This window comes from Grampus griseus (assembly GCF_964374135.1).
Source record: "Grampus griseus genome assembly, chromosome: 8".
In the NCBI taxonomy this organism is placed as follows: Eukaryota; Metazoa; Chordata; class Mammalia; order Artiodactyla; family Delphinidae; genus Grampus; species Grampus griseus.
The window spans coordinates 100,421,426-100,549,467 of NC_139002.1; the positions used below are offsets into that span (position 1 = coordinate 100,421,426).

Consider the following 128,042-nt stretch of genomic DNA (forward strand, 5'->3'; position numbering starts at 1 on the left):
TACACGTTACACTTACACGGGGCTGTATGTCAATGACATCTCAATAAAACTGGAATATAAATAAATATCAGGTTGTAAAACCATGTGTACGGTATTGTGTGGCCTCATTTTTGTAAGTAAGTAAATATATTCATTGACAACATTAATGGTGGATAGCTCTGGGTAGTGGAGTTGAGTCATTTAAAAATTTTTATTAACCTATAAATATCTGCAATGAACATACATTATTTGCAATAAATGGGCCCCAAAATGTTCTTAATTAAAATTTTCATTTTTAAAGCCTGGAGAAACTCCACAGATCTGGGACTGGGGAGTGGAAAAATGCTCTCTGTATTGTTGGATGACCACGTGCCTGGGGTGAGACCCTGACTGAAAGATCCCAGGGGACCAGCCATCCCAAGGCCTCTCAGACTTGCTCAGAAACACTTGTCATGCTTAATATTCCATGCCAGGCTTGCCATAATTCACTTCTCTAGATTTCCTTCCACTGCTTGATTTGCTATGTTCACGGAACATTTCTGAACACCTGTGCCCTTGGCAGGGGGTACCATGCATTGGCAGTGCAGTTTGCAAGGCCCCTCAAAGCCAAGTGTCAGGTAAGGCTAATGGCAAAGTAAATGTTGCTATCTAATCTTTCTGCCAAGCCAGTCTGGCACAATGAGATTACGTGGTTTCCCTGCTGGCGGTCACGGATCAGCCCTGGCTGACATCAGACTTCATGGAGAATGCTCAGTCCTAGAGTCAGGATTCCACCTTCCCTCCCAAGAGCTCCTCTGGGGACTGGATAGGATGGCTTCTCTGAGTGCCCCTGGGCTGTGATGGGCGGCAGCCATCATGGAATGTCCACTGTACACTCGAACCAACGGACAGAAACCAGGTGGATGTGTGTGGCCACAGAGCCCGGCCCGGGACAAGAGCCTCCCAAGACCAGAGCCTTCTAAGACCCGGGTTCCAGTCCTGCCTGTGTCACTACTTAGCTATGTGAACCTGCACTGATCACTTAACTCTTCTGAACTGTGTCAATGGGGATAATGCAGGAATAATACGTTTTCAAAAGAGCATGTATCTCAAAGCACTCAGAAAAGCATGAAGAGCCACAGAAATGCAGTCCTGGCTGTACTGATGGGGGTTTGCAGATAAGCAGACCAATGATGTCAACTCCCTCCTTCTCAGGTCACTTGTATTGCCTGAGCAGAAAACCACCTTGCAGAACACTGAAATGGCCCCCAAATGGAGAAAAGCATGAGGCAGCCAGGTGGACCTTTGTGGAATTTTCTAGGAGGTTTCTAGCCCTGTATTAGCTTTCCATTGCTGGTGACAAATTAACACAAACTTAGCAACTTACAACACCTCACATTTATTATCTCAGCGTTTTTGTGAGTCAGGAATCCAGGCCTTGTTTGGCTGCAGGGCCTCCTCTGTTTCAGGGCCTCTGATAAGGCTGCAGTCAAGGTGTCAGCCAGGGATGTGGTATCATCTGAAGCTCGAATGGAGAAGGTCATCTTCTAGGCTCACAGGGTCACTGGCAAGATTCAGTTTCTTGGGGGTTGTCAGACTGGGGCCGTCAGTTCCTTGCTGGCTGGAGGCTGGAGGTCACCCTCCGTTCCTTGCCATGTGGGCCTCCTCATGGGGCAGCTTGTTTATTCAGAGCCAGCAAGGGAGAAAGTCTACATGAAGAGTCTGCTGGCAAGACCCAAGTAACAATCTCACATAATGTAATCACAAAAGTGACACCCCATCCGCTTTGCCATATCCTATTGACGAGAAGCAAGTCATCGGTCTTGCGTACGTTCAAGGGGAGGGGATTACAAGAGGCATGAATACCAGGAGATGAGGATAATTGGGGGCCATCACAGAGTCAACCATGTATTGGGAATTGGTGACATCAAGCGTGTCAGCCTCCCACTTATGAAGTTTTCCCCGAACTTCAGTATCTTCATCAGTCCCATTAGGGCTTCCCATTAGTGTGGTCCAAAGGCCTCCCCAGGTGGAAAGGAAAGGGGCCTCCCCCTCGGTCCTCTCCTGACCTGACCTCAGACTCCTCGAAGGCATGGCCTAGTTCCATCTTCCTCGTGGATGCACCCCCAGCAACTAGACCATGCAAACCCAGGACAGAGCAGGTACAAAATAAACACGTGTTGAATGAACGTGTGCATGTGTCCTGCAGGTTACTGCCTGAGGAGTCTGCCTCCCAAATGTATTTCTCCTCTATCCAAAATTCCCATGTGGGTCCCACAGACAAGCAGTTCCCCACAAACCGTTGCCTCATCTTGGGCTCCAAGCACTGCAAGCCAGCTCCAGGAAGCCCAGGGGAGCGTCCCTCCTAGATGGACTCTGGTCACCCCACCCTGACCGCCTGGATAGAATGAAAGAGCCCTTCTGGATGGCCCAGCGACCAGGGGTCTGAGAAGTATTCACAGTCCCCACCCAGCTCCTTGGAGCTTTGCCTCAGCCTGCCAACCTTGTCACCCCTGCCATAAGACACGGAGCGTGGACAGGTGTCACTCATGGTTCAAAGGACCAAAATGGAAGCAGGGATGATGACTGGTTGTTCTTTTCTTTTTCGTTTTCTTTAGTCGGATTACATCATTTTACTTGAAATGAATCCAGTGTGTCCCCTCCAAGGCCTCCACAGCCTTGGGCAGAGCCTAGGACACAATTTTGCCTTCGCTCCTACTGTGCGGCCATCAGTGGCTGAGCACTTCACCTGCTGTAAAGTCAGGTGTGTCTGGGCTATTGTCACCGAGTGAAATTTACCTCTTCAGGTGTTCAATCTAGAGATAGACTACTTTTATCCCCCCACAAAGTTCCCCCATCCCACCTTATAGTCAGTCTCCTACTCTGACCCCAGCCCCTAGAAACCACTGACCTGTTTTCTGTTCCCATCATTTTGCCTTTTCCAGAATGGCATATAAATAGAATCCTACAAACGTAGCCTTTGCGTCTGGCCTCTTTCACTCAGCATAACACCCATGAGATTCATCCCGTAGTTCATCTGTTTCTGTGGCTGACGGTCCTCCATCGTTGGCCATACACTGCTCACTTATCCAGGGACCAGCTGAAGGACATCAAGTTGTTTCCAGTTTGGGGCAATTATGAAAAAAGCTGTTATAAACATTTGGGTCCAGGTCTTTGTGGGGACATATGTTTTTCATTTCTTTTCAGTAAATACCAAGAAGGGGGAGTTCTGGGCCAAATGGTAGGTACATGTTGACTTTATAAGAAACTGCTAAAAAGAAAATAAATTAAATAATTTTTAAAATAAATAAAACATTTAATATATATATATATATATATTTTTTTTTTTTTTGCAGTACACAGGCCTCTCACTGCTGTGGCCTCTCCCGTTGCGGAGCACAGGCTCCGGACGCACAGGCTCAGCGGCCATGGCTCACGGGCCCAGCCGCTCCGCGGCATGTGGGATCCTCCCGGACCGGGGCACGAACCCGTGTCCCCTGCATCGGCAGGCGGACTCTCAACCACTGCGCCACCAGGGAAGCCCCATAAAAAATAAAAATATTTAAAAAAGAAACTGCTACACTGTTCTCCAAAGTGGCCGTACCACCTCGCCTTCCCGCCTGCAGTAGAGAAAAGCTCTACTTGCCCAGCATTCTCGTCAGCACTCTTCATTTTAGCCGCTGTATGTGGATGGCTGGCGAGCGCTCTGTGCTTAACCCTCACAATTCCATGGAATTGATGGTACTATTTATCTCCCTTTTACTGATGAGAAAACTGAGTCTCTCAGAGATTGGATCACCAGTCCCGGGTCTTGCAGCTATTCAGAGGCAGCGCTGGGCTTCAAACCCAGAACCTGGAGCCAAGGCTCTTCCTGAGATTTTTCCACAGTCTCCAGTACATCTCAGTCCATGGGTACATAAGGGAGCAGGCACAGGGAGTGACAGAGACCCGCATTCAAGCCCCCGTTCAACCACTTCTTACCTATGTCACCTCAGGCAAGTGGTGCAACTTCTCCGGCCCTCAGTTTCCTCATCTGTAAAATGGGGATAATAATGTCACTTACCACAATGAGCTAAGAGTAGTGGTCAGTGAATCTAAGCTCCCCTGTCTCCCCTCACTGCCAGGGAAGAGAAACACGTGAACGATGTTGTTCTGTGTCAGTTACTGCAATGGCTGGCTAACGGCAGAAACCGCCAATTACAAAATCATGAGTCTCCTCTGAGCACGTTCCCAAATCGCTCTTAACGAAGCCGAGTTTACAGGGGATTAATTAAAATGCTATGTTGAACCCTTGACGCACCATATAACTTACTGAGGGAGATAAGAGATGAATAAAACACACGTAATGTTCTTCATGGTTCATGCCCCACATCTCAATCCTGAGGGTTCCTTGCCTCACCCTACTCCACCCAACCTCAGTTGCCTCCATTTCTAAGTTGGAAAGTATGCAGATCCTCCTTTATTTTTTTTTAAAGTATCATGAACAATTTCATATATGCATAACATATATATAAAGCGTAAAGAATCATGATGATGCCCAGCGTGAGACACCATGTACCTTTGAAGGCCCCAGAGAGCCCCCAGCACATGCCCCTCCCTTCACCCTCCAGGAGGGACCCTTGAGCCAGGCTTTCCATCTGCTGCTCCCAAGGCCTAGGCAGGCATCTTTAGGACCATCAGCTCCTCCACAGAAGGGCTGAGATCTGCCCAAATAGCATAGATCAAAGGAGAAATGCTCGAGGGGGAGGAAAAGAGAGCAGAGAGAAAGCAGGCATCAAAAGATGTGAAAATGGAAAACACAGGTCAAGGATCCGCATTTGGGGCACAAAGGTGTCTTAACGGGTGAGTTCGAAATGCAAATATGCTTCGTACTAAACACCAGTGGTCCCAAACTTGATCCACACTCCCCACCCCTCCGTACTCATCCAGAAGCACTGGGGGAAATTTGGAGCTTTTATAGAATCTGTGTCTCCCAATGTTGGAGAAACCAGGGGTGGCCCAGGGAACATGATCTCAGAACAAACTCCGCAGACAGGTCTCGCCACCTACTGGCGACCTCCCTCCTGCATACCCGCCTCTGCCACAATTCCTGAATAGAAGTTCTCACTCCACTTTGTCCACTGAATAAACCCCACAAAGGGAAGAATCCATTGGGTTGGAAAGCAGGGGACATGGGTTCGATCCCTGGTGAGGGAACTAAGATCCCACATGCCATGTGGCACAGCCAAAAAAAGAGAGAGAGAGAGAGAGAGAACTTTTCTAAGTCATTCACACCCTAGTATGAATTTTCCCAGATTGCTTTGCTCACTGCAGCTGATTCAGCCAAGTTTTAAGCACGGGGCACCTGGGAGTCAGACCCAGATGGGGTCTCAAATGTGGAGGCTTTGAGTAACTGAGAGGGTAGGAGAGGAGCAGTAGGAAGAAAGGGGGCACAGAAAGTGAGGGGCACAGATTCCCAAGACGAACTCGGCCTGTTTCAAGTTTGCTTCCTCCAGGAAAAGAAGCATTCTTCCACTCCCTCTCCACTCCATCCCCTTCCTCTGTACTGTACACACCACTTTCCCCAAGACTCAGCCCAATAGCCATGAGAAGCAAGAGCAAAATAAGGCCCATAGACTAGTTAGACATCCAGCAACCCCATATAACGACATTTCCATGGGGAAATGTGTCCTGAGTCCCAAACTACGGACCTATGAACGTGCTTGAGGAAGCAGCTTCAGGGACACGGCCTATCACTGAAAGGACTGCTGCTCTCCGAGAACCCCAGCTGTCTGTCCCATCAGGACAAATCGGGGTGCCTGGAGCTCCTCTGACATGTGTTCAATGTTAAGTTCACTTTGGACCAATTTCGTCAAAATATTCGACTTGTCAAGTTTGGATGCATTCTATTATTTAAGAAATAAGCCTGCTTTCTGCAGGGCCACCCCAACCCAGGATGCGGTTACAGTGGAAAGCTACTCAACTGGAAACTTCCCAGAACATGGCTCAGGGCAGGGACAATCTTATCAGGAAACTTTCTGTTTGGGGTGAGGGTAAAGAGTGACGTTTAGCGGCTGATAAGGCCATGCCTGAGGACTTGGACTGTATATAAGGAGCGGCTCCTTCCTGCTGCTGTATCGCTTCCCATCTTCCCACCTCTGGAGTCTTGGGAGCCAGGAAGAACCATGAAGTGGTTGCTTCTCCTTACCTTGATAGCGCTCTCCGAGTGCACCTCCTACAAGTGAGTCTGGGGGACGCTCTGCACGAACAGCAGCTTCCCAGGGGCTATTTCCCTTTGCTGCCCTTCCCACTGCCTTTCTTTCCTCCCGTATTTCTCCTCTTCCCTCTTCCCTTCCTCCTCTCTCTTCGACCGTCCCAAGCCTCCCCTCTCTGCTCATCTGGGGACACAGCACGGCAGACGTGGTCAACAGCCCAGAGCCTCCAGTCCAGCCCGGGCTGGGTCCGCAGCTCCAGCACTGGGCCGGGTGACTTTGGGCAACCACGTACCCTCTCTGCATTCCTGTGCCCCAAATGGGAGCAACTCCCCTCTCGACTTCCTTCTTCCGCTCTTGAGCCAGCTTTGTTTTCCTTCCAGGCCTTCCACGGCACCCCATGAGCAGGCCCCTTGGCTAATTACTCTTCTTCCTCCAAACCATCTGTTTGCAAATGCTCCGCCACAGGGTCCCGCTCACCAGAAAGAAGTCCTTGAGGCAGAAACTGATCGAGAATGGCAAGCTGAAGGACTTTCTGCAGAATCACCAGTACAACATAGGCAGCAAGTACTTTCCCTCGGAGGCCACCACCTTGATGTCCGACCAGCCCCTTCAGAACTTCCTGGATGTGAGTGTGTGGGCAGGCAGTGGGTCAGCTCCAAGGACTTGGCCCAGTGGAGAGAAGGGGGTCCCAGGAGTCTGGGAAGATGCGCCAGCACTCCAAACCCCCAGGCAGCAGTAAGCCAGGGATCTGCTCCCTGGATCTCAGAGGCCCAGGGAGGGCAGGAAAACTCACAGTCAGAGTTGCTGCTCTCGTTCATTCATTCATTCGCCCATCCAGTGCTTACATGGATGGAGCACCTTCTATGTGTCAGGCACTGTGCTGGGCCCAGAGAAGCAGCAGTGAATGAACCTCAGGGAGCCCACAATCTAGTAGGAGAGCCTCACAAAACGTAACAAGTATAACCAGGCTGAGGCCATGCCGTGAACGTGACACACTGAGTGTGCTGCAGGTGGTGGGCAGGGACACCTCTCTGGAGCAATGAAGAGACAGCGGGGGTTCCAAGAGGACAGGAGAGGGTCCCAGAGAGTGGGGCAACTTGCACTAGACCCTGTGACACTGGGGAGCAGAGTGTATTTGAGGAAAGGAAGCCAGTGTCCATTTTCAAAGCGAGGTCTGCGGGGGTCAGTGGGTGGGCCAGACCAGAGTCTGGGATAAGGGTCTGCAGCCTAACTGCCACCGCATCATTTTAACTAGGGAATTTCAGGACGATCCCTTTGACTCTTCTGTTTGGGACGCAAATCCCTTCAGTAGAGAGTGTGTCCCCTGTGTGGAGGCCAAGGTTAGGAAGCAACGCTGCCTCTCGTTAAGAGCTTAGCCTGTGAGATTTGCCAGACCTGGAGCAAATCTAGGGTCTAAAGCTTCTGAGCCATGGGACCTTGGGCAAGTCATTTAAGTTCTCTGAGTGAGACTCAGCTTCCTCGCCCGTAAGACAGAACCATTACTATCTACCGTCAGAGGCTTGTTTCAAGTAATTCATGCAATAATGTAGGTGTGGGGGTTTTTTGCTTATTTGTTTGTTTGTGGAGTGCTTAGCACAGGGCCTGGCCCTTGGTAAGAGCTTTTTCAAAGCTTGATAAATTGAGCCCCTTTGTTCACTTGACAAATATTTACGAAGCGCCTCCCCTGTGTCAGAGGCTCTCTGCCAGGAGCTGGGGAAACAATGGTGACTGAGCAAAGATCCTGGAGCTTATATTCTAGAGGACAAATAAGAGACAAACAAATAAGAATGTAAGATAATTCCAGGTAATGACAAATGCCACAAAGAAAAATTAATTAATTAGAGTAAGGGGAAGAAGAAGAAGGGGACAGGGGCGAATTTAGACATAGTAGTCAGGGAGGGCCTCTTGGTGCAGATGACATTTGACTAGAGCACGGAAGGACTGATGAGAAGATCTAGAGTAAACATTTTCCTAGCACAAGGGATAGCAAGTGCAAAGGCCCTGGGATGGGAATGAGCTGGTCATCAAAGAGCCACATCAGCGTGGCTGGGACAGAGCTGGCAAGGGAGAGACTGCAGCCACTAAGAGTAAAAAGCCTGAGGACACCTTTTCTTGAAACCCATTGCACGCACCTAGATTTAGGAATAAGATATCTCAAGGGGTCTCCGCCTTTAGGTGGGTGACTTGTTTATCTCCCCTTCAACAACTTAACGAAAAAGCACTTAAGCATTTACTCGGCTGGGTGCTGTCAGGTTCCAAGCCCGTCCGAGAGTGTACGTTCTCTAGGATGGCAAGACTGAGACACTCGAGGCAAGAGGGGACAGCACATTATTATTGGGCGTTAACGAGGATTGGGAGAGAATAGTCAGTGGGTGACAGGAGAGCAATAGGGGAAGACTTCAAGGAGCAGGGGGCACCAGGCTGGGCCTTAAAGGATGGATACACTGGAGAGAGAGACAAAGGCAAGGAGGCCAGTGAAGGGGAAGGCGGGAGGGGGCCGAGATGACCCAGAGACAGTCCCCGGGGAGGCCGGGCTGCGGAGTCCCCCGTCACTGAGCTATGCTGCCCCACCCTGGCAGATGGAGTACTTTGGCACCATCAGCATTGGGACCCCCGCCCAGGACTTCACCGTCATCTTTGACACTGGCTCCTCCAACCTGTGGGTGCCCTCCGTCTACTGCTCCAGCGTTGCCTGCAGTGAGTGCCCCCCCGCCCTCTCTGGGCCCCCAGCACCAAGTCACCTAGGAGCCCTGAACACTCAGGGGCCTCAAATAGGTCCGATTTCAAGCCTGCCGGGGTGACTCAGGGACCCACTCAACAGGCATTCACTGAGCGCTTACCATGTGCCAAGCACTAGGCTTAGGTGCCCTGGGAGGTGAAGGGGCGAATCACACGTGGTTCCAGCCCGCAGAAATTTCAGTCCAACGGCAGAGAGAGTGTGAAGCTGCCCGTCACCATGGGCAGCCGTGGGCCTGCTCCACTCGGCGTTCACCCGGGGGGTCCTCGGGAGGGCCTTCAGTCAGTGAGGTGGTTAGCCAGATGAGTTCACTTTCTCCTCCAAAGCCCCGCCCAGAACCAAGGCACCCACCAAGGAAGACGCCCCCAGCCCGTGACGCTGGCTCAGCTTTTGAAGTTTGACAATGTCTCTTCTTGCCCTCACAGCCAACCACAACCGCTTCAACCCTAAAAAGTCCTCCACCTTCAAGAGCACCAGCGAGACGGTCTCCATTGCCTATGGTACCGGCAGCATGACAGGCATCCTTGGATACGACACAGTCCAGGTGAGCCCCCGCTGGCCAGCACCTCATGCTGCCCGGCCCTGGGGCCAGCTTCCAGGGATAGCACACGGCCCCCCGAATCAGCTCATTCAAGCAACACGGGTCTCGGTGATCCCAAAAGTAACCTGATTAGGGCACGCGGAAAGTGGCAGAGACACCACAGATGTTTCTAGCGGAGGAGCAGCAGGGGTAAGGGGGTGGGTGCCTGGAGCCAGAAGCCATCCTCAGGGTCACCCAAGCTGAATGCTATGGAGGGGGCAGCGAGAAGGGAGAAAGTGCCTCAGTTCTCTTTTAGCACCTCCTCTTCTTCCTCCTCCCCCCAACCCACAGCCCCCTCGAGTCACAAAATCTCCACAAGCACCCCCATTTTCCAGGGCACAGCAGGGGTCAAGGGCTCTGATTTGCCTGGGGTCTGCTTTGCACCCGATCCTCAGAAACACAAACACACGGTGACCATCTGTTCCGCAGCAAATTCTCACACCAAGTTGCAGACGGTGCCCATCTGGAGATCAGCCTCGACTGTCACCTCCAGTGGAACAACAAGCATTCCCAGGGATAATCCCTCTCCTCTCCTTCCAGCCTGATGCCCCGGAAGCCAAGTCCTACACGAAATGAACCAGGGATGCTCTGGGCCCGGGGCTGGCAGCCCGCAGTGCTCAGTCAGCACAAGCTGGTTATGAACACCTTGGTTTCCCCACCCAGGTTGCAGGCATCTCTGACACCAACCAGATCTTTGGCCTGAGTAAGACAGAGCCCGGCTCCTTCCTGTACTATGCTCCCTTCGACGGCATCCTGGGCCTGGCCTACCCCAGCATCTCCTCCTCCGGGGCCACCCCTGTTTTTGACAACATGTGGAACCAGGGTCTGGTTTCCCAAGACCTCTTCTCCGTCTACCTGAGCAAGTAAGTTAGGCAAGGAAGTTGCGGTCACCTGGTCCAGCAGGGGGCTGTCGAAGGCTGGGTGGGCTGGAGAGAGTCTTGGCAAGCCGGGGATCGGAAAGGTCAATGTCTGAGGCTCTCTAAGGTATATCTTTGGAGAGAATGGTGCCAAAGTCCTCTCTGATGAACCATCTTCATTCGTCTTATTTTACTAGCGAGAGTCTTGTCACCTTGCCTCACCCAAGTGAGGTATCATTCGCCATTTGCTCTCCTGAAGACCACCGTTTAAAGTGAATCCATGTAAAAGTGGGGCCAAAAGTCCATCGCAAAAAATGAAAAGAAGATTTGATGGGGACTTACATCTTGAACAGTGAAACTTTTAAATGATGAAAGCAAGTTTCTTTCATTAGTTAACAAAATCTAGGTTCCAGGTGTGACGATGAGTTAATTCCAAGAATAAGGCATAACAAAGTCTTGATTTTCGCTGAGTAGAAGTTTATGCCAGAATGTCTGAGGGTGTGTCCTCGACTTTCCCAAGACACTCGACTTTCCTCTGACATTCACGTCCTTCTCTTTTGAAGCGATTTGTCACCATCGATGTGCTTCCCTTTAGTTACTGACTGTTCTGCTATCATCTCCTTGTGTCACAGGTGCTGTCAGATGTTTATAGGGGAGGCAGGGTGGGGTTAGGTGAGCTGGGGTCACGTTCTGTCCGTGTCCAGTTCTTCAGTGATTAATTTCTTATTGTCACCTACGTTTGTTTCCCTATCTAACCGAAAACCGCAGAGATTCGGACAATGAATATTCCAGTAACCAGGACTCCTGCAGTTTACGGCGGGAGGGCCCTTTTATCCTTTTTTCCTCTTGGCCACTTGATATTCAAGTTTCAGCTCTTAAACATAACCTGCTTTTATGGGCACTTAGATATGTCACACGGAGCCGACTAGAACAGAGCTTCTCAATCTCAGCACTACTGACATCTTTGGACCAGATGACTCCTTGCTGTTGGGGGCTGTCCTGGGATGTCTGGCAGTCTCCCCGGCCTCTACCTACGAGACACCAGGGGCTCCCCCGACCCCCGCCCAATCATGGCAATCAAAAACACCTCCAGACGTTGGCAAACCATGAACGACTCTATCAAGGCCTTAAGAGCAGACACTGTCATTCATTCATTTCTCTTGAGGTCCCCACAGCAATGAGAGAGAGTATTTGGTGGAAACCACACCACCCTTCGGAACCAGAAAGACCTGGGCTCTAATCTTGGTTTTGCGGCTCCCTGGCTGTGTGACCTAGGGCACATTGCCTCACCTCTCTGAGCCTCAGTTTCCTCACTGTAAAATAGAAATAATAATAACAATAGTGACTATGGCATGGATCTTGGTGTGAGGATTACAGGAAGCCCTGTGGGTCGTACACTCTGCATGGCTCCTGGCAAGAGTCCGATCAAGAGTAGCTCTTAGAATGCCCACAGTTTATATGTTCAGTCGAATGAGTGAATGAATGAGTGAACAACTGAATTCCTGCCTTTTCCCCTCCACTTTCCATAGAGATGATGAGAGCGGCAGCGTGGTGCAGTTCGGTGGCATCGATTCTTCTTACTACACGGGAACCCTGAACTGGGTGCCTGTTTCTTATCAGGGTTATTGGCAGATCACCGTGGACAGGTGAGGTCACCATGGATGGGCGATATCCTGGCATGGGCCCCAGACCCCATTTCTTTACAGACTCATAGTTAACTAAGAATTCCAGGATCCCCCTGGAACAGGCGGCACAGGGAAACGTGCTCCAGGAAGAGAAGGCGGAAGTTGGCCGAGCCAGAGAGACCCTGACAAGGGCACGTCACGGGAGGAAGAGTGCTGTCAGGAACCCCCAGACACTCTGCAAGGATGAGACAGCCACTCCCCTTCTGAGCAGGGAGGCAGGACAATCTACCAGCATCCCTGGGGAGAGGGGAGGACCCCCCCCTGTCCATACATCTCGGCCTTTAGGGTACCTGTCCCTTTTGGTCTAGGATCAGGGCAAAACAGCAGAGAAGTTGTTTCAAACCATTTCCTCCCACTTTCCCCTTCAAATCCTGTCTGCCCCCAGGCAGCCTCACCCTCTGGCTGCTCTGCCCCCAGCTGGCCTCCTAGGGTGACCCATCGCCCAGGTTTGCCCAGGAGTGAGCAGTCTCTCGGGATGCCAGTCTTTCGGTACTAAAACCAAGACAGTCCTAGGCAAACTGGGACAGGCTGGTCACCCTACGTCTGCCCCAGCCATGCTAACATCCCATCAGTGCCTCAAACTCCCACCCCTGCTCCCCTTGGGTCTAGAACAGGGCAGTCAGGGCTGGACTTACCTGGCCATCACTCCAGTGTCTCCATCACTCCCCACCCTGTGTCCCCTCTACCTGTGACGCCCTCCTCCAACTCCTCACTCCCTAGCAGCCTCTGGGCGTCTGCTTCCCTGAGAAGCCTTCCCGGGTTGCTGCACACTGCCGCCCTCACCCTGGCTTGTGTTCCCGTTCCCTTGCCGTACGCTCTGCCCAGCCCGCTCAACTTATCTTTCCAGCCAGAGTGGAATCTCCCTGTGGTCAGATACCGTGCACCCATCTTCTCTGGCTTTGCATCTCCCGTGCCTAACACAGAGTAGGCACTCAGTAAATATTTGTGGAACACGCGAATGCATAGAATGAATGAGTGTGTGAATGAGAGAAGCTGAAATTTTATGCATCGGCCAATGGATGGGGAAGAGGGACCCTCCAGGGTCACCTGGTGCCTCCTTGGGAGACGTACCCCCTGGGGGCTCCAGGGACCCTGACTTGCATCTCAACCTCAGCATCACCATGTCTGGAGAGCCCATCGCTTGCATGTCTGGCTGCCAGGCCATCGTTGACACCGGTACCTCTCTGCTGTCCGGCCCGACCAATGCCATTGCCAACATCCAGAGCTACATTGGAGCCAGCGAGGGTCCCTACGGCAACGTAAGTCCAGCACTGACCGCCCTGTTCTAGACCCAGACGGTGGACCTGCCACACAGGAGGGATGAAAGCCTTTCTAATCCTCACTCTTTCCAGATGGTGATCAGCTGCTCCGCCATCGACAGCCTTCCCGACATTGTCTTCACAATCAACGGTGTCCAGTACCCTGTTCCCGCAAAGGCCTACGTCCTGCAGGTAAGGGGGCTCTGAGCCTTCCACCTAGATGTGCCTGCACAGCACGTGGCCACATACTCCCCCTTGGCACAAGGGCAAGTGCACTTCCACAAGCTGGAGCTAACATCTGCTCTGGACAGCCTCCGGAGAAAAAGAACACTTCAAAAATAAATGCATGAATGAGAATTGGGATGCAACACCCCCAGGGGGAAAAAGCAAGGCAAGGGCTGATGGCGTGAAAAGAGGATTTTTAGTGGGACACCAGAGTCCAAGCTCTGGGTCTCAATTACTAGCCCGTAGATACTGAGCAAGTTACAACCTTCCTTAGCCTCAGTTTCCTCATCTAAAAGCTAGAGCTTTCCCCACGCTCAGGGTGTGGTTCGGGTAATCACGCGAGATTGGCCACATCAAAGCTATGAAGGGTTGGGCAGATAGAAATCACAGCTTCCACAGGGTAAGGGCTTATGATGCTCCTACTGCCTCTACCAAATAAAAATCTTTAGGCAGAGGAGCCACAGGAAAATTCTGCCTTCGATTACAGTGCCGGATGGAAAACTAGTTTTGCCCAGTGGGTCGATGTCATTCAGCAAGAAATAGGGAGGCCCAGGCCCCTCCCCCGGGGATGCTGATTAATTAGGAGGGGGTGGGGCCTGAGCCATGGTGGGAGGTGGGGCCCGGGGGGGGGAGGGGGGGGGTGTCAAAGCTCCACAGGTGATTCTAATACAAGCCCAGGTTGCTGGCCCAGTGACTCAGTGAATGAAAAGGACTAACAGCTGATCCGCTTTGCCACTGGTCAGGATCAGAATAATGAGAAAAGGCTGCGTCACCAGGGCTTCCAAAATCCTTCCCCGCAGCTGAGTTCTCCCTAAAGCCCTTAGCTGCGATGCTGACGTCAGGGTGTATGCATCTGCCGGAAACCCTGGATAATGTCTGGTAATCCCTGGGAACCAAGAGTGCAGTAAGCCGCTTATACAGGCAGACGCCAGGCCAGGGAGAGCCAGGAGGCTCCTCCTTGCACGTACCTGGCAGGGGACCACGGCCCTGGATGCTCACACCCCAGCGCCTGTCACTGCTGGGTCCGTGTCCCAGCTCCAGTTTCATTCTTTCCTCCAGAACCAGGGAAGCTGCATGAGCGGATTCCAGGGCATGAACATCCCCACCTTCTCCGGAGAGCTCTGGATCTTGGGTGACATCTTCATCCGCCAGTACTACACCGTCTTTGACAGGGCCAACAACCAGGTCGGCCTGGCTCCCGTGGCCTGAGCCCGAGTCTTTCCGGCCACTTCCCAGGAAGATCCCGCCCTAGTTTCTGTCCCTGTTGGTCCTTCGATGTAGATAATTCTCCTGATTGTTCTTCCTCTGGGATCGTGGAGGTGGAATCTTGGCCCTGTTCCCTGTCACACCAATAACGTAGAATAAATCATAACCTCCTGGAAAATGCTTTATGAGGTTGCGTCTCTTTGTCAGTGTTCCCCTTTACATCACTGGGGTCAGAATGCCAGGGCAGGGGGACAGAACTGACCACATCCATTTGGACAGCACCAAACACGGTGACAGTGGCAGCACACTCTTTGTAACAGAGCCGGCAAGATGAATGGGCCTCGGTTGGGCCAGCTGGGAGCATCATACAAAGAGTTGGGGACCAGAAATGCCAGGCCCGTTGCCTCCTCATAGAAGAGAGCACCTGAGTTCTTGGTTGAGGGAGTAACTTCTTATTTTTCCCAAAGCCAAGAAGAGATAAGGAGAAAAGGAAAAAGATTAAGGAGAGGGGCCCACTGATGGGTGACTTCCTAAGTAGGGCAGGCAGGGTAGGAATGACCGTGAGACATGGGCCAGAGTGGTGAGAGAAGCTGACACCCCAAAACCTACCAGGCTGTTTTGTGATGAGCTGGTTGATGCAGACTAACCCTTGGGAGCCCCTCCATACTCTGGGTGCAAGACACCAAGCTGATCCGTTTCCCCATTGGTGATTGAAAGAGGATGGTTTTCCATTCCCCAAGGAGAGGTTGAGAGAGGGAGCTGACACGCCGTCAGCAAACCTGCCCTAGAAAGGTAGCCAGGAAACATCTAGAGCAGCAGTTCTCAGAAGGGGTTTTGGTAGCAAAATGTTCAATGAAAAAGTTTCAAAATAAGTATGCAAGAGGCTACGTTCTAGGCCCTTCTTCAAGGTTCACAAGGCACAGTTCCCAATCAAAGGCTCTGAGAACTCCTGCCGCAAAGCGATCTGTTTCACTTTGACTCAGTTCAGCTTGATCTCAGTTCCTCTTCTGCTGGTCAACCTATTCCAGCCCTGTGCTCCTCGGCGTGCACGTTGGAAGAATTCCCATAGCGCCTGCTTCTGCTGGGTTCCAGGCTGTCCGCTGGAGATACCGGCCTGAGCGCTGGAGCTGGGCCTCCCTGCTGAGGCGGACTGACTTCTGGGTGCCCAGAACAAGATGGCTTTAGGAACTCTTGTCACATCATCCCCCAATTTGTAATTTGTCACATAAATACAAGATATTAGGCTCAAGGAAGGGTGAGGTGAGCTCTTCCTACCCAATGCTCCAGGTCTTCCCAATGTCACTTATACCCTATCTAGCTGCGCAATCTTTTTAAATCATAAATTTGATCACAACCCTCCCTTGCTTCAAACCTTTCATTAATGCTCTGCAATTGCACTTGGAATAAGACATTATATCTTTGGTGTGGCTTCAAGGCCCTGCATGCTCTGGTCCCCATGGACCTTCCCTGTGTCACCTTAATCCCTCTTACCCTAAGCTCCCACCTCCCTGGCCTTCGCCCACCTCCACAAATACCCAAGTTCTTCCCCACCTCCAGGCCTTTGCACACACTGTTCCCTTTGCTTGCTGTTCCCTTTTTCTTGACCTGCTAACTCCTAGCATCCTGCAGGTGTCAGCTCACACATCAATTCCCTGTGAAGCCCTCCCTGACCACCCTCTCATGGGGTGGTCCTGCTTTCCTTTATGGCACTGGGCACAGCTGGAGATGATGACTCAGTGGGAGTGTTTGTGTCAGATCCACCAAGGCAGAGACTGTGATCATTTAACTGTTGAAGCCCCAGCAGCAAGAGCAGGGCCTGGCACATTGGAGGTGCTCAATAGATATTTGCTGACTGAGTGAAGGATTCAAAAAAAAATTCTTTTTTTGACCGCACCGCGCAGCTTGTGGGATCTTAGTTCCCTGACAAGGGATCGAACCTGTGCCCTCAGCAGTGAAAGCATGGAGTCCTGACCACTGGACCTCCAGGGAATTCCCTCAAGATAACTTTTTAAAAGGAAACAACTAGGATAAGATGAAAGAGTGGATCTGATTTGAGAGAGGCCATGGTTAAGACCACAGATGGGGGACTTCCCTGGTGGCTCAGTGGTTAAGAACCCGCCTGCCAATGCAGGGGACACAGGTTCAAGCCCTGGTCTGGGAAGATTCCACATGCTTCAGAGCAACTAAGCCCGTGTGCCACAACTACTGAAGCCCGCATGCCTAGAGCCCATGTTCCACAACAGGAGAAGCCACCACAATGAGAAGCCCGCGCACCGCAACAAAGAGTAGCCCCTGGTCTCCGCAACTAGAGAAAAGCCCACGCGCAGCAACAAAGACCCAATGCAGCCAAAAATTAATTAATTGATTTTTTTTAAAAAAGACCACAGATGGGTACACTGTCACCCCCACTCACATTCTGTCCTAGTCATACTTGGTCATGGGACCAGCAGGTGGATTCTCAGGCTTCTGGGGATGAATTCCATGATGTCCTGGCTCTTTGCTGTGTTTGTGTTTCTGCTGTTTCCCCAGCACCTCCCGTGCCCCAGGCAGTATTCTAGGCTCCAGGGATGCACCATCCCCTCCCCCGACCCCGTGTTCCCCCTTCTCAGCCCCTCAACCCTGGGATTCTTGGATCCAGACAGAATCTAAAAAGAATCCCCATTAGCTCATATACTAGAAAGCCGCACGCTAGCATATCTGATCTGACACTTTGCTCCACAAGGTAAGGTGGATTCACATTCCTCCTCTACGGTCTCAGGCCTCTTCCCCACCCATCTTTCCCCATTTCCTGAGGGCCTCAGGGGTCTAAGCTCAGTTCAATCCATCTTTTCCACTCATACTTGTCCAGGAGTGGTTTTAGTGTTTTTTGTTTTTTTGGGTTTTTTTGCTGCACCACACAGCTTGCAAGATCTTAGTTCCCCAACCAGGGATTGAACCCCGGCCCACGGCAATGAAAGCGCCGAGTCCTAAGCACTGGACCGCCGGGGAATTCCCCAGAAGTGTTATTTTATTTTATTTATTTTTTTTTGGGGTACGCAGGCGTCTCACTGTTGTGGCCTCTCCCGTTGCGGAGCACAGGCTCCGGACGTGCAGGCTCAGCAGCCATGGCTCACGGGCCCAGCCGCTCCGTGGCATGTGGGATCTTCCCGGACCGGGGCACGGACCCGCGTCCCCTGCATCGGCAGGCGGACTCTGAATCACTGCGCCACCAGGGAAGCCCCCCAGGAGCGTTATTTTCATCTCATATGTCTCTGCTCTGATCTGTGGAACCCAGGCCCTCCCGAACATGGACTCTTGCACATCGCTGGAGGGGGCATCCACGGGTACAACCCCTAAGGAGTGCCATTTGGCACTATCCATCTAAATGAGGAATGTGTTTACCTTTCGGCCCCGTAACTTCACTTCTGGGAATTTATCTTAAAGATAGACTTGCACACGTGCAAAATGATGTAAGGCCGAGGTTACTCTTTGTAGCATCTTTTGTAAGAGCAAGATTTGAAACGACCCAAATGTCCGCCCCCAGGGGCTGGTTAAATGACGTCTGCTGTGTGTGCACAGGAGCCTCTGCGCAGTTGTAAAGAGGAGAGAAATGAGGATGCTCGCGAAGGACTGGGACAGAAGGATCTCGAGAAGAGACCGTTAGGTGTAAAGCCACAAACTGAAACACAGGTGATAGCAGAGCCTCTGCTATTTCATCTTTGAATTATAAAGAAAATAAGACTTGCCTGCACATACATAAAGAAACAGAGAAAGGGTACCCGAGAACCAGACACCACAAAAGTGGTGGGGAGGGAAGGGGGAGCCTTGGTGGATGTGGGGTTGGGGAGACTCCTCGCTAAAACACTTTTATATATCTTTATTTCTAGTGATGGGATGTACTACACATTCAAAATAAGTTAATGAAAGGCATTTTTAAACCTCTGAACGTTTATCCTAACTAGAAACCTACTGTGGTTTATCCTCAAGCCCGTTTATCTGATAAACTCCAAAAGCAGGTCTCTTGAACCGGGTCCGATCATTTGGCCCGTCGGGAATTTCCTAGGTCCCGTGAAACTGACCCTGTGGAACAGGCTCCAGCCCACCGTCCCCGTCCTCTACTGCAGGGGTCCCCAAACCCTGGACCACGGACCGTAGCGCACGGCAGCGGGCGAGCGGCAGGCAAGAAGGCGAAGCCTCATCTTCCGCTTCCCATCACTCCCCATCTCTCCCGTCACCGCCTGAACCAACGCTCCGCTACCCCGTGGAAAAACCATCTTCCACGAAACCGGTCCCTGGTGCCAAACTGCTGGGGACCACTGCTCTCGTGCTTCCTAGAACCCGACATATGGACTCCTAGCTAGGGGGAAATGCAGGGTGTACTTCCCCAAGAACAAACACCCCGCACACACACACCTCCTTGTCGGAACCCAGGCCGCTAAGAATTCAGACCAGCTCATGCATTCGTTAAAAGCACTCTGTGCCCGGGAATTCCCTGGTGGTCCAGCGGTTAGGACTTGGTGCTTTCACTGCCATGAACCAGAATTCGATCCCTGGTCAGGGAACTAAGATCCCGCAAGCCGAGTGGTGTGGCAAAAAAAAAAAAAGCACTCTGTGCCCATCTAGGGTCTTGAAGGTGGTCCTCTGGCCTCCTGGTGCCAGTCAGTGCTGGGCAGGGGGCGTCACACTGGGGCTTACCGCCAACAGAACACGTTCTTACCAAGTTGGGTCCCACCAAGGCCTCCCAACATGTCACAATGGCACTGCCTACCCACGGGGTGGGGGGTCAGGGGGGTGGGGAGAGGGGCAGGAGAGCTCCGAGCTCCCCTCAATGGTCCTGAGAAGGGCCTGCGGTGACCACGGTGTGGCGAGAGCCCTGGCCCAGCCACGGGGTGCTCTGGAGGCAGCCCCTGCTCCTCCTCTCCAACCCCATGCCCCAGGTCTTCTTATGCCCAGAGCGAGCAGACAGGAGGCAGGCATGATCCTTGGGTGAGGCCAGCTGGACATGCTGGAGAGCCGGCAAGAGCCCATGAGCAAGAGAGGGACAAGAGTGGCGTCCTCAGGCCTTCGGGAGACAATTCCGAGGTGTGTGCTCCATGACCTCCCAGAGGGTCCGCAGGAGGAAGGGGTGCACGTTGCCCGTGGCAGGGACCCACTCTTTAACCAAAGCTGATTGGTTTTCTTCCCTTCTCTGTCTCCCTTCGCCCTCCCTCACCATGCTCTCTGGGTTCACCTTCCGGGGCAGCGACTCTCACCCAAATCTCTCTCTCTCTCCGGGTCTGCCCTTGGGGAGCTCAAACTAAGATACGGCCGTCTTGGCACCTTGAATAAACCGCAGCCATCAAGTGTCTCTCTGCAACTCCAACGGAACAAGCCAACCAAATGCGACTTGAAGGGGAAAAGCCCAGGCTGGGAGTCCAAATCCCAGAGCCCCCCTCCCAGATCAGCCTTCCTAGTCTGTGCAACCTTCGGACACTCTCCTGACCTCTCTGGGCTTCTGTGGTCTCAGCTGTAAGCGGGGAATGGGAGTGTCTCAGATAGTCATGTTTTTATACTTGGACCGACTTGAGGGAAGTGCCTACAGCTGTCCTCCCACCCCCCACCCCTCAGCCTCTTTTTTTTTTTTTTTTTTTATGGCCGTGCCGCGTTGCTTGCAGGATCTCGGTTCCCCGACCAGGGATTGAACCCAGGCTCTGGCAGTGAGAGTGCGGAGTCCTAATCACTAGGCCACCAGGGAACTCCCCACCCCAGCCTTTTATTTTTTTTAATGTTCAAAATGAACACTATTTACCTGAGTTCTGTGGAGAGGGGAGACTAGTATTAAAACTTGAATTGCATCCTTCGTTGAACAGAGGGATGGCGGTGAGAAAATCGGCACTGACGCTGAGCCTCTGCCATGTGGAGAGCTGGCTTGTGTGAGGAGCAGAGTCAATCAGTGTTCTACACTTTCATCCTGAAGTTAGATCCCAAGTGGCATCATGAAGCTGGGTGGGCTGCACAAGGTCACAAGCACAAAGCCCCGAGACTTACGGAGTCTGTATTATATGCTGTCATCTCAACTCCATGAGGAAGGACTGCTGTGAGCCCATTATACAGATGAGGGAACCGAGACCTAAGGTCTCACAGCTAGTCACAGCAAGTAGGGCTCAAACAGGGGTTTCACGGCACCCCAGCCCTCATCCAACCACACCCTTTGTGTCTTAACTGGTCTCTAAGTAAGGTGGTCTCTAAGTCCTTTGCATCCCTAAAGTCTTTGGTTTTCATGCTCCTAATTCCAAATTCATTATTCCTGCCATCCTGCTTGGATTAGGACCCCTCCCTACACTGACACCTGGGGCGGATAACCCAGATGGCCTTTGCAGCCAGTGCCCCCTGGGGACGCTCCCCGCTGGGATACACGGTGAGCATCAGGGCAGAGAAGAGGCAAGGGGAGGATGGCCTGGGCCAGCGTAGGCGCGGGTTACTCTGCAGCCCCCTTGGGTTTCAGGGATAGCAAGTTGGTGGCACGGTGACAGCATAGCTCTCTGTCTTCCACCCCCATCTCACTCTCCCCCATCAATGCTAGCACTGTCCTCTTTCCAGCTGTCATGGAAACTGGGCCACACCGTCCAGATGCCCCCTTCAGGACAGACGCATTTATTACCCCAGCCGCAGGGAAGGTTGTTGACTGACGGCTCTCAGCCACCAACCCTCACAGGGAACTGCCTTGGCTGACACCCCTTTCCTGGGCCCGCTTCCCACAGACAGAATTACTGGCCAACATGGGGGCACAATGCTCTGTCCCCTTGTCCCAACTCGGGCTGACTCTGAAGGCCAGCCCAGCCTCAGAGCTCCACAGGGGGTTGGCTGAGACCGTGCCACTGCCGGGCCCACCCCTGCCTCCTGCTTGCCTCCCTCGGCCCACAGATGTTAAAGCTAAGCACAGGCCCTAAGACTCCACCTGCCTACTATTCCCTCCTGGGGAACCCATCCGTCTTTTCCGGCCCCTCACTTCAGAAGTCTCCTAGCATCACAGGCCACCAGGTACTTACCTAAGACCCCTCCCCATCTAGCCCCAGGTCTCTGCAGGCTTTTCTCCTGAGCTGGGGGTTGAGGTGGGCACTAGCTCATCACCTGTGGGCTTGCAGTGACGTTTTCCCACCTTTCCAAAGGCGAGAAGTGAATGAGCAGGGCAGCCTGGGGGAGACCGAGACAGATTTTAATCAGGAAACCTCGGGTGAGGACACATGACAGCTGGTGGCACAATCTCAGTGGAATCCCAGGCCCCTCGGACCCTCCTGCTCCAGAGGAGGGACTCAGCTGCCCCAACCTTTCTCAGAAGACAGGCGGCCCACGCAGTCCAGGGAGGATGCTGACGGTGGAGAACGTGTTGCTGGAGTCTCACAACACATCCCAGATGCTTCTTGGGAGCAAGGCTACATCGGGCCCTGAGGGTTTTCCATCCCCGCCAGGGGTCCTGAAGGAGTCGGCAGCCTCACTGGCCCCCAGAGCCACCCTGCAAGCTCCCAGGGCCTCTGGCAGAGCCTTCTCTGTCTGGCGTCTCCCGGGCACGGCCCTGCAACGGAGTCCTGCTTACACTGTGGACTCCTCCTGTGAGGGCCCCATGGTGGGCTCCTGGGGGCCAGGGCTGGCCATGGCTGCAAGGGCTGCAGAGAGTCTGGAGGCGGCTGGAGAGAGCCTGCGAGGCCTGAGGATAGTGACGGGGGCCTCTGAGGGGCTGGGGCCCATCGTGGAAAGGGCTGAGGCTCTACGCCGGATGGTGGCAGGCAGAGAAGGCTGTCTGGATGCTGTGTGGGCCCCGGAGGCCGAGGACGAGGGCTCTGGAGTAACAGGAGGTGGCCCGGGAGCCCCGGGAGAGGCCGGAGGTAGAGAGGAGGCTCCTGGAGGGATTGAAGGCCCTGGTGAGGGCCAAGGGGGCTGGGAGGCCCCGGGCTCCCCTGGGAACATGCCCCCTGGCCCCAAAGGGGGTGAGGGTAAGGCCTGGGCTCCTGAGGGGCTCACAGGTATAGTCTGCATGTCAGACAGGTTTGTTCTCAGGAGGAGCTGGAGGAGCTGCAGCGCTGGCCTCCGAGGTGACACCGCTGGGGGCCCCGGGCAGGAGCTGCAGTTGAGCAGGGCCTCAGGGTCTCCACGGGGGGTCCGGGCCACTTTGCTGAGCTCAACGTCTCCACGAGGGGAGAGACCCCGGCTTTCTTCCAGGGAATCTAGAGAGGGGGCGGGGCAAGAAGATGCACAATGGTTCTCCCCCACGACTGAGGCAGGTCTGGGATGAGCTGCACCGAGGACAGTGCCCCAGCTCTGGCCCTTAAGGGTCCCTGTGCACCGGCCGTTGGGGTTGGGGGATCCCGCCGGCTCCTGTCTCCAGGAAAGGGAAGACCCAAAAGGAACCATGAGCAGAGAGAGACAGTTCACCAAGGCACTGGCTGTGTGACCTTGTACGAGGCACATAACACCCCTGGGCCTCCATTTCCCCACCTGTAAAATGGGCATCATAATAACAGTGATGACCACACAGGCCACGCAATGAGGACTGAATGAAACGGAGCCTGAGCGGTCTCAGCCTAAACCCAAATGTAAACTCTGGACTTTGGGTGACAATCACGTGTCAGAGTCGGTTCATTGATTGTAGCAAATGTACCATCTGGTGGGGGATGTTGACAGCAGGGGGCGCTGTGCGTGGGGCGGGGGCAGGGGGATTCGGGGAGCTGTCTGTACCTTCTGCTCGATTTTGCTGTGAACCTAAAAATGCTTTTAAAAAAAAAAGTCTATTGAAAAAATTTGCTTTTAAGTCTCAGCCTGGAGGCCAGCGCATCATAAGGGCTTAATCCATGGCGGGAGAACAAGGGAAGGAAGGAAGAATATTGGAGAAAGGTATGATCAGGGAGGAGACGGAGGCTGGTAAACACATTACAAACTGGAATGATTACATTTTAAAAATCATCAAAAGATAACCTATAACTTTTTTAAAAATTGTGAATCACCCTGCTGTACACCTGAAAGTTATATAATATTGTACATCAAATATACCTCAATTGAAATATATATATAAACCATCAAAAGGATAATCACAAAAACCACTTTACCAAAAACCACTGAATTGTGTAATTTGAGCGTGTGACTTACAGGGTGTGTGAATTATATCTCAAGAAAGCTGTTCTTTTTTTTTTTAATTATCAAAAGGAAACAATTCACCTCGTATTTCAGTAAAAAGCATTTCTTCTTAAAACAAGTTCACACATGGTGAACGCAGCTGAGGCAGGTGCCCCAGGAGAAGGAGGTGGGCTCTGCATCTCATCTCTTTGGGCCTCAGTTTCCCCATCAGGAGGCAGGAGAGCAGAATGGGAACGAGCATGGGGTGAGGAATCAGAGAGACCTGGCCCTGAGTCCGACGACACTACCACCTAGAACGTGGCCTTAAAGTCAGAAACTTGGGAATTCCCTGGCGGCCCAGTGGTTAGGACTTGGCACTTCCACTGCATGGGGCCCGGGTTCCATTCCTGGTTGGGGAACTAAGATCCCATAAGCTGTGCGGCACGGCCAAAAAAAATTTTTAAATAAATAAATTCTTTTTAAAAAGACAGAAACTTAACTTCTCTGAGCCTCCATTTCCCCATCTGCAAAATGGAGACAATAAGAGCACCCATGCATAAACATTCCTGGGGCATTTAAATGAACAAAATAGCCACCGGTAAGGTACTTTATGGACATGTTAACCCGGAAAAATTAAATTCAAAACACACAGTGTAGAGTCGGTGGGCATATGGGGCACCAGCTACGTCTCTGTAAGTTTCCCCTTTCTCTAGGACCCCATCTGGTAACCTGCTGTCATGCCCTAGGAGTCACCAAACCACTCCCGACACCCCGTGACCTAGTTACTGCACCTATTAACCACAGGGTCTGAATGCAACTCACAAAATTTGAAAACAAAAGTTGTCTGACCAAAGATTTTTCACAGTGGGTCCACTATGGATAGAAAAAAAAAAAAAAAAAAGAGGAAAAAAGAAACCACCTAAATGTCAACCAAAAAGGGAAGGGGTAAGCAAACCATAGTATTTGGGAGCGTTTTTAAATGGCCAGCTGTGGGCTACATCAATATTTTGAAACTGTGTGTTACAGTAGGTTGTCCATGTCCTGTTTATACCTCTGCAAAAAGATCCACATGAACAAACACTCATGATAGAGAGAGACGAACAGATGTGAATCATTTTCAGGAGTCAATGTAGCAGAGTAGCTAAAAGCATTGACTCTGGGCTCAAATCCTGGTTCTACTGCCAACCAGCTGTGTGACCTTGAGCACCTCACTTCACCTCTCTGTGCCTCAGTTTCCTCAGCTGGAAAATGGGGATGCTAATAGTATCTATCACAAAGAGTTGCTGTGAAAATGAAATAAGACGTCTGAAAACAAACAGATGGCCAACAGGGACATGAAAAGATGCTCAACATCACTAATCATCACGGAAATGCAAATCAAAACCACAATGAGATACCACCTCACAGCCGTCAGAATGGCCATCATCACAAAGACAAGACACAGCAACTGTTGGTAAGGAAGTAGAGAAAAGGGAACCCTCGTGCACTGTTGGTGGGAATGTAAACTGGTGCAGCCACGGTGGAAAACAGTATGGAGGTTTCTTAAAACACTAAAAATAGAACTACCATATGATCCAGCAATTCCACTACCGGGTATATATCCAAAAAAAAAAGGAAAACACTAATTCAAAAAGATATATGCACCCCAAGGTTCATTGCAGCATTATTTACAATAGCCATGACATGGGGACAACCTAAGTGTCGATCGACAGATAAAGATGGATAAATACGTGGTGTGTATATACATATACGCGATGGAATATTATTCAACCACAAAAAAGAATGAAACCTTACCATTTGCAATAACGTGGATGGACCTAGAGGGTATTATGCTAAATGAATAAATCAGAGAAAGATAAATACCATATGATCTCACTTATATGCGGAATCGTTTTTTTAAAAAAAAAAACTGAGCACACAGATATTGAGAACAGGTTGGTGGTTGCCCAAGGTGGGAGGAGAGGGGTGGGCAAAATGGCTGAAGGGTCAAAAGGCACAAATTTTCAGTTACAAAATAAATAAGTCATTGGGATATAATGTACAGCATGGTGACTATTGTTAATAATACTGCATTGAAATACTATACCTGAAAGTTGCTAAGAGATTAGATCATAGAAGTTCTCATCACAGGAAAAAAATATTTTGTAACTATGTGGGGTGACAGATGTTAACTAGACTTACTGTGGTGATCATTTTGCAATATATACAAGTTTGAATCTTTATGTTGTACACCTGAAACCAATATAATGTTACATGTCAATTACACCACAATTAAAAAAAAAGAAATAACATTCAATACAGGTTCCCTGACACATAATGGATACTCAATACATGTTAGCAATTATTCTTCTGCAAAGTTGATTCAGTTCCTAAATTCTAATTTTTAAAAAAGGAAGAAAGCAGAGGGAGAGATTCAGAAAGGAGGAAATGAAGAAGAAAAAGGAACAGTAAACAGACTCGTCAGACGGCACGGCGCAGTGTGGCATAGCACTGACGAGGGTCAGCAAGCCCAGGCTTGGGCCTGGGCGCACCACGTGCTGGCTGTGTGACCTGGAGCAGGCCACGTTCCCTCTCTGAGCCTGGGTTTCTCACATCCAGCCCTGTACAAGTTCTGTGTTTCTGGGCAGAAAAGCAAAGTGGAAAAGGACAGTGGTGAGGCTCCAGGATGCAGAGGCCACTTACCTGGACAGAAGGAGCAGCAGTCCCTGGGGGGCGTGGAGGGGTCCGAGCAGGCCTGCTGGCAGGGCGTCTTCTCGCAGCTCACCTCTCCCAGCTGGGGAAGCAGAAGGAGACACGTGAGGAAGCCTGGAGCATCTCACCCCTCCACAGCAGCGCCCTCAAGGACATATTACACCAGCAGTTGGACCCACGGAAAGATCTGGGGCAGAAGCTGCAGGGCCTGACCCTCACCTGAACAACAGGTGAAGCCAAACACAGTGGGGCTGCCTTAAGGAAACAACAAAGGTAGAGGACACCATCAAATCCGAAGGTATCCCCGCAGGTAATTGAAGTTGAAGAATGGCAGGCGGAAGACAGGCGTACACTGGCTAAGGGGCTCCAAGTTTCACAAAGGGACAAAAGGCTAGAAGCAGCCCCTGGCCCAGCAGGTCCAGGGTCCCCAGGCCCAGCTCACCTGGCATATGCACTGGGTACAGGGCTCATCGTCCAAGGTGAACACCTGGCCGTTCCCCACCTTCCTCCCCTCGTAGTTGCAGTCTGCAGGGGCAGAGGAGACAGGGGCCGTGAGAGCCAAGGCCCACTCAGGAGCCTTGCACGAGGGGTGGCTGGTCCCACTCACCTCGGCACACTGGACAGCACTCCCCGTCCGGGTGGAAAGGGTAGGAGCAGGTGATGGGGCAGTCCACGGGCGAGCAGGCCACCGAACCCAGCTGCAGGACACAGAAAACACTGAAGGCCCTTTGTTCTGGGGGGCTGATGGGTCACTCGTGAAGGACACATCACATAGCCATTAAGTGCCCATCGGAACCATCAACGTCAGGTGAGAGGTCCATGGTGAGGTAACAGACTGAGGTAGAGTCTGTCCCCCCACTAGAACGCAAGCCCCCCAGGCCCAGCCTTGTCCTCAGAGCTCAACTGTCAACAGCTACCTGTCAAACAAATCCATGAACTTCCCAGGAAAGCTGAGCACCAAAAACTTAGGGGGAAGGACCCAGAAGCCAAAGCTCCCCAAAGCACATGGCTGTGAACTAACAGGGCCACTCAGAGGCCAGAGATGTTCACCCCAAGTTGCTCGATCTTTCTGCAGACCCATCCCTTTTCACCCACCGCCAGCAAAGAAGCCCCACAGGCATGAAACACTTCTAGCATGACAAGCAATAAGGACTTATTTTTTCCATTTTCCAAATACTAAATGATATGCCTGTCATTTAGACTGAGAGGCAGTATGGCTTAGGGGTAAAAGTGCGCTGTCTGAAGCAGGCTCAGGAGACTAGAACTGATCCTCGGCGCTCCACTTGACTAGCTGCGGGCTCTCTGTGCCGGCTGTCTCACCTAGCAGGCAGGGGATGGAGGCACCCACCTCACAGGATTCCCCATGAATTAACAGGTCGTGCTGAGATCAGGGACTGGCACACGGCAGGGGCTCGAGAATGTGAGCATATTAAAGATTCCGTACAGAGTCCTGGGTTTGTGTTCCTCACCTCCACTCTCAGGGAGAATCCCTGGGCCATATTTTATACCGTAAGGCCCCCAAGACCCTCCCTGGTCACCCAGAAGCAGAGGACTTTTGCCAGGCAGGGTTAAAAGTATTTCTCTGGCCCTGGGTAAAGAATCACCCCGGGCAGGGCTGAAGGAAGCCAGCTTTCACCATGATCCAGAAGTGACCATTCTCTTGGAGGTCTCTGGATTTTGCCTGCAGGGTTCAGGAGCTGCTGGCTATTTCTGGGGAGTTTCCGCAGACAGGGGTCGGGTCTGGGTGGTCGTACCAGGCAGATGCAGCTCAGACACGGGTCCAGCACGGACGGGAAGGTCTGGTTATTGTAGAAGATTCTACCTGTGTAGGTGCAGCCTGCCAGAGAGAGCATGTGGTGAGGGCCAGCCAGGGGACGGCTGGTCTTTGCCAGGAAGAAAGTCCAAGGTGTTTCTAGGCAGCAAAGGTCAGGCGAATGGCCTCTCTAGACACTTGCCCAGGGGGTTGGGGAAGGGACAGAACATATGTCTGGATTGGGTGCTGACTTGTTTCTTGCTGGATTCAGCAAAGGGATCATAGTGTCTTCACTTCAAGGTTCTCCCCCAGGGAAGGGAGCCGTTCCTCCCACCCCCTCACTTGGCAGGATCAGGATGAGGGACCCGGAGACTCAACCTGGGTGCCAGGCACCACGGCCATCCTCTCTGCTCCTCTCCACTCAGTCGAATCCCAAACCCCTCCTTCCAGGAGGCTCCCCTACAGCTCCGCTCTCTGCTTCCCGAAGCCCACAGAGGCCCCATCTGAGTGCTGCCACCTCGATGATATTTATCACATACTGGTACGTATAAAAGCAGGTGATGGTGGGCTTCCCTGGTGGCGCAGTGGTTAAGAATCCGCCTGCCAATGCAGGGGGCACGGGTTCAAGACCTGGTCCAGGAAGATCCCACATGCCATGGAGCAACTAAGCCCGAGCACCACAACTACTGAGCCTGCACTCTAGAGCCCGCGAGCCACAACTACTGAGCCCACATGCCACAACTACTGAAGCCCACGCACCTAGAGCCCATGCTCTACAAGAGAAGCCACCGCAATGAGAAGCCTGCGCACTGCAATGAAGAGTGGCCCCCGCTCGCTGCAACTAGAGGAAGACCGCGCACAGCAACAAGGACCCAGTGCAGCTAAAATTAAAAAATAAATAAATAAATGTATTAAAAAACAAAAAAAGCAGGTGATGGGACAGTAGAGAAACATTTTATAAGAAAAAATATATAGGGAATTCCCTGGCAGTCCAGTGGTTAGGACTCCACACTTTCACTGCCAAGGGTGGGGGTTCCATCCCTAGTCAGGGAGCTAAGATCCCCCAAGCCGTGTGGCTCGGCCAGAAAAGAAGAAAAAAGATATAACATACAACTATGATATGCTATGTATCTATGACATGATAGATATATAGACATAGATGTATGTTACAGATATGTTATAGAGATAGACGTTATATCACAAAAAGAGACTAGGAAGATAAAACCATGAAGTTAACAGTGATAATGGGTCCTTTTTAATTTTTTTCTTTGCTTTCTGTATCTTCTAAATGTTCTATAATAAAATATCACTCTTGAAATAATGGAAAAGGTGAAAATTACTATTAACACATAAAGGATCACTTTAATTTCCTCTCCCTGTTCTCTAATTGTCTCACAGGTATGTTCCTTTATCACCCCACCTAGGCTGCAAGCTCTGCATATCTTCATATCTGCTTCCAGCACCCAGACAGGGCCTCCCTTGAGCAAACTGCTTTCCGTCCCTGAGCCTCAGTTTCCTCATCTCTAAAATGGGGTTGCCCCATGGGGTTGTTGCGAGGATAAGCAGAGATGAAGCATGTGTGGTGCTTTGCACAGAGAAGCCTGATACAGGGTGACCCCAGATGTGGGGGCCAGGGGTGCTATGCCATCCCCGGCCCCCCAGGCAGGGCCTTACCTGCCGAACAGTCAGGGCAGCACTGCCCGGGGATCCGAATCGGGTGAGGGCAGGAGTCCACACAGTCTGTCCTCTTGCAGCTCACTGAACCATCTGCCTGAAGGGAGGAAGAACTTCACCAAGACCCCACCTGCCACGCCAGTCCCCACCTCCCCACCCCACGGGCCCCCAAAAGAAAGGACGGTGCTGCAAACTGGCCGGAGCCTGACCTAAGAGGCGTCATGATGCAGCTGGGAAGCGGCAGGGGTCCCCCCAAAGAGGACTGGCTACTTGGGAAAGGGGGTGTGAGCCTTCCAGAGAAAAGCCTTCCCATATCCCAGAGCTGGGGTTTTGGTCTCCTCAGCTTCCCGTCCCTTCCCCGCAGCAGCCAAGGCTGCACCACAACCTCATCCAAACTCTTCTCAGAGTTTCCCTGAAACCCTGGCTCACCCCAAATCTATGGAGTCCAATAAAATCCTATTTTTATAGAAAGCTATTCCACCGGAAATGTCTTTCAGAAGATGAAAGCGCCATATCCAGTTTCTTTTTTTTTTTCGTAAGAAGCTGGAGTTTTGTGTTATTTCCTTGTAATGTGAGTGCCCTAGATCAGTCCTGAAGGAGAAAAAGGGCAGCGGATGTACTCTGCTCCCCACTCTGATTCCAATGAGATGTTTCCAAGTTTTCTAAGGGTCTAAGGCTTTTTTAACAAATGGTGCATCAAAGGGACTTGAAGGGCGCGCTTCTCACGCGCTCATGTGCACGCGAGTCACCGGGGGATTAAAATGCAGATTCTGCGTCCGAGCCCTGGGCAGCCTTGAGGTTCTACCTAGGCTCCCCTGGTGACGCCAACGACACAGCCAGTGCAGGAACCTCATTTTGAGAAATAAAGCTCTAAGCTCAAGCGACTAAAAGCTCTCTTGAAGTAGAAAGGAAAGCCGACCGTACTTAAACATGAGCTAAAACGATCACGTTTCTTGGTAAATAGCTGTGTTTGCGTGTCTGTCAATCTGACTCTCAAAACTCATGCACCCTCACCCGCTTCCGAAGAGGTGAGGTCACGTGACTCACATTAATGGAGGAAGCCTCGCGATTTCACGGAAAAGGCCTTAACTACTAGGCCTCGGGCTGCCCAGCTCCCTCTGTTATCCGTGCCCCGCGAAAACCTGCTCCTGGGAATCCTATTTCCAGCTCCTTAGGCCAGCAGCTCCCCGCACATGCACAGTGGGTCACACAGCACTCTTACGACAGACAGACTGCCAAGCTCTGTCATCCTGAAAATCTACCGAGGACAGAAGAACCTGGATCCCAGCCCCTTCTGTAAAAACGGGATGTGATAGCATGGAAGCGAGACTGGGACAGGCCTGAGGTGGCCCCGCTTCTGCAGGGGCAGGGATGCCCGGCCCGGGACGGGGAAGGGCGGGGGAAGCAGCTGAAGGCGCGCAGGTTGTCATTCACCTGGCAGATGCATAACTCACAGGGGTCACCGGGAGACCAGATCTGTCCGACCGGAAACTCAACCCCGTTGTCGTCCAGAGAGCAGCCTGGCCAGGGGACAGCGGGGGAGAAAGGACGAGTGGGCAGAAGTGCCGAGGAGGGTCCTGAATGCCCGCGGGACCTACAGCGCCACCCAGCAAGGACAGACAGACACCTCTGCTCACTCACACTGAGTCCACGCAGCCACCCACTGGGCCCAGAGCTGCCTGCTGCTGCCGCCTCGCTCCCTCAGTCAGTGAATTTTCCTGCCTAACAAGAGCCTGGTACACACAGGCACGCTCACACAAACGTCCACGTCCACACACCCCCACAAACATAGCCATTCACACACACAGAAACCACTCCCACACAGACACACGCACACAGATACAACAGACACACAACAAAAACACACGGACACACACTCAAAAACACACACACAGATACCACACAAACACGCAGACACGTGTACACAAGCTCACACACAGATGTCACTCACATACAAACTTAAAGCACACACACAGACACACACACAGACACACACAACACACACAGAGAGCACTCACGCGCACACACACAGTCTCAGCGGGTGAAGCTCAGGCTCCCCCGGCTCGGGCATCCAGGCCTGGTGTTGGGTACAGCCTGGGATGCAGGGCTAAGCGGCCTCACCTGTCATGGGTGCGGGTTCCCTGCAGGTGAAGCAGCACTGCCCAGGGCCCAGCCACCACTCCTCGCGGGGGCAATCCAGTTCTGGACATGGCGTGAAGGAACATTCCACCTCCCCGTTCTGGAAGAGAGCCAGGGGGCACAAACCAGTGAGGGCCAAAGAGGAGGCTGGCAGGCTGCCATCATCCCCCTAAAAGTGACAGATCTCGGGCTTCCCTGGGGGCGCAGTGGTTGAGAGTCCGCCTGCCGATGCAGGGGACGCGGGTTCGTGCCCCGGTCCGGGAAGATCCCACATGCCGCGGAGAGGCTGGGCCCGTGAGCCATGGCCGCTGAGCCTGAGCGTCCGGAGCCTGTGCTCCACAACGGGAGAGGCCACAACAGTGAGAGGCACGCGTACAGCAAAAAAAAAAAAAAAAAAAAAAAGTGACAGATCTCCAGGGAGCAAGAGTGGAAGGAACGGTGAGTCCTTCCCTGGGGGCTGCGGTGAGGCTGGGAGAGGGTCCCAGGAATACGGCGGCTGCGTGGCTGCTGGGTCCCCGGCTGCCCTAGCTTAAGCCTCCAGAACCTCTTCCCCTCACCTCTGCAATAGCTTTCTGCTCTCACTCCAACGCACTCTCACCTGCAGCCAGAGAACTTTCTCAGGCACCAGTCCGATCACAACACTCCACCACTTCAAACCCTGGGCAGCTCGCCAAGTCCAAACCCTCTGCCTGGCTGGCAAAGCCCTTCACGACTGAGACTGACGCACAGGCTGTCGCCACCCCCTCGCAGACCCCCTCCCCTAAGCACGGCCCCTTGGCTGATGAAGGTCACGTCCTCCAGGCGCCTGGATGGTTCGTTCACCCCCACTCCCCAGGGAGCAAGGAAGTACCTACAAACACCTGATGCTGGGGGCAGAAGAACCCAGCTCCCTGGCCTCTGGACACACCCACCTCTGCGGTGCCACTCACACTCCAGAGCTCCCCGTGGCATCAGCCCGAGACCCCCCTTCTCGTGGCCCCTCCCCCTGCCTGACCTGCTTCCCCAGCCAGTCTCTCCCGCGAGCACTCCTTCAGAAAAACACTTACGCGAGAAGCCCACCCCAGGCCCTGTTCTTGGAACTCAGCCCAAACAGGATCCCCGCCTCAGCCGCATTTCCAGTCCCTCTCGCGGCCCGGGCTCCAGCCGGAATGCACACCCCCAGGCCTTAGAACATGCCCTGCTCTCTCCCGCCTCCCGCCTTCTGTTCACGCAGTGCCTTCTGCCGGGCACACCTGTCTCAGCTCCTCACCGGGCTGTCCTAGTTATCCTTCAGGTCTCAGCTTAGCATCCCTCCCTCCAAGTAGGCTTCCCTGAAGCCCACAGTCTGGTTAAGAGCCCCGCTCCCCTGTCCATTGCCCACCTAGCTGTGGGCCCCTGACAGAGGGGGCTGGGGCTGTCTTGTGCTCAACTGCGTCCCCAGCACCCAGCATTGTCCCAGGCACACAGTAGGTGCTCTATAAATAGCAATGCTGAAGGACGAACTTCAAGGAGACTGCGGGAAGGCCTTGGTGAATGCTAAGGCCCCTTTAGTCTCTTTCTCGCCTCAGTTTCCCTTTTGCTGCATGGCAGCTCCTCTTCTCCTGGTCAAGGCATCCTGAGAGTGTCGTGTGCCCTGCCCCTCCCCAGCACCCACCCACTCAGCCCCCTACCTGGCAGACACAGGTGGTACACTCGTCACCACCACCACTGAACACAGCCCCGTCTGCATACCACTGGCCATGGAAATAGCATCTCACTGCGGAGGAGAAAGGAAGAGGCAGCTCAAGGTCTTTGGGCAGCTAAAGAAAAGGGGGAGCAAATGGGTGGGGGGGTCTCTGGGAAGAAAACACACCCCCACAATACTCCATGGCACACCCACACCCAAGAGCCCAATCGCTGCTCCCCTCCAAACCCTCACCTAAAGGTACACCAGTAGTTAAAAATTGACAGAGAGGGACTTCTCTGGCCATCCAGTGGTTAAGACTCTGAGCTCCCAATGCAGGGAGAACGGGTTCAATCCCTGCTCAGGGAACTAAGATCCCACATGCCTAACGGTGCGGCCAAAAAAAAACTGACAGAGAATGAACCACATGCAAAATAAGGTCCTTAACCAAGAAGGATGGGAAGCCCGGAATAACTAAAGAGTAAGAGAAAAGAAGAAATGAGAAAAGATGGCCCCAGACACCTACAGGAAGGTCTGGGAATGCTGCCAGCCCCTGGAGGCAGGGAGGATTCAGTGAGAGCCTCTCATCTGAAGATTCCCCCATCCCTGCTGGTAAAAACAACCTTAAAAACCTGACGGGGGCTTCCCTGGTGACGCACTGGTTGAGAGTCCACCTGCCGATGCAGGGGACACGGGTTCGTGCCCCGGTCCGGGAGGATCCCACATGCTGCGGAGCGGCTGGGCCCGTGAGCCACGGCCGCTGAGCCTGCGCGTCCGGAGCCTGTGCTCCGCAATGGGAGAGGCCACAGCAGTGAGAGGCCCGCGTACCGCAAAAAAAAAAAAAAAAAAAAACCTGCCGGGGCCCACCTAGCTTTAATCAGAGGGCACTGGGTTCAAATCCCAGCCACACAACTCACTACGGGCAAGATACTTAAACTCTCCTAAGCCTCAGTTTTCTCATCTGTAGAATGGAATTAACAATTCCTACCTCACAGGGAGTATATTGCCTGTTCAAAAAATGTTTTAACTAAAACTAATATAACATTCGGGACTTCCCTGGTGGTCCAGTGGTTAAGACTCTGCGCTTCCAATGCATGGGCGCAGGTTCAATCCCTGGTCGGGGAACTAAGATCTCACATGCCGTGCAGCGTGGCAAAAATAAATAAATAAATAAAATTAAAATAGCATTCAAAAGTCAAGGGAAAAATAGTATTTAATAAGAACACTAGCTTTGAAATCAGGCAAGCTTGAGTTCAAGCTCTGCTCCTTTACTCACTGGTGTGTCTTTGGACAGTGATGACCTCTCTGAGCCTCAGTGTCCTCATCTATAAAATGGGGCTATGAATAGTACTCCCTCAGGGCTGCACCACACAGATTCAATGAGATCAGGACTGGCAAGGGCCCCACAGAACAACGGCCCAGAGCCAGCAGTGACGGCCATGAGGTCATCTCAGGAAAGAGAACCACATTTTAACAAAAGACTAACTCATTAGTGGGGCAGGGGAGACACCCTCCCAGTCTCGGGACAGAGCCACGCCAAGGGTGGACCCAAACCCCTTCCTGTCTGTGTTAAAGGCACCAACCCCAGCAGGGGGCAGGCTGGGCCTTGAGCCCAATCTAGCATCCAAACCACTATGCACACAGTAGGTGCTCCATTAAAACGGGCACTTTGAAATGCTTCATTTGATCTGAGTTTCTAAAGCAGAAATCAATCTCCTTCCTCTCTCCTCCACTCACCCCCCCCCAAAAAAACATACTCGAAAGACACCGCCCCACCCCCGTCATTTTTTACAAAAAAGCTAAATTCACCCTGTCCTCTCCCCACAAAGAGTCCCTTACCTGGCACACAAGTACAGCAATCCGACTTCAGGGAGGCCTGACAGGGGCCGGGAGGACACTCGGGGGAGATGCAGGACACATTTCCAGCCTGAGGAGGTGAGAGGTGGTGCAGGTGGGGGAGGGTAGACCGTCAGGCCCAACAGAACCAGCTTGTTCCCTATTTCACACCACCCTCAGGATTCCTGTCCCACATGAAAGCCTCCTAAAGGAAGCTATCCTGGGACTTCTCTGGTGGTCCAGTGGTTAAGACTCCACACTCTCAATGCAGGGGGCCCCAGTTCGATCCCTGGTCAGGGCTACATCCCGCATGCCACAACGAAGTTCCCGCATGCCACAAGTAAGACCCGGTGCAGCCAAATAAATAAATATTAAAAAAAATAATAAAAGGGAAGCCATCCAAGACCTTTAAATGCCACCATGGTCACACAAGGATACGGTGCTGGGGCCCAGTACCAAGATGTATTATGGTGTAGTTTCCAACATCCCCCTTTCCAAGACGAGGAGCAGACCAGACAGCAGAGCACGCTGCCTTCCTCATGAAAATGGACGAGCCTAGCCTCCCATGGCACTGCCCCCCATGGCATTGCCCCCACCATGGCATTCCCTCCCATGGCATACAGAAGCTCCGGAAGGATGCTGAGAAGTGGAGAACAGAGGTTCCTCCACCAGAGACACCTTACCGTGCATCTGAGTTTTGAACCAAGTGACTAATACTGGCCAAGGAGTTAAATTTAAAACTCAATTTTTAAAAATTGAAGTTAAGACAAAAAAGCCCCCGGCTTTGGAGTCAGCCAGACCTGAGGTCCAGGGTCTGCCCCTCCAAGTCGTGTGACTTTGGGCAGAGTATGTCACCTCTCTGAGCCTCCGTCTCCCTATCTGTGAGATGAGCTGGAAAGGGCACCTCTGCTGGGGTTGCTGAGGATTGAGTGAAATGTGATCAGGCACGAAAACGCTTGGCCACTTCACAAGCGTGGCACACAGGAAGGGCTCAAAAATGGCGGCGGTAGCGATCTACGTGCCCCGCCCCTTTACATTGCAGCTTCCGCCATCACTGCCAGACCAGGGCTGCTTTTAAAGATGAGAGGCAGTGAGGGCTGGTGGGCAGAGCCTGGGCTTTGGATGCAGAAAGGCCACGGCTCAAATCCCAGCTCTGCCACCTCCCAGCCTCAGTCTTTCCACCTGTAGAATGGGGACTGTAAAGCCGACCCAGAAGAGCCACCAGGAGCCTCGGGGGAGGAACTAGATGGAAAATACCAAGCCCCTGCCTGGTATGCACCGGGTGCTCACGATGCAATCCAAGGGACAGCCTCTGGCTGGGTCTGGCACACGGTAGGAACTTAATAACTATTCTTGGAAGAGTGAATTTGCCTCAAGCAAAATACTCTTAACAAGCTGAGTCTGGTAACGAGCCTTCTCCCTCCCAACGCGGCTACCTTTATTGTGCCGGCAAATATTTTGCCTGGAGAGAAAAACGGCCTCCCTGGTAGGAAGTTTCCGAGGGAGTTGCATCCCCTCCCCTTCCTAGACAGATGGACCCTGTCTGCATGTTGGCTCTTTTCTGCTCAGCAAAACCTCCCTGACTCCACACACTACGGGTTTCCCATCCCCCACGCTTTTAAATTCCACAGCTTGCGACCAAAATCCACAACCTGAGAACTCTCCCTCCATTCAACGAGCTCACCTTTAACATCCGGTCTTTCCCCCTTCCTCTAAAACCCCCAAAGGTTAAGAAAACACCCACGAGGCTTCAGGGATCTTGTGATGCTCACCAGACAGACACAGACAGTGCAGTTCTGGTTGGGAGGTGAAAACACGTCCCCTTCAGCCCGGATGACGCCACTGTGAAAACAGCCTTTGAAAGACAAACAGGAGTGGAGGCATCAGACCTCTTAAAGTAGAGGAAGCTTGAGGTCTCATTACTTTTCCAGGCATAATGTACCTGGAACCTTCTCTCACTGGCTCGGATGCCCCAGGAGTGACAGATCTAGGTACTCAGGACGGTGTGGTCCCAAGACCCCTGGAGAACTACAGGAGACACCCACACAGGGTGCCCTGGGAGGGTCCCATTTATGTCTGATAAACCCAGAACTGTGTTGAAAGCATGGCATTTTATTGCCATAAGGCAGGAAAGGCAGCCAGACAGCCCCAGGTGCCAAACCTGGCCTGTCACCTGAGTGGCTTTGGACCTGGATGTGTCACTCAACCTCTCTGGGACTCAGCTGTCTTTACTGTAAAATGGAAATACCACCACATGCCCTGCAGGGACTTGGAAGGATGCACAACCTCAGATGTAATGTACACAGCAATTTACACTCAGGGCTTAGTACACAGTAGGGACACAGTAAAAAATCACAATTATCATTAAGAAAATCAGTAAGTTGCATTTTCATTTTAACCCTTAGGAAGATTTTTTCACTGCTGCTTACCTTACCACCAGGTGAGGTAACACCTCACCACCTTACCACCAGGAGCTTACCACCAGGAGCTTCATAGAAATGTAGCCGCTCAGGCCCCTCCCCACATCTACTGAATGAGAATCTGCATTTTAACAGGATTCCCAGCGATTCACGTGCAGGGTGAGTGTTAAGGAGCTCTGCTGAAGGACTTGGTAAGATTTGAGGTCTTTATCCTAACAGCAATGGGAAGCAAATGAAAAATTGTCAGCAGATTGTGGGAGGGAATCAGAACAGGGGTAGAATTTATAAACGATTACTCCTCCTGCAGTAGGAGGGGGACAGGGGCAGGGGAGGGGACTGCAGAGTGGGTCTGGAGAAACTTGCTGAATGAAGGAATAAATGAAAGAACGAAGCTCGAAAAGGATCCCCGGAAGGTCAAAAGTTCCCCTTGAGAGCACAGACCAGTGGTTCTCAAAGTGTGGTCCCCGAAGCAGCAGCGTCAACATCACCTGGGAACTTGTTAGAAATGCAAATTCCCGGGCCTTACCCAGCACCTGCTAAATCAGAAGCTCTGGGGGCTAGGCCCAGGGATCACCCTTTAGGTGACACACGGAAGTCGGAGAACAGCCTTTCAGCTGCAGAAAGGCTAGGAAAGGGAAGAGGCAGTACCATGTGAGAAACTCACAGCCTTCCCCAGACCAGCTCCCACCTGTACACAATGGACAGCATCCCCCATCTCCGGAGGGAATCGGGTGAGAACAAGCAGCTTCACACGTCACCTTTTCACAGGTCACCTCCCCATCCTAGAAGCAGAAACTGGAGTTCCAGCCACCACAACACCCCAGACACCAGACCAGGGAAGCCCGGGGGACCCCTCACACCCACCTCGCACCAGCACTGGGAACAGCCAGGCTCTGTCCAGCGGCTCCCGGACTCATGCATGGCTCCCAGGTGCCAACAGGCAGAGGGCCCTGGTGCCAGCTGTGTGGCCTCAGGGCCCCTGGGCAAGGAAGGGGTCACCACCACCTTCTCCTGGATTCGTGAGGGAGGTCTGAGGGTCCCCAACGGAGAGGGACTAGGCACTGGGGTGGCCATTGGGGCAGACAGTAGCTGCGTCAGGGCAGAAGCAGAGGACGTGGGTAGTGCAGGTGTGGGAGATGGCAGTCGTGTGGTCCTGACTCCAGTTGCGGGCCCTGGAGCCCCAGAAGGAGGGCTGTGCCCTGGGGAGAGGGCGGGCCGGCCTGCCTCTGGAAGCAGCAGTAGCATCTTAGGGGGGTGCTGCAGGGGCTGCAGGATGGCAGATGGGGCCAGCACGGCTTTGGGGAAAGCTGAAACGGAAACACAGAGGTGTCTGCAGGGAGGCAGCAGGGGCAGGAGGCGAGATTCGAGGGGCGTGGACTCAGGCCTACCACCACATATCACTGAATGTGTCTGGGCCAGTTTCTTCAACAACATGATAGGTCTAATACCACCAGTTCAACCTCAAACTAATGGGGCTGCGGTGACGATCAGGGGAGAAGATTGATGAAAAAGTACCACGAGCAGCCCGAAGTCACACGCCGGCGATGCGGGAGGTCCAGCTGCTTCATATGCAGCAAAATCAGAGTCTTCTCCCTTCCCTTCCTCGCTGGCCGCAAAGGAGACTCGGGTTTTCCTGAACCACGCAGACCTTCTCTAAGCCCTCAGGGATCCGACCTGGGAGTGACCCTTCCCTACTCCTGACAAGTCAGGAGTGTGTCCCCTACTCTCCCATCCAGCTATGGCTTCCCAGGAGGAGATGCAGAGGCTCAGGGGGAGGAAAGGCCCAGGGTCCTCTCTGGGCCCATGGCAGACAGGCCAGCTTCCAAGAGGATGCCTCCCCTGAGACACACACACTCAAACACACACACACGTAGGAACAGTGCACATTTTCCCTGCAGATGGACAGCAGCTGCCCAACAGTCTGAAAGACAGAAAGACAAGAGGGCAGGGCTTCCCCGGTGGCGCAGTGGTTGAGAGTCCGCCTACCGATGCAGGGGACACGGGTTCGTGCCCCGGTCCGGGAAGATCCCACATGCCGCAGAGTGGCTGGGCCCGTGAGCCATGGTTGCTGAGCCTGTGTGTCCGGAGCCTGTGCTCCGCAACGGGAGAGGCCACAACAATGAGAGGCCCGCATACCGCAAAAAAAAAAAAACAAAAAACAAGAGGGCGGCGAAGGAGGCAGATGAGGGGCAAGGGTGAGAGATAGCAAAAAGGAAGAGAGTCACAAATCAGAGTGAGACGGGGAGAAAACTGGTTGGGCTGGGAGGAGGAAACGGGGTGGCTGAGCTCAGGCCATCATGGGCGATTACACGATGGAAAACTGGCCCTGGATTAGAAAGAATGCCTCCGGTACTGACACGACATTACATGGACGATTACAGGCACGCTGTTAACTCATGGCAGAGATCTGACACCACACTGTCCAAAGTGTCCCCGTGAGCCCAGGTTACTGGGACTCCTATGTCACAGGTTCCTCTATCATTGTTTTTTGGTGTTTTTTTTTTTTTTTCCTTTTACTTTTTGGGGGGAAACAGTAGGGCTGGCGAAACAGTGAAAGGAAAATAAAAGAATGGATAAAGAGGGCTTCCCTGGTGGCGCAGTGGTTGAGAGTCCGCCTGCCGATGCAGGGGACACGGGTTTGTGCCCGGTCTGGGAAGATCCCACATGCTGCGGAGCGGCTGGGCCCATGAGCCATGGCCACTGAGCCTGCACGTCCGGAGCCTGTGCTCCGCAACGGGAGAGGCCACAACAGTGAGAGGCCCACGTACCGCAAAGAAAAAAAAAAAAAAAAGAATGGGTAAAGAAGTGGAAGGAGACAGAAAGGATGAAAGGGGGATGTTGGAAATAACAAACGAGATGAACTGAAAAAAAATTCAGGGGGAAGGAAGGGGGCCCGGTCTGGGAGGGTGGGGCCTGGGGGCCCGGAGGCGGGGCCCAGCGCCGGGTGGCAGGGCCCAGTGCTCACCTTCACACGACACTCGGTCAGCTCGGAGCCTGAAGCCAGGTCGGCAGGTGCACAGGAAGCTGCCCACGGTGTTATGGCAAGAATGGTGACAGACTCGCCTCTCCAGTGGCCTCCGACACTCGTTTACATCTGCGGGAGAGCCTCGCTACCGACGGCTGCCTTATCGGGGCTACCGAGTCCTTCTTCCCCCATCCCTTACCCCAAAAGGCTGGGGGAGTCTCCCTGCCATGTTCTTATGGGGTCCTTCCCTGCCCCAGGGTGCCAGTGTGGCTCAGATGTCTGGGAATGGGGCTGAAGTCTAGCGCTAGTCTCCTTGGAAGGTTCATACATCCAGCAGGCATTTAATGAATGCACCAGTGACTCATACCCCAGCACTGTGCAGCAATGATTAAGTGCTGGCTGGTGGGGATGGGCCCCACTGGGAATCTCACCTCCAAACCTTCCACCAACCCACTGTTGGGCATCAGGTGCTATGGGCCCTTCTGAAAAAAGAGTCTCAAAAAATGACCACACTGCTCAGGGCAGGCTTCAGGACAAACACCCAACTCTGCTAGAACAAGGTCTTTTTTCAGGCCCATGGGATCCCACCTTCAACCCATGAGCCGAGCTCAAGCCAAACATGCCAATCCCTTTCTGGAAATTTCTGCAATGGGCTGAGAAAACAGGGGTCTCCTTCTAAACCAGAGGAACAAAGACATAACGTGCTTTATTTACCAAGGGGAGCTAAGGCAGCCAAGAAAATGGGTGAGCAGAGAGGAATCCTTGGGGTGTATCTGGGAGAGGGTGGAAGAGGAACATAACAGGATGAAAGTGGCATGTGGCCAGGAAAAGTCCGAGACGGGGTCTTCCATTAGGAGCCACGCCAACCCCAGGGAAAGGCAGGCTCTGAGCAAAGGCTCAAGCGCTTGCCGGCTCCAGGGAACCAGGAGGTCCAGACTGTTGACCTTTCCCTGTCCCTGGGCTCGCCCTGTCCGTCTTCCTGATTGGCAGCCTAAGCGTGAAGACAACAGGGTCCCCTGCCTTACCTACACAGGAGTGCCGGTTGCCGTGCAGATGGAAGCCAGTTCTACAGGAACACCTGTAGCTGCCAATGCTGTTTTTACATCTCTGCTGGCAGGGGGTCCCAAGGCATTCGTCAGTGTCTGGAAGGGAACAGGACACAGCTGGAGCTCATTTCCCTGTGGAGTTTTGGAAATAGGTGGTCCTCTCTACCTACCTCTCTCATCACTATCTCCTACCCGACTCGTAACCCCTCTCCTTCTCACCACCCACATTTAGTCTATCAACTCCTAAGTCCTCCCTGGACCAGCCCACTTCTCTCCACCCTCACTGCCATACCGTAGCCCAGATGCCCTGGGCTTTGTCTCTGGCCTAGAGGATAACAACAGCCTTGTGTGTCTCTCTGCCACTCCTGTGCTCCTCCCAAGCCACCCTCTACAGAGCCCCCAGGATGTTCTGACCAAAGGGCACCTCTGATCAGGCCACTTTCTGCTTAAACTCCCTCCAAGGCTCCCACAAGCACCAATGCAGCACCACGAGTCCTGGGCTGCCTTTCCCACCTCTCTCCTTGCCCCTCACCTTTACTCTGGCCCAAATTCTTGCCATCTTCCAAAGGCACCATGCTCTTGTGGCCCTCCCCCTTTGCCCATGTTCTCCTATCTGCTTGGAATACCTTCCCATCTTGTCTGGCTGGAAAACTCCTACTCATACCTCAAAACTCAGCTTCTATACTACCTCCTCTGTCAAAGCTTCCCCAAGCCATTGTTTGAAATTGGGAAAAAGCTGGAAATGATCTGCATGTTCATCAGTAAGAGAAGAGTTAGTAAACTACGGGATATCTGCACTGCGAAGTACCAGGTAGTAGCTGAAAAGGATAAAGCAAGTCTATTGACCCTGATGTGAAGAGATTTTCATGACAGATTGTTGAAGGGAAAAAAGCAGGCAGAAGAATGACTGGGTTCACATGGAAGCCCTAATGTGATCTTGAGAAAGTTAACTTCTTTAAGCCTCAGTATTCCTACCAGGAAAATGGAAATAAACAGTACCAACTTCATAGGACAATTTTGAGGACAAAATTGAGAAAATGCATGTTAAATGCTTAGCATGGTGCCAGGAATACAGGAGTTCAACAACTGTAAGCCACCCATCTCTTATCGTCATCTCTCCGTAAGTGCACGTGTGTGTACGTACACATACTGGGGAGAGGCAGGCAGGGCACTCATCAGATTGATAACTAAGTGCCATGGATGAACTGCGTTCCCTCCAAATTCATAAATGGAAGCCCTAACCCCCAATGTGATGATATTAGGAGGTGGGGCCTTTGGGACATAATTAGGTTTGGATGAGGTCTTGAGGGTGGGGCTCTCACGATGGGATTACTGCCCTTAGAAGAAGAGCCATGAGAGAGCTTGCTCTCTCTCTGCCTTGTGAGGACACAAAGAGAAGGTAGCTGTCTGCAAGGCAGGAAGAGAGCCCTCACCAGTAACTGAGTGGGCCAACACTGTGATCTTGTACTTCCCAGCCTCCAGAACTGTGAGAATACATTTTTGTTGTTTAAGCCACCCAGTTTGTGCTATTTTGTTATAGCAGCCCAAGCAGATACTAAGACACCAGGGCTATTCTCTAGGGAGCATAGAGGTTGGGCGTGGGAGAGATGGCCTGGGGCTAGGGCCATGACTTTTAAAACTTTTAAAGAGCTTCCCTCGTGGCACAGTGGTTGAGAGTCCACCTGCCGATGCAGGGGACACGGGTTCGTGCCCCGGTCCGGGAGGATCCCACATGCCGCGGAGCGGCTGGGCCCGTAAGCCATGGCCGCTGAGCCTGCGCGTCCGGAGCCTGTGCTCCGCAACGGGAGAGGCCACAACAGTAAGAGGCCCACGTATCGAAGAAAAAAGAAAAACTTTTAAAATAATTTATGAAAATTTCAAACACCCAGAAAATGATACCACAGTATCAAGGGGAGCTTCTGTCTTAGCTGCCTTGTTAAAGAGAGAATGTTTCCTGACATAATTTCTGTAAATAAAAATCATTTTTAAGGAATGAGTCATTATTTTAAAAGGTCTCGCTCATCCTGTTCACTTAGGAGAAAAGATTCCTTCTCTCCCCTGGGTTCCCACAGCACTTAGCCCCTCGACCCAACCGCATTGTTCTTCCCCTCCCACCAGACCGGGGGTGGGGGGAGTGGGGAGGTCGCTGGGGGGCAGGATGTTTTCTTCTTGGCTGTGTGTCTCCAGAGCCCAGCCCAGCACCCCGGCAGGTGGCTGAGGTGACTCTGTCGCAGCTCGGCTCTCCCACAGAGCCCCCGGGACGTGTCACCTGCCCCCTCAGCCTTCCCCCAGCTCAGTGGCCTCCTCCTTCTGGTTAGTCTCAGCCTCTCCCCTCACCCCCACCACCCCCCTACCCTACAGTGATGGCAGCAGCAGTTTCTCCTGAGTCGTGGTCCAGAGCAAAGGCCCTGGCATCAGACGCGCCCGCATGCAAGCTGACTCCGTCTGCCCCTACTGACAGAATGGCCTTGGGCAAGCCTCATCCAGGAAGTGAGGATGAGAACAGCATCTCCCTCAGAGGGCTGTGGTGAAGCTGAAACGCAATCATGCCTGGAGAACACGCGTTGGGCCTGGCAGGGCCCTGAGGTCAGCACCAGAGCCTAGCGACGGTGGCGACGGCACCATCATTACCCCTTCCAGAGCCACTCACCTTGGCAGCTGTGGCGGTCAGCAGACAGCTGCATGCCCGGCCCACACTCGCACACGAACCCGCCTTCCGTGTTCACGCAGTGGCCCTCACAAGAGGAGCTTAAACATTCATCGATGTCTGGGGAGCGAGGAAACACTCTTGCATAGCTCACGCTGAACGTGGTTCGGGTGTGGGGAGAATATGCACCCCACGAGGACCCTGTGCCCACTCGGGGCCTGCCCTCAGCAGGGTGGAACCCACCCCCACCCCAGGAAGAAAGAAGGCACCGGGTAAGTCATACAGCTTTAGGGATGCCCCCAGAAAGAAGAGGCCGAAGGGCCAGGTCTCTTTTTGACCCACGCAGAACAGACAACGGAGAGGCTGGCTGAGACAGAACTATTTCCAGTGGTCCCACCTGCAGGGCAACCCCAAAAGGGCAGGGGAAATGGGCAGGAAGGCTGGTTAAATTCCCTTAAATGCTTATTGAGCACCGCCTGCGTGCAGCAGACCTGGAAGGGGGCTGCCGAGGACACAAATGTCACTAAGGCACAGTGCTGACTCTCCAGATGGCTGCAGCCTGAGAACGTAGGAGCCACAACACACAACCACGACACACACCCATGAGAGGCCGGCGTGCAGCCGGCAGTATGCGCCCTACCAGGGACCGCCCGGCCACGGCAGGTGTGTGCTGGAAGGGAGGTGGGCTGAGAGGACCAGGAGGCATCAGGAGGGGGGCCCATAGAGCGCAGAGTGTCCGAGAAGCTTCCGGGAAGCACAGGGACCGCCGGGAGCCCAGTCTGGCTGAAGCTCAGGTTCCCGCCGGGGCAGCGTGAGGCCGAGCTGGAGAGGTGGTGGGTAAAGGCTCAGCGATAGAGCGCAAAGGAGTCCCGAAGCTTCTGCCCGGGGTGGGGTGACTGGATCCAAGTAGTGCTTTAGGGAGGTTCAGGCCTGAGGGGGGAGGGGGCTGGGAGACAGATCTCCCCAGCCCGGCTTCAAGGCAGCCCTTCCTATCTCAGAACCATGAGGACCTACGAGGTCAGCTCTGCCCACTCCAGTCTACTCTGCCCACTCGAGCCTCCCTCCCACCCCCTGGCCCCCATGCCTGCTGGTCACCTCCGTTCTTTCTTGCTCTTCCCACGCAGGTACCTTTGGGACCACACCCACCACTTCTAAGAAGCCCACCTTGATTCACCCGATCCCACTGGGCCCCTTGTGATGGTGGCCAGGGCCCCACTTCCCTGCACTTGCTTTGACATTGGTCTCTGGCTTTTCCTTGGTCCAGTTTGCCTCTGCAATGAGAAGTGTGTCTGGAAAGTACTTCAACCTTCTGGAAGGGGTGCGGGGGGGGGGGGGGGGCGAGCACCAAAACTCCTTCATGGGACCCTTGACCCAATAGTTCTCTTTCTGGGAATAGTCAGAGGGGCTGACAAGAAGCCTCTTTATCGCAGCATTATTTGTAGCAGTGAAACACTGCAGACAAGCTAAGGATGGATAGCACAGAACTGGGTACTTAGATTATAGCAACTACATCTGCAGCCGTTCAAAATGATGTTGTATGCTGAGCAGCAGGGACTGTCATCCTGCCCTGCTACTACCCCTGGGCTTCCATCCCCACCCCGGGCCCAACTACCCTCCCTTCCTGCCCGACCAGATCCAGCCGCAGGTCCCACCGCTCCATTACCGAGAGCTCATGCCACCCAGTTCCTGCATGCTGGAGGAGCCCAAGCCAAAGAGGGGGAGAAGGTCGTGGCCCCGGAAAAGTTCTCATTTCAAGACACACCTGCGAACCCACACAGGTGAGAAACCTTACCACTGTGACTGGGACAGCCGTGGGTGGAAATCTGCCCGCTCAGATGAACTGACCAGGCACTACGGCAAACACACCGGGCACCGCCCCTTCCAGTGCCATTAGTGCGACCCGGCATTTTCGAGGTCAGACCACCTCGCCTTACACACGAAGAGGCACTTTAAAATCCCCAAACAGTGGATATGACCCACACTGGCAGACGAGAATTCAGAATTTTTTACCTTTCACACTGTCTTCCCGGTGAGGGGAGGAACCCAGTTGGAAAGCACTACAATCATGGTCAAGTTCCCAACAAGTCAACTTGTGAATGGATAATCAGGAGACATGAGGAAACCAAATGACAAAGAACAGATGGGGTCTGTGACTGGATCTTCTATCATTCCAATTCTAAATCCAACTTGAATATATATTCTTGGACTTACAAAACGCCAAGGGGGTGACTGGAAGTTGTGGATATCAGGGTATAAATTAGATCCCTGAACTGGGGGGAGGGAAGACCAGAATCCCTTGAATTGTTTCGATGCAATATAAGCATATAGATCACCTTGTATTCTCTTTGCCTTCTAAATGCCATTATTACGATCTTAGAAGAAGAGGAAGAAATTCAGGTACAGAAAATGTGTTTTAATAGCCTACACGATGGTGCTCGGTGAGTCTTGGTTCTAAAGGTACCAAATGAGGCCAAAGTTCTCAAACTGCTGCACACTTTGACAAGGAGAATCTATTTTTGTCCTCCGATCTACATTTATGACCTAAGTCAGGTAAATACACACGGTTTACTTTAACCTTTTTATGCAGACAGTCTGTTAGGCACTGTGGTTTCAGATGTGCAATAATTTGTACGATGGTTTATTCCCAAGTGTGCCTTAAGCAGAACAAATGTTTTTTCTATACAGTTCCTTGCCTTAATAAATACGTAATATAAATTTAAGCAAACATCTATTTTGCATATTTGTAAATGATAAAGTAAAAAAGTGAACATTTTGTGGAGTTTGTATTTTGCATGCTCAAGGTGAGAATTAAGTTTTAAATAAACCTATAATATTTTATCTGAAAAAAAAATGATGCTATAAGGACTATTTCCTACTCGCAAGACAAAGTTAAGCGAGAAAAATAATGAACGAAAACTATAGATAAGGTATGATCCCAATTTTATAAAACAGACAGATGGGCACGCCTGACACACATATACCCACAGTCATACACTCTCACAAACACCTACACACCCAGGGGACAGGGCAGGGAAAAAAAATAACTTCATTTTCTAACAAATATCTCTGGGTAGGGACTTCTGGGACAGGTTTATTTTCACCTTTCTACCCTTCTTTTACTTTCCAGATGTTCCAAAAGAAGTTATTTTTTACTTTTATATTCAGGGGAAGAAAGGTTACTTTTAAAAAATACAAATTAAAAAAATTTAAAAAGGCTTTCAAGCTCTCCGGAAAGATAGGTAAGAAACTGGTCACGGTGGCTGCCTCTGGGGACAGTAACAGACTGTGCACAGGGAATTTTTTAAATGCTGAACCAGTAATACTTTTACAAAATAACTACTGAGTTTCTCTCGGCTCATCTTTCAAATGTCACTTTCCTGAGGGAGGCTTTCTGCGGTCATGCCCACCTCCAGTCCGGTTCCCTGTGCCCCTGTGGGCCCTGGCACTGTGCACTCCACAGGTGATGGCCCCATTATGGGGGGGACTGTCATTGTCCTTACTTGCCTCCCTGCCTCACATTCTGAAGCAACATAAGAGCAGGGACTGCCCTCGTAACCCCAGCCCCAGCTCAGTCCCCGGTCCACGAGGTGTGCTCAATAAGTATTTGTGAGATAGCAGAAGGGGCATATTTCTTGTGTTTGCCTGCCTGCCTGCTCACTCTTAAACTTCAGAGCTGCTCGTGGCTCAGCTTTGCTCTGGCATCTCTCCGGAGACCGTCCTGGGAGGACAGGGAAGGGACCTCATTCCCGCCTGCCCCCTCCCCGCTGCTCCCACGCCTCTCACCGGTACACCTGATGCCGATAGCTGTCTCTGTCATCGAGAAGCCCACGGGACACACTCGGGCCACCTCCTGACAGCCACCATGGTTACAGGTGAGGTCACAGCCGTACTCCCCACAGGGTCCATGGGCTTCTGAAACAGGCACCGCACCTGTGAGCATGCGCCACTTCACAGTCCCAGCCGCCCCCGCCTTCCCCGGCTCCTCCTAAATTCTGCTGGGAAGGGGGCTCTGGAGGCAAACAGGCCTGAGTTTAAATTCAGCTCTGCCACTTACTGGCCGTGTAACCCTGGGCGAGACACTAGCTTCTGTGCCTCAGTTTCATCATCTATAAAATGGGAATGAGAATGCCTACCTAATAGGGTTGTTTGAAAATGATATATGCTAGGGCACAACTGCCCAGTGCCTGGCACATTCTCAGTGTAAATAGAGTTCTTCCCATCAGCCATTGCCCGCCCCCAGTTACCTGGGCAGGTGGGCCCTTGCTCTCCATCCTGGCAGGAGCAGACATTGGGAGCGATGCAGATGCCACTCCCGCAGCCAAAGGAGCAGAGGGCTGAGAGGATAAAGACAGGTGAGGGATTGGGGACTGGGGCCCCCAATCTGTCCCTCAGGCAAGCCCAGGGAATGAGCGCCCTGCTGTGGAGGATGTTTGGGGCATGGGGACAGGCACTTACGAAGGGTGCAGTGTCCACTGCCCATGGAGGGCGCCCAGCCAGGGCAGCAGCCACTCCCGAACCCCGAGAGGCAGACGTGGGGGCCCAGCCGGCGTCTGCAAGAGAGGAGAGAGCACCTTCCACATTCTGTACCAAGGGGAGGAGTCATCTACTGGGCAGTGAAAGCCTCCCAGCCAGTCAGTATGTCAGTCAACAAACAGTTCTGGAGACCTCCTCCACCCCCCACTCCTCGGGAGGACAATGGGAAGTTTCCATAGAAAAATGACTCAGACAGTCAGTCCCTTCTGGAGGCAGGACAAAGACAAAGGTATAAGAGAACAGACACTAGTCTCCTACAGATGCCTGCCACGTGGACACAGAGCAAAGAGGATCTAAGAGCTGAGGATAGAAGACCGCAGTGGATGAAGAGCCGCAGGGATGGCTACCTCAGGGCCTTTGCACTTGCAGTCCCCTCTGTCAGGAACGTTCTTCCCCAGACACACACAGCTCCCCCACTCCTGTAAAAGGTCTCTCTGCTTATGTCACCTTCTCAGAGAGGCCCTACTTGTCCACCCGTACCTTGCTTTATACTGCTTCATAACACTTGCTTCCTGGGACATTAAATTACTTATTAGTTTGTTGATTTGTTCATTGCCTGGCGCCCCTACCACTCGCTGAGGACAGGGGCTTCATCTTTTTTCTTCAACTCCGCAGCAAGGGCAGCGCCTGGCACATCATAGGTGCTTAATAAATGGCTGTTGAGGGAAAGGTTGAGAAGGGAAGCCAACAGTAAAGAAAAAGGGGGAACTGGAGAGAAGTCATTCCCCAGGTGACATCTCTGGGATGGGGGAGGGGGCATCAGTGAGCTGCCCAAAGGAGTGAAGGGGAATCCAGTGTGCTCGAGGCTGGGTGAGGCAGTCCAGCCGTGAACAAGCCACTTTCCCCACCTTCAAGGGGCGGACAAGGAACCAGGTATAACAACATAGCAGGACAAGTGCCAGAACATTACAGGCTATGGAGGCCCAAGGAGCTCAGGGGAGGTTTCCTAGGCTGAGGCTGGAGAGAGAGTAGGAGCAGCCGGTGAGAATGGAGGAATGTTCTAGACAGGAGCTGCATGTCCACGGGCCTGGAGGGGGACAGAGACGATGACTAGAACTGGTTCTGGGATGGGATGGGCAGAGGATGATGAAGTCCAGCCTGGTTTGAACTGGGAATCCTGCTGCAAAAGAATAGGGAAAAGAAAACCCTTCCCAGGGACTTCCGTGGTGGCACAGTGGTTAAGAATCCACCTGCCCATGCAGGGGACACGGGTTCGAGCCCTGGTCCGGGAACATCCCACATGCCACGGAGCAACCAAGCCTGTGGGCCACAACTACTGAGCCTGCGCTCTAGAGCCCGCAAGCCACAACTACTGAGCCCGCGTGCCACAACTACTGAAGCCCAAGCACCTTGAGCCAGTGCTCTGCAACAAGAGAAGCCACCGCAGTGAGAAGCCCGCGCACCGCAACGAAGAGTAGCCCCCGCTCACCACAACTAGAGAAAGCCCGCGCGCAGCAACAAAGACCCAACGCAGCCAAAAATTAATTAATTAATTAAAAAAAAAAAAGAAAACCCGGGCTTCCCTGGTGGCGCAGTGGTTGAGAGTCCGCCTGCCAATGCAGGGGACGCGGGTTCGTGCCCCGGTCTGGGAGGATCTCACGTGCCGCGGAGCGGCTGGGCTCGTGAGCCATGGCCGCTGAGCCTGTGCGTCCGGAGCCTGTTCTCCGCGGCGGGAGAGGCCACAGCGGTGAGAGGTCCGCGTACCGCAAAAAAAAAAAAAAAAGAGAGAAAAGAAAACCCTTCCCAACTGTGTTCTATAGAGCACCCATGATGTGCCAGGCACGGCAGCAGGCACTGGGGACGTGAATGGAAAGACCCAGTCTGCTCTGCGGGAGAATAATCTGTGTCAAAAGTGACAAATATTCTAGAAAGAGAAACTCAGGACACATGGCAAAACAGAAACGTCTGCAGAAAACTGTCCCTGGAGCCTCCAAGAGCCTTTTCGCTCTCTGAAGTCATCACAGAAGAAGGGGCCCTGGAAGTGGGTGGGGGATGCAGCAGGGATGTCTCACCCGCTGCCCTCGCTGGAGCGATTAGGGCAGCAGCTTGGGAAGGAGAAGCCGGCAGCTCCTGCTCCTCAGATGGGGCTCTCAAAGGGACAGGGGTGCCACCAAAGCGGCAGATGGAAGGATTCCCGGGAGGCTGGTGGAGCCTCACCCTCAGGTGGGCAGGGGCCGAGCGCCCGCCAGAGCGCCCCAAGGAACCTAGGGCGGGCGGTGACGGGGAGACAGGTGGCAGGCAGGAAGGCTCTGACACGCCGCGGAGCCGGGCCGATCTGAGCAGGAACTGGCGGTGGCTGCGGAACACACGTGCGAGTTGCGAGCCTGGCGGGGCCGCCCCCCCGCGCGCCCCCGAGGCCGTGGCCGCGGGCCAGGCCGCCCGCTGACACCGTGTTCCCTAGCTCGGAGCATCACGCACACACGCGCTCGGCCCGCGGCGGCCCGGCCTCCGCCGGGAGGAGACGCTAGGGGAGGGCGACATCAATCGGGAAAGCAAAGGGGCAAAACACCCAACCCCCGCCCGCGCGCACACACAGGCGGAAACCGAAACATAACCCAAAGAGACCCCGGCGGCTACAAGGTCCACGGCGTGCGCAGAGCCTGTACACAGGGAAAGCCCCCAGCCTCAGAGCGGCCAGAGCCGCGGGGCAGGCCAGGCACTGCCTAGGCAGAGCCACGGGCACGTTCGGGAGCGAAAGCCAGCCAGTCCGGAGACCAGGTTGCACGTCCCGGGGTCCCTTCGCCAGGGATCGGGGCTCCACGGGACTCAGTGCGGCTCACCTAGCGCCTGGATCTCCGTTCCCCCCGCCAGATCCCAATCAGGACAGCCCCGGCCAGGGGCGCAGAACGGGCACCCGCCCAGAGCACAAGCTGCTGTCCCTTTGTCCGGACCTCCTGGGCTGCGCCCGCGCGCGGACAGTGGCCCAGGGGGACGCCCCTCCGCGCCTCCCCGCACCGCGCCGGTAGCGCTCCCGCGGAGGGGCAGGGGAAGGGCGCGGGGCGCTTACCTCTCGGCCCCGAAGTGCCCGGGCGTCTTCCTCCCGGTGTAGCCACGGGCCGGGGTCCCCGGCAGCAGGAGCGCGACGCAGGCGGCCCGGAGGAGCAATCCGGCCCACATGACCGGCAGCGGCGGGTCCCCCCGGCTCGGCTAGGCTCCGGCGCCGAGCGCGGGGGAGGGGGCTGCCGGCCCTCGCCCCTCCTCCTGGCGCCGCGGGGAGCGAACCAGCGAGCCCCGAGCTGGCACGCGGAGCCGAGCAGGGGGGCTGGGGACTCCGAGAGGAGGGGCACGGGGCCGCGAGGAGACTCGGCGGACGGCTGGGCGGGGGGTCTCTGGCACCTCGGAACGAAACACACAAAAGGCAAAGGCGCCCGCCTGCCGGTGGCCATCAGGGGAGGCGCGGAGCCCGGGGCGGGGGCAAAGATCAGGGACCCCTGGGGGCGGGGTTTCGTCCTCGGCCCACACCCCCGGCCCGGGTTTGGGAGTCGGCTTCCTGCGAAGGGCTATGGGCGTCAGACTGAGGCCCGGGGAGGAAAGAGACTCCGGGAACAAGGCTGGAGCAGGAGGCTGCGCGCCCCGGGCATTGCTGGTCTAGGTAGATCCCGAGATGACTGTGTTGTACAACGTGGGACGCTGGGTCGTTTCGCTGCTGAGCACTTCTAGGCCGGCCCCCAGCCTGCCAACAGGTCTGCACCCTAACCCTGGGTGCGCCGGTCAGTGGGTCCACCTGCTCCCTGGTCAGGGGGCACTAGACAGTCTGGAACCCACAGATTCCTCTTTGTCCCCTTCTGCAGCTGCCTCAGGTCACAGTCAGAAATGGTAGGCAGGGAAGTGGTGAGCAGGTGGCGGATGAAAATCAGGACCATCCAGCTGGGAGAAAGCTGAAAGGTTGACTAAATCCTACCTTCAGCTCTGTGCAGGAACCTTCCCTAGCCGCCCAGACCCCATCAGTCAAGCTTTGGCTTAAACACTTCCAGGGATGAAGACCTATCAAAAGGCAGCCCAATCCAATTTTGAGTAACTCCATTTGTTAGGAAGTGTTTTTTCTTCCCAGTTCCTTTGGTTCTACCTCTGCAGTTCCCACTGGGTACCTCAGCCTGTCACTAAAGTCCTTAACACTGGTGGCCACAAATGAACATGGTGTGCCAACAGTGGTCTGGACTCTTGCCTCCTTCCTTCCAGATGCCATACTTCTAACAACACAGTCTAATATTACCTGGCTTTTTTGGCAACCCCATGATGCTGTTAGTTCATAACAAACTTTACAGTAAAGGGAAGCCTCAGATGCTTTTTGTTGTCATGTCTTTTGTTATTAAACACAAGCTACTAAGCCGATTTCCTTACCTGAACCTGTGTGGTTGAGTTTTTGCAGATGTTCACTTTAGGGCTGTTATCTCACCTTGTTAGTTTTGACCCATGCAAGTAACACATTTTCAACAAGTAGGTTGCCAAAATACTCTGTATCGTGAGATGAATGCTACTTCCATATTTATGTCCATTCTGAGTCCTAAGGACCCTTAGGCCGTCTTTCCTTTTTGTCTCAAACATCCAAAGGTGCACTTTCCCCCTCTGCCGTTCAGACTGCATTCCTCACTGTCACTTACAAAGTACTTCAATGCCCACCTTCAAGGTCCAGAGTCAGAAATCTAGCCCTGAATTATTCAATAGGGATAAACAAAGCCCTTCCTTCACTTGAGCCCGCAAAATCTATCGCACCACTGCCCGTATCATTCCTACCTAGACCACCACTCGATGCCAAATAAGTGCCCATTCTTCCTGGCCCTAAAAGCTACCCACAAGTTCTTAACACATTTACACGGGACAAGGCTCCTTTTACACACCTGGCACTCCTTGTGCCATCTTCTCTCACACTTCCGCACACCTCGGCTTTCTCCGTTCTAAACTCGACTACTTTAGGGTGCCCCAACCCCTCCATAGCTCATCCCTGTAACTCTGGCAGGCTTTGCTCCATGTTGGTCAGTGGGCAGCTGCAATGACTGAGACGCAAGTTTGTGCTTAAAGAAGATCCTCATCTACCCTCAGGAGGAGGAGCTCAGGACATTTAAGACTAAATTCCTACCAGTGACTTTTGAAAGAAACTTCAACAGCCCTGACATTTCTCTCATTTCCCATTTCTTTGACCTTACGGCATTCACCTTGCTCCTCACATCGTTTGCGTCTTTAGTTTGGTTTTCACCATTTTCTGCTTTTCTTGTCTTTTGGTTTGTTTGCCCTTGAGGCTTCTCAAAGTTTGGACCCTGAGAGTCGCTCACTTAGTATCATTCATCTTCAAGGACCAGTTCGGGCACTTATTGGTTCCTCAGTGTTTCCTCCCCAGTTCTGTGGCTTGTGGCTTCTCAGTTACAATAGGGACCCTCCACCGAGGGCGGAGGATTCAAGTTGTTGTTGGCTGTAGAAAGAAGGCCTCTGGCTTGTGACCCTTCCAAATGGTCATGTGATGAGTCAGTGTTTCTATTATTCTCCCAAAGGTCCATTCGTGCAGAGGCCTGGAGTGAGGCGAGCTCATCAGCGCCTACATGGAAAGGAGCCATTCCAGCTGGCTGTAGCAACGCTCCAAAGGCAAACTTTCACCCTGGGAGAGGTGATTAATGGTTTTAAGAGGGATGTGGGAGTGTGGCAGTAGAGCATCAGTCTCCAAAGGACTGCTGGAATTCAGTCCGGAGTGAATATACCCAGGATTGTAGGAAACAAAAAACTACAAGGACTCCAGTTTCCAGAGTCAAGACTGAAGCCACTGGTTAAGTAATAACCTTCTACTGAACGTAGCAGGTCTCCGTGGCTGCAGGTCAGACCACTGAAAAGCATCAGAATCATAATCCCACCACATTCTGTTTTTCTGACCTTGGCACCTTATAGTCAATCCTCCCATCTAGGATTACATTTTTTAAATCATCACAATCTGGAGGCCGTTGCTTGCCTGCCTCACTAAAGCTGGTCTCTGGCATGGGGGCAGCCTTTTCAATTCAAACCATGACTTGAAGAATTCAAATCACAGTGTTGAGTTTCAAGTTCAAACTGTGGTTTTTGAGAGATGATTATTTTTTCCCCTAAGACGCTTATCCTCCACCCTCAGAAACCCCAGGAGAGTAAGGGGAAAAGAACCGTAAAGAAACACAAGGAATGCTTCCAGGGAAGGAAACTTACTCCGGAAGACCCCCAAAGCAGAGATGCTTCCTTGCTCTTTTCCTTTTAAGCTAGAATCTCTCAAAACCACAGTTTGAACTTGAAACCACAATTTTCCTGACACTGTATCAAAGGCTGGTCTTAAAGGAGCCAGCCAATATGCCTGGGATCAACCCTGCTCCACTGTTGGGACAGAGCAGCCTTTATTCCCACTGGATCACTGGTGGAAATATGGGCCCAGACACTCTGACCCACTGAGCTGAAAGAAGACAGGCTCTGTGTGCTGGATAGAAGGGTGAACCCCAAATGTGCCCTTCTCCTGTATTTTCAAACCTAAGGCACCAAAGGTTTACTCAATTAAACCAGGAGAAATAAAATCAGAATCCAAAGCCCGTTGTGGCAACAGGAAGCTGGGCAGTGCGTGAGGAGCAGTGCCTGGGGGGCTAGTTGGCTGAATGTTCCATATACAACTGGCTGTAAAATGACGTAAGGAAAGGCAGGCCTAGCAACCCCCAGGCCCCGCACATTACTAGCACAGGCACCTGGGAATCAAACGATGACTACAGAGTCAAGGGCAACCAAAGACCACTGAATTTCAAAAACCTGACATCCACCATCCTTGGGATCCCACCAAGAGCGATCACCTGACAAAGGAGATGTACAGACGACAGTTCGCTACTTGAAAGGAGCGTTCCAGCAGCAAGGACAAGGGACTGCTGCAGTGGCTGTGAAGGAGGGAATGGAGCTTGCAGTAAACTGGGCACAGAGTGACTGGGATGCTGGAGAGCCGAGCAGGGGAAGAAAAGCAGAAACAAATGGATCCTTCTTAGACTCTACTTTATTAGGTAAAACTCAGAAACTAACCACCAATTCACGTCTCCCCACCTCCTTCCCTCTGAGGAAGGCAGTTCCCCAGAGACAAAAAGGCTGTGGCTTGGAGATCATCCACCATCTGCAGGTTTTCTACTCAAGCAGCCCACTGTCTGGTGGTCAGCCCTCCAGACCAAAGCTCTCAGAGGCAAGAGAAGAAAGCAAAGGAAGCTCTCATTTCAAAGACGACGAACCCCTCCCGCCCCTCCTCCCTACCCACAACCTCCCCACACCCCCAACCTAAATAAAAAGATAGTGAGGACAATGCATGAGTGTGGGACACACACACACACACACACACACACACACACACACACACACACACACACACACACACACACACACACACACACACACACACACACACACACACACACACACAGCTTCCTTTCAGCCAAAGAGCTGCAAAATTGCTCCCTGGAAGGAGGACAACTGGCTACACCAATCAAGGCTTGGTGGCCCAAGGTGATGGCTGGAATCATGTGAGACTGGTAAAAATCCAGGGAGAAAATATTTCACCTTCAGTCCTTTCCCAGGTCTCCAGCGAACTGGTTTTAGTTCTACAAAATCCCTGTTTCCACACAGGTAGGCCGTGGATTCTAGGGCAGCTGGCCTAGGGAAAGATTTCCCATAGCCAAGAGACAACAGCAGGGGAGGAGGAGGAGAGCAGGAGGGCAAAGCCTTCAGAGAGGGCCTGGGAAAGGGGATTCCTGCCCTCGGCTAATGGATCCGAGTTAACTCCTCCACAACCTTGATCAGGTCATCCGCAGTGGCTTCTCGCTTCATTCCACTGCCATCGTCAAACTGCAACGAGGAAGGGGCAGGAGGAGAGGCTGTGAAGGCTGAGAGGGTGCTCTCCCTCCCCTGAGGAAGGGGATGTCCACCACAAGGGAGGCGCCCCATTCTACCACTGTCATGGCAGGGACGAAGGACTCACAGTCGGAAGCCCACACCTCTCCTTGGGGGTTCAGGTCAGCAAGGTCTGTTGACAGCGAAGCTGCCCAGAGCCTGCCACCCAGTATATACTTCCCCAGAGGCACCATGTCCAGTGAGCAATGCCCCAAACCCAAGCGCCATGGAAACTTCTCTTCCCTACAGGATCCCGACCCTGCCCCCTTCCTACGGGTCTGCCAGAGATCCCAGACATGCCCAAATGTGCCCTCATTGCTAAAGTTACAGTGTTTGCTGCCTGACGGGGGAACCCACGAGCCTCAGCTTTATCTCCTTGCCCTTGGACCCCACCTTCCCACGTGGGTAGAAGAAAACTTGAAAAGGGCCGTTAGCACGTGGGGACCGAGGGAGGGGAGGCCCCGGAGTTCTGCCGGCCTCCTGGTATGCCCGGCCCTGCAAGGGACTTGAGAAACTGGCCCAGGGCTAAACCCTGAGCAGCTCACCTGCAGGTTTGCCACAACCTCCTGCATCTTGGGCCGGCTGATGTCCAGGAAGCTCTCAATCAAGTCCCCATCGATGAAGCCTGTGGCTGGTTCTGTCTTCCGTTCAGTATGAAAGGATCTCCAGGTGGACAGGTGAGTTAAGGAAAGTGCCAATTATCTGGAAATAAGTACCCTTACTATGAGTCACCCCCACCTCTGCACAAGACCACAATCTAAAACTATCACCAGGATAAACAGGAAACATTTTCAACTAAAAGTCACATGGCCTTTGGGACAGTGTTAGAATTTCAAAGACCTATAAGCTATTACCTCATCCAATGGTTCTTAACTGGAGTAATCGTCAAAATAACATTAAAAAAATACAGGGAATTCCCTGGTGGTCCAGTGGTTAGGACTCTGCACTTTCAATGCCAAGGGCGTGTGTTCGATCCCTGGTTGGGGAACTAAGATCCCGCAAGCCGTGCAGCGAGGCCAAAACAAATTTAAAAATAAAAAAATACAGATTAAAACAAAATACAGATATGACTCTTAGTTCAGAGCCTGGACGTGTATGGATGGTTCTTTTTTTTTTTTTACAAGTGCTCCATGTGAACTGGATGCTTGCCTGGGAAGAACCACTCTTTAAGTCTAGCCTTGACCTTCACAGATTAATAAACTGAGGCTCGGGACTTCCCTGGTGGCGCAGTGGTTAAGAATCCTCCTGCCAATGCAGGGGACATGGGTTCAAGCTCTGGTCCGGGAAGATCCCACATGCCGCAGAGCAACTACGCCCGTGCGCCACAACTACTGAGCCGGCGCTCTACAGTCCACAAGCCACAACTACTGAGCCTGCGAGCCACAACTACTGAAGCCCACGTGCCTAGAGCCCGTGCTCTGCAACGAGAAGCCACCGCAATGAGAAGCCCGCGCACCGCAACGAAGAGTAGCCCCCACTCACCACAACTAGAGAAAGCTCGTGCACAGCAACGAAGACCCAATGCAGCCAAAAATAAACAAACAAACAAACAGAGGCTCAGTAAGACAAGAGATGTGCCAAAAGTCCTGCGGGTTGTGGCAAAAACCAACCCATCAGCCTCCCTCCTCCCTCACGGACTCATAGCAGGAGCCCCTCACCCCTCGCCCCTCCCGCCTCCCACCCACCCCCCGCCTCCCTCGGGCTCCTTGTCTCTCTCCCATAATAAACAAACTTCCAGCAGTACTTGGATCCTAAGTGTCCCACGGGGGCTGATCCTTGGGCTTCTGGAGCTTGCACATTCTTTGCTTTTCCCCTCTTCCGTTAGCCTCTCTAGTGAGGGTCCTCAGACACTACCGCCTCCAACAAGATCTCTGAAAGGACGTTCTGAAGTTGTGATCTAAACTTACGTTTGACAAGCAACACCAGAAAGGCCAGAGGCAGACACATTTCAGGAACAAAAATGTACATTTTCAAGATGAACCAGTGAAGCTGGGTGATAAGTACATGGGGATTCAATACACTGTTCTCTCCACTACTGTGTGTTTGAAATTTTCCATAAGGTTTTTTAAAAGCCTGTTCCCCACGGGAACCTAGTCAAGACATTTCCTAAACGGACAGCAGTTTCCAGAGGCTGCTTAGGGTAATGTAGCTCTCTGCCTGGGTCAGGACGTGCTTCCTAGCAAGGGGGCACCTCTGGGAAGGATATAAGGAGTGTTCAATCTTGCCCACACTTTTGATGACTTTATTGAGTCGATTCTGCATGTCCAACAAGAGGTTGTACCAGCTCTCTGACAGTGAGGTCACCAGGCCTGAGGAAGCAAAGGGAACAGGGAGCTGCAGAGCGGGCACTGCCCACCAAGGGCAGACCAGGCAGCAGCACGAGGAAGGAAGAGCTGGCCACAGGCTCCTCCGCGAAACCCTGCTCTCCCTCGTCCCCCAAAACGGGAACGCTGCTCTCAGGAAGGAGGCCTGCACGGGGTGCGCCCCACAGAGGTCACCCTTACCAATCATGCCGTTGACCGTGCCGAAGAGCACCGAGCCCTGGGTAGGGGTGGAGGTCTCGCCCAGATTCTGCATGACCAGAGAGCCGTGGCAAAAGACGTTGACAAACTCGCCCAAGTGGAAGAGCCCAACCTCCTGGAGGTGCTGCCGCTCCTCGTCAGTGGTGGCAGCGCTGCAAGGCAATGCGAGAAACTCACTACCCAGACTTCTGTCCCCGCGACGGGGCCCCGACAAGGACTGCGTGCAGCGGACAGATTCCCCGGTGAGCCCACCCGCTCCACAGCAGAGGATCCAGCCTGAAGAGCTCATCTCTGTGGCCTGCCTGCCTCATGGAAACCCTAACCCTCTGTGAAGAGGAGCACCGGAGCCTGAGAGAGGACCCAGCGTCCTCATTCCCCACAGACCATACCCACAGCTGGTCACTCACCTATCCTTCTGACACACAAACAAGTTAAAGGCATTTTCAGCCCCCAGGAAATTGTCATCATCCAAGATTTCCACAGCACTCATCCAGTTGGGGTTAAAGTCTCGAGCAATCTTAAAAAAGACAAGGTACAAAAGGAAACACAATCAGCAGTTTGCATGGAAGCCATTGCTGAGACTTGGCCAAGAGCCTGCCCTGCCCCGTGTTTAACCACCACCCCTTCAGAGAGATTCTCCCCACAGTCTGGCCAACTCAGCCTAGAAATGGAGCCTACTCAGAGCTGTTGGCGGTTTCTAAGAACACTTAATGGATGCAGAATGTAGGCTCCAGGGACGACTTTTCTGCCCTCACTGGGCTTGATTATCCCTCACCACCAAGAAACACCCGCGGGGTCGCAGCTTAAGGGAGCAGTCTGTCCCCGCCCCACTACCTCTTCGAAGTTGCCCTCCATTGGCTTGTAGGCCAGCAGCAGCACCGAGCGCATCAGGTCGCCCACCAGGATGAAGTCGCCCTTGGTCTTCAGGTACAGGGCCATGATGTTGTTGTAGTGGTTGCACTCGGTGCGGAGCTCCTTCTCCGTCGTCCACTCGTAAAGCCGCACCTGGCACGGGCATTGCACTTCTGTCAACTCGAGGGGCCCGAACCCTCCTTAAGCCTCCATCTGCAGCATCATTTACCCAAGTGCAATGTGGGGTGTGGAGTGCTTTGGTGTGGAACTTGCATGAACGTTTTTAATTTCAGTATTATGTATTTATGAAAAATGAAAATAGAATGAGCCCATGAAACTAATAATACAAAGTTTTCCTTTATGTAAGAAAATGAGTCAGGGTAAAGAAAAACATTAAGTAAACATTAATGCAAGTAATACTATGCATGTGACAAAAGATGGTTTTGTGACTGAAGTTTGGTAACTGACCTACAGAAATCGCTCTGGAAAAAGAGGATCCATCTCCAATTTCCTGATCAGAAAGGAACAAGACCACCTCCCAACCAACTGCCTCTTCTAACCCCTTCTCAAAACTCATACATCCCTTGCACCTTTTGACGTGAACCCGATGAGCAAAGAAAATAGCATGGCAAAGTCCAACAGAAGCTAAAGGACTCTAAAGCACTGGAGTCTGTGGCCACCCCTCCACCCAAAGGGAAAAAAATACCCCTTTTTTCTTCTCCACTGCAGTGTTTCTTCAGTTACAACTACAGCTCCAAAAGAATGAAGATGCTTTAGAATCAGCAGATAGATGAACAGATACTCGGCACAGCCCAGCCCTGGCAGACCCTTCAGGGTCCAGGCAGCCCCACCCATGGCCTCTGCACATGCAGACACTCTGGACAGAATATATTAAGCCACGATTTCTCGAGATGTGTCCAAAGGACCCTAGCTCCACAGGTATGCACTCCAAGAGTCATTTGTAATAATTACAAGGGCTACCACACCTCCATCGGCAGGGTCAAGGGAGCCCAGAACACCCCAGACTGGGGTAAGCCCAGCCTGACTGGGCCTCCAGTCCTCCAAGAGTGGAGTAAAGTAGAGGCCAAGAGCTCCACACGCTCCTGGGAACACACCCCACACGCCCCTCTTCATACTCCCAGCCTCCCTTTCTGCCGTGGAGATAGTCAGGACCAAGGTCAGACACCACCAAAATCCAAGACTCCCACTCTCAACCCAACAGGTCCTAGATCCCCACTGTCCAATATGGTAGCCACTAGCCACATGGCTACAAATACCTGAAATGTGGCAAGCCCAAATTGAGATGTGCTTTAAGTGTAAACCACACACGAGATGTGGAAGTCTTGGTATGAAAAAAATGTAAAATTATCTCACTAATAATTTTTTATATTGATTACATGTTGAAATAATACTTTAGATGTACTGGGTTAAATAAAACACATTACTAAAATTAATTTCACCTACTTTGAACTTTTATTCATGTGGCTACTAGACAGTTTAAAATTACACATGGGGCTCCTGTATTTCTATTACACAGCAACGGACGTCTTATAATCTGACCCCTCCCAATTCCTGCATCTGTTCACTGTACCCTCTGGAATACATGGTCACTAGTCACAGGCAGCCTGCTCTCTAGCCGATCCCTTGTCAGTCTAACTGAAATGTGGATCTTTCAAAAGGGCTCTGTGGCCCTCTCAACTTGGCTATTCTCTCTCCCACTGTCCCTTGTACCACTGGGACTACAGGGAGGACAGCCTTCCATGCATCCTGCCTGCCTCCTAAACATGCCAGTTCTCAAGTTCACACCACCAGACAACTACCCCACTGTCACATCTCCACCCCCACGCCATCACTCTCTCCTAACATAACACCCCAGTAATTCTTGGTGACTTTAATATTCACAGAGAAGATCCTTCCAATACCCTGATCTCTGTCCTTTTCTGACCCCCCTCTTCCCCACGTATCTTGTCCATTCCTATGGTCACCCCTTAAGAGCCTGTCATTAAAAATAACTCCAGAATCTTTTGCCCCCAGTTTCACTGCTTCTCAGATGCCCAGAGTCCATCACCACAATCCTTGTCTTACGGATTCTCCACTCCCTTGCCCCTCTCTCCCTCGATCATGCTCACCCAACAAAAACAGACTTCGGTAAAATTAATTTTCAACTACAAGCTGAGGAAAAACCACCAACCAGCATGACTGGTCTCATTTTAAATTCATACCTCCTCCACTCTCCTCAAAACTCTAATACCATGGGCTTCCCTGGTGGTGCAGTGGTTAAGAATCCACCTGCGATTGCAGGGGACACAAGTTCAAGTCCTGGTCCGGGAAGATCCCACATGCTGTGGAGCAACTAAGCCCGTGTGCCACAACTGCTGAGCCTGAGCTCTAGAGCCCGCGAGCCACAACTACTGAAGCCCAGGCACCTAGAGCCCATGTTCCGCAACAAGAGAAGCCACCGCAATGAGAAGCCCACGCGCCGCAACGAAGAGTAGCCCTCGCTCGCCACAACTAGAGAAAGCCCACGCGTAGCAATGAAGACCCAAAACTAACTAACTAACTAAATAAAAACTCTAATACCTCCTCTTCCAGCCTTCCTCTCAGCTACTTCACAGAAGATGGACACAACCAAAGGAGGATTTCCACCTGCTTAAACCACCTGTGCATTAGAGCCCCTTAGCTACTCAACACATGGCTCCAGCAACTCTCCTTTAATGGACCATTGCCATCAGCTAGAAATGTGCAGCAGTATTTCCTAACTTAAAAAATTAAAAACTCTCCTGTGCTGACATTCCCCTGTAGCTAGCCCATTACTCTCTTCTTTATTGCAACTCCCGGGAAGGGTTTCCTGATCCTAGTTGTCCTCGCCTCCTCGCCCTGGTTGAACCCTCTCCAGTCAGGTTCCATCCCCACCACTCAACCAAAAGAGCTAAACCAATGGCCATTTCTCGATCCTTATGTTATCTGGCCCACCGACAGCACTTGCAGTTTATCACTTCCCTCCTGCTTCAAATACTTTCTTTCCATGGCTTCCAGAACACTTTTCTTGGTTCCTCTCCTACTTCACTAGGCACCTCCTCTCTGTTTGGCTGGATCTTCCTTCTCGTCCCAACTTTGAAAGGCTGGAGGGCCCCAGGGCTCAGTCTTCAGATCTCTCCTCTACCCACTCTCAGCAGGTAGGTGATCTCAGGTGATCTCCGCCACTCTCAGCTTTACATGCCACCTAGTAACTGCCACACTAGCATCTTCCATCTGCTTCTTGCTAGAACCCATACCTCTCTCATCCACCTACCTACCTGACATCTCCACTGAGATGACTACTGAAACTTAGCATTTTCAAAACCAAACCTCTGGTTTCCCCACTGCAACATAAGAAGAAATATACATTTCGTCTCTGCCCCCGGTTCCTGACAGAAAGCTCCTAAAACCTTTGTAATTTCCTAATAGGAATGTTTTACACAGAGCTCCTAAATCCTTTGGAATTTCCTAGGTGATAGGCGTCTTTCGTTCTAATGATGCAATTCTTGGTGGTTCCTGGATAGCTACAGGATGGGGGCTGGTCACCAGAAAGACCAAGCCATGAACAGAAGCTTGGAACTTTCAGCCCCACCCCCATCCTCCAGGGAAGAAAGAGGGGCTGGAGACTGATTTAATGATGGATCATGCCTACATACAGAAGCCTCTATAAAAATCTCTAAACTATGGGGTTCAGAGAGTTCTTAGGTTGGTGAATACAGCCACATACTGGGAGGGTAGTGCATTCCAACTCCACGAAGACAGAAGTTCCTGCCCGCAGGACCCTTTTGGACCTTGCCTTACGCACCTCTCCATCTGGCTATTAATTTGTATCCTTTATAAAATCCTTTGTAATATGCCACCAAATATAAGTAAACATTTCAAATTTTGTGAGCCCTTCCAACAAATTATCAAACCTAAGGGGGGTGGGGAATTTGGGGAACCCCTGACTTTGTACCAAGTCAGAAAGAAGTTTGGGGACCACTACTTGGGACTGGGGTTTGAAGTAAGGACAGTCTTGTGGGACTGAGCCCTTAAACCTGTGAGGTCTGACACTAACTCTGGGTGGCTAATGTCAGAATTCAATTAAATTATAGGACGCCTGGTTGGAAAACTGGTTGGTATAGGGATTAAAAACCCCATACATATGGTGTCAGAAGTGTTGTGAGTAAAGAACAGTTTTCCTTTCCCCTCCAAACCTGCTCCACTCACAATCTCCCCACATCAGTACAGAGCAACACCATCCTTGTTACTCAGGCCAAAACTCTTGGCCCTTTATTCCCTTCTCACGCCTCATCTTCAATCCATCACCAGAGCCCCTCAATACTAACATCTGCAGAATCTGACTACCCTTCACCTCCTCTATCAGCACCCTGCCCCCAGCAACCATCAACTGCTATCTGGATCATCACCAGAGCCTCCTAACTGATCTCACTGCCTCTATTCTTGGTCCCCTACGACCTTTCCCAGGATGCGCAATGAGCTTTTCGAAATATAACTACAGTCACGTCACTCATTCGCTCGAACCCTCTAGAGGTCTCCATCACCCTCAGAGTAAAACCCAAAGGCCTTACACACTCGGCCTATCAGGTTCCTCAAGTGCTGGCCCTCCGCTGCCTCTCGGACTCATCTCCCGTCACTCAGCAGCGCCCACCCGTGCAGAGTGCAGGCAGGCTGGCCCCGGACTCCTGGCGCTTGTCTTCTCCCAGACCGAGGCATGGCTTGCTCCCTCCCTTCCTTTAGGAACCTGCCCGAATGCCACTGTATAAACAAGACCCTCCTGACCACGTGACAAAACAGCGCCACCTCCCATGCTTGCTCTGGTACTCCCTCAGCTTTTTGTCCTGTTTTTATTTCTCACCATGTATTTCTCATCGTCCTGGGTACACATATGTATTCTATTTGCTCACTGGCCCCAGAAGGCTAGCTCTTTGTCCATTTCATCTACTGCTACATCCCAACTACCAAAACAGTGCCTGGTATGCTGCAAGTGTTCAGTTAATATTTCTTGAATGAATGTCGATTTAAAGTATTTAAATAATGTCTCTCTACTCTTGATCTTCTCAGAACCTTTAATATGGTAAGATGCACCGTGAAGCTTCTAAGAAGAGGATACAGGATACAGAAGTTCCCAAATGCATTTGACCATGAAACTCATTTTTTTTTGCAAGGGAGGAGGTGGGGTCATGCCGGAAGCGAAGTGGCATATTTCACAGGCCTAGTATTTCAGGGACGTACTCAGGATAATGAGGTTTGGCTCATTTTGTTCCACACAGATGAAATATTCTCACATCACGAGACATTCTAAGCGCAGGGACCATAGCTCTTACCCCTTCCTCAATTCCCGCAGCGCTTAGGATGATGTGATTGGGCTTCACATAACCGAATCTGCTGTCTGGTCCAACCCCAGCTCCCCATATTCCCAACCCCATCCTCCATACTCACTACTTTGTTATCCTTAAAATCGTGATACACGTGCAGCTTCAGGAAATACAAGGGAAACGTGTTCTGTGGACAATGGTGTGAGGCCTAAGGCATGACACCAGTGGGAGGGGCCTCACCGTGCTGTTGATGCTGGCTAACAACTTCCCGTTAAATTCCACCATAGAGTACACAGCCCCTTTCACCTCCTTTTCAGCCACAGTCTGTAGTTTTCCTAGGGGAAAAAAGATACTCTTAAGTCTCCTTTATGAGCCCATACTTTAACTAATCAAAAGAATCCCATGCTTCCCCTCTGGCTCTAATTCCTGCCCCCAAAACCACTCATCTGAAAGCAGGAAATACAGAGTCAGTACACACTGGGGTTAACCACCACTGGAAGTGTGAACCCCAAATGTGCAGTGATTCTACACAGCATTCAGGTTGTGCCTCCCACCCTGAGACTCCAGATCTCCCTCAAGATGGAGACCAAATTCCATCTCAGCCATCTATTCTGAGATTTCGGGGCTGACAGCTAGTCTTTAGAACCATCTTGAGTAGGGGAGATGGGAAAAGAGGTAGAAATGAACTCAAAGTGCTGACGCTGGGAAGAGGACCTTAAAGGCTGAGCAGCCAAGTGGGAAACACACCCTGGATTCCTACTAGGATTCCTAACTCGCGTTCTGGTCGGCATGTTCTCTTATTCATAGTTCACCTCTCCTCGTTTTTCCTTCCTTTCAAAGAGTGAAAAAGGAAGAAACACGTGCTAGATTTTATTTGTGCCTCTGCTCACATACTCCAAAACTCATTCAGATCATCAAGAGCTTAAGAGAAACATCATGAGTCTCACGTCACAGCAATTAACCCAAGTTCTTCTGCGTAACTGAGACTGAAACCTAGAAGAGTCTGCTTACATTCCCAGTTCCAAATCTCTCAAAAGCCGGAGACTGTGTCCGCTTACCATCTGAATACTGAAAGACCACAATACGACCCTGCTTGGGCTCCGCCTCTTCAGGGTACACCATGGCCGTGCCCACGATGAAGTACGTGTTGGGGTCTTTGCCCAACCTGCAGGAGACCAGGCTGAGGGCATACTCGTTCTGCAGGAACTGGTGGGCGTGGAGCACTAGAAGGGAGGAGAAGAGACGCGACTGGCTGACAACCCCCACGCAAGCACGCTTCTGTACTTGTGAGGCCCACAGCTCAGCTCGAAGTAGATCTGCCTCCTGCTATTCCTGTCTCCTCACCAACCTATTCTGACCTGAGGAGGCCCAGCACTCTGGACTCATGGCCAACTCAGAGGCCCCACCCCTTTCTGCTGCTCCTAGGATGGTCTGCCAGTGTCCATCAAATTCTGGAATACAGCAGAGCCCAGAAGAGCCTAGCTTAGGGAGGACGTAGGTACAAAATGACAGAAAGAGCTCATCTGCACCTTCAAAGGTGTGCTGGTCAATGATAAGGAGGTTATGCACCTCCACCTCTTCTCCAAAGGAGGTCTCGTGAGGGGCTGTGCTGCTGGAGAACAGCTTGCTGGAGCTGACGCTGCTGGACAGGGCCTGGGAACAGAGAGAACACACATCACCCCTCTCAAAAGCAGAACGGGTGCTGGGAACAACAGTGTGAGCATCAGGCAGGATCAGGGAACAGTGGCTGAGTCTGAACGAGGAAACCTTACGGCTGGCCGCTTGCATGGAGCCTAAAGAACAGAGGGCTTCAAGGAGGACTCAGGGACCAAGGCTAAGGATCCAAATTCCATATGGTATGGACACAGCATCCAAAACACCGCCAGAACGTAAGAGCATTAGAGAGCACTAAACAGTGATGCTACGACATCAAGAAAGCTAACGAGAAACTCAGGCGACCTAGTAAAGTGACAGGCTTCCACCTCTCTCAATGGGAGGAGCAGGAGAGCACTGCAAATAAAAAGAAAAATGTAAAGACCTTCTACTCTGGATTAAGGGAAGAAGCCATACCACAGATGTCTGCGAGCAAGGAAGGCAGAGAATACGTGGACTAAAACGATCAGCTAACATCTCCATTGGGTCTGTGATGTGCGGCTCCATATTGTCCCACTACTATCATTTTGCAGATGAGAAAACTGAAGTTGCCCAAGGTCACGCAGCTAGCAATAAACTTTGGAGTCAGTTCTGTCAGACTCCAAATGCCATGCTCTTACCTATTATACTGCACTGTTACCCATACCCTGCACAAAGCACCCAAACTGATGTTAAGAGAAAAGGAATTATTCATCAGGCAAGGCTACCAAGTAGCAAAATCACTGACAGCCACGCTTACTCAAAGTTCTTCTCAAGCCTCTAATGAGGGGGCCAAATCCAGCTCACTGCCTGTTTTTATGAAGTTTTATTGGGGATTTCCCTGGTGGCGCAGTGGTTAAGACTCCGTGCTCCCAATGCAGGGGGCCTGGGTTTGATCCCTGGTCAGGGAACTAGATCCTACACGCATGCCTCAACTAAGGAGCCGGTAAGCCGCAACCAAAGGAGCCCTCAAACTGCAACTAAGGGGCCTGCCTGCCACAACTAAGACCCAGGGCAACCAAATAAATAATTATTATTATTTTTTTAAATAAAGTTTTGGGACTTCCCTCGTGGCACAGTGGTTAAGAATCCGCCTGACAATGCAGGGGACACGGCTTTGATCCCTGGTCCGGGAAGATCCCACATGCCGCGGAACAACTAAGCCCGTGCGCCACAACTACTGAGCCTGCGCTCTAGAGCCTATGCTCCGCAACAAGAGAAGCCACCGCAATGAGAAGCCCGCGCACTGCAACGAAGAGTAGCCCCCGCTCACCTCAGCTAAAGAAAGCCCGTGCACAGCAGTGAAGACCCAATGCAGCCAAAAATAAACAAATTTTTTTTCTTAAATAAATAAATAATAAAGTTTTATTGGAACCCAGCTATGCCCACCTGTTGTCTATGGTTGCCTTTGTAATGGCAGACAGAGTTGAGTAGTTGTGACTGAGATCATATGACCTGCAAAGCCAGAACTATTTACTAGCTGAGCCTTTACAGAACAGTTTGCCCCGCTCTCACACCATCTTTCTTTGTCCACTGCCCTCACCTGGGTGCTGGCGCTGGGCCTCAGAGCAGTTGTGCCCCCACTCGTGTCCTGGACTTCAATACGGCTGGAGAGGACCCCGAAGCACTGGGACACCTCCTGGTAGCAGATCTTCCTGTAGAACAAGTACAGAGCAACAGGGCCCCCTCAGGAGAAGTCTGAGGTGCTCCACACCAACCCCCAGGGCACCCCTGCCCCCGCAGCTCCCCTACCCTGCCCTCACCTGGGAGATTCATAGAGGGGAACCGTACGAATATGCAGCTTCTGTATCTCGTCAATGGTGCCAATGGTGAGGGTGCTGTTGTTGGCCAGTGCCAGGCTGGAAAGAAGGTTCTGGGTTTAGAGTGAGTAGACCCAAGGAAGGAAAGGATTCTACGAGGCAACTCCACAAGGGGAAGGAAAACAAGGCAGAATTACACTAGCTTACCCCAGGGTAGTGGTTCTCAACTGACTCTATGCTAAATCACACCTGGGAAACATGCCTGGTCCCACCCCTGAGATTTTCCTATTTAATTGGTCTGGTTGGGCCTAGGCTGAGATTTTTAACAACTAACTATTTAATACTAAAGCATTCGAATATAGAACAGTGATGCTCAAACTATCAAACCATGCTGGCATCGGAATCAGCTGGGAGGCTTGTTAAACTAGACTGCTGGGTCCAACCCTGGAGTTTCTGATTCAGTGGATCCGTGGGTGAGGCCTGAGAATTTACGTTCCTAATGCGTTCCCAGGTAGTGCTGTGGCTATGAGGAGCCACACTTTGAGAATCGCTGCTCCAGGGGAATACATAAAGATCTCTGCATCAGGGGTTCTGAAACTTGACTAATCATTTGAATCGCCTACGAGGTTTTCTAAAAATATAGATTCAGATCTAGGGCTCAACCCTAGATCCACCAAATCAAACTCTAAGAAGGATTCAAAAATAATTCTGTACATTTAAAAAGGCTTCCAAGGTGTTTCTACTGCATAGCCGAGATTTGCAAACCTCTGCTCTATACTCCCATCTCAGCTGGTCACGGACTTTGTCATTAGGAAAAGGCTGGAGGGGAGGGTCTGAGGAAAAAAACACGATGTCCTCACTCCTGGCTCTCGCTGAGGAAAGAAAAAGAGGCTCACCTGTCAGGGTAGCCATCTGAGTTGAGGGGACACATGTAGTTCACCTCCTTGAGGTTGACATTGGAGAAGACCAATTTGTGGTTGCTGCTGTAGATGACAGTGGGGCGGTCAGAGCAAGCAAAGACGTTGGTGGTAGAAAGAGAACGGAAAGTCCTCAATACGGTGGGCTGGGTGCCCAGAGTCACCTTCTTACGGTCGCTCAACAGGCCTACAGAAAGAACGGCATCCAGAGAAAAAAGGAAAGAAACGAAACAGGACACACAGCTGGACTGTGAAGCTTCAAAAGCAGCACCCTGAGGCTAAGAACTCTGCCAACTCCAATACTCCAGATTTTCCGAAGAGCCCCTCACTCGAGGTGCTAGTCTCACCTGTCTCAATGTTGAGCCCGAAGTAGAAAAGCGCCCCATCTCCCAAGGCACAAAGGAGGTAGTGGCTACTCTCAAAGGTGGTCATCAGGATAGAACGAGGAATGATCTCTGTGGGAAAGAGGTACATTAAGTTCTTGTTCCAAATTCTGATTCTGATCCCAACCCAGGTCCTTAAAAGAAACACACCTCCACCCAGCATCTCTTTGTGCAGTAGCTCAAAAGAGGGCAGCTTCGCGATTCGGGCTGAGATGTCTGTCCAGAGACCAATAGCACAAAGAGGGGACATTCCACTGCTGTCCCCTAAAGGGGTGATGTCCAAGCAGGCCACTTCGTGTTCCATCTCTGTGTGGCTGAACAAGGAAGAATACGTCAGAGGAAGGAATCCAAGGATCAAAGAAGCCCCAGAGAACAGGGAGGGCAAAAAGAGCAGACAGATAAACACACACCTGATCTGTCGGAGCTCCTGAGGATGGATCTGCAGGTAGTAGAGGGCCCTTCCCACGGCTACTACTACCTGGCTGCTATTGCAGGAGGCCACACTGATGTTCTTGCCCTGAGGCTCCTTCCACTCACTGACGAGAGCTTTGGGGTCTTGAGAGACCAACCTCACAGATGCTGAAGTGATCTAGAGAAAGAAGAGCAATGTCTCCAAGCCCCTGCAGGGATCTAAACAGGGGTGAGAAGGTGGTAAATGCTGCCCTGGTGCAACCCTAAGAATAAGCTCCTCTGCCACATAGATATATTTTTCCAAAGTTCTGCAATGATTAATTACATGAAGATGTCATTTTTAGCTGAAGCCCTGAAGAAGACTGGCTTCAAGCAGCTTACAGCTTACATACCTACAGGCAGAAAAAGAGAAGGCCTGTTTCACTCTGAGTAAGGCTTGGGTAACACAACCTATGGAAAGGTATCGATGGAGTAAATAAGACCTGCAACTACAAGTCTAGTTGTTTTTCTCAACCCAAGAATCAGGTCTCTAAAATATCCAAGTTCTGGGAATTCCCCGGCGGCCCAGTGGTTAGGGCTCCACGCTTTCACTGCCGAGGGCGCAGGTTCAATCCCTGTTCAGGGAACTAAGATCCTGCAAGCCACGCGGCACAGCCAAAAAATAAATAAATAAATAAAATAAAATATCCAAAATATACAAGTTCTTTACTATGTATGAATACATTTTATACATTTATTTCATCATTGAAATAAAACAAAAAGCAGGCTGATAACACTATTATGTATCAATACACCTTACTTATCAAAATTGAGTTTCTACTTAAAGAGGAAAGCCCTTTAGAATTATAAACACTATGGGGGATGCAGAAACACTACAAGCTGTTATTCATACTAATGAACTACAATGGGATTACATAATATTTCAAAGGGTTATTAGCCTTTCCATTTGGTAAAGAAGCCCATCATTGTAGAGAACAAACGTATGGACACCAAGGGGGGAAAGTGGTGGGGGGTGGGTGGTGGTGGGATGAACTGGGAGATCTGGGTTGACATATATACAATAATATGTATAAAATAGATAACTAATAAGAACCTGCTGTATAAAAAAATAAATAAAATAAAATTCAAAAAAAAAGACATCACTATAAAGTTAAAAACAAGCCTCAAAAAAAAAAAGTATATGAGAAGGCACATTTAGAGGGTTAGAAAGAAAGTTAGAAAAGAGGGAAGTGGACAGCTCAGGAAGGACACATCTCAAGAAAGAGGCAGCAGCTACTGGAATGTGCGCCCAATTTAGTAGGAGGGGTCATATCAGGCAGCCTGCAGTGAAGATAGGAGAAGGAAGAGAGCCAGTGTAGACAGACTTTTTTGATTCCAGAATCTAGATGAAGACGGAGATAGGGCAATAGCTGGAGGGAAGTTCTGGGGTCTAGAAGGTATTTTTTTAAGGCCAGCAAGGTTTACGTGTAATTCAAAGCTAGAGGAGCCAAAGGGGGAGGGGTGGTTGTCTTCAAGCCCCGGTGCAGGGTCTAGAGGACCAAGGACAGGGTGTGATGCCGAGCCGAGGCTGCAGGATCACAGCTCTGAGAAAGGAAAGGCTCTAGTTTGGGAGAGATCAGAAAGCAGAACTCTGGTTTCATACACAGAAAATGTGGTCCTTTTGATGGCTGAACAAAGGTGTTTCAGAAGCTTCAATGGGGAAGACTAAAGATTTTACTAAAAAACCTAATATTGCCCTTGAGAAAAAAGAGAAGAAATCCATCATTAGTAATAATTGGGCTGGTATAAAATAGGAAATCAGCTTTTGAAGGGTCTGGTCTAGTGTAAATTACAAAACCAGGGCAGCAGCATAATTCTGAAAATCAAAAAAAAAAAAACAGGAAAGCCCTTTAACAAGAGATATGTGAGCTGGGGCCAGTATTCAGGCCACCAGTTAGAAAACACTGACAAAGCGATGAGTCAGTAACTGGGCACTCCCCACATTTGTTCAACAAACTGACAGAAGCTTCCCTCTGGTTTTTACCAAACCCACCACTGCCTGTTGCCTAAAAGGAAGACCAAGAGGATAAAAAGATAAAGACAGTTCAATAGTCCTCAGGCCCTCAAGTGCTATACCTGCCACAGGCAAATCACTGACTCTGCTCAGTGTGGAGAACGGCTCAAAAGGTGAGGAGGGTGTGCAAAAAACCAAGAGCATCACGGTCACTCCAAACTTAAAAAGACTGCCAGGCGTTGAGAGGTGCGAAGAAATCAGGCTCTCACAGCTAACAAAAGTGCCAAAAGGCTATATGCCCCCCATATCACAGAAAGATTTAAGATAAGGATCTGAACAGAGTTAGAACTCTGGTTATAATAATTAGCGCCCTGAAAGTGCTCCCAAAAGTCATATATGGATGGTAGCCTACGACTGGTTTTTTTCCTTTGTGCTTTTCAGTATTCTCCAAATAAGTATATACTACTATTATAACACGGGGGAAAAGTGTGTCTCAGAAGACAGGATATAATTAGTGTGAAAACAATATCCCCCTGCCCACCCTCAAAAAATATATATATAATGATCCCATCCATAAAAGAAAATGTGAATAAACACAATATACAGTCATCCCTCAGTATCTGCAGGGGACTGGTTCCAGAATCCCCCAGCCGATACCAAAATCCGCAGATGCTCAATCAAGTCCCTTATATAAAACGGAACAATAATTGCTTATAAACTACTCACATCCTTAAGTGTATTTTAAATCATCTCTAGATTATAATACCTAATATAATGTAAATGCTATGTAAATAACTGTAAATACAGTGTAAATGATACGTAAATAGCTGCTGGTGCACAGCAAATTCAAGTTTTGCTTTTTGAACTTTCTGAAGTTTTTTTCCCCCATTTTTTTTTTCCAGCCATGCCACTTGGCTTACAGGATCTTAGTTCCCTAACCAGGGATGGAAGTGAAAATGCCAAGTCCTAACCACTGGACCACCAGGGAATTCCCATCCCAAATATTTCTGATCCAAACCCACAGATACAAAGGGCCGACCGTATATACATTTGCAAAGAAAAATTAAAGCTAAAAGGAACAACTCCAAAGTTAAGAGTTAATTAAACTGCTCTCAGTAGTGGGTGATCAGGTAATTCCAGTTTTTTCCCTAGCCTTTTTACATTACTTTTAGAGCCATAAAAACTGACTTCCAAAAATCCGGTAGTGCTCTGTACTGCACTCTAGGTCAAATTCAAGTGTAAACGAGGCCCGCCCTTTTCTCCGTTACTACCTGGATGAGTTGTTGATGAGCCACATTGCCACAGAAGAAAGTTTGCTGATCGTCCACAAAACCCATCAGTTCAGTTTCTTCCACTTCCTCTCCGTTTAACATGAGAACTCTGCAGCAGAATGGAAGGCCAGGGTCAGCCAGACCAGCTGCCCCACCTTGCAACCTTCACATGAGCACCTGGAGCTGGCACCAGACTCATCTTACCTTGTCTGGCCCACAAAAGAGAGCACCAAAGTGTCATCAGTCTCCCGATTAGGATCAGACCGCAGGGGCCATAAGCCTGGAACAAAGATCAAAGATTAAGAGGCACAGCACAGACCAACACTCCGCTCCCACAATCTAAGGAAGGAGCAGCCTAACCCCACGGGAAGAGCAAGAAATTTGGTGTCAGTCCTGAGATAAAATACCCACTCTGTTCCTCCCTAGCTTTAAGACTCTGAAGAAGTTAGATATTTTTAAAGCTGTTTGAGCCTGATATTTTTCGGTTTTTCATTTGATTTTGGATGGGATAATTCATCTCCATGACTCAAAGTCAAAATTTGTTTTTTATTTTTTAATTTTTTTAAAATTTATTTTATTTTTGGCTGTGTTGGGTCTTCGTTGCTGCACATGGGCTTTCTCTAGTTGTGTCGAGCCGGGGCTACTCTTTGTTGCGGTGCACGGGCTTCTCACTGCAGTGGCTTCTCTTGTTGCGGAGCTTGGACTCTAGGCGCAGGGGCTTCAGTAGTTGTGGCACATGGGCTCAGTAGTTGTGGCTCGCGGGCTCTACAGTGCAGGCTCAGTAGCTATGGTACATGGGTTTAGTTGCTCCACAGCATGTGGGATCTTCCCAGACCAGGGCTCGAACCTGTGTCCCCTGTATTGGCAGGCAGATTCTTAACGACTGAACCACCAGGGAAGTCCCAAAATTTATTTTTTAAATGTTTAACACAGAAGTCTCACCCCTATACCTCTCCTTCCAACCTAGCCCCCAAATAAGTAAACAATAGTAGTTTATCCTTCCAATTCTTTTTAATTTAGGAAAATAGGTAAACACTGTGTTGCAAGCCAATATACAATGGCCTATCACAAACTGTCTGCACCTTGTTTTTTCATCTAATATATGCCTGGGCCTTTATCATAACAGAATAGTTTCTTGTTTTTGACATCTGCACAGTATTTAATTGTATGGATGTAACAGTTTATTAGTTAGTTCCCACTGATGGACCCTTTTTCAGTATATTGCCACAATATACAACGCCACAATGAGTAATCTTGTATTTATGTCACTTTATACATATAAAGGTCTATGGGCTAGATGCCCAGAATTGGGCTTGCGGGGCAAATCACTAGATGCAGTTGTAGTTTCCGCAGACATTTTCAGTGAGCACGCTCATTTTCTCACAGCCTCACCAACACAATGTGTTGTCAAACTTCAACTTTGGCATCTGGTAAAGTATAGTATCACTATTTTGTTTTGATTTGCACTTATTATAAGTTAGGCTTGTTACCTGTCTATCCATGTACTTTGCTAATTTGGGGGCAGGAAATTTCGTGGTCTTTCTAGAAATTTTTTATGAATTAAGAGAGATTAGGCCTTTGCCTATAAGATAAACTACAAACGTTTTTATCCAATTTGCCATTTCTTCTAACTTAGCTTGCAGTGTTTTGTTTTTGCCATGCAGAAGTGTTTTATTTTTATGCTGATAGTTTATTAATCTTTCTTTTTGGCTTCTGTACTTTTGAGTCATTGTTTGACTATCCTCACTCCAAAATTAGAAAAGAATTCACCACCTTTTTCTTTTAGTTTTTGTATGGCTTCATATTTTTATATTAAGTCTTTGATCCATTTAGATTCTAGCAAGGTATACACTGAGCAGTATGGATCCACACTTATCTTTTCCCAAATGACTCCAGTTATCCCAACACCATTTATTCAAAAGAATTATCTTTACCTCACTGACCTGAGATACCACCACTATTGTACACTGAAGTCCCACATACAGTTGTGTTTATTTCGGGACATTTGAGTCTGCCCATGGGACTCTTGCCTATTCGTGCACCAAAACCAAACTTTTAATTTCTAAGGTTTAATAGTACGTTTTTATATCTGGTAACTAGGCCCGTCTCATTGCTCTTTAAGTTTTCCTAGCTTTTCTTTTTTTTTTTTTTTTTTTTGCGGTACGCGGGCCTCTCTCTGTTGTGGCCTCTCCCGTTGCGGAGCAGACTCTCAACCACTGTGCCACCAGGGAAGCCCTTCCTAGCTTTTCTTGCTGCTTCTGTTTCCCATTTGGTCTTTGACTTGCCCAGGTCAAAGAAAAAAAACCTATTGATATTTTTATTGAAATACATTAAATATAAAAATCAGAGAGAAAGAGCTTTATAATGTTAACTTATAAGACCTTGGCATGTCTTTTTCATTTGATCAATCTATCCTTTTAATCCTTTAAGAGTATCTTAAAGTTTTCCTTACATAGATTTTGCACAATTCTTGTTAAACTTATTCCTTGGTATTTTATCTTTTTATTCCTATTGTAAATTGTCTCTTTCCCTCTACTATACCTTCTAATTGTGTTTTTACATGAAAACTACTGATTTCAGAACATTAATTTTATATCCTACCTTAATGAATTCTTACTGCCTGTTAGCTTTTCAGTTGATTCTCTTGAGTTTTGTAGTTTTATGATCTCTTCCTAATTCATAAACCTCTATTTTTTTATTAATATGTTCTCATCCTCTTACTTTTTTATATTCTGAATTATTTTTTTTTTAAGATGTGCCTCCTATATACTACTTTGAATTAATTTTTGCCTTATGATCCAATCTGATCATCTTTTTCTTATAACAGGTGAGTTTAGCCCATTTGTTTACTGGTACCAGATATCTGATATATGAGTTACTCATACAGATGTTTGATATCAGTTCTGTCATATTATTTTAGGTTATGTTTACTGTTTGTATATTATAAAAGTCTTTCACTATGTAGTTTTTCTTTGATCTTTTCGACTATTATGTTCTCTTGGAATTTACAAAGATCTGTACTTTTGTTCTAGAAGTTACCTTTACATGTACATCTTTCTATGAAATTCTCAGTCTCCTCTCTCTTTACGGATTCTATCAGTTCCCTTATATAAACAACATTAAATTTCACTTGTAATCTTTCTTCCACCATTCCTCTACTCCATTATCCAAGTTTTTTTTTTTTTTTTTGCGGTACGCGGGTCTCTCACTGTTGTGGCCTCTCCCGTTGCGGAGCACAGGGTCCGGACGCGCAGGCTCAGCAGCCATGGCTCACGGGCCCAGCCGCTCTGCGGCATGTGGGATCCTCCCGGACCGGGGCACGAACCCACGTCCCCTGCATCGGCAGGCGGACTCTCAACCACTGCGCCACCAGGGAAGCCCCATAATCCAATTTTGGTCAATATTCTCTTTAAGTTTACTTTGGAACTTTTCAATATATTTAAGCTTCTACCGCTTATTTGGCACTATGAATTTTTTTACTCTTCATTTGATCTGCTCCCCCCGGAAGTGTCTTCATGACATGTAATGAGGCCAAAGTCACTCAAGTAAGATCTGCATCCTATGTCCACCAAAAGGATACCTTTGATGCCTGGCAAGTCAATGCTGGCATGCTCGTGGATTCCAATTCCATTCCGGATGATCCGCAAAGAGCCTTCCTTGAAAGCCCCAGAGCAAGTGACCAGCTGCAAGTAGAGAAAAGGTTTCTAAATAACCCGCTCCAGACTGAGGCAACTAGACTGATGCTCACAAAGTAAACAAGCTATACCTAAAACCAAGGACCCTTTGTTGTGGAGCTAGGTTTGAGGATGCAGACTTAGCAGAGGTTGATCTCCAAAGTCTCTCAAATTTATCAAGCAGACAGGATATCCTAGTCCAAGAAGCAAAAGGTTCCTACCACTATTCCTAGCAAGCTTGTTTCCACCCTGGGAACCTAGTTTACTGGAAAGAGCACAGGATCTGAAGGCAGACACACCTGCCATTTAGTAGTTATGTAACCTTGGACAAGTTGCTTAATCCTCCTCAGCCTTAAGTTTCCTCACTTCTGAAATGGCCAAGAATCCCTATCTAACACAGTGCTTGTGTGATTATAGATAATGTATGTAGACTGCCTGGCAGACCAAGATAGGCACTCAATAAATGGTAGTTATCCTCACATCATTGGAAATTAGTGAGTGAGGCTCTTAAAAGTTATCTGCAGTGCACACTCCCCATTCTAGCTAAGCAGACCCAGGAGGACACCGTTTGAGTGGGCATACCAACTATCCCTTTCCAGGATGACCCCCTTACCTGTCCCTGCCCCTGCCTCTCCAGGTCCACCACACACATGTCCACAATGGGTCCTAAATTGGTAAAGGTTTCCATGGCCACTACATAGGAGCCTTGTTCATTGCTGTCAACATTGAGCTGAAAAAGAAAGAACAATGCTAGGCCTAGAATGCTCCAGACCCACCCTAAAGAGAGAGTTATCATCCAAAAGAAACTCAACCCTACTAGATCTTCTCATGCTCTAAGAAGATCTTATGCTCTTACGGATGCTTCTTATGCTCTACTGGATGCTTCTAGAAGGGAACTGCTAAGGAACATGGTTATCCTAGAGGTGACCCACTAACCAGCCAGGGATTTCTAACCTGGCATCCCATGGATGGATTTCAGAGGAACAGCTGGAAATTAATGTAAAATGTTTGCATGCATTCTTCTGCAGAGAAGGTTCAAATTCTCATATTCTAGAGGGGATCAAATACATTAGACTATGACCTATTTGAAGGTAGAAGCTAGCTCTTGTTCATCATTGCACCCACAGTACCTAGCACCTTGCCCGGCACATTTGTTGAATGAACATTTAGGACAAACAGCTAGTCAGGGTAGGATGCTAAATCAACCAAGTAGAAAGGTGGATAGCAGGCATATGGATGAACTGAAGAAACTCTGAGAGGTACTAAACACAGAAAGAACTTAATGAAGAAGCAGTGAAGACTGCAAGAAAGAAGCCAGAAAGAAGAAAATGTCTTCTCACCTTCACAAGCTGGGAGTCACCAAGGCGAGACCCGACAAACACAACACCGTTATCAAGGTATGTCAAGCACTCAGCAATAGAGGTCTAAAAGAAAATCAAGGGCATGAAAGACATGAGAATGGACTTCACGTGGGATCCAGACACCGTCCTACCCACCTCTCAGACATGTGCTGAGAAAAATCACACCTGCCGTCACGATTCCCAAAACAATTCTCCATTTCAAATCCCCAGGTCACACTCAACGATCATTCCTAAATCTCTGAAGTTTGTGACTCTTCATTTATCACATCCCTATAGTCAGAAAAATCAACGATTTGTCTTGCAGGTGCCTGCTCCAAATGATCACTTTAATCCCAACAGCTCCAGTCTCCTCAAAATAGCTAGAGACCTCTAAAATTGCTGCATTGTTCTTAACAATACTTTTGTAGAACGTCCTCCCATAACTGAGTATCAGCCTTAGATTAACCTTTAATTCTACAGTGTATCCTTTTTGTTTCTCTTTTTTTTTTAATACTTGAGGTAGTACCCCACTGCCTGTGAGATTCTCTAGAATCTACTCATTCAAAAACCAACTTCCACAGCAGGACTGAGCATTTGTTGTTGGGTGTTAAGTAATATAATTCCCAGGTGCAGTTTGGGACCACACATCTGGGGTCACGAGGCACCTAGGAGAAATGTAGAAGAGTAGGGACAGGGCCTACCTCCCCAAGGAGTTCCACTCGGAGATCCTTGAGGGTAACGGTGCCATCCATCTGTTCCTCCTTCTCCAAAAGCAGCATGAAGAGCCGTCCTTCCATGTCTCCCAGCAGATAGCGGGAGCCATTGGGGTCCACGCGATTGTGACACACAATTGTGCTTTGCTGCCAAGAGGGAAGACACAGTCATTAGAGATAAAGCATCCTCCACAACCAGAGAATAAAGCCTAGCAGACCATTCCCTTTACCAAACCCAGCCACTTCATGAGCAAGGAATCCACTCAGCTCACATTACATGTGTGATCAAAAATGAGAACGTTTTATTTATTATTATTTATTTTTTTGAGGACGTTTTATTTTGAAGACAATGTTCTGAGGAGCTCAACATACTTTAAATGTTTACTCACATATTATTTTACTGGAAAACAAATACATAAAAGAGAAGCAGCTGTAAGTACTGACTGGACTATGCATGCTACCACAGATTTTGTTATTTATCCTCAAAAAAAAAAATAAAATTAAGCTTTTAAGCTTTCATTTCTATGACTTGAAATTTGAAGGTGAAATTTTTTGTGACTAATTTTTTAAGTCTATATATAGTATTCACTATATTATTTTACCTGATTTGAGCTCTAAGAACATTAACATTCATTAGAATTCCTGAAATTTTTCCTTTCTTCAAATTGCCCCAGTGAATGGAAAGGATAAACCAAATTTTGATTATTTCTCTCCCTTAGTTAGCAAGCAAGCTCTTTGAAAGCAACACCAAGTCAATCTCTTTGTATTCCCAATGACCAACACAACATCTTATATACATAGTGAATAATGTGACATACCTCTGAATCCCCTTCTGACAAATGGTGGGGAAAAGAAGCGGGGGAACAAACAGAAAGAAGAAAAAGGGAAAAGAATGCTGCTCACCTTAATGATGGGAGGGGCAATCGCCAGATATTTGTCACCGTTGTGATAGGTGATTGATTCCTGTCCAATGATGATGGCGCCTCCAAAAGGCTCTGGGACTGCAGGAGAAAGAGTAGCATTAAAATGCTCAGCATTTGGGACCTGCCAAACCCTGAGGCAGCAAGGGCACTGATCCAGTTATCTCTGAGGCAAACTTGAAGACAATCATTTTTTAGACATCAAAGTCCATGGACTATGATAAGCTTTTTCTGAGATTACTGTCTTAGAAATTGTAGGCTGCCCACTCTGTACTCCTGGTCGTACTTTTATTGCCACTCTTTCGGAGTTTCTGAGATTTTTTTCCTTGTTCCTTAGCTTCATTTCCCCCATTATCAGGGCTACCATATAGAAGAGCCCATTTGCACTTAAGAGTTTTAAAACTTCTCTACTAGGTGAAACACACAACAGTGCTGGGGGAAGAATATAGGATAAAGAGCAAAGATGACTGGATTCCAGCCTACGCTTTGTCAGTGAGGCACAGGCATGGGCAAGTCCCTCAGCCTTGTTTCCTCATCTATGAAATAAAGGAGCCAGATAAAATAAGCTCTATTGGTCCCCTTCAGTTTTTTTTAATTTTTGCCCAACAATAAAATAATGAGACTAACTTCCATATGCCACTCTGCAAATCAATCTCATTGTTTTAGTTAACCCCACCACCCCAAATAAAGGAAAGTTATACTTTTGGGGGAAGGGTAAAAAACAAGACAATCCCAAAGACAAAAATGCAAAAAACAAACGGAAGGACATTTACAGATAGGAGACATAAGGGAGGGCTGAACAATGCATGTGCTCAACAGCACTGGAGTGCTGAGATGAAGGGCAGAGAAGGTGAGGAAGGAGCGATAGGGAACTGGCCCAGAAGTGGGGCAGAGGCAAATTTCCTAAATCCCCCAACAAACCTGCAATCACCATGGAAGCTTCAGCTTCTACGTTTTCCTGTTTCCAAGGGCCCTTATTGAACTCCTTCTCTCGAAGAGACACCTCATAGGTTTTTACGTGCCGCCCCTGAGGGTCCTAGGTGAGCAAAGGTAGAACCATTAGTCCCTACGAAGGGTGCCCTGGGCTGGAGAGGGGCCCTGAAAGGAACAGCATCTGACACTCCTGTCACGCCAGCCTTCCCAACCTTATCCATCAGCATGCTAACGGCCACCAGCTGAGCTTCTGATAGTCTGGGTAGACTGTGACTGAGGCTAACTGTTTCTAACAACTGAACCAACAAAGAGATATTTAAAACTTAGAAAAATGAACTTGTCACGCTGTACTAACCACTACAGAGATATAATGTACATATGTGTACATTTGTGAATGTACATGTACGTATATAAGATATATATATATATATATATATATATATACATATTCTCTGGTCCTTATCTTCAAGGAACTTATAAAATATCTAAAGAGAAAAAACACATTGAGAAGTGAAACACATGTCACAAATTTTTTAAATTTGTTTGTTACAAATGAGAACCTACTGTATAGCACAGGGAACTCTACTCAATGCTCTGTGGTGACATAAATGGGAAGGAAATCCAAAAAAGAGAGGATATATGTACACGTATAGCTGATTCACTGTGCCATACAGTAGAAACTAACACAACATTGTAAAGCAACTATACTCCAACAAAAATTTTTTTTTTAATAAAATAAAAATCAATTACAGTCTAAAACAAAGCTCCGTTTGATACAATTCTCAGATGCATTCTGATAGGGTGACGGTAAAGAACAGAGCGTGCTGCTCCTCTAAAGTTAGTCGAAACCTCCAATCCTGACATTGTCAACACCATCTTCCCCTCCTTGTTTTGAATCATGACTCACTTCAGACCTGGAGCTATCAAAGACACCTTTAAGAGACTAAAAGAGCTGGCATGGGGCCAGTGGAGGGTGGCCTCATCAAAGGCCAGACCAAGCTCTAAGAAGTTATGGAAGGAATCCGACAGTGTGTTCAGGCCAGGGCCCACATCTTCATCATTGTTACAGCTCCTGAAGCACTCTGCATGACTACCTTTCACATGGATTTTCCTTTTTTTTTTTTTTTTTTTTTAAATTTTGGCCATACCACGTGGCTTGACGGATCTCAGTTCCCCTACCAGGGATTGAACCCGGGCCACAGCAGTGAAAGCACTGAATCCTAACCACTAGACCACCAAGGAGCTCCCTCACGTGTTATTTTTCAAATTGACCTTTGGGCACAAAACAGGAGAAAAAATCATTTTTAGTTGATGAAAAGATTTTCCCATCAATGATTAGGGGTAAGACTCAACTTCACCATAAATTCAAGCTGGGGTTTGGATTTGGGCCTCTGAGACACACATATGGAAATGAAGCTCATTCACAACCCACAGCCCTGAGGCTGCAGAGTCAGCCTTGAATAACCAACATCAATGTTTTAATGACCTGATATTTACAAAACTGAAGAAGTGAGAGAGATTCCAAGTTATTATTTCAGACCTGATATTTAATGTATTGTAAATAAGATTAAACAAAATCTCCTAAGCTGGTTTCAACCTATTCAAATGAACTTTATATCAACCAGCCTCAAAACTACAGCACTTACTGTGACACTGAGAAATATACAAAAATACATCAGTATTTCCAATACTTAACACAGTGTTTAAAAAGTGTTTACATGCCCACACCCAGTACTTAGACTTGGACTAAGCTTTCTTCCATCATTTATTCAACCACATGCTAGTGAAATAACCTCATACTGTATGGCCCTTTGTTAAAAGGCTGAGATATCACCAAGATACAAGCATATTAGTCTGGTGCTCTGCCACCCTGCCCCCACCCCACACCCCCTCAACAGATCTAGCCCAGAGAACAGCTGCCCAGGATCAGCTCTACAAAAGTTTTAGGCACAGACTAAAATAGAAGTCAAGAGCCAGCGGTCACCAGAAAGTGAGTGCTGATCAAAATGCACCTCTTCTTGGAAGACACATAAAGCATCCCCAAGACATTTTCTCATTGCTTGTAAGGGAATTTCCAGATCATTTCTTTAGAGCTAAGTTTTAATAATCCCCTAGCATGCCAGCAAGAGACAAAGTATAAACTGGGTCACCCTATAAAATCTCCAAGGCCCAAAACCAGAGTGTAATCTCAGGATTAAAGCCTGCTACAGGCCCCAGACTGCTTCCTGCCTCCACGATAAGTACTTCTTCTCTCAAGGTGCAACCAAAACCTGACACATATTAATTATATCATTCAAAACATTTCAGGACAAATACATTAAACACTTCTACCTGCCCTACCATGACGTCCAGACATTCTGACTGGCAAAAATGGACTCCCACTGTGCCAAACCATACAGCTTCTCCCTCTCTCCTCCTGCTCCAGTACCTGGTAGACAAAGCAGATGGTAGGTGCTTGGCAACCATATAGGAACTTGACATCAATAACATGCAACTCCTCCAGGCGGATGTTAAAGGCCTTGAGCTCTTTATTGTCCCGGTCTAGTGGAATAACCTTGAAAAGGCCATCGTAGAGTCGCAGGCCAATCATTCGGCACTCAGGGTCAATGATGCCAATAATGCCCGTCTCTGAGGGGCGGCCGATTCGGTCCTGAGAAATAAAACTGGGGTTAGGAAAGAACCTCAAACACCTAGAGTAACAGAAAACGCTGCGCACCACCTTCCCAGGGTGATTTTAAGAGTGGCAGCAAAACCAGTGGCGTCTTCTTGACATGTCAGGACGCCCAAATGTCAGTGTAAGCCTTTTTGCAAAACACTGAATCTCAGTGAATTATTACCTTCTCCCTTGGACTCTGAGTAAACTGCAGAAGTCCTTAGTGTTTTCTCCTTGTTTCTCTGATCACACAGAGAGAGAGCTGCCCCAGCAGTACAATTTTCTTCACCAAATCATGACAACCCTACCAGGAAAACTCTCATCACCTCACCTGGACATTGCCATGAGCTCGCGTTATGATGTCAATGCTCTCGCCACTCTGCTTATACTCCAAGATGCAGGCATTGTACTTAGCTGTCAGGATAAACAGTAGGTCCTTGCTCTCCCCCTGGAAACCAACATCATACTATCAAAAGAGGTTTGTTTTGAAAACAGGAATACTTGTCTAGCCTTTAATCATCCTTTAAGCATATTAAATTCTTCAAGAATTTTCTTTTCTCCCTGAAAAAACCCACGGTAAGTATGTAACACACACTAGTTACGCACACACCCTAAGGGTGTGTACAGAAAGGCCAGAACTGAAGCTGGTAAACATCTAGTCCACTTTCATGATTCTTCATCTCTGCTCTACATATAACATATTCATCTAGTTCCACGTCAGCTAATCTCAATTACTCCATTCAAATTCTGAAAGATGAATGTAACGCCTCCTCTAATCCCCTCCAAGTACTTGGACAAAGAAAAAAAAATGTGAACAAAGGAAGCTGAAGTGCATCTATAAAGTCTCTCTCACTTATTAACACAGACCCCAACAAAGTGAGTATTTTGTTCAAAGGGTTATAATTTAAATTTTGAACCCACTGCTTCCCCATCAGATTCACTTACAGATAGAAACGGTCGAATTATAATAACAATAATAATTTGGTGATGTGTTAACAGTGAATGCTTGTTAGGTGCTACGTCCTGTTATTAAACCACTTAATCCTGACAATAACCCAGAGGACTGGATACTGTTATCCCCATTTTGCAGATGGGGAAACAAGGCTCTGAAAGGTTAGATGACAACCAAAATTAGATTTAATAAGGAATAAAGCCAGTACTGCCCTAACTCTAGAGCCTACTCTCTGAATCACTATGATGACCCACAGGACGGTGACCCACATTTCAAACTGCTTTAATAGTCCCTTCTAAAAAGTCAACTTGATTAAAAAAAAAAAGTCAACTTGAAAAATTTTTCCCTAGCAAATCTCTCCTTCTGTTTCTTGGAAGCTTTTTAAATTAGAATATAAATTGAAATCTGCCATTCAAAAAGAGAAGAGTTTCTCTCCTAAGCCTTATTGCACCCATCCTAAGCAAGCAGTGATGTAAAACAACGTAAACCCGACTACAACTAACAGTTCTCCCTTTGTTGCTGGGCCCAACCAACCCAGAGCACTTACCTTGGGCCTGAAAAGCTCCATGACGGCAATCTTCCCATACATGCCCACCTCTTTGACGGGTCGAAGCCCCTCAGCAGTGACCACATAGATCTCTAATCTCGTATTTTTGGCAATCAACAGGTTCAAGTCTTCAGCTGAAGTAAAGTGTCCTGAAAGAACAGATCCTCTAATCTTTGAAGCCAAAGCACTATCTAAGTGATCCTATCACTTCTACCTAAAACCTCCTGAATTCTCGATTTACTGCACGTATTTCTCCGGTTCCCTCCATTCACTCCCTTCTCACCAAATCCTCAGAGTCTCACTTCACACGTTCAGGAACGCTACTTCCCTCATCAGATTAAGAAACTGGACTGGGCCTAAGAGCAGCATGTCCTTCAACTGCCAATGACTGTGAAAACCCTTCAGATGGCTCTGTGCCCTCGAATTTCACTTTTCCTATCGCAGTGGCCGACTCATACTCTAATTAAGGGATGCTGGAGAAAGTGTTTCTTCTTATTCAGTCCAAATTCGAATTTTCACAAAATCTTTACCAAACAGACTAGATCAAACGAAGAGAATTCTCAGAGCTTTACCTTAAAACCTTGTTTTGTTTGCACCTCTTGCCCTCCCAGCAGTCTACCGAAACCCCATCCACAGTCCTTCATAGCCTCCAACTCTCCAACAACAGTTTTCCTTCGGAATCATGATTCGGATTTACATAAAAATACAAGTTTGAGAGCTTCATATTCTGTTGAGAACTTGGTTCAAGATGATTATGGCTGGGTTCTGGACATCTGCGTCCTTAACAATTCTTGCATAAACAAACAAGGCAAACCCAGCACTGGGCTGGGCCATTCCAAACCCTCTTCTCCAACAGCTCCCTCTTGTAAACAACAGCCCCAGGCAAAGCGGACTCCTCTCTTTCGGGTGAGTACGGACATTCCTCACATCCCTCCACCTCCTGCACCTCCCAGGCTCCTGCCCCAAAGTCGCCATCATCACCGCCCCTTCCCCCCTAACCACACGCGGCCAATCTCGCGGCCCAAGCAACACCGCACAAACAACTCACATTCCACTCTCTGTCCCACTGGGCGCGTCCTGTCCTCGAGGCCAAGTGACCTCCGAGAACGAAAGGGGACCCTCAAGAGCAGCTTTTACTCCCCCAAAGGCGCGTGTTGAGACAGCTTCTTTTAAGCCGTGGGCTGTGGGAGGTCCCTCGGCCGCCAGCGCCTTCCATTCCCTGGGCCCGGTCCTGGCGGCAACCCGGGGGCCGCGGGCTTCCCTAGGCCTCGGTTCCCCCCAGCTCCCTCCCTCACCGGGGTCTCCTGCCCTGGCAGCCTCACCGGTCACGCAGCCGTTCACGGCGGTGGGCTTCTGTGCCGTTACCACGTAGTTGTACGACATGTCGAGGCCTGGGGCAGCCCAGCGGGACTCAGGCGAAACGAAAAAAAGACGGACACGAGCAAAGAGACAGGGAGCCCCCACCCGCGCGCGGCGAACTCCACGGCCGCTGTCTCCGCCCCAGAGACACGTTGCAGGCCAGAGCGGCCGGGGCGCGGGGCGTCACGGGACGGGCTCACCTGGCCTCTTGGAGGACTCAAGGCGCCGAGGCGGCCAACCAAGGGAGGCCCCGCCCCCAGAGGCCCCGCCCATCTCCTACCGCCCGAGCTTGGAGTACCCGGATGAGGGCACCCTGTCGGGTCTTTGGGAAGCAGCGGCTGTTCCCGAGGTGGTGGACGCTGGGGAGAGCTGGTCGCGGAGGTGCACCGACGCCGCCTCCTCCTCCTCCTCCTCCTCCTCCTCCGGAGCTGACCCGCCGACCTCATCCCTAGTCCGCGCCCCTCGCCCGTTCCCAGACCCCGTCCACTCCATCTTCCTTGCTCCAGGAGCCTTCGGGGTTGTTCCCCCTTCTGGAACCGGAAGGTACTGCAGAGGCCTAGAGAGAGGGGAGGAAGGTGACATCAATTTGTGCACCTCGCAGACTAGAACCGAGGTTTGTATCTCCTTTCCCCTAGCTTTCCCAGTACCTCTAAACCCAACCCTGCCCTGACCCTAGATTGACCGATCACTCCGCTTCACCTGGCATGCGCGGGGGGAGGCACTTAGGCTCTCCCCTCTCCCCTTTGAACTTTGTGTTTGTGTTTGAGACTTTGTGTTTCAAGGGCCAAGCAGGCCACTTGCCCAGCACAGTTAGTCCCCCCGTGGCTGTGCAAATTCTGACCTCAAACACAAAACCAAAAATTCCCTGGTGAGAACCTTAGGGACCCAGGAAAGCAGTCAGCCCTGCAACTTACAGGCCGCTCCACATCAGACAGGCCCTGCAAGGACTAGGAGGAGAGCCACGTGGTTTGAAGCACCTGCTGCAAGGCCACAGAGGAGGCAGCCCCCATTTTACAGATGAGGAAGCTGAGCCTCAGGGGAACTGGTTTACCCAAGATCCGCCAGTAAGAGACAGAGCTAGGTGCCGAGGCAGGTGTGGATTCTTTCCACTGCAGACACATGCAGTGAGCCCAAGACCCTGGATGACTCCAAGACGCCTCTGAACCTGACTGAACCGAAAGGAGCTAAAATGTCGTTGCGGTTTACTGTGTGGTTTTACGCATCTGGGACTTTCTGCCTTGCTTTAGAGGCATTGAATTATCAGTAGAAAGAACACGGGATTTATAGAAAAACTAAACATAGGTTTGAGTCCTGGCTCCTAACGGTATGACCTTGGACACATCACCAGAGCTCTCTGGGTCGGTTTCCCAAAAGCAAAATGGAGTCAGACTCAGCCGTCACCTTCCTGGTGTGGTCCCAACACTGACAAGAGCAAGCGTGTGAAGATCTTTATGAATGTATTCACTGCATGCGAGGCCTGTGTAATAGATAAGTTACTCTGTGGGTAACTTTGCCCCTTGGTGATAAGGTGGGCACCACTCGTGAGCATAAGGCATCTGTGTGCCCAACGTGGATCAGTCAGTGTTCTGGCAGCCAGATGCAGGCATGAACCTTGGTCAACCCCATGCTCTTCTCCATCCCCAGCTCACATTCTAGAGTTTGGACTTGGGTCAAAGTCTGGGGCAGCTCCCTAATTACTAGGGCCCTGAAAGCACAATTGTGCCAGAAGGCTGCAAGCGCCTGCAGCAGCTCACGCTGTTACCCCCTCTTGCAGATACTGCTTGTCACCTTCACTGTGCTCAGGCCCGGTAGCACCCACGGGATTGCCCGTCCTCCGGCAGCTCAGTGCAAAGGTGTGAACTCAACTTCCTTCAGAGCCTCCCCACCATGGTGAGTCCCCTGAGGGCCAGGGCAGAGGAAGGGCACTCTGGTCTTGGGGCAGTAGGGGTGCCAGCCCTGGGCATGTTGGAGTTCCTTGCTCCCTGACCAAGAGATGCTACTGCCTCCTGAGGTTAAGAGAGAGGGTCATCCTCCGTCTCAGGGCCTGACTTCCCTTCATTTCCCAGCTGGGCCCAGCCAGGCCTGTGGCTGCAGCCTCTGAGTCCCTCCAGGGCCCATCTGCCCCTGGTCTGGGTCATGCCTTTAGATTAGAACATTAACAGTTGCCTACTCTGTAATAGACAGTACCAGTCACAGGAGTCGTGAAGAAGGACCTGGTGCCTCTTCCAGAGCCTTGGGCATGTGTGGGCTTGTGGGATCTACACTCACTGCAGGAGGCTCAGCATGCCCCTGGGCATGCCCCAGGCCCATTCTAGAACTGATCTGGAGGAAAACAGGCCTGGGCAGACCTGGGTTCAAATTTCAGCCTACCACCAACCAGCCATGTGACGTTCTACCAAAGACTTGACCTCTCTGAGCCTCTTTCCTCATCTGCAGTTTAAAAGGTGAGATGTTGATCAGACCAGGATCCTAGGGGCCTCCCATAGTTGCCTGGTCGACTTTTCTTTCTTTTTCCATCCCCTCAGGCCACTGGGAACCAAGGATGGCACCGGACCCCAAGCCCTCCTCTAGCTCTGGTTCAGGAATGGTTGCAAATCCCAGGCAGGATAGACTGTCAGGGATGGCAAGGGAGCACGTTCTTGGAGGGTGGTGGTGCTGGAGACTGGGCTTGGAATTGAGACCCACTCTCGACTTCATTGCGTATTCCAGTCCCTGGCAGGCTCTGAGAGCCACAAGCCCGTGCCCTTCCTAGGACAGGACCTCTGCCGCTCTCAGCCTCCCTTCAGCCCCTGGGGAGAGCAGCATGATAAGGCCAAAATGGAACCAGCTTTGGAGCCAGGTGGACCCGGTCACTTGCTGGCTGTGTGACCTTGGGCAAAGTCATGTAAATCTGCCTGTTTCTTCACTGGGCTAATTTTCCTCCATAGGGTTGTTGGAAGATTAAACGAGATGTGCTTAAAAGCACTTAGAACAAGGTGTGGCTCACAGTCACTGCTCTGGCCCCCGCCAGACCCAGGAAAGGCCAAAGTTTGCATGAAGGAATGGGGTTCTGGCAGGTTTGGGGAAGGGGCCTCCGGGAAAGCTCAGCTGCAGGCTTCCCCCAGGCCACCAGGCGATGCTGGTAGCCTGGCCCTCTCTGACCCTATTGGGCACCAGTTTCACTGTTTGGGACAAAGGCGGGAGCGGCACACAGTCTACAGACCTCATTCAGCTAGCTCCAGCTTTTCAGAGCTGGTTGAAGAAGGGAGTAGCTCCTTTGCATTCAGTTTTTTGCTATATAGCGGGCATATACTCTAGTTATTAAATCCCTATTTTGCAGAGGAAGCAGATGGGTGTGGGCCCTGTCTGGCCCCCTCCCCTGGCACAGGAGCGCCAACCTGGGGCTTCTCCTCCTTTGACAGAAGGCTGTTGGACCCCAGTTTTAAATTTTATTTTACTTTATTTATTTTATTTTATGTTTTTGCCGCACCGTGCGGCATGCAGGATCTTAGTTACCTGACCAGGGATTGAACCCACGTCCCCTGCAGTGGAAGCTCGGAGTCTTACCCACTGGACCGCCAGGGAAGTCCCCCAACTTCATTAATTTTTTTATACTCGGAACTCCAGTTACCCCATTTTCGTTGTATCAAAGTCATTCTGCAGGATAAATTTAAGCCATAAATTAGTTACTGAATAAGAAGTTGCAAAATAAGAAATCATGGGAACATCCACCTTATAAAAAGATGCCTAATTCAAGGAACCACTGTTGCCTGGAGTTCCTGGGTGGGTGTGGGCTGGGGTGTGAGTCATAGCAACGTGGCTGGGCAGGATGGGGCTGCCCTGCCAACTCTACCAGAACCTCGTCCCACTCCTCTCCCACAGACCTCCAAGAAGCTAGTGAACTCGGTGGCAGGCTGTGCCGATGACGCCCTCGCTGGCCTGGTGACCTGCAACCCCAACCTGCAGCTCCTGCAAGGCCACCGTGTGGCCCTCCGCTCTGACCTGGATAGTCTCAAGGGCCAGGTGGCACTACTGTCAGGTGGGGGCTCTGGCCATGAGCCCGCCCATGCCGGTGAGCACCCTGGGCCAGAGGTGGCAGTGGGCTCTGGGCAGAGTGGACGGGGGGCTCCTGGGAGATCTTTGGTGCTGTTAGGAGGTTCAGGACAGAGCCTGGCCCAGAGTCAGGAGCCCAGTCCTGGCTCTGGCTCGCCCACTCCCTTGAGCTGTGATCTGGGGCCAGTCGTGGCCTCTCTCTGTGCCTCAGTCTCTCCATCTGTAAAAGCACAAGGTGGGGCCAAATGACCTCTCAGGCCTTTCCAGCTCTGATAGGTGGTGATTCCGTGAATCCTCCTGGCCTCCCGGGCCCAGCTGACCTGCCGTCCCCTCCTCTATGAAGCCTGCCTGACTTTTCCAGCCTAGCGCAGTATTCCTCTTCCCACCGTGCATTTTCACATTCAACATGGACAGTCCTGGATTGTTTCCTGTTTAGTGCCAGGCATGTGAACTCTCCATGAGAGCTTGGGGATGGGGGCATGGGGAGGGGTAGGGACCAGGCTTTGTATCCTCTGTATCTTTCCTGTTTCTCTCTGGCAAATTCATCCATCCACTCAGCAAACATTCATGAGCAGCTGTTGTGTGCCTGGCACTGTCTGGCCACTAGGGGCGCAAAAGTGACCCAGACAGGCAAGGCGCCTGCCCTCATGGAGCTTCTATTCTCCTTTGGGGAGACAGAAGCCAGGTAAACACATAAGTGAAAGAGATCATTCCAGAGCACGTAAGTGAGGTAGTGAAGACAGGAGAGCAGGCTAAAGGGACAGCAAGTAGCTGGACATGGGTGAGTGACTACTTCAGTTGGGAGGTCGGGGAAGGCCTCTCCAAGGAGGTGATAGATCTGGGGAGAGCAGCGCAGGTACTCTTCTGCACCAAGTGCACAGTAGGGCTCACCAAACCATGAAGCCCAGGAGCGTGGGGAGCCCCAGGGATTGCAGGCACAGGTCCCCACCCAACATCCTCTCCCCACCTCAGGTTTCATAGGGAAGGGGATGCTGACAGGGGTCATTGCGGGAGCCGTGTTCACCTCCCCTGCAGTGGGCAGTATCCTGGCGGCCATCAGGGCAGTGGCCCAGGCGGGCACAGGTAAGCCTGGCATGCGGGAGGGGCCGCTGTGGGGAGCGCGAGTGCTGATGGAGCCCTACCGACTGCTCCCGCAGTGGGGACCCTCCTCATCGTGAAGAACTACACTGGGGATCGGCTCAACTTTGGCCTGGCCCGGGAGCAGGCCCGGGCGGAGGGCATCCCTGTGGAGATGGTGGTCATCGGGGATGACAGCGCCTTCACCGTCCTGAAGAAGGCAGGCAGGCGTGGGCTTTGTGGCACAGTGCTCATACACAAGGTGAGGGTCCCCTCCTGGGACACCACTGGCCAGCCCGTCCCAGCCCTCTCTCTCCAGGCAGCACCTGGTGCTGGACCTTTCCAGCCATCTATCCCACACCCCAGGAAGCCACTCCTTCCGCAGCGCTCCCTGATCCAGGAGGGCCCCACCATCCCCAAAACCATGTCCGCCCGGATCCAGGCATTCATCGTCCCGGCCTCTTCCCTGCCCTTCCCCACCTGCAACCATCGCCCCGTCCTGGTGACCCTGCTCCCCAGCGCCTCCAAACACACATCCTCCTCCAAGCCCTGCCCTTCCTGTCTCAGCCTCGCTTCAGTGCTCATCTGCTCGCGCCCAGGTGGCTGCAGCTGCCTCCTCAGCCGGCTCCCCTGCCTGCTTCCTGCCCGCCCCCCAGTCTCTTCCCCACACCACCCCACAGGTGTCTTTCAAAAATGTGTATCTGACCAGGTTGTTTCCCTACAGAAAGCCCCCCAGGGTTCCCAGAGTCAACCCAGGCTCCTCGGTCAGGCGCCCACCACACTCGTGCCCCTCCTCCCTCAAGTTCCTCTCCCATCATCCCTGTGGTCCCCTCATGCTCCATTAACACCAGTTCTCTGTACCACTGGGCTATGGCTCACCTTTGGGGCCTTGCTGCTGCTGAGTCGTTGGCCTCGAAAATCCTTTCCCTGTCCAACCTCCCTTTGGCCTGGCTGTGTCCTACTATTCTGTGGAAGCCCACCTCTGACGTCTCTCTCTCTGGGAGGTTTTCCCTCCCACCATACCAAGCACGCTATGGCCCCCTCCTCAGTGTTCCCATAACACCTGTCCATCATCGGATTTGCCACCTCGCGTGAAATGTTCAGTTTGTGTTGTCTCTTTCCCCAACCCCTTCCCAGACCGAGTTCCTTCAAGGTAGGGACTGTGACTTAGACACCTTTGTTCCCCTTTTCAGCATATACTAGACGCTTGGCAAAAAAGTGGGTAGGTGGGTAAAGTGAGCCACGGTGTATATGCCATGGAGAAAAAACTGTAGGCTAGGAATTGGGAAACTAGCCACCAACTGACTGTGTGACACTGGACAAATCATCTCCCCTCTCTGGGCCCATCTCTCCATTTGTAAAGTTCCTCTGGCTCTGGGATTCTTGAATATTCCTGGCAGGTGCCCTAAGTGTGGCAGGCCAGGTTGATGGGGCAGGACGAAGAGATTCCCTGTTCCCAAATAGAAATTCAGCTCCAGCCTGTCCTCTGCCCTCTAGTGGTACAGTGACTCCTTTCCCGTTGGGGGCCTATCTCTGTGTGGGTGCAGGTGGCGGGTGCCCTGGCTGAGGCAGGTGCGGGGCTGGAGGAGATCACAGATCGGGTGAGCGAGGTCGCCAAGGCCATGGGTGAGTGCCGGCCCAGGGCTCGGGGAGGAGGCGGGGGAGGTCGAGGCCCCCCCTTGGACCAGGAGCAGGTTCCCAAGTCACGCCCCAGGGGCTGAGGGAGGGTCTCCCTGCGGGAGCTCCTGAGAACAGCAGCCTTGGGTCCCCAGAGCCAGGTTTCTCTTCCATCACTGAGATGAAGCGTCTGACAGCTTGTCTCGGTGAAGAGGCTTCCGAGGCATTGCTGCTGCCTGACGCCGAGAGCACAGCGCTCGTCCCTTTCATACCTCATTTCTCTTAGGAACCCTGGGAGTGAGCTTGTCCTCCTGCAGTGTGCCGGGTTCCAAACCCACCTTTGAGCTCTCAGCCGATGAGGTGGAGCTGGGCCTGGGTAAGCTTGTGACCTCCGCCCCCTCCCCGGTCCAGCCATGCCTGCTCCCTGGGTTTTTCCCTGTCTTCTGCCCTGGGAGCCATGTACCTGGTCCTGCTCACGTGGAGCCATCCCTTAGGGGGTCTTAGTATTTTTAAGTGAGTGCATGAGGCCCTTCTGGCCCAACGTGCCTGATTTCTACCAGCTTTGCCCTCCACACGCAGGGCTCTGGCCACAGGGGCTCTGTGCCTTGCCCACCTCCTTGCCTGTGCTCCCACCATTCTCAGGTACCCCTGCCCCTGCCAAGATGCAGCCCCTCTTTCAAGAGCCGTTCAGAGGCCACCCCAGCTGCAAAACCTTCCCTCTTCCTCTCCTGTGCTTCCCAAGTGATGGGCAGAGGCCTCAGCTGGCCTCTGTGACTGCCTGTAGTTAAGCTACTTAACTAGTTAAAAGTTAAGGGGACTTCCCTGGCGGTCCAGTGGTTAGCACTCCACGCTTCCAATGCAGGGGGCGCGGGTTCGATCCCTGGTCGGGGAACTAGGATCCCACATGCTGCACGGGGCAGCAAAAAAAAAAAAAAAAAATTAGAAAAAAAAAAGTAAAGTTCTGGCTCTCTCCACCACCAAGCCAGAGACGGTGTATTTTTCATTATTTTGTCGGTTTCCCCCCAGCCCGCACTCCCCACGTCCACGTGCTTAGCCTGGTGCTGAGCACTTAGAAAATCCTTGACCAGACCACACTGAGCGAATCCCCAGGCCCCGAGCAGGTCAGCAGTGCTTGCATCTATCCACAGGGATCCACGGGGAGGCTGGCGTGCACCGGATAAAGGTATGTGGACTTCCCAGCGAAGGTTGGCCCAAGACCAAGGCCCCCAACTCAGCTCACTCCCGGCTCCCTCTGACAGATGGCGACCGCCGAGGAGATTGTGGCGCTCATGCTGGACCACATGACGAGCTCCTCCAACGTGTCCCACGTGCCTGTGCGGTCCGGTGAGGGGGCTGTCACACTGTCTCCCAGCCTTTCCTCCCCCTCTGGGAATGGGGCCCAGAGAGTCTCACCTAGGTGTCGTGTCTGCCCACAGGCTCCTCGGTGGTGCTGATGGTCAACAACCTGGGTGGCCTGTCATTCCTGGAACTGGGCATCATAGCCGACGCCGCCGTCTGCTCTCTGGGTGAGCCCCACACTGAAGGGGACCTCCTGACCCCCAGAGCTTCTTCCTTCCAACCCTTTGAAGCTGGATGTAAGAAAAGCAGCGGAGATAGGGTCTTGCAATGGTCCAGAGCATGGGCTGTACGCGTTTGTCAAGCCCGAGTTAGACAACGGTCCCTCTGCCACTTACTTGCTGGGTGCCTTGAGCCTGTTTCCTTGTCTGTAAAGAGGGGGTAATAATAGTCCCTGCCTTATAGGGTTGTTGTGCGGATGAAATGGGATTAAACGTTATGTAACACACTTAACACAGTACTTGGGACGTGGTAAGAGCGCAGTAACTGAGACTACTTATCTGCCCCTGTAGCAGGGACACCTCCAGGGAATGTGGTCATTCAGGGTGTCACTGAGGGATGCCCCAAGCAAATCTGACCTCAGAGCCCCAGCTCCCAAAGTTCTTGTTTTTCTCTTACTCTATTTCTTTCTCTGATGCTCTGGGGGTAAGTGCCCGTCCTTCCCTCCTTTTCTCACACACTTCCACGCTCTGGTACTGCAGAGGGCCGAGGGGTGAAGATTGCTCGTGCCCTGGTGGGCACCTTCATGTCAGCCCTGGATATGCCTGGCATTTCTCTCACTCTTCTGCTGGTGGATGAGCCCCTCCTGAAACTGATAGGTGAGACCTGGAAGCTGGGGTCAGCGAAGCCAGGGGCCCTTGGAGCTGCAAGGAGCCAAGGGGACTTGGAGAGACCCCATCAGGGCTGACCATGACAATCAGGACCCTGTGGGGAGGCCCTTTCTGGCTTCCCCAGCCTTCTCCAGCTCTCACTTGACTGTGAAGGAGTGGGTATTAGGATCCTCCCCCGGGGACCCTCCCCTCTCCCTTGTACACAGTAGGCACTCAATACTTGCTTGTTGCGGTGGAGGGGACGGGGCCACCAGGTGGGGAGTCCAGGCCCCACTTGATCCCTGGCCGGCCAGCCTGTCTCTCAGAGAGTCATCCTGCTGTCCCTAGATGCTGAGACCACCGCCTTGGCCTGGCCTAACGTGGCCAAGGTCTCGGTGACTGGGCGGAAGCGGTGCCGGGCTGCCCCCGCCAAGCCCCTGGAGGCCCCTGATTCCACTGCTGCAGGAGGTACAAGCCATGCTGTTGGGGAAGGTGGCCCCGGGCTTTGGCCTGAGGCCTAAAGGGTGCAGGGAGTGCAGAGGGGCGTGGAGGGCCCCTGGCGCCCATACCTCCCACATGGGTCACGTTTGGCTGTGAGAAGGGCCGGGCAGGCCTCCTTCCCACTGTCCTCCGTCTCCAGGCGCAGCCTCGAAGCAGATGGTGCTTGTGTTGGAGCGGGTGTGCGCCACCCTTCTGGGCCTGGAGGAACGTCTGAACGCCCTGGACCGCGCTGCCGGCGACGGGGACTGTGGGACCACCCACAGCTGCGCTGCCAGAGGTTGGTGCCAGGAACCACCTGGGGCAGCAGAGGGGGTGGTGTGGCACACTGATGGTGACATTTTGGCATTTCATGAACCAGAAGGATTTCAAAAACATCTGGAGTGCTCACGTGGGGTTGGCAACTTTTATTTTGCCAAGAGAGGTCGTTCACAAAACCTAGCATCCCTTTCACCTGTTTTCATAAAGGGACACTTCTAACACTACAAATGTAGGAAGGTTGTTATCGCAGAATAAAATGTAATATTTTACAGTGAATACAAACTTTAGATTATTCTAAAGGGAAACTCATTCTGTTCTTATTTTTCTCAGCCGAACCAGACTAGGGAAAAGTTCTTAATTATCCAGCATCGTTGAATCAAGAAAAAAGTATTTAGTGCCAACCACAGGTCAGGTGGTGCCCTCGACTCTATGGATAAAATAGCGAGCAAAGCAGATTAAAATCACTGCCCTCGTGGCTTATGTTGTGGTAGGAGAGACAAACCACGATCAAGGTAAATCAGTAAAAGACAAAAAAAAAAAAGAAGCAGGGACGCGAGGAAGCATCATCACCTGCTGGGTGACCGTCGAGGTCCCTGTCCCTGACCTGTTCCCAGCCCTCTCCAGACTGCAGCGGGATATAGAGGGACTCTGGGAGTCTCTTCATGTTGGTTCCCTCAGCCCCTCCCAGCACCCATTCCTTCCGGCTGGCAGCGAGGCCTGGGTACTTGGTTGGAATCCAGGCAGATGGCAGGGTGGGTCTCTGAATTCCTCACCATCTCTCTCTGCCTTCAGCGATTCAGGGGTGGCTGAAGGAGGGCCCACCCCCTGCCAGCCCTGCCCAGCTACTCTCCAAATTGGCCCTCCTGCTACTGGAGAAGATGGGAGGCTCATCTGGGGCGGTGAGTGCCGGCAGCCCCCGGGGGCAGAGGGCTGACATGGACGGGTCCTGGGTTGGCCGAGGCCTGGGCCAGCCCCGTGTGCTCAGCATCCTGGCCCTCCCCAGCTCTATGGCCTTTTCCTGACTGCAGCGGCCCAGCCGCTCAAGGCCAAGACTGACCTTCCAGCCTGGTCCGCTGCCATGGATGCCGGCCTGGAGGCCATGCAGAAGTGAGCCAGGGACCTGGGCCTTAGACGGGGGTGGGCTCGGGGAGGTGGTTGATGCCACCCACCCCCAAAGTGATTGCCTGCAGGGAGCCTCATTTGTTCTCTTCCCTGCCAGGTATGGAAAGGCTGCCCCAGGGGATAGGACTATGGTATGTATCTGGCCCAGCCCTTCCCCCTTTTGAGCGTAGAAGCCCTGAAGGCCACCCTCAGTGGCAGGGCCTGTCCTCAGCCCCTCTCCTTCACCTTGTCCAGCTGGATTCTCTGTGGGCAGCAGGACAGGAGCTCCAAGCCTGGAAGAGCCCAGGGGCTAATCTCCAAATCCTGAGCAAGGCAGTCAAGGTGAGTGAGGCTGGGCCCAGCCACCCAGGGAGGCAGACTGAGAACCACCAGGCTCCCATCTCCATGCGGCCTTGAACAAGTTGACATCCTTTCTGTACCTCAGTTTTCTTCTTTACAAATGGAGGACAGCACCTGCCTCAGAGGGTTGCTGTGGGACGGAAAAGATACGTAGGGCGCCCACACAGGGTCTGGGACATAGCAGGCCCTTGGTGAATGGTGGCCCCTTGCCTTGCTAGCAGTGTGTGGGATGTGACCTCTCCACCCTGGTGTCAGTGCTGGGACAGAAGGGGCCGGGGTCCATGGCAGGAAGGAAGCCTGGTGGCTGCTTCTTGAACCTGCTCCACACCCCCACCCCTCAGAGTGCAGAAGCCGCAGCCGAGGCCACCAGGAACATGGAAGCTGGAGCTGGACGAGCCAGTTACATCAGCTCCGCGCGCCTGGATCAGCCAGACCCCGGGGCGGTGGCGGCCGCGGCCATTCTCCGTGCTATCCTGGAGGTCTTGCAGAGCCAGGAGGCATGAATGCCTCGCCGGGCCTCAGGGCCTCACTCACTGCTATGCCCAGCCGCTGCTGTCACTTACTTGTACCTTAGAACTGTCGCCCTCCCACGCCTCTCGCCCTTGGTCCCTGTCTTGTGAGTTCAGTAGGAACTCCTCAACCAGCCTGCAGAATTCCTCCACTGTAGAAACTGCAGGCCCAGAGTGGGTCACTGACCTTTCCCTCTTCAGGGAAGGGGGAGTCCTAGGGTCACCCGGCTCTGCCCCCAGCCAGTTCTGAGCTTCGATGATAAGGCTTTTCCCTAGGTGGCAGCACAATCTTTAACTGGCAACTCTCATTTGGTTTTAAGACTCCCTGTGAAAGGTCTTCTGCACCTGAACTGAGTGTGAAAAAGCAAGCCAATAAACCACATTGACGCAAAAGAGCTGCTGCTTCCTCTAAGGGACCTTTATCCAAGCGTGTGAACAAGTGGGCCCACTACCGCCCCCGACTAAGACCTCACCCCACCACTGAAATGCTCATCTCCCATCTCCTACCGCCTGAGACCCAAAGGCAGGGTCTGTGCAGCTGGGCCAAGTCCACTGGGATCCCCATTCCTGTGCTTCCAGTGCACACACCACACCTGATGGGTGTGCTTTTCTCAGCACTAAACTAACAGAATTCACTGATTCTTCAGGAATCAAATGGGCAAGTGGGTCTCCAAAAGGAAAAGAAATCACCATATTCTAAGGCTCAGTGGTAGGACAGAAACTGCCCAGGCCAGCCCATGGGTCTCTCTAGAGCCATCACTGATGGCCCCTGGGAGAGCACGAGGGGCTGCTGAGTCTACGTGGTGTGTGGTGGAGACCGCACAGCGCACACCTGGCCCATACTTGGCGCAGGGGGGCAGTTAAAGGCACTGGCATGGATTCACTTTAGACATGGATGTGACTTTGAATCCTGGTTCTGCTTCAGACCAGCTACATAAACTCAGGCCTATTATTTAGCCTCTTAGAACCTGTAAAATCCGAACGGTGCCGACCTCATGGGCACGTGGCAAGGACTCAAATGAACTGGTGAGGATAATGGCCTCAGCAGTCCAGGGGCTTACTCACTGGGAGTTACCCGTATCACCGATACGTGCATCCAACCCCTTGAGTCGTCTGCTCTACCACCAGGTGGCCTCAGCTCATCACACTTGGAAGGGGGCCACCACTTACTTTGCCCAAACTTGGCTGCAGGCTTCCTCAGCCCCTCGGCTTCCCTATTTCTGCCCAGGGTCCCCTGTCCATCAGCCACACCACAGGTCCCTGAGCACAAGGCACAGTTATCAGTGTGCACAGATGCACACACCCAGCAGCTGGGAAGGAAACTGGCATCAGACACCTGGGCTGTGGATCCCAACTCTGCCACTTCCTGGCTGGGTGACCTTGGGACAAGTCACTTACCCTTTTTGAGTGTCGTGTTTCAGACTATGAAATAGGAAACATCTCCTTCCTTGTAAGATAATCAAGTGCTCAAGGGCCATTCACTAGTAAAGACACGCTCACGAACCAGGAGTCACATGTGATTCTAAGACAGTCATGCGGTTCTCTGGTGTCTTCAGGTCTGCCCATTTCCGGGTCTGAGGGTCAGAACTAGCCCGAGGCTTTTGCAAGTTGCCCAGAGCTCAGTTAACCACAGTGTCATTTCAGCAGAGAAGGCTTTGATTCTTGAAAACACATTTAATGAAAATCAAGCTTCATAAGTGAAATGCCTACCCATGTGCAAAGAGGGGGAGCGGGTCCTATGACCAAGGTGCCCGGCAGTCATCCCAGTGGCTTCTGAGGGCTTCAGCCACTTGAGAAGTTGTGTCATGGTCCTCCTGCCAGCATCTGGCCACGTGGGGTGGGGTGGACAGTCAGCCTCATGGCCCCTGCCAGGGGGTAAGGCCCACTCGGGACCCCAGGTGTCGTCATGCTGCTCGTCACCTAAGCACAGCAGTATGGAGCCTGGGACCTGGCAGGGCCCGTTTGGAGAGGGCAGTGCCAACACTTAGGAGAGGAGCAAGACGCCACCACAGTCTCGTTGGAAGAGCGGCGGCACATTCTGGCATCACAGCCGAGACTGGGTGTGCCACGCACGTAGCTATCGTGGGGGCAAGTGAGGCACTTGGACGCTCAGTGAGGAACGCCTCTGGAGGTGGCCTAGCTCCCAGGGCTCTGCTGGGTACAATGCACCATGACTCTGGCATGTTTCATGGCAAGCTGGAGAGTGAAAATAGCTGAGCAAGTGCCCTGCCGAGAGAGCAAGGTTGAACCTGCCCGGGGACAGGCAGGCAAGCCTGGACCTGATGAGGGAAAGGAAAGGAGGCTCGAGGCACCCCTGCTACTCCTCCGTGGGACAGGCTGTTCTTGGGAGAGCAGGTTACCAGGGCTCATAAGGCTGTCCGACAGCACATCAGTCATAGGGAAGGGCTGGGATCCAGGCCCCAGTTGCAGCAGCAGCTAGAAGGGCACATACAACGCACGCAGACACAGAATGCAGCGACGGGAAACAACAGCAATGGGCAGCCAGCTCCTCAGCTTCTCCTCTGCAGAAGCAGCTCTGCCATTCTCCCCTGTCCTTCCGTCGCGTCACCGTGTTCCCGCCCAGCCTCGTGTCCAGATGGGCTGGATGGAGGTAACAGAGCAGATGAAGCCTGGCCCGGCGCAGCGGCCTAAACTTCAAGGGAAAGCTGAGGAAGCATCGGCTCCCTCACTTTTCACGGTACGGACTGCACTTGATTCCCAGGTCATCTGAGCTCTCGGGGTTCTCTGCCACATCCCTAGGGGTGTGAGGGGAAATGAGCCTGACTTCATGCGAGCAGGAGCGGCGTGAGCAGCCAGGGCAAGGAGGGCCTGGGGCAAACGAACGACCTGAGAAGTCAATCCCAGGAAGAGGTGGAGAAGCCAAAGCCACCAAGGAAAGCATGTGGGCAGCAAGCTGTGGAGAGAGCAGGTCCACCACGGAGACGAGGGGAGACTGGACGAGAGCCCCGCGGAGAGCAGAGCTTCTGAAGGAGTCCAGACCGCACCACCAACCACTCCTGGCAGCGCCTTCCTGCCTCACTCCCCGCCGTGCAACAGGGCCTGGAAAGACAGGCAGATGTACACAGGTTAATGGCATAACGTCAAAATGGCCCCTGACCTGCAGGAGTCACGCCAGGCCTGAGATGCTCAGACCCCAACCTGCAGGGCGAGCCCCAGCCCACGCCACCACACCTTTCAGAGAAGCTCCAAAGCCCCTCAGCCAATACACACCCCATCTCACCATGTCCCTCAGGTGCCTGCGTGGCCAAGAACAGGCAAAGCGTGCTGCAAGCACTCAAGCCGTCACCAAGCAGCCGCTAGATACGCTCCCATCCCACTAGATGAGCCCTAAAGCCGGAGAAGTAGAAATTACCGTACACCCTCATCATGCGCAAGCCCGTCCTCGGAGAAGACAAGGCTACACTTCCCCTCGTGAAACCACAGCAATCTGGGGAGGGGAGTAACCCCCACCCTCTCCCAGCGGACAGGCCCCCAGGAGCCTGAGCCCGAGCAGCTGCGCTTGCTGCAACGGCCAGGAGGTGCTGGGCTGCCACTGGTGCGCCCCGTCAGCCAGCCTAACCCCACCTTCAAGCACCTTGGTTTCCCACCACGTTACTGGGTTGGTCTTCCTGGCAAAACCCAAGTCTTTACTGGGTGACCCTTCCCTAGACCCGGCCCTACCCCAACCTGGAATGGGAGACCAAAACCCCATACCTGTCTTTCGGCCTGCATCCCCAGCTCTGGGCGTTTCCAAGACGAAGCCAGCAGGATATAGAGCACCAGCAGCCCGAAGACCACCACCAGCATCCCAGAGCAGTTGGCAAAGACAGCCTCACTGGGCAGCCTGGAGTATGAGTTGGTGCCGTTTCTCCTGAGGATGACGAAACAATGTGGGCGCTCAAGAAACTTTTCTACCTGCTTTTGCCCAATGCGAGACTCAGTGCCACTAACAGAGGATAAGAAAAGCTTCCCAGGACCTGCTGTGACCTGGAATATTAACATACTTTCCAAGTCTCTGCCATGACAAGTGTCTGCAGAATGCTTTTTCCCTGTGAGGAAGCTAAAGCTCCCAGACGTGAAATGAACTTGTCCAGTTACTAGGAAACGGCACAGCCAAGACCTATACCCAGGTCTGACCTCAAATCTTGTTTGCTTTTCACTGCACCCCCACTACTTCAAAGAACGGAGAATGGGAGTGGTTAGGCATGCAGCCTCTAGTCCTAACACAAAGCTCTGCCACTTACTGGCTGTGTGCTCTTAGGTGCATTACTAACCTCTCTGTGCCTCTGTTCCCTAATGTATAAGTGGCAATGACAACAAATGTTGTAGGGCAGTTAGAGGATTAAATTTAAGATGTTTAGAATAGTTTCTGCCACAGAGTAGGTTCTAAATCACTTTGATGCTGGGTATTTGCTGACCAGTTTACCAATCTCAGCCTAAAGAAAGACCGATTCCATTAACCTTCCAGATCAGGAACAAGCCCCATCCCAAAAGCTTCCCTCCCTTGGATGGGTCCTATGATCATCGAGTGCATCTTCTGAAGACCCTGTTCCTCCCCCTCCACCTTAGAGTTGGGGGCTCCGTCCCACTCACAGACTGGAGAAAAGCTTCTCATTAATGCCGGAAATGACAGATGCAATGGCCAGAGAGAGGATGGAAGCTCCAAAGAAGACGTGGATGGGTTTAAGGAGGCTGCGCAGCCGCACGGACGCCCAGGGCAGCAGGAAGACCGCAAAGCCCAAGAACCACTGTGGACACAGGAAGTACTTGATTGTACTGTGTGTGACCAAAGGCACGCCAGGTCATCCCACCTACCAGTGCCTCCTACCCATCAGTGAACCCTTGCCCTTATCTCCCAGCTCAAACCTCCCATCAGGCATTGCCCCAGCACCACACCTAGCCTCCTCACTGGGGTCTGTTTGTCTTACACAAAGGAATGTAGGAATGTTACCTACATGAAATGCTTAGCTATCCCCAGTCTCCTGCAAACCCAGCCATCCTTGTTTGTCTCTGCTTCCTTCCTGTCCTGGCTCACAAAACTCATTTGTACAGGGCTGACATCAGAATACGGATACTACTTCGAGAATTGCTTCTGGTTCACAGAAAGCGGGGAGAGAAGAGGGCAGAAAAGATGATTTAGAGTCAGTGCGGTGCGTGCTGTGACAGAGTTAGCTTAGAGCGCTCCAGCACCACAGGTGGGCCGTGTGAGGGGTAAGAGCTGGAACAGGGTGAATTCGGGAACCACCAATCTCCCACAGCCCTTCAAACTGCCGATTCTACAGGATGTGCCCTGCAAGGCCGTCTCCAGGCAGTAAGCAGAGGGATATTTGGTGCTGATGCAAGTGAAGCCCCAACGAGAGCTGGCAGCTGTGGGAATCCAAAGGAGAACAGAGAGTACCCACCTGACAGGCGAAGAGGAAGACGGTGGTGATGCCCAGCCAGCTGTGCAGGGAGTAGAGATTGGGGATCTTTCTACGGCTGTGAAAGTCAAAGACGGCATGCAGCCCCAGTACAGTCAGGATGAAGGCCAGCAGGTGCATGGCTGCGTGGCCGAATTTCCAGGGCAGCTTGGGCCCTACCCATGACTGGGGCAGGCGGTAGACCAGTGATGCTGTAGGAGAGAGAGCAGTCCCTGGGCTCGGCCTCTTCCCCTGTGCTCACCCGTGCATTAGGAGAATTACCCTGACGTGATCCCAGACAGCCTCCCAACAAAAGAAGGAAATGCTAGGACATCAGTATCAACTCCTCAGCATCTTCCATCCTTGCATCATTTCTGGTATAGCCATCAACCATGAAGCGGGGAGACAAGGACCATGACAAAAGGGAGGAGCCAGAGAAGGGACAAGCTAGGAGTCTGGGATCAGCAGATACCAACTACTCTACATAAAATAAACAGTGGGTCCCTACTGCAGAGCACAGGGAGCCATATTCAGTATCTTGTAATAAGCTATACTGGAAAGAAATCTGAAAATATATACATATATATGTGTATATACATATATATATACACACACACACATATATATATCTCTGAATCACTTTGCTGTACACCAGAAAACACAACTCTGTAAATCAACTATACTTCAATTTAAAAAAGGGGGGGGGGTGGGTAGAACAGGTTTCATGGACTTGCCATTCTGTCATAACAATAATAAATGCCACTTGTATGCAGTTTTACAGGTTGAAAAGCAATGTCACATCCATTGTTTCATCTAACTGAATGAATTCTCACAACTGAAGTGAGTTGTCAAGGACACAGGCTTTAAGGTTAGATAACCGAGGTCCAAATCCAGGTTCTTCCTCTCAGCTATTTGGCATCTTCCTAAATCTCAGTTTCCTCATCTGTAAAATGGAGGCAACAATAGAGCCCGCCTCACAAGCTTCCTGTAAGAACAAAAGTGGGAGGACGTATCCAAAGTACACGGGGTAAGCTGCTATGATCACCGTCATTATTCCCATCTTACAAGTGGCGAAAATGAGACTCACCTGGGCCCCAAGGCCTGCCTCTGAATGCACGGGGCAAGGGGTCTGGCAGGAGTAAGGAGACCCCTCAGGTACGGCCCCGACTGTGTCACGGAGGCTCCAGCCCCGCTCCCTAGAGCAAGGGCTGGCAGGCTGCCGCTCACAGGCCAGGTGCAGCCCGCTGCCGATTTTCGTGAATAAAGTGTTTTTACTCCATATGGCTAAACGTCATTTATTGAAAAGAACATCTTGTCCCACAGCTCTGCAGAGCCACCTTTCCTCACTTGTCTATTCACTTATCACTACCACACTTTTTTTTTAATTGGAATACAGTTGATTTACAATGTTGTATTAGTTCCAGGTGTACAGCGAAGTGAGTCAGTTATACATTTATATATATCCACTCTTTTTTAGATTCTTTTCCCATATAGGCCATTACAGAGTATTGAGCAGAGTTCCCTGTGCTGTACAGTAGGTCCCACGCTGTCTTAATTACAGTAGCTTTATAATAAACCTGAATAGACGGGAGAGTAAGCCCTCCAACTTTGCTCTTTTTCAAAACCACGTTGACTAATCTTGGCCCTTTGCATTTCAAGATAATTCAGTCTGATTGTCAATTTTCACAAAAATAAGCACTGAGACCTTGGGGTTGAAATTAACCTACAAAACGATTTCAGGAGAATTTACATCTTTACAATGTTTAGTCTTGCAATCCACGTACACAGTAGTATATCCCTCCATTTATTTAGGGCTTCTTTAATTTCAATACAGTTTTATATTTTTCTCTGTAGAAACATTATATGGCTTTTGTCAGATTTATGCCTAGGTAATTAATGCTTATGGATGCTATTATCAAATTATATTTGATATTAAATAATACTTTAAATAACATTAATTTTAAAATTTGTACTTATTTTTTCCCAGTTTTATTGAGATATAACTGACATACAGCACTGCATAAGTTTGTGTAGAGCATAATGGTCTGCCTTACATACATCATGGAATGATTACCACAATAAGTTTAGTGAACATCCATCTTCTTATATAGATACAAAATTTTAAAAATAGACAAAAACTTTCTTCTTGTGAAGACGACTCTTTGGATTTACTCTCTTAACAGCTTTCATATATAACATACAGCAGGGTTAACTGTATTTATCATGTTGTACATTACATCCCTAGTACTTATTTATCTTAAAACTGGAGGTTGGTACCTTTTGACTGCCTTCATCCAATTCCCCTTCCCCCCACCCCTGGTAACCATAAATCTGCTGTCTTTTACTATGAGTTTGTTTGTTTTTGGAGTATAATTGACCTACAGCACTATGTTACTTCCTGTTACAAAACACAGTCATTCAATATTTCTGTACATTTCAAAATGATCACCATGATAGGTCTAGCTATGATCATCACCATACAAAGATATTACATAATTACTGGCCACATTCCCTACACTGTACCTGTGCCTCATTTGTTTTGCAACTGGAAGTCCATACCTCTTGCTCTCCCTCACCTATTTCTCTCCCCACCCGCACCACTATAAATAAAGTTTTATCAGAACACAGCTACACGTTTCCGTGTTGTCTCTGGCTGCTCTCACAACACAGTAGCAGAGCTGAGTAGTCGCAACATAGATCATAGGGCTTGCAAAGCCTAAAATATTTACTGTCTGGCCTTTAACAGAAAAAGTTCGCCAACTCCCGTCCAAGAGTATCCATGCAGCTACCCTTCTCAGATGCTCCCGTTCGCACGACTTCTTCCTCCACATGACACCTGGGCCCAAAAACAACCCACCCCACCCCACCCCCATAGCCCTGAACCCGACAGTAACAAAGGCCAGGATGGAGAGGGACAGCGCTGCCCTGTACGAGCCCGGGCCACACCATGTCTCCTCTGCTGACCTGTACTCACCAGCACTGTAGAACACCACCATGCCTGTAACCATGAGCACCGGGTGCCAGTTGAACATGAGGATGGTACCATCCCAGGCGAAGCCACCTTGCCAGCACGATATCCAATAGATGGTGGAGAGGATGCACATCAAGCCCAGGGAGCACAGCGCCAAGACGGACAGATAAAACCATCCCATAGCCATTCTGATCAAGCACTCCTAGAGAAAGCGGAAATCACACGTCCCTGTTGGCTCAGGCGCACCCCACACGCAGGCTAAAGGAGGTAACACTGACCTTGCTCTTGGCCAGAAGGGTGGTTCCCCTGCTATCAGCCTGGGCACTGTCCCATGAAGCCTTGATGGCTGGGTGAACCCAATCTCTGATTATGAACAATGAGTGAGGCCCCGCCCCAGCACCTGGCAGCATACAGTGCAGCCAGCTTGGGCCTAGGGCTGGCCCTGGAGAGAGGCCTCCTCTGCTGCGGCTCGATGCCAAGGCTCTAGATCCAGAGCCCTAGGATGCGTCTCCCCTCACAGGACCAGAAGGTAAAGAATTATAACCCCACTCCCCATGAAAAGAAAGGACAGAAATCAAAATCCAGGCTAGATCACACAAATGCCCAGGGCTTCAGTTCTAACGTAAGGAGGCAAAAATCACAATCTTCACACTACTATTAGGCCACTTGGGAGAAAGTGCTATAGGATCCCACTTCTGCAGCAAAGTTCTTCCCCAGACTGTGACCTCTATGGGCTAATCCTCCCACTGGGAGGTAAGGTGGGGTCTTCAGAGTCCCCATTCGCCACACCTTTAATTGAGCAAAAGCCCCCAGCTGTCTCCAGACCTGAAACTTCTGCTTTCTCTTCTCTGGGGAAAGTCCAGAGGAGAAAAGAGGAAGCAAGAACTCATGATCTAGAAAGCAAGAGTTTATCTTGGGGTTCCCACGTGTACCTGATAAACTTAGAAACCAACCCGGGTTTCAGGCATGGTGAATGCCTAGCCCCCTAAGCAGCTGCTCTTAAAATTTATTTATTTATTTATTTTTGGCTGTTTTGGGTCTTCGTTTCTGTGCGAGGGCTTTCTCCAGATACGGCAAGCGGGGGCCACTCTTCATCACGGTGCGCGGGCCTCTCACTATCGCGGCCTCTCCAGACGCGCAGGCTCAGTAGTTGTGGCTCACGGGCCCAGTTGCTCCGCAGCATGTGGGATCTTCCCAGACCAGGGCTCGAACCCGTGTCCCCCGCACTGGCAGGCAGATTCTCAACCACTGCACCACCAGGGAAGCCCAGCAGCTGCTCTTAAAAGCCAGGCTGGGCTTCCCTGGTGGCGCAGTGGTTGAGAGTCCACCTGCCGATGCAGGGGACGCGGGTTCGTGCCCCGGTCCGGGAAGATCCCACATGCCGCGGAGCGGCTGGGCCCGTGAGCCATGGCCGCTGAGCCTGCGCGTCTGGAGCCTGTGCTCTGCAACGGGAGAGGCCACAGCAGTGAGAGGCCCGCGTACAGCAAAAAAAAAAAAAAAAAAAAAAAAAAAAACAGGCAAGTGGGCATGAGTTGGCAGGCAGTCTGCAAAGCCACAGGACACCCCTGCTTTCAGCATGGGCACAGCTCTCAAGGCAGGCACACTGCCCCGTGGACTCAGGCCAAGAAGCTGACACAGTGGCTTCCTGCAGTTGAGGTCCCTCAATCTGAACCAGCTAACAGAGAAGAGGCCCCTAAAATCAAGAACTCCCAAGAAGATAAAACACTTGACCCTCACCTTTATACCTACTGGCAGGCTGACAGAGTGGTGGCCTGGACTCCAATTCTTATGCTCTGAGGCTCCTTAAGCAACTCACTTAACATTTGTAGGACTCAGTCTTCTCATCTGAAAGAAAACCATGGCAATAGGATATAACTTACTGAAAGGCAGCTCTGAGCAGACACCACACCAGAACCTTACACACATGATCCCATCTACTCATCTTGACAACCCCGTGTGGAGTTATCCCCATTTTATAGATGAGGAAACTAAGGCTCAGACAGACTAAATAGGACCCAGTAAGTGGGCAGGGAGTTTCAAACCCTTGTCTATTCGGTTTCAAAGCCCATGTTTTTAATTTGACCACAGGTTGTCAGAGAGTCGAGAAAATGTATGTAAGGACATTGTGAGAGTACAGTATTATAATTTTCTTAGTATTGTTACAGCATTTCATCCTAACGACTAACAAAAACCTCAAGCTCATGGCCCCCATGGCTGCCCAGGCCTCTCAGTGTCCCCAATTCCATGTCGTGCCAGCTCTCTCCATGCCAGGTGTCCACCTAACCACAAACAGATGCTAAGCTGTCACAAAGAGATCCAAGGTGGCAGTAATCTCTGAGAAAGTAAGATCTGAGGTCTGGGGGAAAAAATAAGCTTCCAGGAGGTTGGAGAGAGAAAACCATGCCACCTGATTTCTAGAAGCTTTCTACCTTAGCTACTGGGCTCAGAGATTTGCTACCCAGCCTCAAGAGTTATCCCCTTAGTTCCTGTAAGGGCAGCAGAAGTTTCAGGTCACCAGAGGTTCAATCATCCCCCCAGTGAAGTGTCAGCACAAAGGAGCTCTCGGTCAGCAGGCTCCATCCACTGAATAATATCTACTTTTTTTTCCCCTCCCTTTGTAAGAGGAAAAAAGAAAATATAATCCAAAAGGGATCACATCTACCCCCCTAGAAGAGGTCCTGGATTACTGCTCTGGGACAGACTTGGAAAAGACAATGGGGACACTTCCCTAACAGACGGCTGGAATGTTTTACCAACAGTACACAGACGAGCCCTCCCTCTGCTCGAAATAGAGAGCAAAAGGAGAGAAAAAGGAAGAATGCGGTGAAAATTGCAATCCAAATGCTAAGAATATCCTCTCATTTATTCCAAGAGAACAGGATGTGCTAAGATTTCAGGATGTGCCCACCAGTCCTATTCTGCCCTCACTTGTAGAGACGCATTCTAAGACAAAAGTCGGCAAACTCCTGTAAAGGGCCAGAATGGTAAATATTTTAGATTTTGCAGGCCATACGGTTTGTCACAACTATGTCATCAACTCTGCTGATGTATTGCAAGAGCAATCATAAATAATACCTTCACAAATGAACATGAGCTATGTTCAGAAAAACTTTATTTATGAACAAAGAAATTTCAGTTTTTATATCATTTCCACATGTCACAAAATATCATTTTCTTTTTTTTTTTTTCAATCATTGAAAAATGTAAAAACCATTTAGGCCAGCCAGATTTGGCCTGTGGGTCATGTTTGTTGACCCTGATCTAAGGAGTCTACTCTCCAACCTAATATACTTCTCAATCCCTTAGCAAAAAGGATTCTCCCAGGCTGCACTAAAACAGATCAGGCCCTGGTGTAGGAAATGGGTATATCCTACTTGGCCCTAGCCTTAGGAAAAGGCTCTATTCCAAACCCTTTCACAATTATTTAGAAGTGCAAATAGATGAAGGAACAGGAAGTCTGTTTGTTGCTCCCACTTCTCAGATGAATGGTGCGGGCTTTAGGAATCCTGAGAACCAGATTTAGGGCTCAAGTCCTGAACTCTTATCTTACGGATCAAAAATATTCGGGCCCAGGGCTTCCCTGGTGGCGCAGCGGTTGAGAGTCCACCTGCCGATGCAGGGGACGCGGGTTTGTGCCCCGGTCCGGGAAGATCCCACATGCCGCGGAGCGGCTGGGTCCGTGAGCCATGGCCGCTGAGCCTGCGCGTCCGGAGCCTGTGTCCCGCAACGGGAGGGGTCGCAACAGTGAGGGGCCCGCGTACCGCAAAAAAAAAAAAAAAAAAAAATTCGGGCCCAAAGAAGGAAAGTGACTTGGCCACGGTGAGTGGCCGAGCTGGTACAAGGCTCCAGGTTCACTCCCCCTGTGCTCCAAAGACTCCTCACTTCCAAACGCAGCTTCGTAGTCAGAGACTCAGGAGTGAGGGGCCCTAAATTCCACTCAGGAGGTAGATAAGCAAGGCCCTCCTTAGCACCTGAGTGATTACAGCCCCGCCCTTCGTACGGCCTCTGGTCGGCCTCAGGTGTCCAGAGTAGGGTTCCAGGAACCCGGGGACCGATCCCTGACTCCTCCGCCGGGACCAAGATCCCTTGGTCCCAGCTAACCTTGGGTGCAAATTAAGGCGAGGGGCTCCACCTGCTGACTGCGACTTCCGAAGAGCTTCTGTGCTTTCCAAAGAGCTTCCTTCCACCACCTGTGTAAGTAAGGGCACAGAGAACGATGTCCATTTCGTAAAAGAGAAAACTGAGGCCGAGCGAGGGGTCCCGACAGCGCGAAGCGAGGCAGTAGCAGAGCCAGCACTCGAACCCAGGTCCCTGAACTCCCAGCCCGGGCTCTTTCTCACCCCCGAACCACAGTGGAACGCAGGGGTACTGGGGTCTCCGAGACCCGCCTCTTGCCACCCGGCGCCGGACCCGCAGCTCCCGAGGCTCCTGGGAGATGGAGTGAGAGACTCTCAAGAACCCCCGCTATCACCAGTCACAGCCGCTCTACAGCCAACTGGCGGGGCCGCTCTGTCACCTTATAGGCTTGTAGCACTTCCGGTCGCGCGCGCTTTGCGCGCGCGGCCGCCTGGGAAATGAAGTCCAGAGCCGCGGGGTGGCCGGCAGATTAAGGTGCTGACACTAACTCCAGTTCCTCCACGGGCGTTTCTTCCCCAAGCCCGGGCTTCCAGGGACCAGGAACGCCGTCACGGATCGGTCCTGTCCCTCACCCCCACCCCCTCGATTCCGTGGAAGCGGAAATGTTCGGGCCGATGCGAAGCCTCTGGCCAGGGGCTGGCCCTCGGCAAGTCCGCACGCGGGGTGGGCGGGAGGCCTTGGCCCGCAGCTGGGAGCCCTGGAACAGGGCGCAGCGACGCTGAGAGAGGGGCGGGCCCAGGAATGCGGGGACCGAAACATGGCGACCGAGCGGGCCAAAGAGCGGGGAGAAAAAGCCGAGGACAAGCGGGTAGCACGGCGCAGACGGAGCCCGCGTCACCCATCTACTTCCGGAATTTAAAACCGGTTTCCGGAAGCCAGGACGGTGTCCCCGTGACAACCGACGTTGGGCCTTCTAGGTGAGAACGCTGAGGAGGAGTGGGTAAAGTGGCCAGAAGTCGGAATTTTGTTAATTGCTTTGGTTTTGGTTTTTTGCTAAGGCAGCCCTATTTTAAAGTGGATTAGGAAGGGTGAGGAAAATTACTCAGGGGACAGAGAGAACGCGGCAGATAGCGGTGGACAAACTGCGAAGACCGCTTCATTACCTTGGGAATCACCGCTGCCCTAACCCGACGTGAGGGTCATCCTTCCCGTAGAGATGGCGGTGGGCGGCTCTATATAACGGATCCTCACAGCAGCCTTCTGTGGTGGCCTGTGAAGTAGTAGTTAAGAGCACGGGCTTTGTTTTCACACCTAGTTGTGAATCCTGGCTCTGCTCACCTGCAACATGGAGGAACGACTTGAACTCTGACCCTGTGTCCTTGCCTGTAGAATGAGGATAATTCTTGCCCACCTTGCAGAGTAGTTGCGAAGATTAAAGGAAATTGTCTTGGTTGACAAATTTATCATGGTGTCGGTATGTAGCTGGTAGCTATCGATATTATTTGATGAATAAGGAGACTCGGTTCAGAGAAAAGCACCTTCGTACATCCACTAAAGTGGGACTTCTCCATCAGGTGAGGTGGACGAGGTTCCGCAGCTTCTCAGAGCCTCTGTGTAAAGTGGGGTAATAAGCGTAAGAACTGCTGCTTCTCAAGATGGGTGTAGGATTAAATAAGGAAATGAATATGAAGAGTTTGTAAACCGTAACATTTTACCGATATGAATTTAATCGTTCTGTAACACTTCGAAGCATTTTGAAATTTGTTCATAGATTTGATCCAGCTGGAGGGGGTCACAGGACACCCCCAAAGCAGCTTCTGGGTCTTGGAATAAATGAAAATAAAAGCCCAGCTCCCCTTACCTGGTGCCACTGTGTTGCTACCATAATCGTAAACGTTAGGAGAGCACTGTTTCCTCTCAGCTTTTTCTGCCTGCACCACTTCCCGCTTCTCCTATGCCAGCATTTGTTTTTCCCACGTAGTTACATATAAACCTGTCAGTTATGTAAGAGGCAGCTTTGTGCAGTAGTTAAGAGCACAGACTCTGGACCAAGACTGCCTAGATCTGAACGCTAGCTCTGCCACTTATTAGCAATGTGAACTTGGACAAATTATTTTACCTCCCTGGGCCTCAATTGTCCCCTCTGTAAAATGGGGAGAGTAATAGTGTGTCTTCTATCTCAAGGGTTATTGAGAGATTTAAGTAATGTTAGCACTTAGAATTGTAAGCAATATTGTAAGTGATATACAAAGGTTTTGCTGCTGCAGTTAGTAATAGAATTAGTATTGTTACATGACCAGACAGTCACTGCGCATAGTATCCCTAGATTGCTTTGGACTCAAAAGTGTTTAGAAAGAGCTGTACATCTAGAGGGTTCCGGTCATGGAAAAAGGCCTGAGGGTGAGGGTCCCTGGAAGGAGTGACTAGTTGGGGTTTTTCTGTTGTTGTTGGTTTTGTTCGTTGACGTATCCCAAGCACCTAGAATGGTGCCTGGTACATAATAAGTCCTCGGTAAATATGTATTAATGAATTTCTAACCTCCTTTTTTTTTTTTTTTTTTTTTTGCATCAGTAGGCCCTTGTCTGAGAGCAAGGGAAACAGCTCTGATTCTGAGGAACTATAGCTTCTCCCTCAGTGCCTGGGAGAGTACTAGGACTGCTTTCTGGGAACTGTGGAATGTGCCCTTGGGGGCCCAAGATAGCAGAAGGAAGATGCTCCAGACCAGTAACTATAGCCTGGTGCTCTCCCTGCAGTTCCTGCTGCTGTCCTATGACCTCTTTGTCAATTCCTTCTCGGAGCTACTCCGAATGGCTCCCGTCATACAGCTGGTGCTCTTCATGTAAGTTCAGTGGGTGGGACAGCTCAACCCAAGCAGTCTGAAGTCCCCGACAATCATAATTTAGCATTTTAAAGTTATTAATAGAGAAATATCAGGGAGAATAAAACTGCACTTTGTCCTGGGTACTCCATGGTCCATAGACATGTCATGGTCCATAGACATGGGCCTGTTTTGATATACTTCTAACAAGGGTTTGGGACACAGGGAGCAGTGCACATTGAAAGTGAGGGCCAGATTGCTGACACTGTCATTTTCTCTATCTTCGAGTAGAAATATTGTCTTACGGTGCCATGAAAGAGGGTTACAAAATGTCAAGTAGGGCTTCCCTGGTGGCGCAGTGGTTGAGAGTCCGCCTGCCGATGCAGGGGACACGGGTTCGTGCCCCGGTCCGGGAAGATCCCACATGCCGCAGAGCGGCTGGGCCAGTGAGCCGTGGCCGCTGAGCCTGCGCATCCGGAGCCTGTGCTCCACAACGGGAGAGACCACAATAGTGAGAGGCCTGCGTACCGCAAAAAAAAAAAAAAAAAAAAAAAAGGTAATTTCAAATAGTAATAAATGTTATACAATGGATATAAAGTACCTGGGGTGGGGAGCGAAAGGCTACTTTAGGTAGTGGGGTGAAAGAAAAGTCTTTTTGAAGAGGGGACATTTGCACTGAGACATGAGACATGAATGGCATTAAGGCAGCCAGCCGTGCACAGATGAGGGAAGGTGCATTGCTGTCTTGCTAGAGGAAAACGTCTGACAGGACCAGGTTATGTGACAGACAGGGCTGGCATTTTCTGGATACAGGGAGGAAACTAGCTGCTTCTCACAGGTGCCTGGGAGCTTTGTTGAGTGGGGAGTGTCAGCAGGAAAGCCTTGTCCATAGACTGCCACTCAACTGATGGGGCCAGCGGGTAGTTTTAGCTTCGGGTCATTTGGGGTCCAAAACCCAAACTACCTCTGGGGGGGTTTCAGAGGACTATATATAACAAGGAAGGACAGACTCCATGGTGTCCCTTAGGACTCAGGGCTGGCTCTTGGGTCCTCCCCAGGCCTCCATTTGGCCGTCCTTTTGTTTTCTGTGTCTGCAGCATCCAGGATATCGCAGTCCTCTTCAACATCATCATCATTTTCCTCATGTTCTTCAACACCTTCGTCTTCCAGGCTGGCCTCGTCAACCTCCTCTTCCATAAGTTCAAAGGGACCATCATCCTGACAGCTGTGTACTTCACCCTCAGCATCTCCCTTCATGTCTGGGTCATGGTAAGAGTGAGGCTCTGAATCCTTAAAGGGCTAGGAATGTTTTTCTGTGGGAACCCAGAATCTCTGGATGTTTATATCTCACAGAGTCCTTGATAAGAAACAGATGAAATGAATGTGGTCCAGCCTGAAGCTGGACACATGAGAATTTCATAAGGCACTTTTATCTAACCTTATATGTTGAAGAACAGCCTTATCCAAGAGTCCAGGGACACTTCTGGAACATTCAATTCACTTTTGCCCCAAAAGGCCTGCCAGGGCTAAAACAGGAAGTTGAATCTGTTTCATCGTTAGCTGTTTGGGCAGGTGAGTGTTGGTACAGCATATTCTTAGGCATCAGCGTCCCGTGGGAAATAGGCAGGCGTGCCGCTGGCCCTTCAGTGCTGCATGCCCTCTGACGCATCCCCATCACTTACACTAGGAAAACCGACCCCCAAGATGCCTCCCTTTGGTTCTAACATAGGCCTCAGAGCAGATCTAGTTTTCATGGTTTCAGATTTGTTTTTTTGTTGTTGTTGTTTTGGCCACATGGCATGGCTTGGTGGGATCTTAGTTCCCTGAGCAGGGATTGAACCCCTGCCCCCTGCAGTGGAAGCACGGAGTCCTAACCACTGGACCGCCAGGGAATTCCCTCAGATTTCTTCTGCTTCACAAATTCTTCCATCCCTTTGGGTATTTCATGTGCTTCTCATGTACTCATTTTATGGAACATATTAAAACCTCAGGGTTCTCTAGTCATTTCTTTACTAAAGGTACCTTCTCAGACCAAACGTCCCGTTAGGTTGCCCTTGTGATTCTACAGAGAGCACTAGAGCTCACAGGGAAGAAGCAGAGCAGGGCCGAAATCTCAAGGTGCTTCCCGGAGAGGATTGTCTCTGCTCTGGTTCCTGGAGCCAAAATAGTCCTGGCTTTGTGCTGTGAAGCTGTTAATCTGATTAAACCCTGAGTGCACCGAGCCTTTATCTGACAGGAACTGAGCCTGAGAGTTCCAAGGCAAGACAGTGACCATGCTGAACTCCTGAGATGATGTGTATCATTTCTCCTCGGCAAAGGCTACGGGATGAAATGGAATAAATGGCTTAGTTCAAACTTCCTCCCTCAGAGTTACAAGAATTTTCCCTCTGTAGCAAAAAAAAAAAAAAGGGAACTTGAGGTTCCTTTGAAAAGCACTCCTCGGGCTTGTGGAAAGAAAGAATGGGGGTGCATTAGCCTGCTATTAAACCAGGTGGCATCTCTGCAGCTAACCAAGTTGGAGATGTGAGGGCCTCATCTAGCCATTCACATTTCTCTGTGTACTCATATCTCCTTCAGAACTTACGCTGGAAAAACTCCAACCGCTTTGTCTGGACAGATGGACTTCAAACGTTATTTGTATTCCAGAGACTAGGTAAGGACCAGAGCATCCTCAGGCCTCACTTTGGTCCCACCTGTGGCTCTGGCAGCCAGGGCCTTGATCCTGGCTTCCCAGCCCATCACAAGCAGCGTGGGATGAGTGGGACAGCCACACCAAGAGCAGGAGAGACCACTGCCCTCTGCCCTTCCTGGGAGTCACTGGGAAATCATGAGGCAGGGCCCCTCAGCCTCGTCCGGTTATGTTCTTACCCTGAAACAAATACTCAGGAGCATCCCTGAGGCTTCTTTTCTGTTTATTATCCACAGCGGCAGTGTTATACTGTTACTTCTACAAACAGACAGCTGTGAGACTGGGTGATCCTCGCTTCTATCAGGACTCCTTATGGCTGCGCAAGGAGTTCATGCAAGTCCGAAGGTGACCGCTTCTTGTCACACTGATGGATGCCTTTCCTTCCTGACAGAAGCCACGTCTGGGGCTCTGCAGAGGGGATGGTCAGCCCTGTGCACTAGGAAGCAGCTTGACATTTCTAGGACAGGCCCAGGCCAGTTGTGTTCAGCAGTTGAGAAGGAAGATCCTCCCTCTAGCAAATGAAAGTGTTCCCTAATACAGACTCCCATACATCATCCCTTCCCGGCCTCCTGCCGCAGTTCTGCCCCCTTTCCTTTCCTGTTCTCTACCCCTCTTCCTCACAGAGGGCTCTGTGGCTTTATCCTGGGGAAGCTTTCCACTGAGCCCAGTACAGGAGGAACTCCCAGCCCCTGTTCCGTTTGCACTACACACTGATGACTGAAGGATGCAAAGTGACTTTTCTGGGCTACTGACTGATCACACCTCAGACATTTAGATTTTATACCCAAGGTACTTTTTCTACATTTTATAAATAGGAAGTAAATTCTTTACCATAAATGATGGCGTCTCTGCCTCGCTAGATCTCTTCGTGGTTAAGAGACATGCCAAGTCCTAGCCTTAGCATCTACTTGGTCCAGTGGCAGATGGAGCCACAGAGCAAATACGGATATTTACTGAATCCCACTGTGAGGACAAGGTGAAATTCGGGATGTAATTTGATGCCCCACGCCCATCCCTGGAGTTCCAGACTTCTGTGTTTTATTCAGTCTCTCCCCCTGTCAGAGCCCTAAATTGCCTTCAGAAGAGTAAAAAGGTTCCCTAGACTCTTTTGGCAAAAGAAAAGTTTGTGTGCCCATAGTATCAGCTTTCTACTGCCAGAATAATGTTGTGTAACAGACCCAGCACCAACCTTCAGTGGCATGTAACAATAAACAGTTCCATGGCTCTTGAGTCTTGGGGTTCAGCTGATCTGTCTGGGTTTGGGTAATTTTTGCTGGGCTTGCACATGTGTCTGTGGTCAGCTGTGGGTCAGCCAGGCAGGTGTGATGATCTTGAGATCCTTGATTCTTGGCTAACTTGGGCTGGCCTCAGCTGGACTGACTCTGCTTCACATGACTTATCCTCCAGCAGACTTGCCTGGGTCTGTTTATAGACAGTGGCAGGGGAGCAGGAGAACAAGCCCTAGGGTGCAATCCCATTTCAAGCCTCTACTTGTATTGTGTCTCCAGACTCCCATAGGTCAAAGCAAGTCATGTGACTGAGCCCAGTGTCTGGGAAAGTGCTACAGAGTTTCCTGGCAAAAGACATGGATACAAAAAAAAAAAAAAGGACATGGATACAGAGAGGGCCATTAATTCAGTCAGTCTACCCCCACCCAAGAAAGTTGCTCTGTGAAACTCATTATTTGGAGATACTCTAGCCCAGGAGTTAGCAAACTTTCTGTAAAAGGCCAAATAGTAAATATTTTAGATTTTGAGGGCTGTGTGGCCTCTGTTGCAATTACTCAACTCCGACATCTTGTAGCATGAAAGCAGCCAGAGATGACACATAAATGAATGACCTATGTCACAAAATATTTTTCTTTTGGTTTTTTTTTCAACCATGTGAAAATGTAAATTTAATCTTAACTTGACCATATAAAACAGGCTTGACCATATAAAAAAAAACTTGACCATATAAAACAGGCTAGATTTGCCCCCAGGCCATAGTATGCTGACCCCTGGTTTAGAAGGCTGGAATGAAGTTCTGGGGAAAGAGAGACTAGTTAATCAGCCATGCTGTCCAGATTTATCAGATTTTTTTTTTAAAAAGGTACAGTGTTCAAAGAAAATACCTAAGATCCCATATCCTATAATTGGAAGAAGCGATCTAAAAAGTCCTAACAAAGCTACTGTCTATACTTACTATACCTTCATCTGTACAAAAAAATGACAATAGCCCAATTTTTAAAATATTTTCATAAAAGCTCTTAATAGGAATATTATAATCCCCTTTGTTCATCACAATCCCTGAAAGGCAATTTTCTGTGTCCCAGAAGGAACCAGGGCTAGGCCGTCCTCTGTAGTCTGCAGCTAGTGAGCACAAGCAAATGCCTGTTTCCTCACTCACGGTATAAATGGAACTTTGTGGCCCCAGGAGTCTCGGGGCAGGAGTGGTGTTCCTTCCTTCCTCTCTCCTCCCTCCCTCTCTTCCTTTCTTTCTTTTCCTTAATAGCTAATACATTCATGTGATACAAAATTCAAGTTATAAAAAGTTTTATGCAGTTATTCTTCCCACGGCTATATCTCAACCACCGAGTTCCTTCTCCCTCCCCTCCTTGACAATCTACATTTACTTAACATACCTCTTACAGACAGCAGAACATTTCAGAAACATTTTTACAAAAGGAAAAACTTGCCATATCCAACCCCAGTTATTTATTTCAAATCTTGGACAGTATGTATTCATATTCTATACACAGTTGTGATTATGGGGAATAAGCCATAACATAGTTTGCTTTTTTTTTCACTTAGCAGTAGGAATATATTTTTAAGTTGTGATATAAATTGACTGCTTTGGGACAGTCAGTTTTCAAAGATCAGAGGAAGAAAATAAACACTTTAGAAGTGCTTAGAGACTTTTAGTAGCATGGAGTTGCTTCTGGCTGCCCAATGCTCTACTCAAGAACTAGAAAAACCAGATAAAATATAAAAATTGTCTTTATAAAAGGCCTTAGAGAATTCCTGAAGGAAAGAGGATTAAAGGGCCTAAATTTTTGAAGTAGAGCGAATCATAGAGACGTGAGCTGAAAGTTTGCAGCACATTTTCCTGTGGGAGCATTTGCTGACTCGGGGTTTGAGCAAGAGGCTGAGAATCCAAGCATGGCCCAGACAAGAGGGTTGCAGCCGGGGACCAGAGAAGCCAGCTGAGCTTAGTGCTCTCGTGACACTGGAGGAGCAAAGCTGGGGACTGGAAGAGGCTTAAAAACAACACATTTTCTGTTCAAGATACTTACCAAATTCTGAAGCTGTGTAGGGCCAGAGGCTAAGCCTCAAACCTCTGAAAAGCAGAATCGAATTTTTGGCACACTTATTGTGCTGATGATTAGAATTCAGAACCCACCGGGGGAGGGGACTGGTGAACACACAGGGCTTTCAGTTGCAAGCTCAGGGGGGCTCCTTACTAGGAACAAGGTGAAACAGGTAGACTGTGGCTTATACTCACAATGTAGCCACAGACCATGTAGTCCCTGAGTGGATTAAGGTGATCGGCCCCCATTCCATTTGCGTAGCAGAGGAAAGAGTGGAAGAAAAAACATCTAGAGATGCTCTAATTTTTTTATACACAATTTCTGGATCTAATAAAAATTACTAGCAAGTCAAGAGATACTATTTAAAACCATAGCAAAAGTATAAAATAGAAACAGGTGAGCCAAATATTGGAGAAAGTTGACAAGGAGTTTAAACTATGATTGATATGCTCAAGAAATAGAGGGAAATATGAAGGAAATAGATTAAATACTTAAACTACACCTAGGGACTTCGAATAATGGCTAAGATGCTTGGGAATGACCCCTCCACACACGACAACTGTAAAACCTGGACATAATACGAAAAACAGCTACTACAGACACTGGAGAATGAAGGGAAGCGGAAAGTTTGGTGGGGAGTTCACACTCAGAAGAGGATTGTGCAGAGAAGGCTCCCTGTTTTTGCTGCTTGTAACTTAGCAGCTGACAAAGTGGTAGGTACAATAGGCTGGTGGAAAATCACAGTTCGAGTACTGAGCCAGCGCAGCTGAAGCCCCTGGAGGGAAAGATGGGAGTCTCAGAAGGGAAGAGCCAGAGAGAGAGGAATCCCCAAGTTCTGTCTGCCCACATCTCTGCCCAAACTCTGGACCACAAATGAGCCAATCAGACTCAAGGCAGCTCAGCTAAAGACTGAACATCTAAACTAAGATTGGAGCTGCCACCCCATAAGTGTGATTTGCACTGTATATCCACCCAAGCTAATTGCCTAATAAAAGAAACCATCACTCTTTGGAGACATAATAGAAACCAGAGTCTCCACAGTTAACATTGAAAACTGACACCAACACTGAGGTGATCCAGATACTGGAATTAACATACCAGGTTATTAAAGCAGCAATGAAAGTATGTTCTCAGTGAGTAAGAAGATAGGCAAGCTACCTACCTGAGCATAGAAACAAATGACTTGAAAGATAGAAACGCCGGAAATAAAAGTCACAGTAACTGAAAATTTTTAAATTAAATGGATGGATTTAACAGCAAAAGAGGTGATTACAGAATGGGTCAATGAACTAGAAGATAAACCAATAGAAATTACCCATGCTGTAGGACAAAGGAAAAAAGGATTTTTTAAAAAGACTCACAGACCAGTTAGATAAGGTCAAACAGTCTGACAGATATGTGATTGGAGTCCTAGGAAGAGAGCAGAAAAAAATATTTAAAAAACAGTCAAAAATTTCCCAAATTTGATGAAAGAAATTTACAGATTTTAGATACTCCACAAAGCCACCTTGAATAACACTGAAAGGCCACGTCTAGGAACGTGATACTCAAAATTACTGAAAGCTAAAGATGAAGAGCGAATCTTGAAAGCAAGAGAAAAACACCACACCACATACAGAGGAGCAACCATTCACAGCTGCCTTCTCACCGGAAACCAGAGGCCAGAGGACAGTGTAGCAGCATCTCTAAAATGCTACAAGAAAACGAAGGTCAACTCAGAAATCTAAATTTACCAAAAATGTACTTCAAGAAAGAAGTTGAAATAAAGACATTTTCAGATAAAACTAAGAGAATTCATTGCCAACAATCCTACGCTGTAAGAAATGTTAAAGGGGTTATTTGGCTTGAAGGGGAGTGATAACAGAGGGAAACTCAGATCCTCAGAAAGAGATGGAGCACATCAGAAATAGTATCTGGGTAAATATAAAGACTATTTTTAAATGTTTTTCCTATTAATTTTTTTATAATACATATGAATATAAGATGCAAATTTTTTTTCAAGTACACGGAATATTCGGTATAAGCCGCATGCTGAGCCATGAAACAATTCTCAGTACATTTAAAGGAATAAATTAAAAGGATAAAGAGTATGTTCTTTGACAATAATGGAATTGAGTTAGAAATTAGTAACAATAAGATAGCTCGGTGGTTCAGTCGAAGTCCAATCAGGAGATAGAACCACCCAGTAATTTAAACATGGCAGGGTTAATATATAGAATCATTAAGTTATAAGAGGAGAACTATAAAGATGTAAAGAGAACTCTAAAAGGGTTCCTGAGGCCTGAGGACCCAAGGCCCCCACCCCCAAGGCTGGGGTTCAGACCTCACGGCAGCCTACTGGGTGGTGGACAGGTTCACTGGCTTGCCCAGGCCAGAGCTGGTTCACAGTTGCCAGGCAAGAAACAACCCTCGAGGACACAGGCAAGCTGAGGCTGATGGGCAGGCGCACAGGGAACGTAGGGACACAACCTATAGGCACCAAGCCCAGAGCACACAGTTTCCACATAGGGAGGATCCCAGGAAACAGCCCTCCAGGGCACAGGTGAGCCAAGGCTGTTGGGCAGGTGCACCAAAAGAGTTGGAGTGCCCTGTGTGCTCAAGGCCTGGAGTGTATGATGTCCACGCGGGGCATGGAGGACCATGAGAATCTACCCTCTGGGGAGAAAAGCCAAGGTTGGCGAGCAGACACATGGAACTGGGGCACCGCTGTGCATACACGCTGTCCATGCCTGGAGGGCTTTGGGAAGAACAATCCAGGGCATAGATAAGGCTGAGGGGGCAAGTGCACAGAGGTAGGGAGTTGCCACGGGTGCAAGGCCTGGAACGTGCAGTATCCTTGACAGGAGGGCCACAGCAAAGTGGTCACCGGGTGTGGACCAGGTTTGCGAGGTTGCCGAGGGAGCGCCTCTCTTGGCATGTGGCTGGAGGAGAGCACCACCCGATATTCTAGATGTCCCCTTCCACAGGGCACTTGCACCCCTAATAGACCACAGCGCGTGAGCAAGGAAAAGCACACCAGAGCTCACTGGAGCCAGGAAGACAAGCCCTTTCGTTCCTTCAGTATCCCTCCAGCACCCTCTACTGATAGAGAGTGCTCACTGTAAGGGAGAAATGCTGATTCCAGTACCGCTATCACAGGACAGGTTCTGCAGGTGAATGTGGAACTAATGTCCATCTTTTTTCATGCACCATTCTACACATATTTGAACTTCTGTATTAATTACTCCACAAACTTTGTCGTGGTCCCACTAAATGTTCTATTACCTAAAGATTAAATTATAAAGTTGGGGCTTCTTTGGTAGCGCAGTGGTTAAGAATCTGCTGGCCAATGCAGGGGACATGGGTTCGAGCCCTGGTCTGGGAAGATCCCACATGCCACAGAGCAATTAAGCCCATGCGCCACACCTACTGAGCCTGCACTCTAGAGCCCGTGAGCCACAACTATTGAGCCCATATGCCACAACTGCTGAGCCCGTGTGCCACAACTACTGAAGCCCATGTGCCTAGAGCCTGTGCTCCACAAGAGAAGCCACTGCAATGAGAAGCCTGCACACCGCAACGAAGAGCAGCCCCCGCTCTCCACAACTAGAGAAAGCCTACGTGCAGCAATGAAGACCCAACGCAGCCAAATATACATAAGTAAAATATAAATAAATTTATTTAAAAAAAATTACAAAGTTGACCTCCAACAAATTGTAAATAGAGAGGTAAAAAGGAGAAAATGGTCAGTATATACAAATAAACACATGCATACAAGAAGCAAAGAAGCATACACAAAGCTACCACAGCCCTCGTTTTTGTAATTGGTCATTTTTTTAACCGTTCACAAGGTCATAGTTAATATCCATGGCTTTCTTCTTCAGTTGCCCATTCCATATTTCCTTTGCCCTCAGCTAGAGCTTCTGCTGCTGCTCCGGGATCTTCAACTGGTAGAGCGACCCAAACCCCCATTCCTAAGTGATCTGAGTCCTACTTCTGGGGGCGGCCATGGATTTACTAATAGGTGCCCCAGAGAATCCTCTGGGTTCCAGACAGTCCTCCTTGCCTCCATTGTGTAGCAACAGCCCAATATCCCCTTGGGACTCAGATCAGTCATTCCAACCAGTAGATTGGAACCTCCTCCCCTTTTTGGGGGGGGGCATTGGTTTAGTGGCATAAGGACCCCAAATTGGCCAGGTGGCAATCTCATTTTCCAATTCAGTGGTACCATTGTTGTGTCCCCTTATGGAGTATTACTCACTTGGGAACTAAGATCTCCAAATCAGCAGGCTCAAATTTCTCAGGATAAGAGGCAAAAACTCTGTGGGTGCGTTATTAGGTATAATAGTGAGAGGAGTCATTCCTCTCCCACCCCTGATTCCTGGACCCATGTGTGCTGGCCAGGGGGTTGACAGCACCATATAATAGTCTCTGATTCGAAGACATACTTCATTCTGTAAATTAGAAGCCCCATCCTTTCAGGGTGTTGTCTCCCAACTGGTACCATGACTGAGCCTTCAGTAAACGATTCTACTTTTCAATTAAACCACCTTATTCCAGGCGAGGTATAAGCCCATTGCCACACTTCCTTTGCTGTGAAATGAGGATCTTGATCAGATGCAATGCTGTGCAGAATGCCCTGAGGAGCACAGCATGTCTCTGTTGGGAGGACCCCAGGAAACTTCACTTTTAGGAAGTGACCCAAGGCTGGTGGGCGGGTTACAGAGGAACTGGGGCACTGCCGCAGAGGCGGAGTCTGGAGAGTGTGGTGTCCACACCAGAAAATCCCTGGGAAACAACCCTTTGGGGTGCAGCTGGTGGGCAGGGGTACATAGGGGATCAGGATGCTGCTGCAGGTGTGAGGCAGAGGCAAGGTGATCACCTAAGAGACCAGTGAGCCCCACACCCCCTTGACATGCAGCTGGGGCAGAGCACCAGTGGAAGTCCCCACACACAGGCACCTCTGATAGACTGTGCAGCAGGAGCAAGAAAAACCAAAACACAGCACGCTGGAACCAGGAAGAAAAGCCCCTTTCTTCCTGCAGTGTTCGTCCAGCGCCCTAACTGACAGAGCCTAACATTGTGCTCGCTGTAACGGAGAAACGCTTCCAGTCTAGTCCATTAGCACAGAATAGGTGCGGAAGTGTTTATCCGGAGCTGAGGAGCAATACGTTGGTAACTGCCACACTAGGAAACCATTACGTACTTACAAGTTAAATAATACGCTTGTAAATAACCATCGATCAAAGAAGAAACCATAAGAGAAATTAGGAAGTACTTTGAACTACATCGTGATGAAAATACATTTTAAATGCATATGATGCAGCTTTCAGTAGAAAAGAAGAAAGATCTAAAACCAACGGTCTAAGTTTTCACATTAAACTAGAAAAAGAGCAAATTAAGCCCAAAGTAAGTAGAAAGAAAGAAGGCTAAACGTAGAACCAGAAAAAAACAAAACATGGGTAAATAATAGAGAAAAATATACGAAACTAAAAGTTAATTCTTTGAAAAGTCAGTTGATTAATCTTCAGCTAGACTGACCAAGTGGAGTTTATCCCAGGAATGTAAGGTTGGTTTAACATCTAAAAATTGGACTTCCCTGGCGGTCCAGTGGTTAAGACTCTGCTTCCACCACAGGGGGCACAGGTTCCATCCCTGGTCGGGGAACTAAGATCCCCCAAGCTGCATGGCGCAGCAAAAAAAAAAAAAAAAAAAACCTAAAAATCAATGAGTGAAATTCACCAAATCAGTAGAATAAAGGGGAAAAAACATTTGATCGTTAATTAGCTGTATCTGTGACAAAATTCAACACTCATTCATGATAAAATTTCTCTGCAAACTAAGAATAGTTAGCATGTACCAAAATTCCAGACTTCAGAAGGAAGCAGGTGTTCAGCATAAACCACATAGTTTGTACTAACATTTTAGAGACAGTGAGCCACTTTGGATTGGTGGAAACCCTTCTGAAATACGAGTTCCCAGACACCAGGCAAAGGCCAACCTTGCAAGTAGGACTTTCTAAGGATAGCAGTCTCAGGCCTGCTATGTCAACTCTTTTCTGTTCAATATCACAACCATATTGGTTTTTTCCAGGAAGGTAAGGTTGATTATACCTTTGCAAATCAATGTAATTCATAACATTAGCAGAATAAAGGGAGCAAAGCATATGATCACAAAGACCCAACGCAGCCAAAAATAAAATAAATTTATTAAATAAATAAATACTTTCCCCTGATGTTAGGAGTAAGACAAGAATATCCATTATCACCACTTCTATTCAAAATTATACTGAAGGTCCTGGCCAGTGCAATAAGGTAATAAAAAGAAATTGAAGGTACAGGGATTGAAAAGGAAGAAGTAAAACTATACTTTCTGATAATGTGATATTATGTACATTAAAACCCAAAAGAATCACAAAAGCCTACTAGAAATCATTGATTTACCAAGGGCACTCACTGGATGTTGGGAGAGGCAGCCTGCCTTGGTGCACACGTTTTGGGTTTTTTAAAAAAATTATTTATTTTATTTATTTATTTTTGGCTGCGTTGGGTCTTTGTTGCTGCGTGTGGGCTTTCTCTAGTTGCGGCGAGTGGGGGCTACTCTTCATTGTGGTGCGCGGGCTTCTCATTGCAGTGGCTTCTCTTGTTGTGGAGCACGGGCTCTAGGCATGCGGGCTTCAGTAGTTGTAGCACATGGGCTCAGTAGTTGTGGCTTGTGGGCTCTAGAGCACAGGCTCAGTAGTTGTGGCGCACGGGCTTAGATGCTCCACGGCATGTGGAATCTTCCTGGACCAGGGCTCAAACCCGTGTCCCCTGCATTGGCAGGCAGATTCTTAACCACTGCACCACCAGGGAAGCCCCTGCATGTTGTTTTTTTTGTTTTTTTGTTTTTAACTTTTTATTTTATATTGGAGTATAGGTGATTAACAATGTTGCATTAGTTTCCGGTGTACAGTAAAGTGATTCAGTTATACATATACATGTAGCTATTCTTTTTCAAATTCTTTTCCCATTTAGGTTGTTACATAACATTGAGCAGAGTTCCCTGTGCTATACAGTACATCCTTGTTGGTTATCCATTTTTTTAAATTTTTTTATTTTTTCAACTTTCTCTATAGTTTACTAAGAAGTCAAAAGAAAACTTTTTTTTTTAACATCTTTATTGGGGTATAATTGCTTTACAGTGGTGTGTTAGTTTCTGCTTTCTAACAAAGTGAATCAGTTATACATATGATCCCATATCACTTCCCTCTTGCGTCTCTCTCCCTCCCACCCTCCCTATCCCACCCCTCCAGGTGGTCACAAAGCACCGAGCTGATATCTCTGTGCTACGTGGCTGCTTCCCACTAGCCATCTACCTTACGTTTGGTAGTGTATATATGTCCATGCCTCTCTCTCGCTTTGTCTCAGCTTACCCTTCCCCCTCCCCATATCCTCAAGTCCGTTCTCCAGTAGGTCTGTGTCTTTATTCCTGTCTTACCCCTAGGTTCTTCATGACATTTTTTTTTCTTAAATTCCATATATATGTGTTAGCATACGGTATTTGTCTTTCTCTTTCTGACTTACTTCACTCTGTATGACAGACTCTATATCCATCCACCTCATTACAAATAGCTCAATTTCGTTTCTTTTTATGGCTGAGTAATATTCCATTGTATATATGTGCCACATCTTCTTTACCCATTCATCCGATGATGGGCACTTAGGTTGCTTCCATCTCCGAGCTATTGTAAATAGAGCTGCAATGAACATTTTGGTACATGACTCTTTTTGAATTTTGGTTTTCTCAGGGTATATGCCCAGTAGTGGGATTGCTGGGTCACTTTTTTTTTTTTTTTAATAGAAGCATCATAAACCTTTTCCTTCTCCTAGTTCCTGGGTCTTTTTTTTTTTTTCACACACACACTGTGTTTTATTTTTACAAGAGATAGACTGACACCAAGCCTTGTAAATGGATGGCCACAACAAAAGCAACAATGATCTGCACGTTGTTTTTGCTGAAAACTCCAAAACGAAAGGCCTGTCTCCTGACACTGAGCACATAGGCAAGTAGGTAGGCC

General features: G+C 50.4%; 6 protein-coding genes across 15 annotated transcripts; 3 read left to right on the top strand and 3 right to left on the bottom strand.

Moving 5' to 3' along the window:
- Positions 1-6,122: 6,122 nt before the first annotated feature.
- On the top strand, positions 6,123-14,704 carry LOC309826026 (pepsin A-4-like; the record flags this gene model as incomplete). Its single annotated transcript, XM_082659965.1, has 9 exons — positions 6,123-6,178; positions 6,618-6,777; positions 8,732-8,849; positions 9,315-9,433; positions 10,133-10,332; positions 11,856-11,972; positions 13,126-13,270; positions 13,364-13,462; positions 14,555-14,704. 9 exons carry the CDS (start codon positions 6,123-6,125, stop codon positions 14,702-14,704), a joined length of 1,164 nt encoding a protein of 387 aa, XP_082516091.1.
- A 7,473-nt stretch (positions 14,705-22,177) lies between these two features.
- On the bottom strand, positions 22,178-52,230 carry VWCE (von Willebrand factor C and EGF domains; the record flags this gene model as incomplete). The annotated part of the gene is made up of 20 exons (XM_082660506.1): positions 22,178-22,881; positions 26,450-26,540; positions 26,901-26,983; positions 27,066-27,156; positions 28,213-28,295; positions 29,886-29,982; positions 31,320-31,405; positions 32,007-32,124; positions 33,674-33,759; positions 35,506-35,593; positions 37,275-37,357; positions 38,611-38,704; positions 38,787-39,229; positions 40,888-41,016; positions 41,913-42,029; positions 44,584-44,700; positions 48,364-48,492; positions 48,825-48,914; positions 49,036-49,130; positions 52,121-52,230. The coding sequence occupies 20 exons, from the start codon at positions 52,228-52,230 to the stop codon at positions 22,250-22,252; spliced, it is 2,862 nt and encodes a 953-aa protein (XP_082516632.1). The 3' UTR covers positions 22,178-22,249.
- Positions 52,231-56,074: 3,844 nt separating this feature from the next.
- Positions 56,075-87,357, bottom strand: DDB1 (damage specific DNA binding protein 1). Its single transcript, XM_082659966.1, has 27 exons — positions 87,105-87,357; positions 85,783-85,931; positions 84,615-84,731; positions 84,059-84,280; positions 81,619-81,733; positions 80,681-80,778; positions 79,766-79,924; positions 79,065-79,148; positions 78,338-78,454; positions 77,631-77,733; positions 74,255-74,330; positions 74,051-74,159; positions 70,786-70,964; positions 70,526-70,689; positions 70,340-70,447; positions 69,972-70,179; positions 69,079-69,174; positions 68,859-68,970; positions 67,213-67,336; positions 66,742-66,906; positions 65,924-66,018; positions 60,330-60,500; positions 59,903-60,012; positions 59,478-59,647; positions 59,180-59,282; positions 57,519-57,642; positions 56,075-56,928 (listed from the first exon to the last, which is right to left on the bottom strand). Exons 1-27 carry the CDS (start codon positions 87,163-87,165, stop codon positions 56,845-56,847), a joined length of 3,423 nt encoding a protein of 1,140 aa, XP_082516092.1. The 5' UTR covers positions 87,166-87,357; the 3' UTR covers positions 56,075-56,844.
- A 78-nt stretch (positions 87,358-87,435) lies between these two features.
- Positions 87,436-99,141, top strand: TKFC (triokinase and FMN cyclase). Of its 6 annotated transcripts, XM_082659694.1 has the most exons (20): positions 87,436-87,754; positions 88,916-89,031; positions 89,446-89,585; positions 91,003-91,192; positions 91,441-91,615; positions 92,146-92,256; positions 92,331-92,512; positions 93,798-93,876; positions 94,154-94,243; positions 95,016-95,050; positions 95,127-95,211; positions 95,304-95,393; positions 95,925-96,041; positions 96,381-96,500; positions 96,673-96,810; positions 97,584-97,690; positions 97,795-97,898; positions 98,011-98,044; positions 98,148-98,234; positions 98,594-99,141. In XM_082659694.1, the coding sequence occupies exons 6-20, from the start codon at positions 92,163-92,165 to the stop codon at positions 98,753-98,755; spliced, it is 1,524 nt and encodes a 507-aa protein (XP_082515820.1). In that variant the 5' UTR covers positions 87,436-87,754; positions 88,916-89,031; positions 89,446-89,585; positions 91,003-91,192; positions 91,441-91,615; positions 92,146-92,162; the 3' UTR covers positions 98,756-99,141. The 6 variants fall into 6 exon arrangements, with proteins under 6 accessions (XP_082515820.1, XP_082515817.1, XP_082515819.1 ...); XM_082659691.1 differs by lacking the exon at positions 91,441-91,615; XM_082659693.1 differs by lacking the exon at positions 91,441-91,615 and having other exon boundaries at positions 89,507-89,585.
- A 1,335-nt stretch (positions 99,142-100,476) lies between these two features.
- On the bottom strand, positions 100,477-111,605 carry CYB561A3 (cytochrome b561 family member A3; the record flags this gene model as incomplete). Of its 3 annotated transcripts, XM_082659697.1 has the most annotated exons (8): positions 111,472-111,605; positions 111,264-111,321; positions 108,869-108,976; positions 107,135-107,333; positions 104,164-104,372; positions 103,355-103,509; positions 102,476-102,632; positions 100,477-101,821 (listed from the first exon to the last, which is right to left on the bottom strand). In XM_082659697.1, the coding sequence occupies exons 4-8, from the start codon at positions 107,316-107,318 to the stop codon at positions 101,798-101,800; spliced, it is 729 nt and encodes a 242-aa protein (XP_082515823.1). In that variant the 5' UTR covers positions 107,319-107,333; positions 108,869-108,976; positions 111,264-111,321; positions 111,472-111,605. The 3 variants fall into 3 exon arrangements, with proteins under 3 accessions (XP_082515823.1, XP_082515822.1, XP_082515821.1); XM_082659696.1 differs by lacking the exon at positions 100,477-101,821 and having other exon boundaries at positions 102,374-102,632; positions 108,881-108,976; XM_082659695.1 differs by lacking the exon at positions 100,477-101,821 and having other exon boundaries at positions 102,374-102,632.
- A 540-nt stretch (positions 111,606-112,145) lies between these two features.
- Positions 112,146-117,908, top strand: TMEM138 (transmembrane protein 138). Of its 3 annotated transcripts, none has more exons than XM_082659967.1 (5): positions 112,146-112,185; positions 113,783-114,047; positions 115,124-115,295; positions 116,604-116,679; positions 116,952-117,908. In XM_082659967.1, exons 2-5 carry the CDS (start codon positions 113,920-113,922, stop codon positions 117,062-117,064), a joined length of 489 nt encoding a protein of 162 aa, XP_082516093.1. In that variant the 5' UTR covers positions 112,146-112,185; positions 113,783-113,919; the 3' UTR covers positions 117,065-117,908. The 3 variants fall into 3 exon arrangements, with proteins under 3 accessions (XP_082516093.1, XP_082516094.1, XP_082516095.1); XM_082659968.1 differs by having other exon boundaries at positions 112,147-112,185; positions 113,780-114,047; XM_082659969.1 differs by having other exon boundaries at positions 112,166-112,185; positions 113,962-114,047.
- The last annotated feature ends 10,134 nt before the right edge of the window (positions 117,909-128,042 follow it).

Coding starts and splice junctions, on each gene's coding strand:
- TKFC (XM_082659689.1), top strand. Junction 96,042..96,380: donor GCCCCTCCTGAAACTGATAG/GTGAGACCTGGA, acceptor TGCTGTCCCTAG/ATGCTGAGACCACCGCCTTG. Junction 96,501..96,672: donor TGATTCCACTGCTGCAGGAG/GTACAAGCCATG, acceptor CTCCGTCTCCAG/GCGCAGCCTCGAAGCAGATG.
- TMEM138 (XM_082659967.1), top strand. CDS start 113,920: ATGCTCCAGACCAGTAACTATAGCCTGGTGCTCTCCCTGCAGTTCCTG. Junction 115,296..116,603: donor CCCTTCATGTCTGGGTCATG/GTAAGAGTGAGG, acceptor TATCTCCTTCAG/AACTTACGCTGGAAAAACTC. Junction 116,680..116,951: donor ATTTGTATTCCAGAGACTAG/GTAAGGACCAGA, acceptor TATTATCCACAG/CGGCAGTGTTATACTGTTAC.
- DDB1 (XM_082659966.1), bottom strand. CDS start 87,165: ATGTCGTACAACTACGTGGTAACGGCACAGAAGCCCACCGCCGTGAAC. Junction 85,932..87,104: donor CGTGAACGGCTGCGTGACCG/GTGAGGCTGCCA, acceptor CTGTTCTTTCAG/GACACTTTACTTCAGCTGAA. Junction 66,019..66,741: donor GGTCTTTCAGTATTCAGATG/GTAAGCGGACAC, acceptor TTTTTCCCCTAG/GAAAACTACAGACTGTGGCT.